The sequence below is a fragment of the Muscardinus avellanarius genome (genome assembly GCF_963383645.1).
Source record: "Muscardinus avellanarius genome assembly, chromosome: 11".
NCBI lineage: Eukaryota > Metazoa > Chordata > Mammalia > Rodentia > Gliridae > Muscardinus > Muscardinus avellanarius.
The window spans coordinates 99,132,398-99,264,282 of NC_137797.1; the positions used below are offsets into that span (position 1 = coordinate 99,132,398).

Consider the following 131,885-nt stretch of genomic DNA (forward strand, 5'->3'; position numbering starts at 1 on the left):
TTAAGTCAGATCCGGGAAAGGAAAATCTTTTCCCAGCAGCTCCGCCCCAGTGACTCAGGGCAGAGGGAGGAGATCTGAAGGGAAGGAGAGGGAACTCACAGCTTCCCCAAGTCCTCAGGGGTCATGAATCAGCAGAAAGGAAGGCCCAGCCAGCAAGTGGGACCCTATCTGATCCCTTTCTCTTGCAGGCACAGCCCCTATTCTCCCCCTTAAAAGAGCCAGGCAACGCACCCCTGTCCCACTTGGTCCACAGATTTCTGGGAAATGCCTCCCTCCCCCATTCTATCCTAAAGGGAAGTCTCCCTTGACCCCTGGCTTCCTCCCATTAGGTCAATGGCGTCCCCTCGTCCCCTCCTGGAGGGCCGCGCAGCTCCTTCCCACCCTGACCATCTTTCCTGTTGCCTAAGCCCCACCCTGGCTCCTCCTCCTGGCTCTTCAAGTCCCAGACAGATAAACCTGTTCCCTGGGCTCTTGCACCCCTGACGCTCCCTGGTTCCCGCAGGAAGCAAAACAAGACTGCCCTGCCCCTGGGTTCACAGCCTTCCCACAGCCTGGATGCCTCTGGCTAGTTGCATCAGGTTTGGGGTCTCCCTGGGGGTGCCCAGGCAATTCTAAGGAAACAGGACCAGTTCTGAGGCTCCACAGCTCCTGCCCAAGCCTGGCTTATAGAAAACACAGAGCCCCAAAGGCCCGCTTCCAAGAACAAGGAGCAGCCAAGAAGAGACGTGAGGAGAAGCCAGCACATCTCTCCTGCCCTCACAGCAGTGACCCCGAGGTGCCAGGGCCCTCGGGCTCCTCCCCACCCACTTATTGGCACCAGCTGGCCCAGCGAGCCCTGTCTCAGCACTTGCATGGCGAGTTTCTGAGGGTGGGACCCCAGCCTGCATGCCCGGAGTCAAGGAAGTACAGGAAGTTTGGGGTTCCTGTGCAGAGACAGCTGAGGGGGTGGCCCAGCACCCCTCCACCTTCCCCCACAACTTCCGCCTGGGAGGCTTTAAAGTGTGACTTCCGGTGCTGCACACTGGGTTGGAGAAGCTGAGATGGACCCCGCGGTTTATCCTGACCCGGCCCTGTCTCAGGGACCCTTTTTGCAGTGCCTCCCCCAGCCTCTGTGCGTCAATCAATTAGAATGCGTTCCTCCATAATGTCAAGATGTGGGGGGCAGCTCATGACAGCATCTCCTCCAAGGGCTCGGTTGAAATCCCACCTCCCACCCATGAAGCCCTCCGCTAATGACGCATGGCTCCCCAGGCACCTGAGATGCTCGGCCCTGGTGGCTTTGAATACCATGAACTGACCACATATACTTTGTCCTCTTATCATAATATGGTTATTTCAGAGTAGATATGATCTCCCCAAACAGACCACAAGTCCCATGGGATGAGAGATCAGAGAGTGTTTTGGTCAGACCCTATCGCATTCTCCTGGGAAGACCCAGAACTGCAGACCTGGAGGGGCAGATTAATATATATGGATGGATGGATGGATGGATGGATGGATGGATGGATGGATCAATGGATGGATGGATGGATCGATCAATGGATGGATTGATGGATGGATCGATCGATCAATGGATGGATTGATGGATGGATCCATCTATCTTTCATTCAAGTCACAGCCAGTAATGCCCTCAAGAGATGCTGTCTCCCCTCCTCCTCCCGCACACACAGCCCCTATAAATGGCACACATCTTCATGGGAGAATTTGCAAACTGCACTCCCAACACTCACGCTCACACACAGGCTTCTACTGAAGATTCTGCCATGCACTCCTCCCCTTTTGAGACCTACTCACAAGGGATGCAACAGGTCCTGAGGACACCAACGCAGGAAAGAGGCTGAGAACCTCTGCTCCAGCCTGGCAGACCCGCGCCCCCACTTGGCTAGTCCCCGGTCCTTAACGTGCCCCAAACAGAGTTCGTCATCGTCTCGCCTAGACAAGTGTCGCAGCGCCAAATCCTTGGTACCAAGGCGGGGACCTTTGCCACCTGCGACTCCCTTCTCACAGGTCCTGTCCCTTGCCCTGTGATGTCTGCCAGCACTGCAAGTCCTTCCTCTGTGATTTCTCCACCCCTTCCATGTCCTTTGGTTCCCTCAAACCTGGATTACCGGCTACTGCAACTGCCCAGGCTGGCCTTGAACTCCTGGCTCAAGCCACCCTCCCCACTCAGCCTCCAGAGGAGGAGCTGGGCCGGGCGCCGCCTCTCCAGGCTTCCTGCATTCTTTCCTGTGAATTCAGGCTTCAACTTACACAACAGACACGGGAATCTTCTCTCCAGGAACTGACTTGAAACATCCTTTCCATAGGGCACTCGGTCCCTGAATGTGCAGGTTAAGGTTAGCACACTCTACTCTCCCGCACAGGAGGCCCCTTGGGGAACAGTGAGTGAGTGAATGAATGAATGCATGAATTTCTCCACCTGGGCCTGTTTTCTTTTTTCACTCCCACCCTTATTCCTGTCTTCCTTTCTTCTCTCTGTCTCTGTTTCTGTCTCTTTTCTCTGTCTGTCTGTCTCTCTTCTCTTTTCTTTCTTTCTTTCTTTTTGTTTTTGACAGTGGGGATTGTGCCCAAGGGCATTCTATTTGCCCCAGCCCCTATTTTATTTGCGTGTGTGTGTGTGTGTGTGTGTGTGTGTGTGTGTGTGTGTGTGTGTTACTGGGAATTGAACCTAGAGGCATTCTAATTGTAAGCTACACCTCCAGACCTGTTTTATTTGTATTTAGAAACGGTATCTTGCTAGGTTGATGAGAGTCTTACTGCTTGCTGAGGCTGTCCTCAAACCCAGGATCCTCTTGTCTCAGCCTCCTGAGTCCTGGGATTCTAGGCGTGCGCCACCACACCTGGCGTTCCACTCTCATTTCTTAGTGTTCTGTTCTGGGTCCTTCCAGTCTGGTAAAGTTTTCAGCTCCTGTCCTCACCACCCCATAACACAAAGTCCCATCTCTCCACTCCTCTGCTTTCCCCAAACTGGTCTTCCAATTCCGCTGCCTCCCTCCTTTCTAGCACCCTGCCAGGCAGTAACTTCAGATGTCAGCTCCAAATCAACTTTCATTTTTTTTGTATTTTTCCCCCTTAGTACTGGGGATAGAACCCAGGGGCCTTCTACCTCCAGGCTATCTCCCCAGACCTATTTTTAATTTTTATTTGGAATCAAAGTCTCACTAAGTTGCTAAGATTGGCTTCAAACCTGCAATCCTCCTGTCTCAGCCCCCCAAGTCCTGGAATTACAGGCATCTGCCACCAAATCCAGCTCCAATTCCCCCCCCCCTTTTTTTTGCGGTACTGGAGATAGCACCCAGAGACATTCTACCTCCGAGCTGCAACTCCAGCCCTATTTTTTATTCTTTATTTTGAAACCGGGTCTCACTGAGTTGCAAAGGCCTCACTAAGTAATTGAGGCTGTTCACAAACCGCGATCCTCCGGTCTCAGCCTCCCAAATGCTGGGATTACAAGCGTGTACCACCACGCCCGGCTCCAAATCCACTTTTTAAAAATTTCTTGGTGGTACTGGGGTTCCTGGAAACCCTTCTACCTCTGGGCTATACTCCCAGACCCATTTTTATATTTTTATTTGGAAACAGGGTCTCTTAAGCCAGCGCAGCTGACGTCGAACCTGCACGATCCTCCTGTCTCAGCCTCCTAAGCGTGGGGATTACAAGAGTACGCCAACACACCCGGCTCCAAATCCACTTTTCTATAAGGCTTTCTTTCCCTCCCTCAGCCCCTCTAACGATCCCTTGCTCCTTAATGTAGTCAACAGACAGTTGAGGGCACAGTCTCCGTGCCAGGCCCATACAGGTGCGGGGATGCTGAGACGGAGAATACACAGCCCTTGCTCTGCAGAGCTCTCAGTCCCTGTGAGCCCTGGTATCTATGTGGGCAGTGCTCCAGCCCTGGCAAAGGAAGAACGCCTGAGTCTGGGGGAAGCTCTGGGTTTCCTGAAGCCGAGGTCCACTAAACACGAACTGGACTCCAGCTCTGGTCCACCTCCATTGCTGCTCCGGGACACACCACGGCACATCCCTGGCCCTTCTACAACTGTTCTAATATTGTTTATCACTGTAAATCGTCCTGGCTCCTGGGATGTAAATTTGTGGAAAGTCAGATTCCTATTTGCTGTGCCCCACTCTTCCTGTATTCGTTGTTCCCGGCCCCCGCCAGCACCTCCACTCACACCTCCCGGTAGACACAGTGCGCTCTGTCCTGTCCACTGACTGGTGAGAAACCAAAGTGGCTGTGAACAGTCCGATATGGACCTCACCTGCTCCTGCTGTCCCCTCAGCTCCGAGCTTCTGTTCCTCAGGGTCGCGTCCGCCTGGGCTGCAGCAACCCAGTACCAGGCACTTTGCTTTGGTCTGCTTTGGGGGGGTTTACTGCTCTGGGGATGGGCGCCAGGGCCTCCCAAGTGGTAGGGCCAGTGCTCTACCACTGAGCTACGCCCCCAGCCCAGGCATTTTCCTTGATCTGTTCAGGTTACCTTTACTCTTCATTTTCCAAACATAGGTAGCCACTGAATAATTACTACCAAATCTACTAATGACAACAATATAAAAAGTAAGCATGCCGGGCGTGGTGGCGCACGCTTGTAATCCCCGCGCTTGGGAGGCTGAGACAGGAGGATCGCGCGCGCTGGCTTAGGAGACCCTGTTTCCAAATAAAAAATGTAAAAATAGGTCTGGGAGTGTAGCCCAGAGGTAGAAGGGCTTCCAGGAATCCCAGTACCATCCCCCCCCCAAAAAAAAAAGCCAGCCTCAGCTACTTAGTGAGGCTCTCAGCAAGTTAGTGAGACCCTGTTTCCAAATAAAATATAAAATAGGTCTGGGAGTATAGCCCGGAGGTAGAAAGCCTCTGGGTTCCACCCCCAGTACCACCAAACAAACAAACAAAATTAAACTAAGCATTTGTGGAATTTTTGTTGTTGTTGGTGGTGGTGGTGTTCCCTTACTAGACCGTAGGTAAACTTAAGAGCTGGGATCTCATTCAGAGCTGTAATCCCAGCACCTTGAACAGTGTCTAGCACAGAATAGACAATAACTAGAACAAACACTTCAAATGTATCCATCTATCCCATCTTAAAAATAACACCACAGCCAGGCGTGGATGTGGTGCAGGCTCGTAACCCCAGTACTCAGGAGGCTGACACAGGAGGATCGCAAGTTCGAGGGCAGCCTCAGCAAGTAGTGAGATGCCCATCAAACTAGCAAGACCCTGTTTCCAAATAATGAAATAAAATTAAGCCGGAGGGTGTAGCTCGAAGATAGAATGCCTCTGGGTTCAATCCCCAGTATATATGCACAAAATAACACCATGAAGTAGTGACCCTTAACTTTCATTTTAGAGATAAAGAAACTTAAGATCGGAGGAGCTGCTCACATTCACATGGCTGTGACAAGACTCCAGGTAATCTACCCACACAGGGGGACAGAATCAAGAGGACAGGGGAGCTGGATGGTGGAGGTCTTGGTGCTTGGGGCGGGACTAGGGGCACAGGAGGAAGGAGAAGAGACCAAGAGGCCATGGCAGAGACGGTACTGCTTGGTCTAGAAATACGGGGCTGGAGAGGAGAAGCGAAGGGAAGGCCTGGATAGAAAGGGGCTCAAAAGGGGCTCAGGAGACGTAGCAAGCAAGGAAGGCTGTAAGACCCAGAGCAGAAGCCAGAGCCGGCCAGGCCCAGGAGAGACTGTCCAGGCGGGAAAGTCCTCCCAACTAGACAGGGTAGCCGGGCCAGGAACGGTCCCAGCACATGGAGAAAGACCAAGGTACCTTAAAACAAGGCTGTGGCCGGACAAAGGGACATTTTCCAGTGAGGGAAACAACTTGTTACCAAGTTCCTCAAACCGAGCAGTGGAATGAGAAGCCAAGGGATTGTTGTGTAGGCCTGTGGGGAGGGGCCGGAGGACAGGCGCGGGGCGAGGGTGGGGGAGAGGCTAGCTCCCTAGAGGCTCAGTCTCACGGAGGCTGCCGGTCTGGAAACTGAGGCAGGGACAGAAGGGCAAAGGCGGCCCCCAGGTGGGAGGCCTGGGCCATCTCTCCATTGCTGGTCCCAACCCTACCCGGTTGCCCCCACGACTCCCAGACACCTATCCCTATCACACGGCATCCCAAACTTACCCATCAGCCCACCCCCTTCTGGGACTCAGTCTCCCCATTCCACAAGCCACCAACTCCCGCCCTCCCACAGGCAGTTTCCCCTCCTCAGGCCGGCACACTCCCGGGCCATGCCGGTGACCAAGAGGGACAGAATTCAGAATCATCTGAACACTGAGAGAAGGGCCCCCTCTCTCCCATTCCCCCAAAATCTGCCCCACCCTTGGCCTACTGCCCCTCCCCCACATTCCCAGACCACTACCCCCTACCGCTGTCAAACCTCCTTGGCAGTCAGGGCCCCTCCGCGGCCCCCATGGCCCCGGCCTCTGATGGCTCATCCCTGCTGGGGTTAGGCCACACAGGTCTGAGGGAGGCACCAGAGACAGGCCAAGGCAGGAGAGAGGCTCAGCCCCCTCCTGGGAAAGGCCCCACTCCTGCCAGGGGGCTCCTCACCCACAGCCCCCTCTTCCCGGGGCCCCAGGTCTCACCAGTGGCGGCAGCAGGCCAGGCACGGTGGGGAGGCCCATGTCCGGCCGGCTGTGGGCCTCTTACTCCCCCATTGGGGCTGAGGACTGCGGTGGTGGCTCCGGTCTGACCGGGAGGTCCCAGGCACGGCCTGGGTCTTGGGTCAGGGGATTGGAGGGCTGAGACTCAGGGGTGGAGATCAGCCTGGTCCCAGGAACCTCAAAGCCCAACCCTGGAGGCCAGAACTGGAGCCCAAAGTTGGTGAAATAAAGCGCAGAGAAGAGAGAGGAGGTGGGAGGGGAGAGGGGAGGGAGAGTGGCGGAGGTGGTGTTGCAACCGCGGGGCAGGAAGACACAGGAGGAGGCGGCCCGGAGGAGGAGAAGGGCGCAGGGCCAAGGTTCTTTAACGCTTTGTAGCCCAGCCAGAGGTGCCTGGAGTCCCAGATCCTACCGCCTCCAGCCGGGACCCGCCAATCCAGTCCCGAGGTCCACGCACCCTCAGCCCAGCCTTTCCCAGATGGAAAAGTCAGATTCACCGAGTTCCAGGTCAAAATCTTCTACGTGTTACCTGGGTGAATTTAGACACAGAACCTGAGTGCTCGGAACCTGTTTTCCAATTTGCCAAATGAAGACCCCCTGCTTCCTAAGGCCGGAGTGAGGATGGGTTGATGTGGGCCTTCAGTCCTCCTTTACCCTGGAGTTTCCTGCTGGTACCTCATCTCCCACTTGGGGGGAGCTACCAATCCAACCCAGTCTTCAGAGTAAATCTGTTTCCCTTGTGTGTGTTGTGTTGTATGTTGTGTGTGTGGTATGTATATGTGTGTGTTACATGTATGTGTTTGTGTGTGGTATGTATGTGAACATGTGCACGTTGTGTGTTTTACTGAGGATTAAACTCAAGCATATTCTATCTCTGAACTGTACCTCCCAGCCTTTTTTTTTTTTTTAAAGTACTGGGGGTTGAACCCAGAGTCATTCTACCTCCAAGCTACGAGCTACCCCGGCTTATTTTTTTTTTTATCTTGAAACAAGGTCATACTAAGTTGCTGACACTGGCCTCAAACCTGCAATCCTCCTGTCTCAGCCTCCCAAGTACTGGGATAACAGGTGTGTGCCACTATGGCTTGGCCTTAGAGTAAATCTTGGTCTTAGGCTGGTCATGGTAGTGCGAGTTTGTAATCCCGGTACTTGGGAGGCTGAAACAGGAAGATCGCAGCAGGTTTGCGGCCAGCCTTAGCGACTTAGTGAGGCCCTCTGAAACTTAGTGAAATCCTGCTTCAAAAATAAAGAATAAAATATAGGGCTGAGAGTGTAGCTCAGAGGTAGAATTCCCTTGGGTTCCATCCCGAGTACCACAAAAAAAAAAAAAAAAAAAAATCTGGGTCTTAGATTGTCCCTGATCAGGGCCTCAGCCTCACCCCATCAGTCTCTGCCTGGCGGGTTCCCCAAATTGCTGATTCTGCACATCAAGCGACCCTGCTCCTGGGCTTTGGTTGAGTCCCTATTTACTAAACACAGGTAAAAATGTCTGCCCACCAATGAGGAGAGGACGCCCTGATCAATGAGATCGTGTCTGTGGAGATGCTGTGGGTTTGGGGCATATGGACCCTCCCTGAGAGATCACTAGTGCGTCCCAGTGTCCTTTCTCCAAATATTCTGATCCATCAACCAGAATAGACCCTGGAGTTAACCTACTGCCGCCCTCTGGCTTTCTAGAAAAGTGAGGTAGAAGGAGGGCGTGGTGGCATACGCCTGCAATCCCAGGGCTTGGGCTGAGACAGGAGGATCGCAGGTTCCAGTCCAGCCTCAGCAACTTAGCGAGACCTTGTTTCAAATAACAAATCAAAAGGGCTAGGGGCAGAGCTCAGAGGTAGAATGCCCCTGGATTTCATCCTCAGCACCAGACAAAAAGTTAAAATAAATGACAAACATGCTCGGTACCTCCAGCAGGGCTGAGCTGATGATTAAATGTGTATATAAGCCGGGCGTGGTAACGCACGCTTGTAATCCCCGCGCTTAGGAGGCGGAGACAGGAGGATCACATAGGTTTGAAGCCAGCTGCACTGGCTTTGGAGACCCTGTTTCCAAATAAAAAATATAAAATAGGTCTGGGAGTGGAGCCTGGAGGTAAAAGGGCTTCCAGGAACCCCAGTACCACCAAAAAAAAAAAAAAAAAAAAAAAGGCATATATAAGTGTTTGCCATAACAAGCAACTAAAAGCATTCTATAAGTGGTAGCAATACTAATAGTTTATATTAATAGCAACTTCAATGTCCCATTTTGTGTGTTTGTGTGGTACTACGAATCGAACCTAGAGGTGTTCTACCTCCGAGCTACACCCCCAGCCCAGGGTCTCACTAAGTTTCTGAGACTAGCTGTGAATCTGCGATCCTCCTGTCTCAGCCTCACAAATCCTGGGATTACAAACAAGAGCCACTATGCCCGGCTTCAATGCCCCATATTTAATGTCTGAAGGAATTTCTGATCATCTGTGCAAACTGCCAAAGTCATTACACATAGCTTGACACAAAAAGGAGAATATCTTTTATGATATAGGGTAAATACTGATTTACTCAATAAGTTCAAAGGCTTGATACATGTGCTACTAAATCATTCAATAAAATTCTGCTTAAAACAACAAGGAGAAAAGATGGTAAGAAGTGGGTGGGTCTAGAGCCTGTGGTGGCATGTGCCTGTAATCCCAGTACTTGGGAGGCTGAGAGAGAAGGATCGCAGATTCCAGACCAGCCTCAGCAACTTAGCAAGGCTTTCAGCAACCTATCAAGACCGGTTTCAAAAACAAAAAATAAAAAGGGCTGGGGGTGTAGATCCAAGGTAGAATTCCCCTAGGTTCAATCCCTAACACCATGCAAAAAAAAAAAAGAGGAGGAGCAGCCGGGCGTGATGGTGCACACTTGTATTACCAGCATTTGAGAGGCTGAGGCAGGAGGTTCACAGTTCAAGGACAGCCTCAGCTACTTGATGAGGCCCTTTGCAACTCAGTGAGACCCTGTTTCAAAATAAAGAATAAAAGTGGGGCCGGGCGTGGTGGCGCACGCTTGTAATCCCCGTGCTTGGGAGGCAGAGACAGGAGGATCGCGCAGGTTCGAAGCCAGCCGCGCGCGCTGGCTTAGGAGACCCTGTTTCCAAATAAAAATGTAAAAATAGGTCTGGGAGTGTAGCCCGGAGATAGAAGGGCTTCCAGGAACCCCAGTACCACCAAAAAAAAAAAAGAATAAAAGTGGGGCTGGGGGTGTAGCTCAGAGGTAGAACGCCCGAGTTCCATCCCGCAAAAAAAAAAAAGAAGTTAAGAAGGAAGAGAGAAGGAGGAAAAGCAGAGGAGGAGGAGGAGGAGGAGGAGGAGGAGGAGGAGGAGGAGGAGGAGGAGGAGGAGGAGGGTCTATGAATAGAAAAAAAATGATGGTGGGAGGGGTGATGGATGATGGAGAAACAAAAGAGGGACCAAATAGAGAATAACAGAGTTGGTTGTTAGCGTTTATGGAGCAAAGGAGGAAGAAAAGAGCCTCAGAGGGCAAAAATAGCCCTTCCCATCCCATCTCACACACGCACCTGCCCAGCAACACACACACGTTGAAGGGCACTGAACTCAGGGCTCGGGTGACGTGGGTTCTAGACCCCGCCCTGCTGTTCAAGAGTCCACCTGTCCCAGGAAGGCAGGGTGAGTCATAGAGAGAAACCTGGTTCCTGGCTGGCTTTGGGAAGTTGCTGTGCCTCCTAAGCCCAGTAAGGAGATGACTTGATGACTTAACCCCTCTCTTCTCTAACTCCTGACCCCAGCTCCTAGGTGAAGGTTGGAGATGTAGGAAGCCCTTGGGGTAGAGGTGCAGGCGGGCGAGGGGAAGAGGATCATGGGTGGAAGGGGCTGATGGCAGTCACCAGGTAGGTCCTCCCTTCCCAGCCACAGGAGAGGGCACTGGGGACAGGATGAGGGCGAGGCCAAGGGAGTGGCAGAGAGAAGACAGGGCAGGAGGCTCCCGCGGGCTCCGATGGAGGAGGCTGTTGACAACCCCTTTCCCCTTATCAGCTTGAATCCAGGAAAGGGAAGTCACGTTGTCCCAGGTCATGACCTTTTCTACCCCAGTTCCTTCCCCTTCTTCCCCCCAGCCTTGTTTTCCTCTGGCTCCTCAGGACAGACAGATCATGATGGACAGAAATGAGACCAGGGCAGCAGGGGAAGTACCCCAAGGAGAATGAAAAGGTCACTCCTGGCTCCCAGGCCTGATGCTGGAGAGGGCGGAGGACCTGGAGGATCAGAAAGAGGGTCCCATTCAGACACCCCTCGGCCTCTCCCTGGACCTCACTTTCTCCCGTATTAAAACTGGGAGGAGCCAGGAACGGCTGCACCTGCTGTAATCCCAGTGCTTGGGTGGCTGAGACAGGAGCATCACAGGTTCAAGGCCAGCCTCAGCAATAAGACTGTTTAAAAACAAAAATAAAAAATAAAAAAAGAAGAGTGTGAGGATGTATCTCGAGGTAGAATGCTTCTGGGTTCAATCCCCAGGACTAAACACAAAACAAAACCCTGGGAGGATTCTCTTTGTACTGATGTGTGAATAAGGCTGCACAGGACTTTACTACCAGGTAGTGGATGAAGAAGGAGGCCAAAGAAGGGTTGTATTGCAGCTGGGTGTGAGTGGTACCCAGCAAATGCAAGAAAAGGTTAATGATTTAATGAGGCCCTTTGCAACTCAGTGAGACCCAGTTTCAAAATAAAAAAATAAAAATAGGGCTAGGGGTGTCGCTCAGAGGTAGAATGCCCCTGGGTTTCATCCCCATACTGAAAAATAAACAAATATTAAAAATAAAAAATAAAAGGTTAATTGATTACTAAAGTTGGGAAGGAGATTCAGTTCGAGAGGGTCCCCCTTTCACCCCGACATGGTAACAGAGATAGAACAGCTGCTTCACCATCCCTATGGATGAACTCGCCCCTAAGGATAGTTTATCTGTCCCAAGGCCCCTGAAGAATGGTCCTTCCATGATGTGCCGGGGAGCATGGGAGTCCATCCCCTTCCTCCACCCCAGGGCCTCCCCAAACCTGGGCAGTGACGCCTGCCTCCCGGGCCCCGTCCAGCCCTCAGACACAGTTTAATGCAACAACATTTATTGAACACCTGCCTACTTGTGCTAAGAGGAGCACTGGGATAGGCGTGGGCTTGACATAACTGGACAGAAGTCCATCCTTGGCTGCAGAAAGCTCGCAGTCTAGTCCCAGGAGGCAGGTCCAGCGAGCAGGAGAGTGTGGGGCAACCTCAGGGCTCTAGTGAATGCAACAGCCTGCTATGGGAAGGGGCCAGGGAGAGGGACTGGGTACCGAGGAGGGCCAGGGAGAGGGACTGGGTACCAAGGAGGGCCAGGGAGAGGGTCTGAAGGACCAGAGGAGGGGCCCAGGAAGAGGGTCTGGGGACCCAAGGAGGACCAGGGAGAAGGACTGGGACAGGAGGGGGCCAGGGAGAAGGACTGGGTACCGAGGAGGGCCAGGGAGAGGGATTCAGGAGAGACCAGAATCTTCTCAGAAGCCTTCAAAGAAGTCAAGGGGGCTGTAAAGGACGCAGAGTTCTGCAGGAGACGGTGGGGAGGCTTCCAGCTGAGCAAATGGCTTGAGCTGACTGGCAGAGATATGAAGGACGCAGGATTTGGGGCAGAGGCGCCGGGGTGCGTCTGTTTGCGGGTGCGACTCTGACGCCACGGAAGTCTTGGGAACGGCCTAAGTCTCACCACCCTGCTCGGCTCCAGCCCCTGCCCAGGACAGTCCAGGAGGGGAATTGCCCAAGAACGAACAAAGGGGGCTTTTGGGTGGGGTTCCCCACCCAAGTTCAAGAAAAGGCGCAGACGTTGTGTCACCGGTGGGTCGGCAGGCAGCGTGGCCGGGCCAACGCGGGGCTGGTTTCGGTGGTGGGTCGGGAGGCAACGCGCGCTGCCCATGCGCGCCCTTACTGACGCTCTGTTCTGGCCTCAGTCGGTTCCTAGGAAAGTTCCTTGTCAAAGCTCCAAGTCTGGCTTGGCCCGTCCAAGGGAAAAGGAGACTTGTCTGCGCTTGTGTGGGACCCAGAGTGTTCCAAGGCAGTACGGAGGATTCTTGGGCAGCTTCGTAGGCCTCTGTTCTCTGGGCCCCTTTATCCATCCTTCTATCCCCCACAGCAAAGGCAGCTCTGAGAAGCCCCGACATCTTTAAGTCCTGCCAGCTGCCCCTCCCGCCACCGGAGGACCTGCCACGGCAGGAGGGGGCTTTCCTGTTCCTGCTCAGGGCCCTCCCAGAGCACAAGCAGCCGCAGAGCTGGCCTTTGCAGGGCCCAGGGCAGGGGGACTGGGACCGAGGCTGGCATAGGCAGGCGGAGGCGCGGTCAGGGCTGGGGAGGGCGCTGGGCCTGGCTGGACCGAACCGGGGGACGTGGGGCATGGGCAGAAGCGGGAGGGGAGGGAAGACGTGGGGGTGGAGGCTACCTCCCTCGCACCCCGGGCCCCACGCCCCGGGGACCAGTATCGGCTTCGGAACCTCCGCAGCAGCAGGAGGAAGGTGATGACCAGGAGGTCGAAGATGAACTCGGCCATTTCCACCACGGAGAGCACGGAGGAGCCGAACCACAGGCTCCACTGGCTGCCCAGGTTGGACAGCAGGGTGACCATCTGCGAGGGGACAGAGGCACGCTGAGCACGGCAGAGGGCAGGCACGCCCACAGAAGTCCTCCCCAGACACGCCTCAGACTCGGGGTCCTCCAGGCCCCCTGCCTCTGCCCCCTCCTCAGGGAGCACCCAGCTACGGACTGTGTCCCTCAGAGGAAACAGTTGTGCGGCCTGGCATCCATGAGCCTCCCCCACCCCAAGACCGCATGTTCCCGTTCCAGCCCCCTTCCTCCAGCCATCTCAGCCTCGCCTCTCTCCCCTGGTCCACTAGCCTCCAGGCCCAAACCCTCCAGGCCCTGCACAGGCACCCCTTGTTCTCCCAGGCAACCACCCTGCCAAGATCCCTCCAGAACCACCGGCAAGGGGCAGGCGTACCGTGACTGACGGAGATTCTGAGTTGGTTTTGTAGTTCAGCTCCTTGAAGAAGATGTTGAGCTTGGCCACTCCCTTTCTTTGGTGTGGGGGAGACGAAGAAGAAATGGTAGTGGGTGGACTCCCTGGGCCCTCCTCCAGGCACCTGACTCTGCTCCTCTTCCCACAACCGCTTGCCCTCCCTCCCCGGGAGCCCTGTCCTGTGGCTAAGACCAGGTCAGGACCGGCACAGGACTCACCTTTTGTTGGTGATGGTGTAATTGTTCTGTAGGGAAAGCATCTGAAAGATCCAGTCCTGGGGAAGAATGGGGGTTGGGGGAGTCAACGAGGCCACTCTGGACTTCTTAGGTATACAGGGACAGAGTCAGGTCAAACACACCAACACCCGTAACACCCACGGCGTTGCACACAGGTGCACAGGCACGTTCGATCGTTGCCCTCTCCCCCTCCCCACTTTACCTGGGAGGTCACTGAGGGCCATTTGGAGTACCCAGCAGAGAGCTCGTAGCTGGTCACGCTGGGGAAGGAGAAAGGTGCTCAGTACTTGCATCTTACCCGGCCAAGATGCCCTCTGGCCGACTGCCCTGGAGGGAGGAGTGCTCACCTGCATGGCTTCCGGCACTTGGAGAAGCAGCCCAGGCTGTCGGTGGAGAAGGCACTCAGGAGCTTGTAGTAGCAGTAGCCTGCAGGTGCAGAGAGCCGCCTGTTTTCTGAGAGTACCCGGAGCTTCTCCACCCAGCACCCAAGGGCCTCCTCCCATGATGCCTGGGCAACCGTGTTACAAGAGCATTATGCAGCCTCGCAACTGTGCCTCAGGGTGGTACTAACAGAAGATGTTTAAGAAATGAAGGTAAAAGCCAGGTAGGGTGGTAATCCAGGCAGCCTGTAATCCCCGGACTGAGACCAGAGGATTGCGGGTTCCAAGCCAACCTGGGCAATTTAGTGAGACCCTCAGAGGCTTAGTGAGACCTAGTTTCAAAATTAAAAATAAAAAGGGCTTGAATGTGCCTGTGAGGAAGGAAGGAAGGAAGGAAGGAAGGAAGGGAGGGGGAAGGAGGGAGAGCCGGGCGTGGTGGCACACACTTGGAATCCCAGCAATTGGGAGGCTGAGACAGGAGGATCTGGGTTCGTGGACAGCCTCAGCTACTTAGTGAGGCCCTTTGCAACTCAGTGAGACCCTGCTTAAAAATAAAGAATAAAAAAGTAGGACTGGGGTGTAACTCGGAGGTAGAATGCCCCTGGGTTCCATCCCTAGTACCACAGAGGGGAAAAAAAACATACATTAGACATAGACAAAATTTTTTTTTTTTTTTTTTTGGTGGTACTGGGGTTTCTGGAAGCCCTTCTACCTCCAAGCTACACTCCCAGATCTATTTTATATTTTTGAAACAGGGTCTCTTAAACCAGCACGGCTGGCTTCGAACCTGCGAGATCCTCCTGTCTCCGCCTCCCAAACGCGGGGATTACACGCGTGCGCCACCACGCCCGGCTGGACAAAAATTTTTAAATTAAAAAGAAAATCAGAGTGGAGGGAGTGGGGCAGGAGTTGGGTAAGGGCTAATTGGGTGATGTGCGCATGTATGCCTCCACCATCTTTTATCCCATTAAGATGTATGACTACAGTGCACCAATATAAAATTTTAAAAAAGAAAAACAGAAACAATTTGTCTAAGAATAACAGAGTTGAACCACAATCAGATACTACTTTACACCCATGGGAGAGGCTATTCTAAAATAAGATAATAACTAGCAGTAGTAAAGATATAAAAAAATCAGAAACCTCTTACTCCTGCTAAGAATATAAAAGGATGCAGCCACACTGGTAAACAGCAGTGGCTCCCCACAATTAAACACAGAATCACTACATAACCCAAGCAATCTACTCCTAGACCTCTTGGTATATACCCGAGAGAACTGAAAACATATGTCCACACAAAAATGTGTACACAAAGCCAGGCGTGGTGGCATAATCCCAGTACTTGGGAGGCTGAGACGGGAGAATTGCAAGTTTGCAGCCAGCCTCAGCTACTTAGTGAGGCTCTCAGCAACTTAGTGAGACCCTGTTTCGAAATAAAGAATAAGAGCCGTGGTGGCACACGCTTATAATCCCCGCGCTTGGGAGGCTGAGACAGGAGGATCACACAGGTTCGAAGCCAGCCTCGGCTACTTAGTGAGGCTCTGGGCAACTTAGTGAGACCCTCTTTCCAAATGAAGTATAAAATAGGCCTGGGAGTATAGCCCGGAAGTAGAAAGCCTCTGGATTCCACCCCCAGTACCACCAAAAATAAATAAATAAATAAATAAATAAATAAATAAATAATAAAATAGGGTTGAGGATATCGCTTTGAGGTAGACCGCCCCTGGGTTGAAACCTCAGTACCACACACACACACGAAAAAAAGTTTACATAAATATTCCTAACAATATTACTCACAAAACCAAATAGTAGAAACAACAGAAAACTTTATCAACTGCTAAGTGAGTAAACAAAATGTAGCACATACATGCAATGGGATACTATTTGGCCATAAAAAGGAATAAAGTGTCAATAAATACTACAACATGGATGGACCCTGAAAACATTATGCAAAGTGAAAGACCAGTCACAAAGACCACATTTTGGGGGGGCCTGGGGATGGAACCTAGGGACATTTGACCTCCAAGCTACACTCCCTGCCCTATTTTTTATTCTTTATTTTCAAACAAGGTCTCACTGAGTCGCAAAGGGCCTCACTAAGTAGCTGAGGCTATTCTCAAACCGCGATCCTCCTGTCTCAGCCTCCTAAATGCTGGGATTACAAGCATGCATCACCATGCCCGGCACAAAGACCACGTGTTCAGGATTCCACCCATATGAAATGTCCAGCTGGGCATGATGGCACACGCTTGTAATCCCAGGATTTGGGAGGCTGAGACAGGAGAATCGCGGTTCAAGGACAGCCTCAGCTACTGAGTGAGGCCCTCTGCAACTCAGTGAGACCAATTCAAAATAAAAAAAATAAAATAAAAAATAGGAATGGGGGTATAGCTCAGAAGTAGAATGCCCCTGAGTTACATCCCCAGTACCACAAAAATAAATAGTAAATAAATAAATATGTCCAAAATAGGCAAATCTATAGAGACAAAAATAAAAAATTAGTAGTTGCCCAGGCACTGGCAGTGAGGACCAGGAGCTTGGAGATTGCTAGTGGGTACAATGTTTCTTTGAGAAATGATAAAAATATTCTAAATTTTTGATGATGGTTGCACAACCCTGTGACTACATCTAAACCCCAAACTGGAAAACAACTGTACTAAAATAAAACCAGATGCTTTAAATGAGTGAATTGTACAGGATATGAATGATCTCTATTAAGAAATTATGACAAGAAGAAGGAGGAGGAGGAGAAGAAGGAGAAGAGGAGGAGAAGGAAGAGGAGGAGGAGGAGGAGGTGGTGGTGGTGATGGTGGTGGCAGAGGCGGAGATGGAGGAGAGGAGGGAGGAGGGAGGAGGGAGGAGGGAGAGGAAGAGGGGACCATGGATCCCTCTGCCGGTGTTTGCCCAGTTCTAAGGACAGTTATTCTGTCATCGTTGCTACTTTTTATCACTCAGTCCAAGATCCTTCTTTCTGACTCAGATCTCAGGATGGACTCTTGCATCGGGAAGAGTGGGAGCAGCTGGACCTTCTCTAGGAACCAGCCTTAGGAAACGCAGCTGAGTGAGCTGGGCGTTGGCTCCTCTCCCTCCTGACTTCCTGGCAGTCAATACTGGTCATTTTTGCTCCCATATCTTCAAACTCTCAACAACTTAGAAATCATTATTTGAGGGCAGAGGATTGGAGGGATATTCTGGGACCTGTCAATCCTCCCTCTGGGCTTCAGTTTGCCCATCTGAGAAAGGAGACGAGGTCAGGCAGCCTCCGAGTTCCCCTCCAGGTCTGACATTCTCTGATCCTCCATGGCTGGAGACAGAAAGCTGGGGCAGCACTGGAAAGGACAGGCCAGGGAGAGAATGGTATGGACAGAGCAGCACAGGCAAGAAAAGAGACAGGGAAACCACCAGGGCCAGGTAGAGGCAGGGCGGACACCACGCCCAGGTGAAATGGTGAAGCTGTGTCTACAGTGCCCACGACCATCGGGGCCCTCCAGTGATGGCACTCGGCCTAGGCCTACCTCCTCATTTGCTCAACCCAAGGGAGAGCTAGGCCTACAGGAGACCTGGGAGGAGGGACCTGCGGGGTGCTAGGTATCGGCCTAGGCCCCAGGAAGGCAACCCGACCATTCAACCATTCAAAGCTTCCTTAGTTTTTCTTTTTTTTTTCTTTTCTTTTCTTTTTTTTTTTTTTTTTTTTTTTTTTGCAGGTCTGGGGCTAGAACCCAGGAGCATTTAATCTCTAAGCTACACTCGCTGCCCTATTTTTTATTCTTTAGTTTGAAACAGGGTCTCACTAAGTTGCAGAGGGCCTTACTAAGTAGCTGAGGCTGTCCGCGAACCGCAATCCTCCAGTCTCAGTCTCCCGAATGCTGGGATTACAAGCATGCGCCACCACACCCGGCGCTTGCAGACTATTTTTTTTTTTTTTTTTTTTGGTGGTACTGGGGTTCCTGGAAGCCCTTCTACCTCCGGGCTACACTCCCAGACCTATTTTTACATTTTCATTTTTAGAAACAGGGTCTCCTAAACCAGCGCGCGCGGCTGGCTTCGAACCTGCGCGATCCTCCTGTCTCCGCCTCCCAAGCACGGGGATTACAAGCGTGCGCCACCACGCCCGGCTTTGCAGACTATTTTTAAACCGGGCAATTCCCCATTTAAAATACACCAAAGCCAAAAGAGACAGAGAGAAGAAGGAATGAACAGGGAGGAGGAAGAGAGAGAGAGAGAGAAAGAGAGAGAGAGAGAGAGAGACAGACAGACAGACAGACAGACAGACACACACACACACACACACACAGAGACACGGGTGCGGCAAGGCCGGTGGGAGCCAGAGTCCCCCAGGCAGAGGAGATGGGTGGGGAGCTCCTGCGGAGGTCTGGGGTCTCGGGGCAGAACAGCGGCTCTCAGCTCTCACCCCAGGCACTGTGCTTCCTGTAGTCACAGAACTCCACGCCCTCGGGCCGTGGGTAGAAGATGTAGGCGCAACCACACTCCTTGACCATACTCTCCTGGAAGCAGGAGTGGATGCACACCTGGAGACAGGGCGGAAAGGGCAACGGGGTCAGGCCTGGACAGGACCAGGGAGGCCGGCAGTCCTCCGCTCTGCGCCCCACCCTCTTTCCACGGCTCTCCCACCCCCAACCTTCCCTCTCCCACCTCGTGGGTTCGGATCAACCTCACCTGCTGCGTGTACTTGGAAGGGAAGAGGTTCTTGACCGGGACGTCACTGCCATTCTCGGTACAGTCACCATAGTTGCCCCCAAGTCTGACCAGGGCTTCCTAGGAGCCCAGGCACACCGGAAGTCAGAGGCAGAGGGCAGAGCGGGTGTCCCCTCGGTGGCAGGCTGCATCCCCTGCCCTGCCAGCCCCCCATCTGCTTCACCACCTCAAAACACAGGCTGGAAGCCGGGCATGGTGGCGCACGCTTGTCATCCCAGCATTGGGGAGGCTGAGACAGGAGGATAGCAGTTCGTATACAGCCTCAGCTCCTTATGGAGGCCCTTTGCAACTCAGTGAGATTCTGTTTCAAAATAAATAATTTTTTTTTTAATCCGGCTGGGGGTATAGCTTGGAGGTAGAATGCCTCTGGGTTCCATCCCCAGTACCGCAACACACACACACACACCAGGAACCCCAGGGCCCATCGCCTTGCTGCTTGGTTCAAGGACACTGGCCCTGGAGCATCCCCTGGGATCCAAGCATGTCCTGCATGTCCTCTCAACACTCTTGGCCAGTCATGCTCCCCAGTACCCTACTACCCACTGCCCCCCTCAGCCAGCCTCTTCACCCCCATTTCTGCTCCTCCAGGCCCCACCCTGTGTGTGTGTATGTATGTGTGTGTGTCTCTCTCACACACATCTCTATCTATCTGCCTCTCTCTCTTACTGAGGCATTCTACCTCTGAGCTACATGCCCAACCCTGTTTTATTTTTATTTGGAAACAGGGTCTCACTAGGTTGATCAAAGTCTTATGCCAGGCGTGGTGGCCCACTCTTGTAATCCCAGCTTTTGGGAAGCTGAGACAAGTGGATCCCGGTTTTTGGACAGCCTCAGCTACTACCTAGTTTGGCCCTTTGCAACCCAGTGATACCCTGTTTCAAAATAAAGAATAAAAAATAGGGCTGCGGGTGTAGCTCCAAGGTAGAATGCCCCTGGGTTCTATCCTCAGTACTGAAAAAAAAAAAAAAAAAAAGTCTTACTAGTTGCTGAGGCTGTCTTCAAACCTGCCATCCTCCCATCTCAGCCTCCTAAATATTGGGATTACAGGCGTGCAGTCCACGCCTGACTCAGTCTGCCTTTCTCTATCCTGGGCTCCCTCCCACGCCCCCATCTTCAGCATCCTTGCCTTCCTCATGCTGATGGAGGTCTCCACACCGGGCCGCACGTTAAAGCCACCGTCATCCATAAAGGCAGGCTCATCCTGCCCATGGACCATCACCCTGGCCCCGGACACCGTGGACAGCAGGGGGATGAAGTCATTCTGCTCCGTGCGCAGCGTCAGGGACAGACCTGAGGACACGGCAGGAGCACAATTTGGGGGAGTCCTGGAGAAGAGACACAGGGACGGGATCCAGCCTCCCAACCTTGCCCAGTTGCTGATACCCAAGGAGACCAAGGCCGGGAAGTTCTGCAAGTGGCCTGGGCAACCCCGGAGCTGAATTCTGGGGCCTGGAAAGGGGGCCCAGATGGTGCCCTTGGGGGAGAAAGAACCCTTCCAGGCTAGGGAGAGGCATAGGTGGTGAGGCCCAGGAGGAGCCCAGGACGTGAGCCCTGGACGTGAGCCTGGGGGAGCCGGTGTGGGCGGGCAGGGCGGTGAGAGGGGCCGGGGCAGAGGCGGGGCACCAAGGGACAGGGACAGGGCTCACCATTGTTAATCCCAGGCATGGAGGACATCCAGAGATTGGAGTTGTTCTTGTTGTTGAAAGTATAGCAATTCCCATACATCGGGTGGTGGAAGTGAGAGTAATTCCTTAGCAGGAGAAAGAGACAGGTCAGAGAGGAAGGTATAGGAGGGAGCTCAGGGGAGCAGGAAGATGAGACAGACAGGAAGATGAGATGAACTCCTACGGGAGGTATGCCTTTCTTTTTGTTTTCTTTCTTTTCTTTCTTTTTTCTTTTCATATTAAGTGAAAGGATTTAATCACATGTAAACTATCTCAGTAAAAGTGTTATTAAAGAAAGTTAGCCAGGTGTGGTGGCACACACCTGTGATCTCAGTACTTGTTAGGCTGAGACAGGAAGACAGGTACAAAGCCAGCTTCAGCAACTTGGTGAGATCTTGTTTCAAAATAAAAAGTAAAAAGGGCTGAGAGTGAAGCTTAGAGATAGAATGTCCCTAGATTAAATCTGCTGTACCCCCAAAGGAGAAAAAAAGTTAGGACTGGGGATACAGCTCATCGGGAAAGCATTTGCTTAGCATGTATGAGGCCTCAAGTTCCATCCCAGAAACACACACACACACACACACACACACACACACACACACACACACACGACGACAGGAAAGGGGAAGGGTTTAGTATTTAGTTTCTGGATAAGGAGAAGGGTAAGAAGACCACAATACGCTGGGTAGAGTGGCACGTGCCTGTAATCACAGTACTTAGGCAGCTGAGACAGGAGGATCCCTGGTTCGAGCCCAGCCTCAGCAATTTAGCAAGACTGCCTCAAAATAAAAAATAAAAAGGGCTGGGGGTATAGCTCAGAGGTAGAAAGATGGTAGGTTTAATCTCTAATACCAAAACAAACAAAAAATAACAATAAAAAGCGCTGGCAGTGTAGCTCCAAGGTAGGATGGCCCTGTTAAAATCCTCAGTACACGCCGGGTGCGGTGGCACACGCTTGTAATCCCCGCACTTGGGAGGCGGAGACAGGAGGATCGTGCAGGTTCGAAGCCAGCCACACTGGCTGAAGAGACCCTGTTTCCAGATTTAAAAAATGTAAAAAAAATAGGTCTGGGAGTATAGCCCGGAGGTAGAAGGGCTTCTAGGAACCCCAGTACCACCAAAAATAAAAAAAATAAAATAAAATAAATTCCTTAGTACAACCCCAGTACTTGGGAGGCTGAGACAGGAGGATCACGCAGGTTCAAAGCCAGCCTCAACTACTTAGTGAGGCTCTCAGCAACTTAGTGAGACCCTGTTTCCAAATAAAGTATAAAATAGGTCTGGGAGGATAGCCCAGAAGTAGAAGGCCCCTGAATTCCATCCTCAGCACCATAAATAAATAAATAAATAAATAAATAAATAAGGTGAAGGAGAATGTTCACCTTAGATATAAAATGTCTCCTAAAGAGTTCAGTTAGCAATACTCAGGGTTGATATAATGGAGTGTTGAGTGTTGTAATCCTAGAAGTAGATAAATGCATTGTAATGAATTGACCTGGCCCATAGGGTCTGGCTGGAGGTGGCCCCTGTGGGTACAGCCTTGGAGATTATATCTGGCCCCTCCTCCCCCTCCACCCTCTCTCTTGCTCAGGCCTCCATGATGTGAGGAGCACAGCCAACATGCTCTCCCTCCACCTCCCGCCACCATCCCCTGAAACCTGCGGTTCCCGGCCTCACACAGACTGAACCCCAAATATAAGAAAATAAACCGTCTTTCCTCTAAGTTACATGGTCAATCTTTAGACTATGGCTGCAACAATGCTGATAATTAACAGAAAGAGAAGATGACAGCCACACTAGGGAAAGTCAGCTTGACTCCGAAGGCCTCAGAGACTCTGAAGGATTTTAAACTGGACCAACTGGAGCCAAGCATAGTGGCGCACGCTTGTAATCCCAGCATTCGGGAGGCTGAGACAGGAGGATCCAGGTTCTCAGCCAGCCTCAGCTACTTAGTGAGGCCCTCTGCAACTCAGTGGGGCCCTGTTTCAAAATAAAAAATAAGCCGGGCATGGTGGCGCACGCTTGTAATCCCCGCGCTTGGGAGGCAGAGACAGGAGGATCGCGTAGGTTCGAAGCCAGCCGCGCACGCTGGCTTAGGAGACCCTGTTTCCAAATAAAAATGTAAAAATAGGTCTGGGAGTGTAGCCTGGAGGTAGAAGGGCTTCCAGGATCCCCAGTACCACCAAAATAAATAAATAAATAAAAAATAAAGACTAGGGCTGGGGGTGTAGCTCAGAGGTAGAATGCCCCTGGGTTTCATCCCCAGTACCACCAAAAAACAAAACAAAACAAAACAAAACAAAAAAAAACAGGACTCTTAGTTCAGCATGGTTACCTAAGAGTAATAAAGTACAAAGGTTCCAGCTATGGCTGGGATTCTCCCAATTACATGTTGGAAACTGAATTGGGAGGTGGAGCCTAATAAGGGTGATTGGGTCATAAGGACAGAATCCTTCTAAATGAATCAATGCCACTATTGTGGTACCAGGGAGTGGGTTAGTTATTGCCAGAGAAGGTTGTTAAAAAGTCAAGTGCAAGCTGGGCATGGTGGCGCAGGCTTGTAATCCCCACGCTTGGGAGGTGCAGACAGGAGGATCGCGCTGGTTCGAAGTCAGCCGCACTGGCTTAAGAGACCCTGTTTCCAAATAAAAAAGATATATAAAAAGGGCTGGGGTGTAGCTCAGAAGCGAAACCACCCTGGGATCAATCCTCAGTGACAATGGATGAATGAATGAATGAATGAATGAATGAATGAAGCACACTCTTCTGCTTTCTTTTTTTCAAAGAAAGTCAAGTCACAAGGTCACAGAAGTCACAACTGCAATATAACTTAGCCTATGTGCCTGGTCCCTGAACTCCAACTCCTCCTCCTCTTTTTTTTTTTTTTTTTTAATTTGGCAGTACCAGGGGCATTCTACCCCAGTGCTATTTTTTATTCTTTATTTTGAAACAGGGTCTCATTGCAGAGGGCCTCATTAAGTAGCTGAGGCTGACCGTGAACCTGCGATCCTCCTGTCTCAGCCTCCCAAGTACTGGGCTGACAAGCCTGCACCACCACACCCAGCTTCCTGCTCTCTTCTGAGTGCCCTCAGTTGCACTCAGTCCCACCATTGTACTTTTCAGAGCCCCTCACCAAATGCCGGCACCATTCTCTGGACTTCCCAGCCTCCAGGACTAGAAGCAAAAAACTTCTTTTCTTTGTAAATTACCAAATCTGTGATATTCTGTTATAGCAACAGAAAACAGACTAAGATACTTCTGGTGGTCACAAAATAAAGGGAGGCTTTAGAGGCAGACAAAGCTCATTAGGGAATGGAGTAAGATGATCCAGGTAGAAAAGGATGAGGCTCGGGGCCGAGGAAATGACCCACAGGCCAGAACGAAGATGAACCTTGTGCTTCCTGCTAAGGGGAGGCAGAAGCACTGCGCAGGTGCAGGCGAGCAGGCGGAGGGAGGGGATGGAGCTGAAAGTCACGGTGGGTGAAAGTTGGGGACGCTGGACGCAGCTGTGGGCGGGCTGGGGCAGCTGGCTCCAGTCCTCAAACAAACACAAAGGCTAGAGGCGGGAACCAAGTCGCATGCTGAGTGTGTGTGTGTGTGTGTGTGTGTGTGTGTAAAGAAGGCGGGCAGCAGCAGGTGACACCTGGCTCTGCTGCCATTCTCCTGGGACATGGAGAAGAAGGACATCCTTAGAGTGGAGATACTGCTTTGGCACCCCTCCTCGACCAGCAGAGGCAGAGAAAAGGCCCCCCAAAATCAAGGAGCAGAAGAGGGGAAGCCGGGGTGGGAGGAGGCTCCAGAAGGGAGGGAACCCACTTCCTCCCAGCCTCTGCCAGCCCTCAGAGAGCCCACAACAGCCCGGACTTCTTTGCAAGGACTATGGCAGGGGTCCTAACAGAAAGAACACCTAAGGGGAAGGAGTGGGAAGAACCCTTAGCCAGGGCCGGCCTGTGTCCCGGGCAAGTCATTTCACATGTTCCAATACAACAGTAATGAGACCCAACACTCTGTGACATCATGACACGTCTCAAACGCGCTATCTGTTATCGCATGACCTTACAGCTCCCAAGATGGTTGTTATCTTCATCATCATTTATGGGATTGTTTATTTGCTTGTTTATCTGGTTTTTGGTACTGGGAATGGAACCCAGGGGCATTCTACCTCTAAGTTACATCCCCAGCCCTATTTATTTTTTTATTTTTTATTTTTTTTAGCAGCACTAGGGATGGAACCCAGGGGGGATCCTACCTCCGAGCTACACCCCAGCCCTATTTTTTATTCTTTATTTGGAAACAGGGTCGGTCTCACTGAGTTGCAAAGGGCTTCCTAAGAAGTAGCTGAGGCTGTCAGTGAACCACGATCCTCCAGTCTCAGCCTCCCAAATGCTGGGATTACAAGCGTGCGCCACCACGCCCGGCCCCAGCCCTATTTTTTACTCTTTATTTTGAAACAGGGTCTCACTGAGTTGCGGAGGGCCTAAGTAGCTGAGGCTGGCCACGAACCTGCGATCCTCCTGTCTCAGCCCCCCAAGGACTGGGATTACAAGCGTGCCCACCACGCCCGGCTTACCTTCATCACCATCTTCATCACTTGAGTAAAAATGCCGGAAGGGCAAAGACTACATTGTTTTTCTTGGTCTTCTGGTGTATCCCCAAAACAGTATCTGGCGCACAACCCAGACAGTCACAAAGATTTGTTAAAGGAACATTGAATGAATCTTGTTCTCCGTGTTTTGTTTCCATCTTAAAGCCAAGAGAAAGGCCCCGCAAAATGATGTGAAATGGCCAGCCTCCCAGCCGGGAAGTCATAGAGCTAGAGTGTTTCTCCCCACACTCTTCCCTCCGGGCCCCTGTGAGCTTTGACACCAGTGAGAAAGAGCCTCAGAAAGAACTGCCAGGAGCCCGGCGTGGTGGCGCACACTTGTAATCCCCGCGCTTGGGAGGCTGAGACAGGAGGATCGTGCGGGTTCGAAGCCAGCCTCAGCTGCTTAGTGAGGCTCTCAGCAACTCAGTGAGACCCTGTTTCCAAATAAAGTATAAAATAGGTCTGGGAGTATAGCCTGGAGGTAGAAAAGCCCCTGGGTTCCACCCCTAGTACCACAAAAAAAAAAAAAAAATAGGGCTGGGGGTGTAGTGTGGAGGTAGAATGCCCCTGGGTTCCACCCTCAGTACAGAAAAAAAAAGAAAAGAAAAGAAAAGAAAGAACTTCCAGACATCATGGCCTTCTCCTCTAATCCCAGGACTTGGGAGGCTAAGACACATAGATAACAGATTTGAGGCCAGCCTCAGCAATTTAGACCCTGTTTCAATATAGAAAATAACAAGGACTGAGGGTGTAACTTGTAGGTAGAATGCGCCTGTGTTCAATCCCCACTATCAAGAAGGAAGGAAGGAAGGCTGGCCGAGAACCATGCTTCTTTTCTTGACTTCCCAAATCTAGACCTCAAGCCCGAAGCATCCCAGGACATCCAGATGAGCCACTGCACTTAGCCCAGCAGGGCAGGGAGCAAAGTCCCTGAGGCGACCCGTGGGCAGAGGCCTGAGAATCCTGTGTTTAATCAGCAAGCCTTTTCCAGGCTCCTGGGCCTCAGACGTACCCAAAGAAGGAGCCCCAGAGAGCAGCAGGAGCCGGCCAGACCTACTTACGCCTGGTTGCAGGAGGCCTGGTTGAAGCGGCAGGTGAAGATGAAGTTGCCGAGCCCTTCCTCCTGCAGGGACGGCGAGGTGGCGGGCAGTCGGGCCAGGATGTTGATGTAGTGGAAACGGTACCACTCCCTTACCGCGTCCACCCCTGACGAGTATGTCTGGTAGAAGCAGTCCGATTTGTTCTGGTTGCACTAGACACAGAGACCAGAACATCAGTGGACCCCCATGGGTTGAGGTCAAAGGTGAGTGGTCTGGAGCTCCGAGGGCTGGAGACAGGTGAGGGGCCAGGAGAGGAGACCAGAAGCGGGAGAGAAGCAGAAGCCTCACATACACACACGTACCCGGGAGCATGGACTAGCAGGGCATGGGATTGAGGAAGGGCATTCTCAGGGGCATTCTATCTCCAAGCTACACCCCAGCCCTATTTTTTCTTCCAGTACTAGGGATGGAACCCAGGAGCATTCTACCTCTGAGCTACACCTCCAGCCCTATTGTTTATTGTTTATTCTTTATTTTGAAACAGGGTCTCACTGAGTTGCAGAGGGCCTCACAAAGTAGCTGAAGCTGGCTGAGAACCTGGATCCTCCTGTCTCAGCCTCCAAATACTGGGATTATAAGCGTGCGCCACCACACCCGGCCTATTTTTCATTCTTTATTTTGAAACAGGGTCTCACTAACTTGCGGAAAGCGGTCCACGAACCGCGATCCCACTGTCTCAGCCTCCCAAGTACCGGGATCACAAGCGTGTGCCACCATGCCTGGCCTGATTTGGTATTTTAAAAACATTTTCCAGCCTGCCTTTTTTTCTTTTTTTACCATCTCCTTATCCTCCATCTTAGCCTAGTGGAGCGCCAGTGCTCCATCACACTGGAGGGTCCCAACTGAGTCCTCCCCCACATCCCCTGGGGGGACTGGAATTCAGAAAAATATATTGTCTACAACAGACTTGACTTCCCCGCCTCTTAGCTTAAACTTCCCAAGAGGCCCCCAGCAAGGAGCTTCTACAAGCTGGCACACAGAGATCTATTTATTATTATTATTATTATTATTATTATTATTATTTTTATTTTTATTATTTTAGTATTTTAATATTTTACTTTACTTATTTGCTGCAAGCCCACGATGTTCAGTCTAGTTTTGCTATTCTAAGAGCCCGGGAGGCGGGACTTCGAGGTCATGGGCGTGGCGTTGAGGGGCGTGGTCTGCAAGGGCGGATCGAGGGCGGGGTAGAGGGCGTGGCCTCACCAGCTGGAAGCCGATCTTCCAGTCTTTCCGGTCCACTTGGGGGTTGTTGTCCCGCATGCTGGAGGCCAGGCTGCGGGCTTGTCGGGCCCCGGGTGGAGGGACCGGCAGGCGCTGCAGGGGGTGCGGCAGAGTGTCCGGAAGGTGGCGCCGGCCGCGATGGCCGCGGGGACTGGCCAGGAGGTGGCTGGAGGAGTTGTATTTGTACAGGTCAAAGAGCGTCTGCTCGGTGATGCGGTCCAGCTCCTCCAGCTCCTCCTTAATTTCCGTATACCTGTTAGGAGCAAAGGGAAAAGTCAGACCGGGGGCGTTCCACGCGAACCCCTGGCCTCTCTGGGCCTCACTTTCCTTATTTGTGATGGGGAGGTCTAGTCGTGCCCGGGAAACTGCTGGCACCGCTCGGGCGGCTCGGCTCTCCGGGGGCGGCAGTGTGGACCGAGGGTGTGTCCCCGAGGAAGTGGGGCCCTCGGCTTTTATGGCGGCCTATTGAGGGAGAGGCCGAGGCGCCTGTCTGGGCGCTCGCTCTCTGCTCCTGTCTCGGGCACCAAGGAAGGAACCAGGAACTTGTCTGCGGGTTCACAATGGAATGGGCCGTCCTCGGTCCTCCCGCCCTGGTCCCCCAGGGGAGGATGGCCTTTGGGGCCAGTGTCCGACGCCTGGCGCCTTCTAAATCAACTGCTCTTTTAGAGTCTAAGGATCTTTAAAAATGCCAGATGCCACCTGCACCCTTATTCCCTCTTCCAAAGACTCAGTTCCAATGATTTTCGAGGAGGGCCCAAACACTATAAATTAAACACTGTTTGGTAAAAACCCTCACATTCCTGCTCAATACTGGCCCTATTTCATCTCCAGGGTGAAAGTCCCCATAACTGGGCAGCGGGATGAGGATGACCACATCGAAACAGATCTAAACTTGCAAGATACAAAATCAAGCTACAAAAGTTAATTCTGTGGCTACATACTAGCAAGAAAAGGTTGGAAAACGAAATCCCAAGAACACCCTATTAAATAACATAATATCCAACACCTAGGAATAAATCTAATAAAGATGTGCAAGAACTCTATACTGAAAGCCATGCTGAAATCTCTGCTTTAAAAATAAAATCAAAGCCCAAAATAAATGGCAAGATACAGACGTTCATGGATCAGAAACTCCATATAGTTACGATGTCTCCCAAACAGATGCAACACAAACCTGACCAAAACGTCAGCATTTCTAAAGAAATAAATGGGTTGGTTTTGAGATTTATATAAATATGCAAAGAACCTAGGCTATCCAAAACATGATAGGACAGGAAGCGCAAAGCTGGAAGATTTATTATACTTGATTTTAATGTTTACTATAAAGCCACAGTAAATGGTATGGTAATATGAATTATATCTTTTTTGTTTGTTTTGTTTTGTGGTGCCCAGAAACATTCTACCTTTGAGCTACACCTCCAGCCCTATTTTTTTTAATCTTTTTTTTTTTTTTTTTGGTGGTACTGGGGTTCCTGGAAACCCTTCTACCTCCGGGCTACACTCCCAGACACACACATATATATATAATATATAATATATAATATATAATATATAATATATAATATATAATATATAATATATAATATATAATATATAATATATAATATATAATATATAATATATAATATATAACATATATATATGGGATCCCAGATTCTCAATAAGCAACTTAACACATTTTGGAGTGTAACAAAAGGCATAGGGGTCTGTGCTGGAGACAGAGCTGATCTATCAAAAGACCTGCCCCCCTGCCTCGAAGAAAGGGCGGATCTAGTCAGGTCAGAAGACTGATTATAAAATACTCTGCATCCAGGGATTGTCGGTGACTTCATTTTGGGCCACCACCCTATACTATCCTGAGATAGTACAGGGCTGTAACTGTCTTCTTTATTTCTATCTTTGTAATAATAAATTCATTTAAGTTTTCAGCTAGAGTTTGGACTAGTGTTACATTGATCCTAGTTCTGGACAAGAACCCGTGTTTACGGGAACAGTTTCCGGGAGCCTAACAGAGGTCCCCAGGGACAGTTCCCCTACAAAACGTAACAATCTAACCTTAACACCAAATACTGGGATTCAAGCCTGTGCCACCACACCTGGCTCCTTAAGGTTATTTTTTTTTTAAGAAAAATATCTAATGAAGAATAAATCCTGATATTCTTAGTGAGGATAGATACCAAATCAATGGAACAAAAATCCAGGAAAAAACTCACACTTACAGTATGGTCAGTGATTTCTCACCAAAACACTAATTTTAGTTCAGTGGAGAAAATGAAAAAATACTTAACCAATTCTGCTGAAACAGCTGTATAGCAAACAACTGCATTGGAAACAACTATATAGGGCAAAATGACCCTCAACCTCAACCTTACTCTACACACAAAAATTAATTCAAGATGAACCATAGAACTAAACATAAAATTCAGAACAATAATACTTTATGTGATTTTGTTTCTATAGATGTACCTACTTAGGTACATCTATAGACACAGAAATATATTCATGGCTCACCAGAAATGAAGGTTAGGGAAAAAGTGAGTTACTGCTAAATGGTGCGGGGTTTCTTTTGAGGGGTGATGAAAATTTTCTAAAATTGTGGTGATAATTGAACAATTCTACAAATATAATAAAAACTATTGAACTGCACATGGAAAGTAGGTAAATTGTATGTTAAGTATATCTAAATAAAGTTTATTTAAAAAAAGAAAAGAAAAGAAGCCAGGTTTGGTGGCACAGGCTTGTAATCCCAGTACTTAGGAGGCTGAGACAGGAGGATCACACAAGTTCAGAGACAGCCTTAGCTACTCAGTGAGGCTCTTAGCAATGCAGTGAGACCCTATTTCCACATAAAATATAAAAACAGGTCTGGGAGTAGAGCCTAGAGGTAGAAAGCCCCTGGGTTCCATCCCCAATACCATGAGAGAGAGAGAGAGAGAGAGAGAAAGAAAGAAAGAAAGAAAGAAAGAAAGAAAGAAAGAAAGAAAGAAGGGAGGGAGGGAGGGAGGGAGAGAGGGAGGGGAAAGACAGACAGACAGACAGACAGACAGACAGACAGACAGACAGACATCTGCCAGGTGTGGTGGCATAAACCTGTAATTCCTGTACTTGGGAGGCTGAGACAAGAAGATAGCAGGTTTGAAGCCAGCCTCCATAGTTAAGCAAGGTCCTCAGTAACTTAATGTGACCCTGTTTCCAAATTTTATATATATATATATATATATATATATATATATATATATATATATATATATATATATATATGATCTGGGGGTATAGTTCAGAGGTAAATGCTCCTGGGTTCAAACCCCAGAACTACAAAAAAGAAACGAAAAAATATCTAAGGAAGATACATCCTGATATGTAAAGTACTTACAATGAGCAACAAAAAAATCAAACTATTAGCCAGGCATGGTGGTGCACACCTGTAATCTCAGGACGTGGGAGGCAGAGACAGGAGGATGGCCGGTTTGAGGACAACTTCAGCAATGTAGTGAGACTTTCAGCAATTCAGTGACGCCCTGTCTCAAAATAAAAAAGTAAAAGGGCTGGGGCTGTAGTTCAGAAGCAAATGCCTGAGCTCGATCCCCAGTACAACATATGCGTGTGCGTGCAAACACACACACACACACACACACACACACACACACAATTTTTTTTAATTTAATCTAGATACAGGTACTTTATTTACAAATATTTAGATTAATAGCATTTTGTTACATCAAATGAAGAGTACAGCAGTCTGAATAAATCCTTCTGTCACAAAAACAATAAGACCCACTGTAACTAACTTTGGGAATCAGGGTATTGCACCTAAACAAGCAGTCTCCAGCTTGACTGCTGCCTCACACCCCACTCTGGCTGTTGTTTTTGGACGTCTATGCACACACCAGCAGGCCGTGGTCCCCGGGCGAATCCCTTGAGATGCAACAGTGTAAGCAAAGGGGTCACTGTCAGCCTTTAACAGAACATACCAATCTACTCCACACACACAATTTTTAAAATGAGCAAAAATAGATGGTCACCAGGCATGGTGGCGCACATCTGTAATCCCAGTACTAGAGAGACTGAGATAGGAGGATCACAGGTTCGAGACCAGCCTCAGCAATTTAGCAAGACCCTATTTCAAAATAAAAATAAAAAGAGCCAGGATGTAGCTTGAGAGTAGACCCTCACTGGGTTCAGTCCCCGGCACCAGAACAAAGCAAGTGAACAAAAAGATACATGGTCACTAACCAGGCCAAAAGATACTCAATGAGCTGGGCCTGGTGGCACGCTTGTAATCCCAGCACTCGGGAGGCTGAGACTCGAGGATCAGGTTCATGGCCAGCCTCAGCTACTTAGTGAGGCCCTCTGCGACTCAATGAGACCCAGTTTCAAAATAAAGAATAAAAAATAGGGCTGGGGATGTAGCTCAGAGGTGGAATGCCCCTGGGTTCCATCCCCAGTATCACACACACACACACACACACACACACACACACACACACACACACACACACAACACTCAATGTGATTAGTCCTGAGGAAAATGCAAAGTAAAACTCTGATGAGGCTGCAGGGCGGCTCACACTTGCCTATAATCCCAGAATTTAGGAGGCTGAGACAGGATTGTAGGCTCCAGGCCCGCCTCGCCAACTCAGTGAGACCCTGTTTCAAAATAAAAAGGTTCTGGGGGTTGTAGCACGGAGGTACAGTGCCCCTGGGTTCAATCCCTAGTTCCAAAATAATTAATTAATTAACGTAATTAAGCTATTAATGTAATTAAACTATAATGAGGTGTGTTTCTCAATCATTAAAAGGGCTAAAACTGAAAACACCAAGCCATTACTGAGATCGTGAAGCAACTGGAATTCTCCCAAGCTGCTGATTGGGGCAGAAAATGGTCGAACCTCTTCCGAGGACTGGCCGTTTTTATAAAGTTAAAAGTACACCTGCCTTCTGACCCAGCAATTCCATATCCAGATACTTGGCAGAGTTCACGCCTTGCTATTCCCCACATGCGATGAAAACATGAAGACTGGTACATGAATATTCACAGCAGTTTTATTTGGAACGACCAAAACCCTTGAAACACCCGACATGTTCATCGAAACCGCTCCACAATAAAACATGCAAATAACATGGACGAATTTCAGAAACAGGAAGTCAAACCAAATAAGCCGGTCACAGATACAAGAAATAGGATACTGCTTGATTCCATTTGTATGCTCAGACCAAACACACTGGTGGTACAGAATTCAGAAAATGCTGGTAGGGAACAGGAGTTGCCTGGAAGGGGCAGCAGGTGACGGAAATGGTCAATACCTGGGCCGTCAAACCTCAGCGGGCACTTAAGTCACCTCCTTATTATTGTATATAGTTGGGCATTATGGAGCATGCCTGTAATCCCAGTACTTGGGAGGCTGAGACAGGAGGATCACAGTTCGCAGACAGCCTCAACTACTTAGTGAGGCCCTCCCATCTTAATGAGACCTTGTTTCAAAATAAAGAATAAAAAATAGAGTTGGGGATGGAGGTCAGAGATAGAATGTCCCTGGGTCCTATCCCCAGTAACATACACACACTAAATATAGTGTGTGTATGTATGTATGTATGTGTGTGTGTATGTATGTGTGTGTGTATATATATATATATATAATTTTATATGCATAAATTATACTTCACTTAAGTAGAAGTCAAATACCAGTGCAAGGCCCTACTTGCCAAAGATTAGGCTTAATGGGTCTGGGCTGGGACCCAACCAAGGCTTTTTTATGCTTTGTTTTGGGTTTTAGGCTTATTTTATTTCTTTTTTGACTGTTTTTCTCCCACTGGTCATGCATCTTAATGGGTGTGAGATGGCAGAGGCGTACATGCACACGTCACTCATTTTGCCCTCCCCCATTCCCTCCCCCTCCCTCCTTCTTATGTGTTTCTTGTCTACCATTTGGGGTTTTTGGGGTGTGTGTGTGTGTGTGTGTGTGTGTGTGTGGTGCTGGGATGGAGCCCAGGACCTCATAAACGCTAGGCAAGCACTCAACCACCGAGGCTGAGTTTCACAGAACTCAGCCCAAGGTTGTTTAAGAGAGCCCCACGTGGTCCCCACGCTTGGCGACATCAACCCCTGTCTAGTCGCCATCTTTAGATCCACCTCCACTTGGCTTCATCGCCCTCTGCACCCTAAAAGTTCAGCTCGCTGGGCCGTGGATATCACTCTTGCAGCCCCTCATCCCTTCACAGGTGAAAATGTAGTTCAGGAGGAAGATGTGTGCTTGGCCTCCTGAGAGACCCAGTTGATATTGGTAATTAAAAGAATGACAATAATGCCTAACATTTTTTATTTATTTATTTATTTTGCAGTACTGGAGACAGAACCGGGGTCATTCTACCTGTGAGCTACATCCCCAGCCTATTTTTTATTCTTTTTTTTTTTTTTTTTGGTGGTACTGGGGGTGGAACCCAAGGGCTTTCTACCTCCGGGCTATACTCCTAGACCTATTTTACACTTTATTTGGAAACAGAGTCTCACTAAGTTGCTGAGAGCCTCACTAAGTAGCTGAGGCTGGCTTCGAACCTGCTCGATCCTCCTGTCTCAGCCTCCCAAGCGCCGGGATTACAAGCGTGCGCCACCACGCCCGGCTTTTTTTTTTAATTTTGAAACAAGGTCTCCATAAATTGTTGAGACTGACTGGCCTTGAACCTGTGATCTTCCCATCTCAGCCTCCCAAGTACTAGAACTACAAGCATGTGTCACCACGCCTAGCCAATCGCTAGTATTTATGGAACACCTACTGGAAGCCCGGCACTGTGCTATTCGAATGCACAGTATTTAAGCTAATCTTCAGGGTGACTCAGTGGACTGTTGGCTAATGCCACCAACATCCCCTTTGCCAGGTGAAGAATCCAAGGCAGAGCTGAGGATGTGGCTCAGTGGCAGGGCGCTTGCTTCACACACACACACACACACACACACACACACACACACACACAGCCCCGGCTTTTAAGCACCACAAAAAACAAAAGCAAAAAAGAAAAAGATTAAAAAGAACTGCGCTGTGGTGGTAGCACAGCCAGGAAGTGGGTCAGCTAGACCTCCAACCATGACACCGTCCTCCATCCTGTCCCCCAAAGACCAGCAGAGCCAGAGTCAGCAGGGTGTGGGCACACTCTCTACTGCTTCTTAAGTAACCCAATCTTACTTTTTTTTTTTTTTTGGCGGGTCTGAGGATGGAACCCAGGGGCATTCGACCTCCGAGCTACACCCTCTGCTCTATTTTTTATTCTTTATTTTGAAACAGGGTCTCACTGAGTTGCGGAGGGCCTCGCTAAGTAGCTGAGGCTGTCCGGAACCACGATCCTCCAGTCTCAGCTTCCCGAATGCTGGGATGACAAGGGTGCACCACCACGCCCGGCTGTAACCCAACCTTTCTGAATCAGTTGCTTCTCTGTAAGATGGGCCTAAGGCAAGTTCTCCCTGACACATGAAGCTCTTGTGTGGTTAAATACAAAATGACTCAGGGACACAAAGTGAAGAGTTCATGGATGATCAGAAGACAGACAGAGCCGGGCGAGGTGGCGCACGCCTGTAGTCCCAGTACTTGGGAGGCTGAGACAGGAGGATGGCAGGTTTGCCGCCAGCCTCAGCTACTTAGTAAGACCCTGTTTCAAAATAAAGAATAAAAATATCGGGCCAGGGGTGTAGCTGGGAGGGAGAATGATCGTGGGTTCAATCCCATGACTGTTCAATCCTATGACCATCACACCTCTGGGGTCCCCCCAACTCCGTGCCCCTTGCGCCCTCTCCTCTTTCTTCTCGCCACCCCCAGGCTGCCCCTGCTCTGGCCACCCGGCTCCTCCTACTGAGCCCCGGGCTGAGCCAGCCTCTCCCCCCAGAGCTGCTCACCAAATCCCGCTCCCTCCTGCACACCCTGCAACAACCTGGCTCCAGCCCTTGGCCCCCACGCCCGCCCGGGACAAGGGCTTCAGAAGAGATTGGGCTCCAGAGAACCCCCTCACTCCCCCAAACCTCTTCTTTCCTCTTTTGGCTTAAGGCAGGATGAGGGATTCCCATAATCACTCTCTCAACAAAGAAATCTCTCCCTCCCTAATTCTCTGACCCTAGAAATTTCTCTAACAGGAGGCAGCGGCTATGAGTTCATAGCGGGAGCTGAAAATAAAAAATAGAAGGGGCTGGGGTGTAGGTCAGTATCCAGTGTAGAGCATCCCTGGATTCAATCCCCAGTACAAAAAAAGATAGATGGATAGATGGATGGATGGATGGATGGAGCTAAGTCCTTGTTGCAGTGCTGGGATCGACCCCAGGGTCTTACACATTCAAAGCTAGTGCTCTGCCAACAGCACTCAAGAACTAAGTTCTAATCCGCTTGCCAGGCTCATACCCTAAACCTCATCACCTGGCTGGTTAGCCTTGGAGAAGTTACTTATCCTCTCTGTGCCTCTTAATCATCTGTAAAATAGGAAAGATAGTAGAACCTGCTTCCTAGTGTTGCCACAAAGATTAAATGAGCCAGAATATGAAGAAGACTGAGCAAAGTACCTGGCAGAGTAGGTACTGTATAACTACTGTGTTTTGTTCTGTTTCATTGCTTCTATTTGGGTACTGGGGATTGACCTCGTGGGCATTCTACCTCTGAGCTACAGCTCCAGCCCGTTCCTTTTTTTTTTTTTTTTAATTTATTTTGAAACAGCTAAGTTGCTGAGGCCAGCCTTGGACCTGTGATCCTCCTGTCTCAGCCTCCCAAGTAAATACAGTTGTTGTTGGTTTTGTTTGTTTGTTTTGTTTTATTTCTGTGGTACTAGGGGTGGAACCCAGGGGCTTTTCTACCTCCGGGCTACACTCCCAGACCTATTTTATTCTTTATTTGGAAACAGGGTGTCACTAAGGTTGGCTTTGGACCTGTACGATCCTCCTGTCTCAGCCTCCCAAGCGCTGGGATAACAAGCTACCACACCCAGCTGCTGCTGTTGTTTTTAATATCATTACTGTTACTATTGTTATTATTGGAGAAGAAAAAGCGAAGGAGACAGCTCTGCCATGTGACCTCATGGTCTTTTTTTTTTTTTTTTTTTTTTGCGGTACTGGGATGGAGTCACAAAAGTGGAACCAAAGATCTAGATTCCAACTCCGACTTCTCCTCTCCACAGCTGGGCCACTTCTGCGAAGCCTATGGGTTCTCGGCGCCTCGGTTTCCCCATCTGTCTGTGGGAATACTTGTTCTCCTTATCTACCCCTGAGGTGGGGTGAAATGGCTTTGCACCCAGCAGAGGAGCTGCTGCTGTCACAGCTGTATCTCAACTGACAGCCCCTGGGTGGAGAGGGGGACACCTTTGGGGCTGCTCCCAGAGACAGAACAGGACCAGATGGTCAGCAGTTACCCAGGATGTAAACTGCAAAGTGTCCTGAGGAAGCACTTTTAGTAGCGGCTGCCACCAAGGTCATAGGTTGCCACTTGGAGAAGGTCCTGGCCACGCTTCAGGCTCAGGAAGTCTGCTCTGTGCCTCCCTGGCTAAAGCAAGGTGTGCAGAGTCTGCAGGTAGGGTAAAGACTCGCCATCATGGTCAGGGTTGACGCCCTGGCTCTGACCACTCCCCGTGCTCCCTGAAGTCCTCTCTTTGGGACATCTCCCCTCTCCTCGCCCATTCTTGCTGCCAGGCCCACCGCCCTGCATCTCCAGAAAAGACCCCCTGACCTTCGTTGTTCAAGAACCCCACGTGCCAGGCCTGGTGGCACACGCCCACAATCCTAGTACTTGGGAGGCTGAGACAGAAGGATCGCAGGTATGAGGCCAGTCTCGGCAAGTAGCACGACCTTGTTTCAAAATAAAAAATAAAGCCGGACGTGGTGGCACACACTTGTAATCCCAGTATTCGGGAGGCTGAGGCAGGAGGATTGTGAACCGCTACTTAGTGAGGCCCTTTGCAACTCAGTGAGACCCTCTTTCAAAATAAAGAATAAAAAATAGGGCTGAAGGTTTAGCTCAGAGGTAGAATGCCCCTGGGTTCAAGCCCTAGTACTACTACTACTACTCCTACTACTACTAATACTACTACTAATAATAATAATAATAATTTAATAACATTTAATTTGCCAGGCTTAGGGGTACGCACTTGTAATCCTAGTACCTGGGAGGCTGAGACAGGAAGATCTCAGACTCAAAGCCAGCTTCAGCAATATAGGGAGGCTCTCAGAAACCTAATGAGATCCTTTTCCCAAATAAAGAAATAAAATCGGGCTGGGGGGCATAGCTTGTAGATAGAATGTCTCTAGGTTGAATCCCAAGTACCAGAAATCAAAAGAAAATATTTAATTCAGATGTTGATTCATCTGGAAAAACACCTGGCACGTAAGTATACATATAAATGTTTGCTATTATTGCTTTATTATTATTATATTATTTTTGTTGTTAGCTGATAGCCTTACTCAATTGACTCCACCTTGCAGAGCCTCAATTTCCAAAAATGGAAATATCTAGAAATGCTCAGCTTCCTGTGTTGCCAGGATCAGAGGAGTCTAGACATCTCCCAGCGTGGGCTAAGCACACAGTAGGTACACTAGGTGCACAGTAGGTCCTTTGTCCTTGGGAGTCAGCCAGGCTCCCTCCCTTCCTGGGAGTCCTCTCCTTCCTAGCTGCTCCACAGTTCACCCAGCAGCAGGGATTATGTACAGATCATGCCATGGGGACACCTGCCTCACAACCTGGGGGCCTGGGGGGGCACTACAGTCCCCATTCCCTTGAGGGTTTGTCCTGGGCCTGGCACCCAGCAGAACCTTAGAAAACATGCAGGCCTCTGCATATTTCATCGACATCTTTGCAACCACAAATATTTACTGAGTGCCTATTACCCTGGCCACGGCCCCTCCCTCACCAGGCCTCCCTCCTGCCCTGTCCTTCAACCTTCGCCATGGCCTGTGGGACCAGGAAGCTTACAGGAAAAAAAAAAAAAAAAAAAGGAGACCGAGGGAGGGAACCAATCAGAGCCCTGGAGTAAGATGTAAACATCTGCCTAGAGAGCCGGGGCGTGGTGGCACAGGCTTGTGATCCCAGCATTCGGGAGGCTGAGGCAGGAGGATCCGCGTTTGCGGCCAGCCTCAGCTACCTAGTGAGACCCTTTGCAACTCAGTGCGACCCTGTTTCAAAATAAAGAATGAAAAATAGGGCTGGGGGTATAGCTCGGAGGTACAATGCCCCTGGGTTCCATCCCCAGTACCGCAGAAAGAAAGAAAAGAAAAGAAAAGAAAGAAAGAAAGAAAGAAAGAAAGAAAGAAAGAAAGAAAGAAATTTTACTTATTCCAAGTCCCACATCTTGGGTATTAAGAAAAGACAGATCTAAGCTTGGTGTGGTGGCGCACGCTTGTAATCCCAGTATTTGGGAAACTGAGACAGTAGAATCACGGTTCATGGACAGCCTCAGCTACTTAGTGAGGCCCTTTGCAACTCAGTGAGACCCTGTTTCAAAATAAAGAATAAAAAAAATAGGGCTGGGGGTGTAGCTCAGCGGTAGAATGCCCCTGGGTTCCATCCCCAGTACGGAGAAAAAAATAAAAAAAATAAAAAAGAAAGAGAAGGAAGGAAAGAAAGAGGAAAAAAAAGAAAAGGCAGGTCCAGTCACCTTTTGACGGACACCTAGGCTGCTTCTATAATTTGGTTACTGTGAATTAATTCTGCTGCTATAAGCATGCACGTGCATATATCAGTATAATATTCTTCCTTCGGTTCCTTTGAAAAGATCCCCACACTGGTGTGGCTGGGTCATATGGGTGGTTCCATTCCCAGTCGTCTGAAACCTCCACACTGACGTCCATAGCGGCCGGACTAATCTGCAGCACCACCAACAGTGCGTAAGGGTCACCGTTTCCCCACATCTTTTTACGTCACTTGCAAGAAAATGGACAGAACTAGAGAACATTACGCTAAGTGAGACGCCACCGTTTCAGAAAGTGAAGAGTCCTGTGTTTTCTCTCGTGGAAGCAGGAGAGAAATTAGAAAATAAAAGGAGACTTCAGATAAGCGAGGAGAGACGCAGAAGAGCGGAAAGAGATTCGGGGAGACAAATGCAGAAAGAAAAGGAAGATCCTTGAAGGAAACTGTTCAAATAATGCAATGTACGTGTACGGAGTTATGGATTCCAATCTCAGTACTATGCACACGGAGGAGAAGGAAGCAGGGTGAGATCCAGACAGAAACACACCAAGTGCTGTGAGCACGCACGTTTCTATCACCCCGACCTCGTCATGATGCATGATTACAACACACCAATAAAAGTATATAAAAGAAGAAGATGGAGTCGGGCGTGGTGGCGCATGCTTGTAATCCCAGCATTTGGGAGGCTGAGACAGGAGGATCTCGGTTCCCGGACAGCCTCAGCTACTTAGTGAGGCCCTGTTTCAAAATAAAGAATAAAAAATAGGGCTGGGGGTGTCGCTCGGAGGTAGAATGCCCCTGGGTTCCATCCCCAGCACCACAAAGAAAAAAGGAGAAAAAGGAGGAGGAGGAGAAGGAGGAGGAATTGGGGGACCAGGCACACAGGCTGGGTCATGTCAGTCGTGACCTCTGTGACTTTGTGACTTGACTCTCTTTGCCTCAGTTTACTCACAGGTAAAATAGGGATAAAAATAGTTCCTGCCTCGTAGGAGAATGACTCGAGACTGTGAGAAGGCCTCGGCAGCACCTGGTGCACATGGCCGCCGCGTTAGCTCGCGACCCCTGCCCTGGACAATGTCGGGAGCCCGTTCCTTCTCTCCAGGAGGGAGATCCTTCCCAGCCTTCATTAGTCCGGGACACGCCTTTGGGACACAACAGACTGTAGGCGGAGCCTCCATCCCAACATGTGACCAATACCAAGCATCCTTAATTGCACACATTCCCCAACATCTGCTCCTCCGAGAAGACTCATAAAGGAGCTTGCCCTCCTCGGAGGCGGGCCAACTCATCCCGCTTTTATGGTACTTATCCCCACGTCCTGCAGTGGCTTGTTTAGGTGCCCACCTCTTCCACCTCCTTTAGCTTCTGTCCCCAGGACCTAGCCAAGCACCTGACCTTCAACAAAGGTTGCTGAATGACTAATGAACCCATTTGCTCAGGTGTTCCCAAGGTGTGGCGGGGACAGAGGAAATACAAAGAAAAGGTGTATATAAACACCCAGCCCTGCCCTCCCGCCTCTCCATGGTTACCACCTCTCCGACTTCCAGACCCAAACTGGCAAATAGCACCGAGGAAACCCAGAACACCAAGACACACTCACGCCGGTCAAGGCCAGGCACCTGGGCAGCAGAGAAGGACAGCCTGGCCGGGATCCCCTCCAACGCTTATTTTATTCTTATTTTATTTTTATGGTACTGAGGATTGAATCTGGGGCATTCTATCTCAAAACTACACTCCCCAGCCCCATTTGATTTTTTTTCTATTTTTTTTTTTTTTTTTTTGTGGTACTAGGGATGGAACCCAGGAGTATTCTACCTCCAAGGTACACCTCCAGCCCTATTTTATTATTATATTTTGGAAACAGTCTAAATTCAGGAAGGATTCACAAAGTTTTCAAGACAGGCTGCGAACCTGCTACGATCCTCCTGTCTCGGCCTCCCAAGTACTGGGATTACAAGTGTGCACCACCACCCTGGCTTATTTTTAACAGAGTCTCACTAAGTTGCCAAGGGCCTCGCTAAGTTGCTAAGGCTGGCCTCAGACCTGCAAGCCACCTGTCTCGATACCACGATTACAGGCGTGTGCCACCACACCTGACTAACTTTATGATTTTTTTATGGTACTGAAAATTGAACTCAGGGCACATTCTAGCTCTGAGCTACTACTCCCCCGGCCCTGTTTTATTTTTTATTTTTGTTGTCGTTGTTGTTTTTGTTTGGTGGTACTGGGGTTCCTGGAAGCCCTTCTTCCTCCGGGCTACACTCCCAGACCTCTTTTTACATTTTTATTTGGAAACAGGGTCTCCTAAGCCAGGGCGCGCGGCTGGCTTCGAACCTGCGCGATCCTCCTGTCTCCGCCTCCCAAGCGCGGGGATGACAAGCGTGCGCCACCACGCCCGGCTTATTTTTTATTTTGAAACAGGGTCTCACTAACTTGCTGAAGGTCTTGTTAAGTTGCAGGGGCTGGCCTTGAACTTGTGATCCTTCTGTTTGAGCCCAAATCCTGGGATTACAGGCCTGCGCTACCATGCCCAGCTTTCCCTCCACATTTGAGCCTGGGTGTCTTTGGGGAACAGTTAACAAAGAGCTGCTCTCTTTTTGTTATTGTTGTTGTTTGTGGGTTTTTGTTTTGTTTTGATGGAACTCAGGGGCATTCTACCTCTGAGCTACACCCACGGCCCTATTTTTTAATCTTTATGTTGAAACAGGGTCTCGCTGCGTTGCGGAGGGCCTCACTAAACAGCTAAGGCTGGCCTCGAATCTAGATCCTCCTGTCTCAGCCTCCCAAGTACCGGGATGACACGTGTACACCACCATGCCCAGCTGGCTGCTATTGGCTTCATTCTCCCTTGGCCTCTCTGATTCCCAAGGCTTTGAAGCTCTAACATCTACCTCTCTCCACATTGCTTTCTCCACAGAGGCTGGCCTCGCCCACCTCCACACACACACACCCCAGCACGGTCCAGCTCACCTCCCCATCTGACTTCCCGTGCTGGAGATCCAACCAGGAAGCGCCTTCTGCATGCCAAGCACAGCTCTACCACTGAGCCTCCCTTCTGCGGCACCTGAGGACACCCCAAAAGGGACGGGGCTGGGGTCAATCCTACCCTTTCTAAAGCTATCAGCACCTCTCCGTTCTCAATTCCATTTGTGGGAGCAAGAGGATGGGAAGGGGAGTGCCCTGCTGGCCTAATGCCCCCTCTCTGGGTAAGCCTGGCTTCCTCCAGGCAGAGTCGCCAGTCCACCAAGCCAGGGGCTCCCATCTTGTCCAGAGAGAGATCTCCCTGAGGACAGGAGCAGCGGCTCCTCCGAGGGGTCCGTGGGTCGCATGAGCGCGGCCAGGCCCTCTGCCCACCCTTCCAGGTGCCCGGCGGCCGGCGGCGGAGTGCGGACTCACCTGTAGGGGTTCAGGGTGCACACGGTGACGGCGGGGAAGACGAGCTTGTCGGAGTTGAGGTTGATGTTGAGGCTGACGGGGTAGCTCAAGTACTCTTCGAAGAGCAGCACGAACTGCCAGTACATCATGCCGAACGTGCAGAGCCACAGCACGGCCCAGAAGGCCGTCTTCATGCGGTTGTGCTTGGAGCACACCAGGCGGATGGCGCCGTGGATGGTGGTATTGTTGCAGAAGAACTGGAAGAGCTCACGGTAGGAGCGGTGGAACTCAATCAGGGCCTCCTCCTCCTCCGTGGGCCGCTGCGGGGCCGCAGGCTCGGGGCCCGAGCCCTGCTCCTCGCGCTTCTCCTCCTTCATGGGCCCTCGGGTGGGTTGCGAAGGGCGAGGGTCTTGCGCCTTGAGCTCGTCGCCCTTCATAGAGCCCTTGCGTGGGTTGGGGAGGTGATGGTCAGGGCCAGGGCTGAGCTCGGGGCGCGGGGTACCAGCCGCATCACCCACTGGGCCGCGGGGGTTGGCTGCCCCGGCCATGCCTGGTCCACACCCTCGGTCCACTTTACCCCAGTCCTCCCTCCCGCCCTCCTCCACCCTTCCAGGAGCCAGCTGACCTGCTGGAGTCGTGGCCAAAGAGCCGGTGCAGGACTTCCCTGGAGTGGCCTCTCTGCTTCCAGATAGGGCCACCCCTTGGTTTCCGGGCTAATACCTCCCTTGCGGTCTCTGCCCACCCCTTCCAGTCTGTCCTCTGGCGCACTCGCTCTGGGACTCCGGCTTGGCTCCCGCCTCTCACCCCTCTCTGACGGCCTCCTGCTTCCCTTTGGGTCTCTCTGCTCTCTTCTCCTCTGCCTGTCTCCTCGCCCTGCCAGCTCTCTGATCCTGCCTCTCTTCCTCTTCCTCCCCCGCCCTTCCCTCTCTCCACCTGGGCCCTCTCCTCTGGTCTCAGTACCCTGGTCTCCGGCTGGGTCCCAATTCCCTCTCTGCCCTGGGACCGCGGGGCTCCAGGAGGTTGAGCTGCCTCCTTCTCCTCACTCCCAGGTGTGGCTGGGCTGGGACTGGTTCCTTTCCAGTTGAATCTGGCAGCCGAGCTTCTCCTCCCCCTCCCTCACCTGACAGGTGCAGCGGCCTGCCCCGGGAGCCCGCCCCGTGGGCCAGCCGTGGAAGCCGAAGTCTCATTAGCATCTCAATTAAAGGTGTGCGGGGCGCAGGGAGGAGCGGGGGAGGAGGCTGGGCTGGGAGCTCTGCAGAGGGAGGAGGACTCTTGGGCCAGGTGAGCTGGGGACACCGGGGACCAGAGAGGGTGGGGGCATGAGGAAGAGGCTGGGCAGGGGCTTGAGCTGATTGTGGGTGGGGTCCGAGGGCTGGAAAGGGTTAGAGATCTTGAACGGGTAGCAGGATCCTGAACACCAAGCCAGGAGGCCAAAACAGGAAGAAGGATGAACCAGGATGAGTGAGACCAAGCTGGGAAACCAGGAGGACAGGGAAAGGCAGAGGGAGGAGGACTGGATGAAGGGCTGGAGGGGTGGAGGAGGAGCCCTGGGGCACGGAGGAAGAGGAGGGCACCGGGAAGGAGAAGGGAGCCAGCTTCAACAGGAGTCTCTTCCAGGAAGGAAAAGCCAGAGGAGGAAGCCCCGGGACATAGGGTCCCCTCTAGCGGGGGTCCCTCCAAGAGCACCCTCAGGTCTGCCTCATCCCTAGGTCCTGGAGGAAAAGGACAAGGGGTGTGTGCCCAAAGAGGGAACACCCGCTGCTGCCACCCCCCTCCCCTTCCTCCTCTAACCTGGTCCCTCGGAACTTGTTCCCCCCTGCCCAGCCCCGTCCAGGCCCAGGAGCGGCCCCGAGGAGGCTGGGGGCCGGGTGGGGCCCTGGGACATTCTGTTCTTTTTTACACCATTGGCTGCCAGGCCAGGAATGTGTAATGTCCCCTGTTGTGGTCACGGGGTAGCTGGAATGTGGGCACCTGAGAGGTAGCATAGGGGCCAGGCAGCGCTGTGTGGGCACAGACCCGGAGCCCAGGGACTGAGAGGGCAGGGAGGGGGTGTCAGGGTGGGTGTCTGGGAGAAAGAGGGTGGGCTCAGCCAGCGCCTCCACCACCCTGGAGGGAAAGAAAAGCCAACCAATCCTTTGGCACTCTGCATTCCTCCAAAACTTCCATCTAAGCCTAATTCAGCCTAATTCAGCCAGGGAATAAAGAAGCCCCCAGCACCGAGCAGGTAGAGGGGCGGGCCAGGGAATCTGCCCAGGAGCAGCAGAAGACACAGGAGATCCAATCTGGCAGCCCGGGCCCTCCCTGCACGAGAAAAACAGTGGCAGGTTGCCACCTTGGGTCCAACAGGAGGCTGGAGTGTGGTCACTGGCTCCTCCTGCCTCCCGCCTCCCTCCAGCAGCAGCAGGCCTGGGCCGTCCGCGTGCCCTGACCTGCAGACACAGGCCCAGCCTGAGCCCTGATCTGTGCTTGGGAAAAGAGACAGGTCATTGCAATATAATAAGAGAAGGATTCTGGTCTCAGAGATAAGAAGCAAGGGGTAGTTTACCGGGCAGAGACGAAAGGAGAGTCCTCGGGCTCACGGCCTACAGCCTGATCGTTTGACCATCTCTGCGACTCAGAGTGAGAGCCAGTGTCCACCAGACTGGTATCCAGACGTGGTCTGAACGATTATCTTGACACCTGCTTGTGAAACCGGCCCTTGGAAGAGGAAGGCTGGCTCTTTCTCCATTTTCCAGATGAAATTGACCCTCCATGAGGATAAGCCGGTTTTCTGACATCACAAAATCAAATAGCTACACAGTTCTAAGCAAAATTCCTTTTCTTTTATTATCTTTTTTTATTTTTTGTGCCACTAGGGATTGAATCCAGGGGCATTCTACCTCTGAGCTATGCCCCTAGCCCTATTTTATTTTATTTTATTTTGAAACAGGGTCTCGTTAAGGTGCAGAGGGCCTCATTAAGTTGCTGAGACTGACTGCAAACCTGCAATCCTATCTCAGCCTCCCAAGTATTGGGATTACAAGTGTGCGCCACCATGCCCAGCTAAACAGAGTTCTTCCACTCAGGAGGTTGTCTGCTTAGAGTGTTTGCCAGTTACTTGTGAAGGCAGACCAGCCACAGACTCAGGCAATCAGGGCTCCCCTGCACCTGGATTTGAAAGCCAAGAAGGGCCCATTCCTTACCACCCGAAGCCTGTGATGCATCTGCTCTCTGGGTGGTGGACTATCACCCTGGCTCTCATGAAAAGATCTCTGCACTGTCCCTCCTCCCCATGGGACCCACACCCCCCTAGACTCCCCAGGTCTTCAAAGTAGGGTCCTTTCAACAGGGTGTGCCAGCTGGGCGTGGTGACACAATCCTGTAATCCCAGTACTTGGGAGGCTGAGACAGGAGGATCGCAGGTTGAAAGCCAGCCTCAACAATGTAGTACAACTATCAGCAACCTAGTGAAACTTGTGAGACCCTGTTTCAAAATAAAGAATTTTTTTTAAAGGGAAAAAAAAATAGGGCTGAGGGTATAGTTCAGAGGTAGAATGTCCCTGGGTTCCATCCCCAGTAACTCAAAAATAAATAAATAGCCGAGCATGGTGGCACACGCCTGTAATCCCAATACTTGGGAGACTGAGGCAGGAGGAGTGCAGGTTTGACGCCAGCCTCAGCTACTTAGGCTCTCACCAACTTAGCTAGATGCCATTTCCAAATAAAAATAAAATAGGAGCCGGGCGTGGTGGCGCACGCTTTGTAATCCCAGCATTCGGGAGGCTGAAGCCGGAGGATCACGGTTCACGGACAGTCTCAGCTACTTAGTGAGGCTCTCTGCAACTCAGTGAGACCCTGTTTCAAAATAAAGAATAAAAAATAGGGCAGAGAGTGTAGCCTGGAGGTAGAAGACCTCTGGGTTTCGTCCCCAGTATCATAAAAAATAGAAAACAAGTAAATAAATTAAAAGGGTTGGGGGTTGTAGATCAGAAGTAGAATGCACCTGGGTTCAATCCTCAGTACCCAAAAAAAAAAAAAAAAAAAAAAAAAACAGAGTTGCAGCTCCTTGACTGATCTCGGGTTCTGAGAAGCACCGCCCCGTCTTTTCTGTTTGCTAGCTGGTTCCTGAAATCCAGCCACTGGCTTGGGGCAGCATGATCAACAGTTTTCATCTAAAAGGCTCTCTGCTGAGAAGACCGGCAAAAAGCCAGACCTGGAGAGTGCCGTGACCCTGCCTGTCCTGCCAAGGTATAAGAGCGCTTGGCTCAGCAACACTGACACCGAGGTGCAGACCTGGAATGGGCTGCCGCAAGCCTGTTGTGAGAAAAATAGAAAGCTCAGACCGCGCTTTAAACAGTATCTTTTAAAGCATAGAAATGGTACACGAAGCCGGGCGTGGTGGCACACGCTTGTAATCCCAGTATTTGGGAGGCTGAGACAGGAGGATCGTGGTTCACGGACAGCCTCAGCTACTTAGTGAGGCCCTTTGCAACTCAGTGAGACCCTTTTCAAAATAAAGAATAAAAATTAGGGCTGGGGGTGTAGCTCTGAGGTAGATTGCCCCTGGGTTCCATCCCAGCAAAAAAGAAAAGAAAAAAAAAAAAGAAAAAAGAAATCGTACACGAGTATACTTTTGTCACAGTACAGCTATCCAGCAATACAGAAGTGTATAGGACAATAAAAAGTTTTCCTCTGTCCCATTTCTATTTCTATCCCTCCCCTCAGCCCAAAGGGGCCAGTGTAATTCATACCATCGGTTTCTTGGTTTCTGTTTTTGTTTGAGGTTCTGAGGATTAAAACCAGGGATGCTCTACCTCTGAGCTACATCCCAGCCAACCCTTTTTAAATTTTTTTTAAATTTTGAGCAGGGAGCAGTGGTTTATAATCCCAGTACTTGGAAGGCTGAGATAGGTGGATCACAGGTTCAAGATCAGCCTCAGAAACCTAGAGAGGCCCTCGGCAACTTAGTGAGACCGTGTTTCAAGTAAAATAATAGTAATTCCAGTGTAGTGGCACACACCTGTAATCCCAGTACTTGGGAGGCTGAAACAGGAGAATTGTAGGTTTGAGACCAGCTCAGCAATTTAGACTCTCAGCAACCTATCTAGATTCTATTTCAAAACAAAAACAAAAAAAAATTTTTTTTTTTGGTGATACTGGGGGTAGAACCCAGAGGCTTTCTATCTCCGGGCTATACTCCCAGACCTATTTTATATTTTTTATTTGGAAACAGGGTCTCACTAAGTTGCTGAGAGCCTCACTAAGTAGCTGAGGCTGGCTTTGAACCTGTGCAGTCCTCCTGTCTCAGCCTCCCAAGCGCTGGGATTACAAGCGTGCGCCACCACGCCTGGCTCCTCAAAACAAAAAATTAGAAAAGAGCTACGGGTGTAGGGCAGAGACCAAATACCCTTGTATTAAATCCCCAGTACCAAAAAATAATAATAAAATAAAATAGAAGCCAGGCATGATGGTGCACACCTGTAATCCTAGTATTTGGGAGGCTGAGACAGGAGGATTGCAGTTCGAGACCAGCCTCAGAAACTTAGTGATACTGTCAGGAACCTAGTGAGACCCTTGTTTCCAAACAAAAATAAAAATAGCTGAAGTTGTAGCTTGGAGGTAGAATATCCCTGGATTCAATCTCCAGTATGCATTACATGTATGCGTATGTATAAATATATTAGATATGTGTGTTGTATACATATATATTTTTGAGACAGTCTCACTAAATTGCCCAGATTGGCCTTGAACTTGTCCTACTGCCGCAGCCTCCCCGGTATCTGAGTTTACAGATAATGCGCCATTACGCATTCTACCTCTGAGCTACACTTCCAGCCCTTTTTTTTTTTTTTTTTTTTTTTTTTTGGCACTGGGGTTCCTGGAACCTCCAGGCTACATTCCCAGGCCTATTTTATAGGTTTTATTTGGAAACAGGGTCTCTTAAGCCAGCAAGACTGGCTTCGAACCTGCGCGATCCTCCTGTCTCTGCCTCCCAAGTGCGGGGATTACAAGTGTGCACCACCACGCCCGGCTCACTTCCAGCCCTTTTTATTACTTATTTTGAAACTGGGTCTTGCTAAGTTTCTGAGGCTAATCTCAAACCTACTACCCTTCTGTCTCATCCTCCCAAATAGTGGGATTACAGGTATATACCACTACACCCAGCTTTTTTTTTTTTTTAATAAAACATACAGTTTAGCCAGGCGTGGTAGCACACGCTTGCAATCCCTGTGCTTAGGAGGCTGAGAAAGGAGGATCACGCAGGTTCAAAGCCAGCCTCAGCTACTTAGTGAGGCTCTCAGCAACTTGGTAAGACCTTGTTTCCATATAAAATAGGTCTTGGAGTATAGCCCAGAGGTAGAAAGCCTCTGGGTTCCACCTCCATTACCACCAAAAAAAAAAAAAAATACAGTTTTAGCAAGGCATGGTGGTGCACACTTGTAATCCCAATACTTGGGAAGCTAAGACAGGAAGATTACAGGTTTGCAGCCAGCCTCAGCTACTTAGTGAGGCCCTCCACAACTCAGTGAGACCCCATTTCAAAATAAAGAATAAATAATAGGGCTGAGGGTGTAGCTTGGAGGTAGAATGCCCCTGGGTTCCATTCCTAGTACTGCAAAAAAACAAAAATAAAAAATAGGGCTAGGGGTATAGTTCGGAAGTAGAACGCCCCCTGGGTGGTTCCATCCCCAGTACCACAAAAAAAGAAAGAAAGAATAGAAAGAATAAAAAATAGGGCTAGGGGTATAGCTTGGAGGTAGAATACCCTTGAGTTCCACCCCCAGTACCACACACACACACACACACACACACACACACACACACACACACACAAGGGTTTAGCAACCTCATCCTCAGTATTACTGACATTTTGAATCAGCTAATTCCTTTTTTCTTGGGGGGGGGGTGCTGTCACAGGCTGTTTAGCAGCACCCATGGCCTCTTTGCACTAGACAGCAGAGGACCTCCTGAGCAGCTGCAACCAAAAAGCTCTCAAGAAACAGCCAAATGTGTTCTGGGGGACAAAGTCCTACCCAGTAGAGAACAACTCCGGAGAAGGTCAACCCCATCAGTTATTTTAATTTCGCAGTGTTTGCCAGACCCTTTCCAAGGACACCGTTTGACTAGGAGCAGCGCGTGGAAGAAGTGAGAAAACAAAAAAGAGTATTTATTTTTTTTTTAAATTAATTTATTTTTTAAATTGGTGCATTGTAGTCATATATCAATCACATTGGAGTACAAGACTTGAGAGGATATACAAGCACACATCATCCAATTAGCCCTCCTCCAGCCCCCGTCCCATTCCCTCCCCCTCCCTCCATCCCACACTTCTTTGGTGATTTACTTTGATACATTTGTTTATGTACCTCCTGCATTTTAAAGAGGCTCCGTCCTCCAGTATTACATACCCTCTGATTGATCACATTAGTTGCTTCACTATAGGGCCCTTTCTATAGCTCAACCTCTTCCTGTTGCCCTTTTCCTCCTAGTTATTGCTGATTAAGAGAAGCGTCTGATTTATATTTTCTGCGATATTTCTCTGTGCATGCTGCGTTGCAAGTACCAATCCCACTCTTGATGGTCCCAGTAGTGGCCTGGCTACTCAGTGGACTGATCCAGACCTCGCTGGCTCACGCAGCGGCCTTGCCTCATGGGAGGACCCAGTTCTGGTCTCGCTGGCCCCTGAACCGGTCAAACCCCTAAGCTGGCTTTGGTCCCGACCTTGGAGGCCGCAGGAGTGAACTTGCCTCACGCCAGGCTCCGATGCTGGCCATTGGCCCCTGCACCGGTCTAACCCCTTGGCAGGATTCCAATCCCGGCCCCGGAGGCCCCAACACTGGTAATGCCTCACGCCAGGCTCCGATGCCGGCCTCACTGGCCCCAGCACCGGCCTAACCCCTTGACAGGCTCTTATCCTGGCCTCAGAGGCCCCAGTACCGGCCTTGCCTCACGGCAGGCTCCGATGCCGGCCTCGCTGGCCCCAGCAGCGGCCTAACCCCTCGGCAGGCTCCGATCCCGGCCTCGGAGGCCCCAGCACTGGTCATGCCTCAAGGCAGGCTCCGATGCCGGCCTCGCTGGCCCCAGCAGCGGCCTAACCCCTCGGCAGGCTCTTATCCTGGCCTCGAGGCCCCAGTACCGGCCTTGCCTCAAGGCAGGCTCCGATGCCGGCCTCGCTGGCCCCAGCACCGGCCTAACCCCTCGGCATGCTCCGATCCCGGCCTCAGAGGCCCCAGGACTGGTCATGCCTCACGGCAGGCTCCGCTGCCGGCCTCGTTGGCCCCAGCACCGGCCTAACCTCTCGGCAAGCTCTTATCCTGGCCTCGGAGGCCCCAGTACCGGCCTTGCCTCACGGCAGGCTCCGATGCCTGCCTCGCTGGCCCCAGCAGCGGCCTAACCCCTCGGCAGGCTCTTATCCTGGCCTCGAGGCCCCAGTACCGGCCTTGCCTCAAGGCAGGCTCCGATGCCGGCCTCACTGGCCCCAGCAGCGGCCTAACCCCTCGGCAGGCTCCGATCCCGGCCTCAGAGGCCCCAGTACTGGCCTTGCCTCAAGGCAGGCTCCGATGCCGGCCTCGCTAGCCCCAGCACCGGCCTAACCCCTCGGCAGGCTCTTGTCCTGGCCTCGGAGGCCCCAGTACCGGCCTTGCCTCACGGCAGGCTCCGATGCCGGCCTCGCTGGCCCCAGCAGCGGCCTAACCCCTCGGCAGGCTTCGATCCCGGCCTCGGAGGCCCCAGCACTGGTCATGCCTCAAGGCAGGCTCCGATGCCGGCCTCGCTGACCCCAGCACCGGCCTAACCCCTTGGCAGGCTCTTATCCTGGCCTCGGAGGCCCCAGTACTGGCCTTGCCTCACGTCAGGCTCCGATGCCGGCCTCGCTGGCCCCAGCACCGGCCTAACCCCTCGGCATGCTCCGATCCCGGCCTCGGAGGCCCCAGCTCTGGTCATGCCTCACGGCAGGCTCCGCTGCCGGCCTCGTTGGCCCCAGCACAGGCCTAACCCCTCGGCAGGCTCTGATCCCGGCCTCGGAGGCCCCAGCACTGGTCATGCCTCACGGCAGGCTCCGCTGCCGGCCTCGTTGGCCCCAGCACCGGCCTAACCCCTCGGCAAGCTCTTATCCTGGCCTCGGAGGCCCCAGTACCGGCCTTGCCTCACGGCAGGCTCCGATGCCGGCCTCGCTGGCCCCAGCACCGGCCTAACCCCTCGGCAGGCTCTTATCCTGGCCTCGAGGCCCCAGTACCGGCCTTGCCTCAAGGCAGGCTCCGATGCCGGCCTCGCTGGCCCCAGCACCGGCCTAACCCCTCAGCAGGCTCTTATCCTGGCCTCGGAGGCCCCAGTACCGGCCTTGCCTCACGGCAGGCTCCGATGCCGGCCTCACTGGCTCCAGCAGCGGCCTAACCCCTCGGCAGGCTCCGATCCCGGCCTCAGAGGCCCCAGTACCGGCCTTGCCTCAAGGCAGGCTCCGATGCCGGCCTCGCTGGCCCCAGCAGCGGCCTAACCCCTCGGCAGGCTCCGATCCCGGCCTCGGAGGCCCCAGCACTGGTCATGCCTCAAGGCAGGCTCCGATGCCGGCCTCGCTGGCCCCAGCACCGGCCTAACCCCTCGGCAGGCTCTTATCCTGGCCTCGAGGCCCCAGTACCGGCCTTGCCTCAAGGCAGGCTCCGATGCCGGCCTCGCTGGCCCCAGCACCGGCCTAACCCCTCAGCAGGCTCTTACCTTGGCCTCGGAGGCCCCAGCACCGGCCTAACCCCTCGGCAGGCTCTTATCCTGGCCTCGGAGGCCCAAGTACTGGCCTTGCCTCATGGCAGGCTCTGATGCCAGCCTCGCTGGCCCCAGCACCGGCCTAACCCCTCAGCAGGCTCCGGTCCCATCCTCGGGGGCCCCAACACTGGCCTTGCCGCACGGCAGGCTCCGATGCCGGCCTCGCTGACCCCAGCACCGGCCTAACCCCTCAGCAAGTTCCGGACCCGACCTCGGAGGCCCTAGCACAAGCCTTGCATCATGGCAGGCTCCAATGCCGGCCTCGCTGGCCCCAGCATCGGTCTAACCCCTCTGCAGGTTCCAATCCCGGCCACGGAGGCCTCAGTAGTGGCCCTGCCTCACAGCAAGCTCCGATGTCGGCCACTGGCCCCGGCGCCCGCCTAACCCCTCAGCAGGTTCCGATCACTGTCTCTGTGGTTAGTATTTCAAAGGTTCCAGTTGTAATGTATCAGATCTCTGCCTCCCCCGAATATTGGCCACTGGCATTGCCACTGCCTCCACCGTTTCAAATCCTTCCCAGGCTCTTTTTCCACTCTGAATGTTGTCCAGTGTTCCTAAGCATGCGTGATGGTAGCATTCGACATTTGGTGTAATTTCTCCAAAAAAATAAAGTTGGTAAGATCCGGTTTCTGCTTCTCCTGAATACAAGTCTCTACCACCATCGCGAAGAACTCTTTCAACACCGCATTTCTCCTTGGTCTCCGCTAAACTCTCTCCTTATATGTGATGTCTGAGATTCTTAACAATATAGAGAAATAGCAGTCCTCTTTCACGGCGAATTTTTCCATAAGTTCCAGTGCATTTAGATAAGTTTTGTCTGCATCTCCAGTGTCCTGGCATCCATAACGGCTTTCTTACCACCTCTCCGATATTTTTCTTTATCTTTTTCTGTTCTGGGCCCGGTTTCTCCAGGGGTCTGGCGTGCTACTCGCAGTTCAGCCGGGACCCAGAGTCCCGTGATCAGGGCCCCAGCTGGCGTGCCCTGTGCTCGACCCCCGCCCAGAACCCAGCGTCTTACTGGGCCTTGTTTCTCTAGGGGTCTGGCGTGCTACTCGCAGTTCGGCCTGGGGCCCAGAGTCCCGCGACCCGGGCCCCATCTGGCGTGCCCAGCCCGCGACCCCTGCCCAGAACCCAGCGTCTTGCTGGGTCTGGTTTCTCCAGGGGTCTGGCGTGCTACGCGCAGTTCGGCAGGGGCCCAGAGTCCCGCGACCCAGGCCCCATTAGGCGTGCCCCGCCCGCGACCCCCCGCCCAGAACCCAGCGTCTTACTGGGCCTGGTTTCTCCAGGGGTCTGGCGTGCTACGCGCAGTTTGGCCGGGGCCCAGGGTCCCGCGACCCAGGCCCCGGCTTTTGTGCGCCGCGCGCGACCCCTGCCCAGAACCCAGCGTCTTACTGGGCCTGGTTTCTCCAGGGATCTGGCGTGCTACTCGCAGTTCTGCCTGGGGCCCAGAGTCCCGCGACCCGGGCCCCATCGGGCGTGCCCAGCCCGCGACCCCAGCCCAGAACCCAGCGTCTTACTTGGCCTGGTTTCTCCAGGGGTCTGGCGTGCTATGCGCAGTTCGGTCTGGGGCCCAGAGTCCCGCGACCCGGGCCCCATCTGGCGTGCCCAGCCCGCGACCCCTGCCCAGAACCCAGCGTCTTGCTGGGTCTGGTTTCTCCAGGGGTCTGGCGTGCTACGCGCAGTTCGGCAGGGGCCCAGAGTCCCGCGACCCGGGCCCCATTAGGCGTGCCCCGCCCGCGACCCAAAAAAGAGTATTTAGAAGAGTCCCATCACACCAGTCTTCATTTGGGCTTTTTCACGGGCCTACGAGGAGAAGGAGATGTCAGCAACCCCTGCTACAGGAGACCTGGAGGAGAGCCCAGCTCACGTGCTGAGAGCCTACGGGGCGCTCATTCTGGGCTGAAGATGTCCAATGGACAAGATGAATGATGTCCAATGGACATCATTAGGACTTCCAGGAAGCTGGCGAAGAACACAAAAGAAGCAAAGACGAGGCCCTGCCTGCAAAGCATTTATGCATCTCGTGTCCTCATCAGTCTCCATCCTCTGTGGGAAGGTTGGGTGACATCACAGTTCTCACATTATACTAACATGAAGCATCTGTCATGGTCCCGGAGGGAAATGGGAATCACCCTAAGTCTTTCAAACAGGAGGAATTTAACGGAGGGGATTGGTACGTGGGTGACAGAAGAGCTGAGAAGCCGGCAGGGAACAATGAGACAACTCAGAAAACAGCAAAGCAGGCAGCAGCCACCATCGCTAAGGCTCCAAAGACAAGAGTAAGGTAGCATTACAGACCAAGAAACCTGCACTGGTGCTTAGCAGGAACTAAAGAGTGGAGGCCACGGGCAAGAAAGGGGATTGTGGAAGGGACGGAGAAAGCAGGGCTCCACCCACTGTCATCTGCCAGCGCCTCCTATTGGCTGAACCTACAAGGAAGCCAGGAGGAAAAGGAGTCTGGGAAATGTAGGACAGAGCTGGGGAAGGGTGGAGATTTGCAAGTGAACTGCTGCTGCCTGGTGCTAAGGGCCCAGAGGTGAAGTGATGGAGCCAGGATCTAAACCTGGATCTCAGGGCTGTTTCTTGACGACCTACAAAGTCCTGGAGAGCTGAAGTGGCAACATGGGACTAGCAGCAGAAAGAAGGAAATCGTTTAGCCAGGAAGGATTTGAAAGGATCTGAGATAGTGTTAATCTGTAACTGCAAAGGGAAGGGTACACCCAAACCTTCTGTGGTGCAAGAAATGTTCTGTAGTGACCTGGACCTGATGGCCCACGCTTTAATTTCAGAATTCGGGAGGCTGAGACAGAAGGATCGCAGGTTCCCGACCAGCCTCAGCTACTTAGGCCCTTTGCAACTCAGTGAGACCCTGTTTCAAAATAATGCATAAAAAATAGGGCTGGGGGTGTAGTTCAGAGGTAAAATGACCCTGGGTTTTGGTACTGCAAAAAAAGAAAAGAAATGTCTCAGGGTATTATACGAAAATAGAAGAAAGTAAAAATTGAGTACTCTTCTACTCTTCTTGCCAAAGATTTGTGTATTTATGCACTTCATTTGTGTGTGTGTGTGTGTGTGTGTGTGTGTGTGTGTGTGTGTATGTATCTTAATTTTAAAAAAAACATTTTCAGTACTTGGGAGGCTAAGACCGAAGGACCACAGGTTCAAGGACAGCCTCAACAAGTAGTGAGACTCTCATCAACCTAGAAAGACCCTGTTTCAAACAAAAAATAAAGTAGGGCTGAGGGTTTTCTTGAAGGTAGAATGCCCCTGGGTTTAATTCCTGTACCAAAAAAAAAAAAAAAAAAAAAAAAAAAGAAGGAAGAAAAAAGAAAGAGTGAAAAGAAAAAGAAAAACATGCCTTTTTAAAATTTTTATTTACTCATTTTTACTGGAGATTGAACAGAGGAGTGTTCTACCTGCAAACAACACTACCCCCACTCCTGCTCTTTTTATTTATTTATTTATTTATTTATTTATTTAATTCTTTGGTGGAACTGGGGTTCCTGGAAACCCTTCTACCTCCAGGCTACACTCCCAGATCTATTTTTATATTTTTGTTTAGAAACAGGGTCTCCTAAGCCAACAAGGCTGGCTTTGAACCTGTGCGATTCTCCTGTCTCCGCCTCCCAAGCGTGGGGATTACAAGCGTGCGCCACCACGCCCGGCCTTTTTTTTTTTTTTTTAAGCAGAATCTTGCCAAGTTGCTAAGGCTGGCCTTAAACCTGGATCTTCCTGCCTCAGCCTCCCAAGTTTGGAGATTGCAGGCATGTGCCCACACATCCAACAAGAGTCCCTTTCTTTTAGACCAAAATCCTGAAATATTTTCAAATGAGATTATACAACGTCTGAAATGTGCTGCAAAATAATCAAGGGGGATTAGGAAAGAAGTCAGTCTGACCGTGAGTTGAAACTCTGTGATGAGGACGTGGTGGGCTCCGATATTACTTTCTCTCCCTTTGTTTATTATATTATGGAATTTTCATAATACAAAGTAGAAAGGAGGGGAAAAGGTCAAAAGCTGCCGTACACACGTTTACTTTATGCATTTAAGAACATAGGGTAGTCAGGCGTGGTGGCGCACGCTTGTAATTCCAGTACTTGGGAGGCTGAGACAGGAGGATCGCAGGTTCGTGACCAGCCTCAGCTACTTAGTGAGGCCCTCTGCCCCTTAGTGAGACTCGGTTTCAAAATAAAGAATAAATAAATAGGGCTAGGAGTGTAGCTCAGAGGTAAAATGCCACTGGATTCCATCCCCAGTTCTGGGAAGAAAAAAAAAATGTATGGAGTGAGACCAGTCCCAGTTCCAGCCCCAACTCCTGGAAAGAGCAGAATGTTCAGGTCTGGATTCCCTCCGCAGGCCTCCTCGGACCATCCCTCTGCCCGCTTGTTAGCAGAGCCCAGGTTCAATGTCGGCAGCTCAGGCTGGTCCCTTCGGCCTTCTGTGACCTCTCACCTCCCAACCTCAGTCCTCCACCAGCACTTCCCGTGTCTTCTACCAAGAGCCTGCTGGCCATCTGACCAATCAGACTAAAGATGAGTGTTGAGGCCTTCAGGGAGAGAGACAGCGCCCAGGTGACCAGCCTATCGCAAGAGACAAGACAAGCCGGGCACACACTTGTAATCCCAGCATTTGGGAGGCTGAGACGGGAGGACTGCCGTTTGCGGACAGCCTCAGCGACTTAGTGAGGCCCTTTGCAACTCAGTTATTTAAAAATGAAGAATAAGCCGGGCGTGGTGGCACACACTTGAAATCCCAGCACTTGGGAGGCTGAGACATGAGATCTTAGGTTCGAAGCCAGCCTCAGCATTTTAGTGAGGCTCTCAACAACTCAGTGAGACCCTGTTTCCAAATAAAATATAAAAAATAGGTCTGGAGGTGTAGCACGGAGGTAGACGGCCCCTGGGTTCCATCCCAAGTACCACAAAAAATAAAAATAAAAAGAATAGGGCTGGAGGTGTAGCTTGGAGGTAGAATGCCCCTGGGTTTCATCTCCAGTACCTCAGTGAGAGAGGGGGGGGAGAGAAGACAACTGCCTCTCATCCCAAAGGAGATATCCCTGAATGACAAGAAGACAGTGTAATAGCTGGAAGGAAGAGAAATTAGGAGCTTGGGGACTCTACGCTGGTTCTCCATGGCCTGGCTCCCAGCCGTGTGCACATCATTTATTTATTCCATAAGTATGTCCTGCGCATGAGCCAGACTGGGCCAAGCGCTAAGAATCCAGACTCAAAGATCCTGCCCCGGCCACTGCAGAGCCCACGGCCTGGTGGGAAGCACCCAGCAAGCAGCAGGCTGGAGCGCCATCTCCCTGGGGTAGTGGATGCTCCCAGAGCTCAGGGGTGGGGAGACAGCCAGGCTGGGGTGGGGGCCACTCAAGTAGCTCTGTGGGGCTATTAACAGTTTAAATGGAGATGGCGAGGGAGCTGCATTGGGTGGGCACATTCTGAGCCTCCCGGGAGGGAAAGCTGGGAATGGGCTGCGCAGCCCCTGCCCAGCTGGGCTTCTCCTGCACGGTCAAGGCCAGGAGCAGGTCGCTGCGCCCTCTAAGGTGTCTTGCAGGGGCCACGAGCTCTGTTAGTTTTTCACAGAAAGCCACAGAGCTAGGCAGATATCGTCCAAGGAGGGCTTCGGGGTCCTAGACGCTGCATCTGCTGGGGGTCCCTCTGCGCCCAGCTGCCCAGGGCTGCCTCCAAACCCCTCGGGTCCCTGGTCAGCTCTGCCGCCTGGCTCTTGGAGGCCTGCTCTCCTCCCCGGTCAGGCTTCCTAAGAGAAGAAGGGAGGCGCTGGGTTCCGGCCTGCCGCCTTCACGTGCTTTCCCGGCCTGCTCCTCCGCCCTGCGTCGAGGCAGCCCAGCCTGTTCCTCTTCCCCCACCGCGATTGCGATTGCGACAGGCAGGCCGGCCTCTGCTCCCAGCGCTCCCTGTCCCCGCCCTCTCCACTCCCACTTCCTGAGCCCGCGCCGGAGCCCAGGAGGGCAGGCCCGGCCGCTCCCGGCCCCGGGGGGCACGTCGGCCCCAAGGCCAGCCTTCCCCGGCTGTTGCTGCCCAGGACGTGCAGCCTTTCCACCTTCCTCCCAGGCCTCCACCCTTCGGTCCTGTCGGTCGGTGGACTGGCCGAGTGGCAGCCATGCGCCTGTCGGGGGCCGCCTTTCCCTGCGGCCTGGCCTGGGGGCCTCTCCTGCTGGGCCTCTGCGGGATCCTGGCAGCCTCCCCGTCCCAGCTGGTGAGGGAGGGGCGTGGGGTGGGCGATGGTGGGGAAGGGGCACTGGGCAGCTTCTCTCCTGCCCCTCCTTCCTCCTCCTGAACAGACCCCTGGCTCCTTCTTCTCCCCTCCAAGGTGCCCCCATACCGCTCTGAGAACCAGACCTGCAGGGACCAGGAAAAGGAGTACTACGAGCCCAAGGAAGGGGCCTGCTGCTCCCGCTGCCCTCCAGGTGAGAGGCGCTGGGACCGGAAGGTGGGTCAGAGGGAGGGCGACACTGTTTTCTCCCAGGGAAACAGGGAGACACACTGGCCCTGAGATTTGCCCCCTGTCTGGGCCTCCTGGGCATTGCCTCACTGCCAGACAGGTATCTGGGGGGCATAGGCAAAGTCTCCGCCCACTGATGCCCTCCTGTCCCTCTCCCGTCCAAGGTTCCTACGTCTCTGCAGAATGCAGCCAAGGCCGAGACACAACTTGTACCACGTGTGCCAAAAACTCCTACAACGAGCATTGGAACCACCTCTTCATCTGCCAGATGTGCCGTCCCTGCGACACCAGTGAGTGAGGCTGGGGCGGAGGGTGGGCGTTCTCCCCAGGGAGCCCCCTCTGAACGCCCCGTCTCCCCACCAGTGCTGGGCTTCGAGGAGGTGGCGCCTTGCACCAGCAACCGCAAAACGGTGTGCCGCTGCCAGCCAGGGATGTTCTGCGCCTTCCGGGACCTCGAGTGTATGCACTGCGAGCTGCTTTCGGAGTGCCCGCCTGGCACTGAAGCTGAGCTCAAAGGTCAGAGGTCGCTGAGGGCAGATAGAGGGTAGGTGTCGATCCTGAGTGCGGGCAGGGAGCACGGCACTGGGTCACGGCTCACCTTTTTGGTATAAAATGCCTCCTCTCATGCCGGGCGTAGTGGCGCACGCTGGGCGTGGTGGCGCACGCTTGTAATCCCGGCATTCGGGAGGCTGAGACAGGAGGATCGCGGTTTGCAGACAGCCTCAGCTACTTAGTGAGGCCCTTTGCAACTCAGTGAGACCCTGTTTCAAAGTAAAGAATGTAAAATAGGGCTGGGAGTGTAGCTTAGAGGTAGAATGCCCCTGGGCTCCATCCCCAGTACCGCAGGGGGGAAAAAAAAAAAAAAAAGGTTTCTCTCATTCCAAACAAAGGGATCTATCTACAGAGAAATGAAATTTGGACAGGTGCTGGGGAAGTCAGGGCAAAATGGCAGGCAGCAAAGGCAAGCCTAGGGCAGGTGAGGGCCAGGGATGGGGTGGCTGGGGAGCTGCAGGCCGCCGGTGGGTGAGCATAAAGAAGCTCACGGCTGGCTCCTTTTTCCCATGCACCCTGGTTTGGCCTGCCTTTCTCCTGCCAGATGAAGCCGGAGAGGGTGACAATGTCTGCGTACCATGTAAGGCAGGGTCCTTCCAGAACAGCTCCTCCCCCAGCGCCAGCTGCCAGCCGCACACCAGGTGAGAGGCCCTGCCTGGGCCCTTGCTGTCCGCGGCCCTCCGGGGAGACTGGAGCAAGCGGAGCCCACAAGCATCTTTCCTCTGCAGGTGTGAGGACCACGGCCTGGTGCAGGTAGCTCCAGGCACCAGCATTTCTGATACAAGCTGCAGAAATCCCCCTGGTCCACTGCCCCCAAAGACGCCAGGTGAGGACCCAGGGCTGAGTCACAGGGCGGGATCTGGGGTATGCCTCCATCCCCTGTATCTAGATGAAGCCTTCCCTCCAACGAGAAGAAAAGTTCCTTAAAAAAGAAACTGGAGCCGGGCGTGGATTCAAAGGTATAGAGAAATTCTTGAGCTGTGGGCCAGGCGGTGCATGCCTGTAATCCCAGTACTCGGGAGGCTGACACAGGAGGATTGTAGGTTTGAGTCCAGCCCCAGCAAATTGGCAAGGACCTCAACAACTTAGTGAGATCCTGATTCAAAATAAAAAATAAAATAGGGCCGGGGGGAGGGGGTGGCGTATCTTAGAGGTAGAGTACCCCTGGGTTCAATCCCCAGTACCATAAGGAAAAAAGAAAGAAAGAAATTGATTGAAGCATCCCTTAACTGGCTTGCTTACACACACACACACACACACACACACACACACACACACACACACACACACTTTTTAAGGTCTATATATTATGCCAAGGAATGCCCCTATGCTAAGGTGTGATCATGACGACATTGCATCATTCTGAATATGTGGACATACCTCTGCCATATAACCCATTACTAGATACTGAACACCTCATTACTAAACGATGTGCTTTTTCTTTTTTTGGCGGTAGTGGTACAGATTGACCCCCAAAGGCACTTGACCTCCAGGTTACAGCTCCCAGCCCTTTTTATGTTGAAGCAAGGTCTCACTAGGTTGCTGAATATCTTACTAAACTGCTGAGGCTAGTGTCAGATCTGTGATCCTCCAGTCTCAAGACTCCCAAGTACTGGGATTACAGGCATGCGCCGCCACACCCAGCTCAGGGTGTCCACCTTCAGTGTTGGAGAGAGGATTCTCCTCTTGACTTTCTTAGTTTTCTTCTGAGCACTGATTGGTTTCCTAATCTAATGGAAGACTGCAGAGTGTTTTTTGTTTTGTTTTGTTTTTTGTTTTAGGTGTTTTTATTTTGTTTGTTTGGGGTTTTTTGGTGTGTGTGTGTAGTACTGGGGATGGAACCCAGGGGCATTTGACCTCTGAGCTACAACCCGTGCCCTATTTTTTTTTTTTTTTTTTTGGTACTGGAGGTAGAACCCAGGGGCTTTTCTACCTGCAGGCTATACTCCCATCCCTATTTTATACTTTATTTGGAAACACTAAGTTGCTGAGAGCCTCACTCAGTAGCTGAGGCTAGCTTTGAACTGTGCAACTCTCCTGTCTCTGCCTCCCAAGCGCTGGGATTACAAGTGTGTGCCGCCACGCCCAGCTCCCCCTGCCCTATTTTTTATTCTTTATTCTTTGAAACAGGGTCTCACTAAGTTACGGAGGGCTCCCTAAGTAGCTGAGGCTGTCCATAAACCACGATCATCCAGTCTCAGCCTCCTGAATGCTGGGATTACAAGTGTGTGCCACCACGCCCGGCTTGCAGAGTGTTTTTGATGACCATAATCACTACTGATTGGCAGAATTTATTAACTGTTTAAAATTACCAAATATTTTATAATTATAGCTTTCATTTAGTGAGAGCAGCATGTCAGGGAGTCTAAATACTTTATATTTGCTATTTCATTTAATGATCTTAAAGATTCATTGGAGTAGGTTCTATTATTATCTTCACTAGAATACTTTACATGAAACTGAAGCCCAAAGAGGCTAAGGGACTTGCCTGAGCTCACCTAGGTGGTAACTGGTGTTAGACTTGTATCCAGGTCTTTCTTACCCAAGCCCATACTCTAATGCGTGTGCAGTGTAGGATATTCAGATAAGCAAAACTCACAAACCATCACTTATCAGATCCACGCTTACATTTTGGTCTCTATTCTCCCAGATTTTTTGCCTATGCATATCATGTCTACATATAGAATCTTTTTTTTCCCACCAAAAGTGGAGTGATTTAATGTTTTGTAATCTGATTTTTCTTTTCTCCCTTTTTATGGTGCTGGGGTCGAACCCAAGGCCTTGTGCTGCTAGGCAGGAGTTCTACCATTGATCTAAACCCCAACCCCTATAACTTGATTTTTCCATCAGCTGTGTATCAAAAATATTCTTCAGTGTCCTCTCAGAGTTTTTAACCATGTATCAAATGTGACTGACATTGTAGAGAATATGTAAACTAACCTGTTCCTTTTATTATTTTATTTTTTGCGGTACTGAGGAGGGAACCCAGGGGCATTCTACCTCCAGGATATACTCCAAGACCTATTTTTATATTTTATTTGTAAACAGAGCCTCACTAAGTAGCTGAGGCTGGCTTCAAACCTGTGCCATCCTCCTGTCTCAGTCTCCCAAGTGCTGGGATTACAAGCGTGTGCCACCACGCCTGGCAACCCCCAGCTTTATTTTTATTCTTTATTTTGAAACAGGGTCTCACTGAGTTGCAGCAGGCCTCACTAAGTAGCTGAGGCTGGCCACAAACTGCAGTCCTCCTCTGTCAACCTCCCAAATGCTGGGATTGCAAGCGTGCACCACTACGCCCGGCTTTAACCTGTTCGTTTTATAAATATGATAAACTAGCTGGGCATGGTGGTACACACTTGTAATCCCAGTACTTGGGAGACTAAGACAGGAGGATCCCAGGTTCAAGACCAGCTTTAGCAACTTTTAAATGAAAAACTGATGTTAAAATAAGTGAAATAACTTTTGTTTGGGTCCTGGGGGTTGAGCTCAGGGACATTCTACTTCTGAGCTACAGCCCCAGCCTCTATTTTATTTTTATTTTGAAACAGGGTCTCACCACTTGCTCAGACAGTCCTTAAGCCTGTGATCCTCTTGTCTCAGCCTCCCAAGAGCTGGGATTTTAAGCATGAGCCATCACGCCTGGCCCAGAATGACTTAGAGTTACTATTGGGCAGAACCCAGGTTTCCAGAATCTTGGTCCAGTTTCTCCCCTTGCCTCCCATTCTGTAATCAAAATGAAAAATAAAGGCTAGGGGTATAGCTTGGAGGTAGAATGTCCCTGGGTTCAATCCCAAATACAAAAAGAAGGGAAGGGAGAGAGGAAGGAAGGCAGACAGGCAGACATTATCCACTTCTACAAATCAGAGCCAGAGAAACCAAACTCTCAGCTTTTCTTTCCCTTCCCCTCCTGGAACTTTCCCTGAAAATGGGGGTGCAGAACTTGCAATGCCTCCTCTCCTAGGTGGCCACAGGCAGAGCTCAGAATTGGAAGACTAAGACAGGCTCACAGGTTCAAGGCCAGCCTCAGCAAGTAGTGAGATTCTCATCAACCTAATGATAGGACTGGGCGTGTAGCTTGGAAGTAGAATGTCTCCAGGCTCCATCCCAGCGCACACACACAAAAACCAAATAGAATCAAGGTTCCATTACTCTCCTACCTAGTAAACACTCCCACAGGTACACAGGGGCGATCCCAGCTCCTTTGGAATGGCCCCTCTGTGAGATGGCCAAGTCCACAGAACCGTGGCTCTACCCTGTGCCCTGAGTCTGTTTACAACCCCAGGCCGCACCCGCCCTTAGTGCCCCCTTGAGAACCAGCTGCTCCAGCTCGCCCCCCTCTCACCCACAGAACAGCCCCAGTCCTGGTCTCCAAGCAGGAAATCGTGCGCACCAACTCCCGGGTGTCTATCCACAACCGGGTCTCTGCTGACTGTGGAGAGGTCCTCCCCACGCCCAGCTTAGTTCCCCTTCTCCACAAACCCAGAGAAATGGCTCTAGTTCTTTCAGATAACCAGAAAGGGAAAAGCTGCTCCCCCTTTTCTGTCTGGGTCGCCGGAGCCCCGGGAAGCTCTTCCTTCCCTTCCTCCCCCTCCGCCCTTCCGGCCAACATGTCTGCTACCCCCGCAGGAAAGATGCTGGTGCTGGCTGTCCTGCTGCCCGTGATCTCCTGTCTGCTCCTCACCGTGGTCCTCGCCTGTACCTTGAAGAGCCACCCATCCCTCTGCAGGAAGCTGGGTAGGAAGGAGCTGGCCCTCCATGTCTGCCCCCAACACGGACACCTTCCTCTTTGCCTGGTCCTCATTCTAAGGCCGGGGACAAGGGTGACGATAGCCTGTCCCTTCTGGGATCCCAGGGTGGGCAGCCCTGCGTGATGGTGGGACGGAGCGCAGAGGCTAAAAGGCCTTTCACCCACTTCATTCTCTGTTGCAGGATCCCTGCTCAAGAGGCACCCAGAGGTAATTGGGGATACCAAGAAGGCAGCCCGGAGGGGCAGAGGTGATGAGGGTCCAGGGCAGAGCAGACAGGAAAAGGGCATGCGGGCTCTTCAGTTAATCACATATCGAGGGTGCCGTGGGCATTGTGCTTAGCGCTGGGGCTGCAGTAGTGAGCAAAGCAGAGCTCTCTCTTTCTGGGGTTTACACACTAGTAGAGCAAGAATAAAGTGAGCCTGGTGGTGCATTCCTGTAATCCCAGTACTTGGAAGGATCACAGGAGACAGGAGGATCACAGGTTTGAGGCCAGCCTCAGCAAGAAGTAAAACTCATCAACCTAGTGAGACCCTGTTTCTAAATAAAAATAAAATAGGGCTGGGGTGTATCTCAAAGGCAAAATGCCCCTGGGTTCAATCCCAGTCCCCCCCCCCCAAAAAAAAAAGAAAGGAAGGAAGAAGAAAGAAAGAAAGAAAGAAAGAAAGAAAGAAAGAAAGAAAGAAAGAAAGAAAGGGGCTGGGGGTAGAGCTTGAAGGTAGAATGTCCCTGGGTTCAATCCCCAGTACCAGTATATTTTGGGTATTAATAACCATAAAATAAAGCAGGGAAGGGGGGCAGGGAGTGACTGAGGCACGGGGTGAGGGACATTATTTTAGACGGAGGGGAAGGCCTCTCTGATGTGCTAATATTTGAGCAGAGAGCTGAAGGAGGGAGGGAACCAGCCAGGGAGCTCAGTGGGGGGGAGTATCAGGTACAAAGACCCTGAGACAGGACCATGGTAGAGCAGCAGGTTGCCCAAGCACAGAGTGGGATGGGAAAGATGAGACCTGGGTCCTTCATCATCAGTTGGTTCTCTGCCTCTCTTTTCTAGGGAGAGGAATCCCCCTCTGGCCCTGTTCCCAAGGCCAACAACCCATCCTTCCCTGGCCTGGAGGAACCACTTCTCCCAGTCCCAGGAGACTTCTCCCTGGCCCCAGAGAGGGTCCCACCAGCCCCGGCTTTGGAGGAAGTGGTGCCACAACAGCAGAGTCCTCTGAATCAGACCAAGGAGCTGGAGGCTGAGCCTGGGGAGCAGGGCCAGGTGGCCCACGGTGAGCACAGGAGGCCAGCAACATGGCGGGCAGGGGGCCAGAGTACAGACGGGATGGAACCAAAGATCAAAACACAGGCAAGAGCCAGGCGTGGTGGCGCATGCTTGTCATCCCAGCATTGGGGAGGCTGAGACAGGAGGATCAAGGTTCGCGGACAGCCTCAGTGACTTAGTGAGGCCCTTTGCAACTCAGGGAGACCCTGTTTCCAAATAAAGAATACAAAATTGGGCTCGTGGGGGGGGAGCTCAGAGGTAGAATGCCCCTGGGTTCCTGGTTCCACCCTCAGTACCGCAAAAAAAAAAGAAAAAAGAAAAGAAAAGAAAAGAAAAAAAACCACAGGCAAGAGAGATGTCCTGATACATAATCGGAGTGAAAAACCCTGAAACCATGTACCCAGAGCCCAAGCATCCCGGGCTTATGTAGAGGGACAGGGAGGGAGCGCGGGGTGGGAGGAGGCAGGCAGAGCCAGAACCAGGGAGCTGCCTTCACAGTGCTCCCTGGGCCCCTCTCACTCCTCCTCCCTCCCCACAGGTGCCAACGGTATTCACGTCACGGGAGGCAACGTAACGGTCACCGGCAACATCTACATCTACAACGGCCCAGTGCTGGGGGGAGCACGGGGCCCTGGAGACCCCCCAGCCGCCCCTGAGCCTCCATTCCCCACCCCTGAAGAGGGCGCTCCCGGCCCTTCCGAGCTCTCCTCGCCCCACCAGGAAGACGGCAAAGCTTGGCACCTGGCTGAGACAGAGACCCTCCATCAGCCCGAGGAGCCAGCTCGATGTCCGTGACTGCTGGTGTGGGCAAAAGCAAGAGACAGGCCGGAGAGCACCAGCTCCCCCGAGGTGTCCACCACACGGACTTCACAGGCAGAGCCCCAGAGGACCTGGCCTGGCACCATCCAGGACTCACCGCTGCTGAGCAGGCGAGCCCGAGGTCTCATCGCGAGCCATTTGTCCCGGGGCATCCCAGACACAAGCCAGGCAAGTGGCCTTGGACTGCCATCCACCCCGCGCTGCGCAACTGGCTTGGCACAGAGGGAAGCCGGTCACGTGGCCACAGGCAAGGACCACTGGCTGATTTGTGGTGCTCACCCCAAGCTTCAGAGGCCATTCTGTGGGTGCTGGATGACTATGAAGTTATGTGGAGAAGCCCCTCTCCCCGCGCCCCTCCACCTGCCGGAGAAGAAAGCCAGGCAAAAACTGGGGGTCTGGGGAGGGCTACTAGGGATGGGAGAGACTTTGGGAAGGGAAGGAAAATGAAGAGTATATTTATAAATTGTAACCACATGCAAATAAATAGGAGATTGAGACTCATCATTTATGTTCTTAGATGATGATGATGATCATGATTATTATTATTATCATCATCAGCATTATTACTTGCTTTGGGTACTAGGAACAAACCCAGGCAACTCTGAGATACACCCCCAGTCCTTTTTTTTCTTTTTTTTTTCTTTTTTGGTACTGGGGATAAAACCCAAGGGCATTCTACCTCCGAGCTATACCCCTAGCCCTATTTTTTATTCTTTATTTTGAAGCAGGGTCTCACTGAGTTGCAAAGGGCCTCACTAAGTAGCTGAAGCTGTCCATGAACCCAGATCCACCTGTCTCAGCCTCCCAAATACTGAGATTACAAGCGTGCACCACCACGCCCAGCTACTCCCAGCCCTTTTTATTTTTATTATTTATTTTTATTATTTATTTTTTATAAATATTATTTATTTTATTATTTATTATATATTTTATTTTTTATTGTTATTTATTATTTATTTATTTGTATGTGTGTGGTACTGGGGATTGAGCCCAGGGACATTCTACCTCCAGGCTACACCTCCATCCATTTTTTTTTTTTTTTTTTTTTTTTTTTGGTGCTGGAGATTGAACCCAGAGGCATTCTACCCTGAGCTACACCTCCAATCCTGTTTTGTTATTTATTTTGAAGCAGGTCTTACTAAGTTGCAGAGGGCCTCACTAAATTGCTGAGGCTGGCTTCGAACCTGCACAATCCTCCTGTCTCAACTTCCCAAGTACTGGGATTACGAGTGTGCGCCACCACGCCCGGTTTAGCTTATTTATTTAATCCTCACAACAACTTCATAAAGTAGATATTATTCCTGTTCAACAAAAGAGGAAAGTGAGGCCCAGAGAGGGTAATTTACCGCCTGATTTCATCTCTCTCCCCCATTTCTTTGTGGTGCTGGGGCTGAACCCAGGGCATGAAGCACACTAGCAAGCGTTCCACCACCGGGCTGCACCCCCAGCCCTGACTGCCTGTTTTCAATAGCAACAAATTTATCTGCAAATGACAACCTAGGGAGACCCAGTCTCGATTAAAATTAGCTGGGTTATCGCCAGGCGTGGTGGCGCACGCTTGTAATCCCCGCACTTGGGAGGCGGAGACAGGAGGATCGCGCAGGTTCAAAGCCAGCCACGCTGGCATAAGAGACCCTGTTTCAAAAATATAAAATAGGTCTGGGAGTGTAGCCCAGAGGTAGAAGGGCTTTCAGGAACCCCAGTACCACCACCAAAAAAAAAAAAAAAAAAATTAGCTGGGTTTTGCACCTACCCTGGTTCTAGAGACCCCTTGGGTAGTAAAAACTTAATATAGTACACCATTCTGGAATTTTTTTTTGTTTTTTTGTTGTTATTTTAGTGCTAGAGATGCAACCCAGGCCCTAGCACAAGCTAAGCTGGTGCCCTGCAACCCAGCAACACAGGGCGAGGGGGCTGACGCTCCCTCCGACTCGGCTCTTGTCCCACAGGCGCTGAGTCTCAGTCAGCTCCCAAATAACCAGCCCCTGGGCAAAGCGAAAGGTGTTTCCAGAACTGGTTGAAAGGAAGAACGTGCCCAAGAAATAGCCAGTGTGGCTGGGCATGGTGGCGCACACTCGTAATCCCAGCATTCTGGAGGCTGAGACAGGAGGATCACACATTCGCAGCCAGCCTCAGCAATCTAGCAAGATTCTATCTCAAAATAAAAAATAAAAGCCGGGCGTGGTGGCGCACGCTTGTAATCCCAGCATTTGGGAGGCTGAGACCTGAAGGATCGCGGTTCTCAGCCTCAGCTACTTAGTGAGGCCCTCCGCAACTCAGTGCGACCCGGTTTCAAAATAAAGAATAAAAAATAGGGGAGGGGGTGTAGCTCAGAGGTCGAATGCCCCTGGGTTCCATCCCCAGACCCGCAAAAAAAAAAAAAAAAAAGAAAAGATCAAAATACAGAATTAAAAAATGGGCTGGGGGTGTAGCTCAGAGGTAAAATGCCCCTGGGTTCCATTCCTCATACACTTAAAAAAAAAAAAAAATTTACACTGGCCTTCTTTTAGCTCAGGAGTACTCATGATTGGTTTGTTTTTTCCTTTCTTTCTTTTTATCTTTCCCTGAAAAAGACTTTAACATTTCTCTGGCCCTCTTATTAACAAATGTTTGTCCCCTTCTCCTCCCCCAACTCAACTCTCTACCAAGCTGCCAGGTGGAGGGAGCCTAAGCTTGAAATACTGCGAGGAAGCCTCCGCCAGCTGACTACCCCTTCCATAAAAGGCCAGGTTAGGAACTCAGCTGCTGGCGTGTATCAGGATGGCGTCGCAGCAAAACACATACCCGGAGTCATCCGGAGTCATCTGGGCCAAGTGCGTGGCCGGGCTATTTAAGGTTGACTGGGAAAGATTAGGCCCACCTTCCTTTTGCAGGAAGTAAATGAGGGCAACCCATGTCTTCACATGTATAAATCTCCTAGCCCCTTGGTGTGCTGAGCCAATGACGTGAAACCTTAATAACTGTTCCAATGTGGTTGGGCCCGGGGGCACAGGCCTAGAATCCCAGTACTTGGGAGGCTGAAGTAGGAGGATCAAAACTTCAAGGCCTGCCTCAGCAATTTAGCAGGACTCTGGTTTCAAAAGAAAGAAAATGAAGCCGGGAGGGCATGGTGGCGCACACTTGTAATCCCAGCATTCGGGAGGTGGACAGCCTCAGCTACTTAGAGAGGCCCTTCGCAACTCAGTGAGACCCTGTTTCAAAGTAAAAAAGACTTAAAAAAAAAATAGGGCTAGATGTATAGCTCAGATGTACAATGTAATAATTATTCCAATGTGCTCAGACAAAAGAAAGCTGGCCCCCGTGTTGCATGCCGGTCATCCCAGCTACTTGGGAGGGTGAAGCAAGAAGATGCCAAGTTCAAGGCCGGCCTCCGGATTCAATGAGACTCTCTCTCAAAATAAAATGAGAAAAACAGCCAGACGTGGTGGCGCACAATCGTAATCCCAGCACTTCGGAGGCTGAGACAAGAGGATCGCACGGGTTCGAAGCCAGCCTCAGCTACTGAGTGAGGCTCTCAGCAACTTAGTGAGACCCTTGTTCCAAATAAAATATAAAATAGGTCTGGGAGAATAGCCCAGAGGTAGAAAAGCTTCTGGGCTCCATCCCCAGTACCACAAAAATAAATAAATAATTAATTAATTAACAAAATTAGAAAAATGTCTGGGATGGGGCTCAATGGTAGAGTAGTCCTAATTTCAATCCCCAGGACCACAAAAATAAATAAATAAGCCGTGCGTGGTGGTGCACACTTGTAATCCCAGCATTTGGGAGGCTGCGACAGGAGGATCGCGGTTCGCGGCCAGCCTCAGCTACTTAGGCCCTTTGCAACTCAGTGAGATCATGTTTCCAAATAAAGAATAAAAAATAGGGCTGGGAGTGTTGCTCGGAGGTAAAATGCCCCTGGGTTCCATTCCCAGTACTGTACTTTAAAGATGTTATCTACTTTCTTCTTGTTTACGTGTTTTTGTTTTGTTTTGCTGGGAATCAAATCCAGGGCCTCACACACATGCTAGGCAAGCACTCAGCAGTCAGCTGTATCTATATCCACCTTATGTGTTTTTTGGCTAGAAGACTGCTGTAATTCTTTTTTTTTTTTTTTTTTTTTTTTTTTTCGGTACTGGGGTTGGAACTCAGGGGCATTCTACCTCTGAGCTATACCTCCTGCCCTATTTTTTTATTCTTTATTTTGAAACAGGGTCTCACTGAGTTGCAGAGGGCCTCACTAAGTGGCTGAGGCTGTCCGCAAACCGCGATCCTCTGGTCTCAGCCTCCTGAAAGCTGGGATTAAAAGAGTGCGCCACCACGCCTGGCTTTTTATAACTTTTTTTTTTTTTTTTTTTTGTGTGTGTGTGTGTGTGTGTGTGTGGTACTGGGGTAAAACCCAGAGTCTTTCTACCCCCAGACCTATTTTATATTTTATTTGGAAACAGGGTCTCACTAAGTTGCTGAGGCTGGTTTCGAACCTGTGTGATTTTTTTTTTCTCTTTTCTTTTTGGTGATACTGGGGTTCCTGGAAACCTTTCTACCCCCAGGCTACTCTCCCAGACCTATTTTATATTTTTTTAAATTTGGAAACAGGGTCCCTTAACCCAGCGAGGCTGGCTTCGAACCTGCGCGATCCTCCTGTCTCCGCCTCCCAAGCGTGGGGATTACAAGCGTGCGCCACCACGCCCGGCTGTGGTCGTCTTGTTACTTGCCAGCTTGGTGCTCAGATCTGTGGTCTGTTGCTGTCATTGTTTTGGGATCATTCCAAGCCATCATTTCTCCAACTATTTCTCCTGCCCTGTTCCCTGTTCTTTCTTCTCCTTCTGGAACTCCCATCATGTGTGTGTTAAACCATTTATTATTCTCAAATGTGTCTCTCTTTCTTTTTCCCCCACTCTTTCTTCTTTATGCATCTGAACTCGGATAATTCCTATTGGCGTATAGTTCACTGGTACATTGAGGCTACTGCCGAGCGCTCTTCATTTCTGTTACCATGCTTTTTGGGGGTTTTGTTGTTTTGTTTTGTTTTGTTTTTGTTTGTGGTACTGGGGATGGAACCGAGGGCATTCTACCTCTAAGCTACATCCTCAGGCCTATTTTTTAATTCTTTATTTTGCAACAGGGTCTCACTGAGTTGCAGAGGGGCCTCACTAAGTAGCTGAGACTGGCATACGATTACCAGGAAACATGCACACTAAGGTCAACAGCAGTAGTACTCATAATTCCAGTTCTAAAAAGTTATATATAACAATGTGAGCTGGGTGTGGTGGTGCATACCTCACACCCTAGTACCTGCGAGGATGAGACAGGACAATTGATAGAAGGTTTAAGGACAGCCTCAACAACTTAGAGAAGTCCTCAGCAACTTAGGGAGACCTTGTTTCCAAATTTAAAAATAAAATAGGCTGGGGTATAGCTCAGAGATAGGATGCCCCTAGGTTCAATCCCCAGTATCACACAAAATAAGTAAATAATGATATCGTCACACCATGCAATGCTGTAGTGAAAGTTGACGAACTATAATAATACATGGAGAGAAGCATATATCCCATAAACATTTCATTAAAAAAAGAGAAATATAGAGCTGGGTGTCGTGGTGCACGCTTGTAATCCCAACATTTGGGAGGCTGAGACAGGAGGATTGTGGTTCATGGACAGCCTCAGCTACTTAGTGAGGCCCTTTGCAACTCAGTGAGACCCTGTTTCAAAATAAAGAATAAAAAATAGGGCTGGGGGTGTAGCTCGAAGGTAGAATGCCCCAATATTGCAAAAGAAAGAAAAGGAAGGAAGGAAGGAAGGAAGGATAGAATATGCCACCCTGAATATAACACTTTGGCATAAGCATTATTTAGAGCACAAGACAACTAAATGCAACTAGTGTTTTTCAGTTGTTTTCTGCCCAAAATAATGCTTAAGCCAAAAACGTAGGTCTGGAAGTATAGCCTAGAGGTAGAAAGCCCCTGGTCCCATCCACAAAATAAACAAACAAACAAACTTTTGCCTTTTTCCCACGCCTTGCCTAAAAGCAGGCTTAGACTCAGTCACCAAAGACCTTGAACCCAGAGACAGCACAGACAGGAATGTACAGAACAGGAGCCTCTCCTCCAACTCTTGCTTACTACCAGCTCCCCGTCTACTCATCCGTTCGCGATTTCTTGACCTCAGACCCTAAATGTTTTTCCTTTATCCTGTCGTTCTCTTGGAAGGCGTCGGTCTTTGTTTGGAGGCGATCTAAGCCCACGTTCTAACCTTCTAGCCTCCCGTTTGAGTCACTGGCCTCCGAGTTTCTCCCCATGAGCGTACAGCGCCCGCATTGAGACATCCTGGTGGCCGTCGTTTTTAATTTTGGTGCTGGGGGCTAAGCACACACCCTCCTACTGGGCCGCGCCCTTCTTGTTGATCCTGTGTCGGTCTAACTTTTGGGCTCCAGCCAGAAGCTCAGGAGGAGAGAGGAAAACGGTTATTTCCTCCCTTACAGAAGCTAGAAAGAAAGGGAGATATACAGAGCGATTCCAAACATAAAGTTTAAAAAAACGAAACCACATTGTTTAGAGATGTGTACACAGGCGGCTAAACTGATATAACAAGAGCCAGGGAACGCCATCACCCACGGACATGCAGTCCTGGCTCCGGGAAGGAGGAAGGGGGCTACCCCCAGAGAGAGACGGAATGGCTTCGGAATTCCCAGCAAGCCTCCATTCCTTCTTTTCTTTTTCTTTGGCACTGGGGATTGAACTCAGGGGCATCTGACCTCTGAACTACACCCCCAGCCCTTTTATTTGTTTTATTTTGAAACAGAATCTTAATAGATTGTTGGAGTTCTTCCGAAATTGCTGAGGCTGGCCTTGAAACTGCAATCCTCCTGCTCAGCCTCCCAAGCACTGGGATTACAGGCCTGCACCATCGCCGAATCCAGCTTCTATTTCTTTCTTTCTCTCTTTTTTCCTCCTTTCTTTCTTTCTTCCTTTCTTCCTTTCCTTCATTCTTTTTCTTTTCGATACTGGGGATTGAACCCAGCATCATTGCAAGCTATACCCCCCAACCCTTTTTTTTTTTTTTGGTGGTGCTGGTTCTGGGGTTTGAACCCAGGGGCATTCTACTTCCAGATGGATTTTTTATTATTATTCATTTAGAAACAGGATCTCATTAAGTTGCGGAGGGCCTCACTAAGTACTGAGGCTGGCCTCGAACCTGTGATTCTCCTATCTCAGCCTCCCAAGTACTGGGATTACAAGCATGCATTACCCTGCCCAGCTCGCTCTTCCTTCCTTCCTTCCTTCCTTCCCTCTTTCTTCTTTCTCCTTTTATGTGGTACTAGGGATTGAATCTAGGGGCATACTACCCCTGAGCCAGCCATTTGGATTTTTCATTTTGAAACCAGGTCTCACTGGGTTGTCAAGAATCTCTCCAAGTTTCTGAGGCTGGCCTGGAACCTGTGATTCTCCAATCTCAGCCCCCAAGAACTAAGATTATAGGTGTGTGCCAACATGACCAGCTCCCAGCTTCCATTTCTTGATCTAGGTGGTAATTACATAGTCATTTCACTTTATAATGATTCCGTAAACTGAGCCAGGTGTGATGGCATATGCCTGTAATTCCAGTACTTGAGAGGCTGAGACAGGAAGATCGTAGGTTCAAGGACAGTCGTGGCAAGTAGTCAGACTCTCATCAACGTAGAGAGACCCTATTTAAAATAAAAATTGTGTGTGTGGTGTGTGTGTGTGTGTGTGTGTGTGTGTGTGTGTGTTGCTAGGGATTGAACCCAGAGGCATTCTACCTCTGAGCAATGCCCCCAGCCCAATTGTTTATTCTTTATTTTGAAACAGGGTCTCACTAAGCTCCAGAGGGCCTCACTAAGTCGCTGAGGTTGGCCTTGAAACCAGTTCCTCCTGTCTCAGCTTCCCAAGTCCTGAGATTACAAGTGTGCACCAAATGGCCAACAAATGTATGAAAAATGCTCAACATCACTGGCAATCAGAGGGACGCAAATCAAAACCATCCTGAGATTTCACCCAACTCCAACCAGAATGGCCATCATTCAAAACACAAACAAGAAATGCTGGCGAGGATGTGGAGAAGTGGGAACTCTAAAACATTGTTGGTGGGATTGCAAATTAGTGCAACCACTTTGGAAAACAGTATGGAGAATTCTCAGAAGAATGAGAATGAACCTACCATATGATCCAGCAATACCACTTCTGGGCATCTACCCAAAAGAAAGGAAACCAAACTACCAAACTAATGCGTGTGTATCTATGTTCATAGCTGCACAATTCACCGTAGCCAAACTATGGAGCCAGCCAAGATGTCCATCAACAGATGAATGGATTACAAAACTGTGGGAGAGGTACGCAATGGAATTTTTTTTTTTTTTTTTTTTTTTGCGGGTCCGGGGATGGAACGCAGGGGCATTCTACCTCCAAGCTACACCCCCTGCCCTATTTTTTATTCTTTATTTTGAAACCGGGTCTCACTGAGTTGCAGAGGGCCTCACTAAGTAGCTGAGGCTATCCGTGAACCGTGATCCTCCTGTCTCAGCCTCCCAAATGCTGGGATTACAAGCGTGCGCCACCACGCCCGGCTGCAATGGAATTTTACTCAACCATAAAGAATAAAATTATGTCATTTACAGGAAAATGGGTGGAACTGGAGGACATTATGCTAAGTGAGATTAATCAGTCACAAAAAGTAAGAAATCGGATGCTCTCCCTAACATGCAGAAGCTAGGAAGAAAATGGGTCGCAGGAGGAACTCTAGATAGAGGAGATACTATAGGTGAGCAAATAAGGCGACCTAACTGAGGGGATGGGAGGGGGAGGGGGGAAATTCCAAAAGGTGAAGCTGGCAGAGTGTCTACTGGATTTAATAAACTGTGGTCCTTGTCCTTAGCCAGAGGGGTCTGAATGAAGAGATGGGCTGAGGGGAATGGAGGTTAAGGGGAGGTGAGCTGGGCTAACGTTGCAAAATCCCAAAAGGCTCCTTTCTTTCTTTTCTTTTCTTTTTTTTTTTATTATACTGTTTTTTTTTTTTTTTTGGTGGTACTGGGGTTCCTGGAAGCCCTTCTACCTCCGGGCTACGCTCCCAGACCTATTTTATATTTTTGAAACAGGGTCTCTTACGCCAGCGCGGCTGGCTTCAAACCTGCGCGATCCTCCTGTCTCTGCCTCCCAAGCGCGGGGATTACAAGCGTGCGCCACCACGCCCGGCGCTATTATACTGGGTTTTGAACCAAGGGGTGTTCTACCTCTGAGCCCTATTTTTTTTTTTTTTTTTTTTTTTTTTTTTTTTGCGGTACTGGGGGTTGAACTCAAGGGCATTTTACCTTCGAGCTACACCCCCAGCCTGATTTTATTCTTTATTTTGAAACAGAGCCTCACAAATTGCTGAGCCTGGCCACAAACCTGTATTTCTACTGTCTCAGCCTCCCAAGTGCTGAGATTACAAGCGTGCACTACCACTTCTGGCTTTTATTCTTTATTTTGAAAGAGCGTTTCACTAGATTTTGAGGCTGGCCTTGAACTTGCTGTTCTGCTGTCTCCGTCTCCTAGGTACTCAGATTACAGATGTACCATCACACCTGGCTCAAGAAGGCACCTTTCCAATGATGCCACAGGGTTACCATGAACACAGATGACAATGTAACAGGTCTCCACTGGGCTGTGCAAGGCAGATAAAAATGATTTAAGAGAATGATTTAAGAAAGTTTAATTGTATCATCAAAGGCTGCTTCTATCTCTTGTTAACAATATGACTTTGGGCTGGGGTGTAACTCAGTGGCTAAGCACTTCCTAGTGAGAGAAAGAGAGATTGAGAGAGAGAGAGAGAGAGAGAGAGAGAGAGAGAGAGAGAGAGAGGAGAGACTACTCAGCCAAATTACACAAACTTTTTTTATGTGAGCCCAAATTTGTAAAAAATAATACTAATAACAATAGAACTTTTGTTAGGAATAAATAAAACAATCTGAGTGTTTGGCACATAGTAGGTATTCAATAAATGCAAATAATTTGTTCTGTGTTACTTAGACAACTCTTTCAAGAAGCTTGGCTACAAAAGGAGGAAGGAGGAAGTCAACAGCTGGAGAAGGAAGTGGAATCAAAGGAAAGTGGTGTTTTGTTTTGCTTTTAATGGACTTTGGGTTTTTTTGTTTTATGTTTTCAGAAATAATTGCACAGGAAATACAGAGAGTTCTCACATACCCTTCTTCCCCTCCGCACAAGCAGTTTCCCGTCCTAGTAACATCCTGGGTTACTGTGATACAGGCACTGTGATCGACGGACCTTACTGATACATCACTACCAACAGTGTTGTACCGTTCTTTGCGTTTGACAGATATATATGCCACAGACACCATTAGAGCCTCACATGGAGTAAGTTCACTGTTGTGAAAATCCCCTTCACTCTTTTATCTCTCCCTTTCTCTGAGCTTTTGGGAACCACTAATTTTTTTTTTATCATCTTTATAGTTTTTTTTTTAGAATGTCTTTAAGATGAAATCATACAGTAGATAACCTTTTCAGACTGGCTTCTTTTACTTAGCAATATGCACTTTTCTCCATGATTGGCTGGTTGTGTGTGTCTATGGTTTGGGGTGTGTGTGTGGGTACTCCTGGGGGTTGAACCCAGAGGCATTCTACCTTCGAGCTACACACCCAGCCCAATTTTTGTTCTTATTTGGAAACAGGGTCTCTCTTGGTTGATGAGAGTCTCACTACTTGCTGAGTCTGTCCTCAAACCTGCGACCCTCCTGTCTCAGCTTCAAAAGTGCAGGGATTACGGGTGTGCACCGCCACACCCAGCATGGGTATCTGTATTTTAAGAGTTTTTTTTTTTTTTTTCACTCTGAATAACATCCCATTGCCTGGATGTTATTCAGAGTTTATCCATTCACCTATTGGAGGACATCTTGGTTGTTTCCAAGTTTTTGCATTATGAAATAAAGGTGCTAGCTGGGCGTGGGGGCGCACGCTTGTAATCCCAGCATGTGGGAAACTGAGACAGGAGGATTGTGGTTTGTAGACAGCCTCAGCTACTTAGTAAGGCCCTTTGCAACTCAGTGAGACCCTGTTTCAAAATAAAAAATAAAAAATAGGGTGGGCTGGGCGTGTAGCTCGAAGGTAGAATGCCTTTGGGTTCCATCCCCAGTACCACACAAAACAAGAAAGAAAGAAAGAAAGAAAGAAAGAAAGAAAGAAAGAAAGAAAGAAAGAAAGAAAGAAAGAAAGAGCTAAAACATATATGTATAAATCTTTTGCAGACAGAGTATTCAACTCATTTGGGTCAGTACCGAGGAGTGTGACTGCTAGATTACATGTAAGAATATGTTTAGTTTTATAAGGCACTGTCAAACTGTCTTACAACAGGAGCTACATTTTTTTGTTTTCCGACAAGCAATGAGTGGGCATTCCTCGTTGATTCCTCTTAGGAAGCCCAATTCCTGCCACACACGAAGTGATCAGTAGTTTTACTGAATGAATGAATGAATGAATGAATGAATGAATGAATGGCAGTTTACCTCTCTGATGCTCATGTTTCTTGTCTGAGAATAAAGGCATCACAATAGAGCTGCCTAAATTCCTGCTGACTCTAAAATCCTCTTTTCCAGTTTGTTAAGCAAATGAATAACAGTCAACCTTTAGAAAATCCTTGTAAGGGTATATCTTAAAGGAACATGGATTAATTTGTTCTGTCTGTGGTGTGTGTGTGTGTGTGTGTGTGTGTGTGTGTGTGTGTGTGTGTGTAATACTGCAGACTGAACCCAGGAGATTTTAGCTCTGAGCTACACCCTCAGCCCTATTTTATTTTTATTTTGAAACAGGACCTGACAAGGTTGCTGAGAGGCTCACTACTTGTTGCAGCTGTCCTAAAACATGTGATCCTCTTGTCTCAGCCTCCTTAGTACTGGGATTATAGGCATGTGCCACCACATGCAACTCAATCTGTTCTTTACATTTTCTTCTAGAGGCAGATCAGCGTGTGTTTGGAATCTCTTAAAAGTCTTGCCTTAGCCGGGCGTGGTGGTGCACTGCTTGTCATCCCAGCATTCAGGAGGCTGAAACCAGAGGATCGCGGTTCACAGACAGCCTCAGCTACTTAGTGAGGCCCTCTGCAACCTAATGAGACCCTATTTCAAAATAAAAAAAAATAAAAGGTAGAGCAGAGGGTGTAGCTCGGAGGTCGAATGCCGCTGGGTTCCATCTCCAGACCCTCAAAAAAAAGTCTTACCTTGCCTCTTGGAACCCTCAGGGACCTTTCAAACCATCTGAGATCAGCCCAGAGTGGAGATTTGTGTGTGTGTGTGTGTGTGTGTGTGTGTGTGTGTGTGTGTGTGTGTTTGGTAATGGGGATGGAACCCAGAAGCATTCTACCTCTGAGCTACACCCCCAGCCCTATTTTTTTTTAAGTCTTTATTTTGAAACAGGGTCTCACTGAGTTGTAAAGGGCCTCACTAAGTAGCTGCGGCTGTCCACGAACCCAGATCCTCCCATCTCAGCCTCCCCAATGCTGGGATGACAAGCGTGCACCACCACGCCCGGCTCAGAGTGGAGATTAGGAGAAACTGCCTTAGGAAATCCCGGCAGAGCGGCTTGGCTTTCGTCTTCTTCAGATGTCTCGCATTAGGCAACGTGGAGATGATCTCTGTCTTGAGATGTTGTAAATCACACATCTCTGTTATTTGTCTCAGAGTTTCATAAAATGAAAGCTTTGTTTCTCAACACGAGGCCACCCTTGGCACACTTTTGAGGTTAATGCTATTTCTCTCATGAGAAGCAATTCTACCCCGCGTCCTTCCCCCCTCTCTGGCGAGCTTGTCCTTAAATGCAGCTCGTCCGCCTCCTCAAGGGGCAGAAAATACATTTGAGGGCATCAGACTTCTCAGAAACTCAGGGGCACAGAGACCTGAGTAAGTCCCCAGAGGCCACCGATTCCCGAGCGTCTGTTTGCAATATTGCACGAGACTCATTTTCTACAGGAAGATCAATGTTGTTCTTAGGATGCCCAAGGAGTTCCTTCATCTTAAAAAAAAAAAAAAAACAAAACTCAAAATCACGGGAAGTTTCCCCGCAGATCCCTGCTTACTTGGCCCCTCCCTTGAGGAAAAGAAGGGGCAGAAACACAACACTGACTCACTATGCTGCGACCTGCAAAGGGTAATCACCAAGTGTAATGTGTATAAAGAAGGTGTCCAGCCTTCTGGACGTGGTGGCCCACGCTTGTGATCCCTGTAGCTGGGAGGCTGAGACAGGAGGATCCCAGGTCACCAACAGCCTCAGCTACTTAGTGAGGCCCTCTGCAACTTAGTGAGAGCTTGTTTCAGAATAAAGAATAAAGAGTAGGTAGGGCTGGGGGTGTAGCTCAGAGGTAGAGTGCCCTTGAGTTTCATCCCCAGTACCCCCAAAAAAAGTTATCCAAGGGACTACAGGACTCAACACCTGGAATGTTTCATGCCATTTTCCTTTCCCAGAAAGGGACTGCTCCAAGGCCCATCTCTGGAGCGTAACCCCCTTGCCCCAAGCCGCCTTTCTATTCCCAGTAACAGCCCATTTCAGATGCCGGTGTCCCGTGGAGTGTGGCCCTTTCCTCTCTCTTTACGGCCTTCCTCATATGGCGCCTCCATTTCTCTAGATAACCCTCCTGTATTCCCTGTATGCTGTTTGTATGTTTACCAAGCAGGTAAGCAAGGACCGACGTGCTGTGAAATGACTTTAAGATCGCCCACCCTGTAACATCTTGAGCCCGAGTGTTCACAGAACACTTAACATTTAATTTTTATTATTATTATTATTATTATTATTATTATTATTATTATTATATATTTTTTGGTGGTACTGGGGTTCCTGGAAGCCCTTCTACCTCCGGGCTACACTCCCGCAGGCTACACTCCCAGACCTATTTTTAAACTTTTTTTTTATGTGGAAACAGGGTCTCTTAAGCCAGCGACGAACCAGCACGATCCTCCCATCTCTGCCTCCCAAGCGCGGGGATTACAAGCGTGCGCCACCACGCCCGGCAACATTTAATATTTAAAGCTGTAAAACACAGACGTTCAAACTTGACTCTACTAATGTGCAATTTGCTAAGTACCCAACGGCCTAATAAATGCAAGAGATTATCACGATAAAACATAAAACCTAGCCCGGCATGGTGGCTCACACTTGTAATCCCCGTGCTTGGGAGGCTGAGACAGGAGGACTGTGGTTTGTGGCCAGCCTCAGCTACTTAGTGAGGTTTTCTGCAAATCAGTGAGAACTTGTTTCAAAATAAAGACAAAAAATAGGGCTGGAGGTGTAGATTGAAGGTAGAATGCCCCTGGGTTCCATTTCCAGTACTGCAATAAATAAAAATAAATAAATAAATAAATAAAACCTTTCCTCTTAAATTAGTTCTTTATAAACATCACCAATATCAGAAAACCTTATTGTTTTACATATGAAGAATATAGAAAATTATCCTAATAAAAAGGCCAAACTCTTGCTCCCTATGCTTGTTTTTGTACATTTTTGCCAAGAGCAGATTAATATCTTAAAACACGTAATTGAAGCCGGGCGTGGTGGTGCACGCTTGTAATCCCCGCGCTTGGGAGGCGAAGACAGGAGGATCACGCAGGTTCGAAGCCAGCCGCGCTGGCATAAGAGACCCTGTTTCAAAAATATAAAATAGGTCTGGGAGTGTAGCCCGGAGGAAGAAGGGCTTCCAGGGACCCCAGTACCACCAAAAAAAAAAAAAAACAAACAAAAACAAAAAACACGTAATTGCCTTAAACATAGAATCAATGCATTGTGAGTTTAAAAAATACTTTAATAAGTTTTCTCTCTTGCAAATCATTTGCAACTCCATTAAATCCTCATCATGCCAATAAATATCTCCTTTTATTTACTGGGTTTTCTTACACTTAAAACAATCCTTATAGAAATATTTTAATTCATTTTTATGCTTTATTTGGAAACAGGGTCTCACTAAGTTGCTGAGAGCCTCACTAAGTAACTGAGGCTGGCTTCGAACCTGTGTGATCCTCCTGTCTCAGCCTCCCAAGCGCGGGGATTACAAGCGTGCGCCACCACGCCCGGCTAGAAATATTTTAAACAAAATGCTCTCTTTCAGTATATTCTTTATAATTGTCTCATCAGAAGACAGCTTAAAAATTCTTTAACTTTTTACATATATAATCATATATCATTTAGAGTTTAACTCTTAGTAATTTATGTTAACATCCCAAAGAAACTAATCTTCAACTGTTCCTTACATATATGAAAGAAAACTCATTTGATAAACCCAAATATATTGTCATTTGCTGATGTTGAGAGAAAAACACACAGGATGGGGGAAAGCCCAGCTGTGGCCAAAGGGTGGTAGCTTTACACTGGACCCTTAGAAGCCAGGGTGGGAAAACTCCAAGATGGCAGATTCAGCACAGTAACATTAAGCTTTGGCAGGAAACCCAGAAGCAACATCGCAGCTGAGCCCATGACCGTAGGGAAAGGGAAAGAATCTGAGTGCCTTATTATAAAATCAAAATCAACCTCCTTACTACCACAGCTGCAAACTGCCCAGTCCTTGTGTGTGTGTGTGTGTGTGTGTGTGTGTGTGTGTGTGTGTGTGTCTGGGGATGGAACCCAGAGGCATTCTACCTCCGAACTACACCCCCTGCCCTATTTTTTATTCTTTATTTTGAAATAGGGTCTCACTAAGTTGCTGATAGCCTCACTAAGTAGCTGAGGCTGTCTGCAAACTACAATCCTCCGGTCTCAGCCTCCAGAATGCTGGGATTACAAGCGTGCGCCACCACGCCCAGCTGTAATATATATATATATATATATATATATATATATATATATATATATATATATATATATTGCAGTACTGGGGATGAAACCCAGGGCATTCTGCCTTCGAGCTACACCCCCAGCCCTATTTTTTATTCTTTATTTTGAAACAGGGTCTCACTAAGTTGCAGAGGGCATCGTTAAGTAGCTGAGGCTGGCTGTGAACCTGTGATCCTCCTGTCTTCAGCCTCCCAAGTACTGAGATTACAAACGTGCGTCCACCCCGGCTCTCCAACTGTCTTTTGGCTCTGAGTCCACTGTCGGCCAGGGAAAGGCAGCACTCCCTCCATCCCAGGGCCACTGGCAACTCGGCAGCAGGACATATCTTCCCCAGTAAGAGGTTCCCACAATCCCCAAATGATGATTTGATTCCCATACAGACCACCAAATTGTTAGAAATAAATTTCCACAGTGTCCAAGGAAAAGATACAGGTTTAAAATGGCTCAGTATGCCAGGCGTGGTGGCACATGCTTGTAATCCCAGCATTTGGGAGGCTGAGACAGGAGGATCCGGGTTCCAGCCAGCCTCAAATACTTAGTGAGGCCCCTTGCAACTTAGTGAGACCTTGTTTCAAAATAAAGAATGAAAAATAGGGCTAGGGGGTATAGCTCAGAGGTAGAATGCCCCTGGGTTCCATCCCCAGTACCCCCAAAAAAATATCTAATTTATACTCTCACAATTAGGAGAAGAAGGATCTGGTGGCCGAGCATGGCGGTGCATGCCTGTAATCCCAGTACTTGGGAGGCTAAAACAGGAGGAACACAGGTTCAGTGCCAGCACACAGTAACTTAGGGAAACTCGGTTTCAAAATTAAAAATAAAATAGGGCGTGGGTGTAGCTCAGAGGTAGAATGCTGACCTGGGTTCAATTCCCCATACCACCTATACACACAAAAATTTTTAAATTAATAATAATGCTCTCATGCATTCTTTTATGTTATATTAAAGATAGCCACAAGGCGGACATGGTGGCACACGCTTGTAGTTCCAGTACTTTGGAGGCTAAGACAGGAGGATCACAGGTTTGTGGCCAGCATCAGCAATTAAGTGACGCTTTCTGCAACTTGGTGAGACCCTGTTTTCAAATAAAAAAATAAAATAGGTCTGGGGGATAGCTCAGTATCTCAGAGATAGAATTCCCCTGGGCTCCAGGTACCACTACAAAAGAAAAAAAAAGAAGGGAAGAAAAGAAAAGAAAGGAAAAGAAAAAAAAAGTTAGCTACAGACCGGGCTTCTTGGGACCAAGCCCCTCTGCCCACATCAGTAGGCCTCTCCCTTAGGAGCTTCCCCAGTGGGTGGGGTGGGGGCAGTCAGGTACCCCACAACTCTGTCCCCTAGTGACAGGGATTGAATCCTGGGTCTTGCACAAGCTAAATGCATGTTCTACCACTGGGCTACACCCCCAGCCCTTTGCCCTTAAGCTCTCAAGAACAAAATCACCATTCCACCACAAGGGGGCACCGGAGCTCAGGCAGATGGGACAAGGACCATCCATTGGAATCATGTACCAACAGGACAAGCGCCTCTTCCAGCAGTGACCAGAGCTGAAAATCCAAGTTTCCAATTAGCTCACAAGGCCTTTAGACCCATTCTCAGTGACACCCTGTTTCAAAAAATAAACAAACTAAGGACTTCTGGGAAGATGGCAACCGAGAAAAGCGGGGCTTAAGAGCCCCGCTAACAACCAATCTCCATTACCACAAAATTAGCGCCTTTCATAGCCAGAAAACACCATCACCAGAGAAACAAAAAAATCACAAGGCTCCAGAGAGAAAGCGGACTGAGAACAGAGCTCAGAGCCACAGAGGAGATACACCGGCCTCACGCCCGAGGACGCAGCAGCAGCGCCATATTGCCGGCAGCAGCAGCGAATTCACCGGACGGCTACAGCAAGCCGAGGTGAGCCGCTGCGGAACAGCCAGGCGAGAATTTTCAGCGCAGGCAACATCTAAAGCTCCCAGTGGCTGAGCTCAGCACACGCTGCAAGGACTCAGAGTGGAATTCAAAACCAAGAAGAAATAAGCCAGCCTCACGGCCGAGGGCGTAGCAGCGGCACCATATTGCCACTGGCGGCAGCAGCAGCGAATTCAACGAGTCCAGTACAGCTACATCTGCGAACTCAAGAACAGTGAGTCAAATTGCGGGCCACAGAGGAGAAATCCCAGTACTGTACTCTCTGGGACTTGACCCAGTGGGGGAGTGGCAGTGGCAGAGATATCACACCATAGGAGAACGTGCAACCTGGCACCCCCCACAGTCTAAAGCAGCCTCTATCGACTCCCTGGGTTGGAGACTCTGTGATACAACCCAGTAAAGGAGTAGTGGGGTCTGAGATACTAAGACTCGAGATCCAGAGCACCTTAAGTGAAGTCATAGTGACCTAGGGAAGAACCCAGAGAAGGCACAAACTTCCAAAATCATGGGAAAGAGGAATAACACTGGAGCAATGAATGCCCACAACCCCACAACATCAGAACCTGATAAAACAGAAATGCAGAGATTTATAGAAGATCAAATCAGGAAAATAACTGTAGAAACAATAGAGGTGCTTCGAAAAGAACTCAGAGCCAAAAAGAGATAAAGGATGCAATTAATGACGTAAAGGCCTCAATTCAAAGCACGAACAACCGATTAGACCACATGGAGAACAGAATCTCGCTCTTAGAAGATGATCATTCCAAAAATGAACGCATAGTTTCTAATCTAGGAAAAAATATCCGACAGCAGGAATCTGATATTGAAGAAATATGGGCCCATTTTAAGAGAGCTAACCTAAGAATAATTGAAATAGAGGAGGGAAAAGAAAGTGATACCAAAGGGATCAACAATCTCTTCAAGGAAGTAATAGCAGAAAATTTTCCAAACATAGAGCAAGAGGTTGATACACAGGTCCAGGAAACTTATAGAACTCCCTTTAGACAGGATCGGAGAAGAGGATCCCCACGCCACATAATTGTCAAAATGACCAATGTGGAAGCCAAGCAGAGAATCTTAAAGGCAACAAAAACAAAGGGCCAAGTGACATTCAGAGGCAAACCAATTAGAATCACTCCAGACTTCCCAAACCAAGTCATGAGAGCCAGAAGGGCTTGGAGTAACATATTCCAAATTCTGAAAGAAAACAACTTCCAGCCAAAAATTTCCTACCCAGCAAAACTTTCTATCAAATTAGATGGGGAAATAAGAAGCTTCCATGACAAACAGAAACTGAAGGAATTTATGTCTTCAAAACCAGCGCTAGAGAAAATACTCAAAGAGATTAACTACAAAGAAGAAATAGGTAACACACACCAGAACCAGAGAAACAAGATTTTCCATCCAACAGACAACTAAGATTGGTTATCTGTGGAGATTCATTATTTATGTTAGTCTTTTACCTATCTCTAAAGGGTATTGTTTGCCTTTATTGTTGTTAATTTCTAGGATTTCTAGTTGGAATATTAATATACCTTCAGATATAGCATTTGGAAATATTTTATCCCATTCTATTAGTAACTTTTAACTCTGTTTACATTGTCTTTGGATATACAATATTTTTTTTTTATTTTTTAGGGAGTTTATTTACCCTTTTGTTGCCTGTGCCATTGAAATCATATCCAAGAAATCACTGCCAATTTCAATGTTGTGAGGTTTTATGACCCAGATTTTCTTCTAAAAGTTTATAGTATTAAGATTTATATTTAGGTCTTTTATCTATTTTGAGTTAATACTTGTATATGGGATTAGGTAAGGGTCCAATTTTATTCTTTTCCATGTAATTATTATTTTTCAACAATATTTAGTTAAAAGATTATTATTTCCACTACCAAATGTTCGTGGAAACATTGTCAAAAATAACTTGATAATATAGGGAAGAATTTAGCTCTAGGCTTGTATTTAACCCCAATGGTTTATATATCTGCCTTTAGAACAGTGCTACACTGTTTCAACTATTGTAGCTTTATATGGTTTGAAATCAGAAAATATATATCTTCTAGCTTTGTTCTTTTTCAAGATCGTTTTGGGTATCTAGAATCCATATTCCATATTAGGATAGATTTTTTCTGAAAAATAAATATATAAATATATGATAGCTTCACCTAAAAAAAATAGGAAAATAAAATTCTCTGGTAAGAAAGAAAGCAAAAAGAAATATTGAAATGTTATCTTTAAGTCATCAAAAGCTTGGTATCAGACAAATGAAACTGTTATGTGAGATTATCATTTTTAATTTTGGATAAATTGCTATAATACTAGATGTCAACCACTAAGCCAAGCATGGGAAGGAGGGATGGGGAGGGAATGGGGTGGGGATCGGGTGGGGGCTGACTGGGCGATGTGTGCATGCATGTCTACAAAAGTTTGTATCCCACTATGATGTATGAATACAGTGCACCAATTAAAAAAATAAATAAATAAACAAACTTAAAAAAAGGACTGAGGGTGTAGCTCAGAGGTAGAATCTCCCTGGGTTTCACCCTCAGTACTTCAAAAAAAAAAAAAAAAAAAGAATAGGGCTGGGGTGTCACTCGGAGGTAGAATGCCTCTGGGTTCCATCACCAGTACAGCAAATTAATTAATTAATTAATTAATTATTAAAAGAGAGGAAAAGGCATAAGAAACACTAGATTTTCAAACTGTTCCTTTAATAGACTAATGTTTCTTTCAATTCCATAAACCTTTTCTCTGTGCCCTCCAGTATCAAAACACACGAACATCCTGCCCCTTGCATGGTCCCTAGCCAGCCTGAACCACTTCTTTTTTTTTTTTTTTTTTTTTTTTTTGGGCCTGGGGATGGAACCCAGGGGCATTTGACCTCCGAGCTATACCCCCTGCCCTATTTTTTATTCTTTATTTTGAAACCGGGTCTCACTGAGTTGCAGAGGGCCTCACTAAGTAGCTGAGGCTGTCCGTGAACCGCGATCCTCCAGGTCTCAGCCTCCCGAATGCTGGGATTACAAGCGTGCGCCACCACGCCCGGCTGCACCACTTCTTGAAACAGAAAAACATGATGGGAAAAAAAAAAACCATGATAGACTCTTTACAGCCCCAGAAACATCCACAGTGTTCCCCCTAAAGCTCCCACTGGTGACTCCGAGTTCTAGGACAGGTGAAATTTGTCCCATAAACCTCCTCTCCCTTATTTCTCTGATTCCGGTCTTTCTCCTCCATTCTGAGCTCTGCCCCACTTCAGGAATCCTAAGCGCTCACACCACCCCAATCCCTGGTCAAGAAACAAGGAGCGGGAGAGCAGGACAGGATGCGGAAGCAAGCACGCCAAGGCCTGGTGCGTGGAATTTGAGTCACTGATCGCACTATGATGTATGATTACGATGCGCCAATAAAAGTTCTTACAAAATAAAAAAAGAAGGCGGGGAGCTGGCGATTGACTCATACTCAACGCACATTTACTGGCACCTACTGGGCACCAAGCCCCGTGCAGGTGTTCACTACATTACCAGATGTGACTGCTCACACCCACCCTAGGATGTGCACACCCGCATCCCCAGCTTACAGAAGAAACGGGCCCGCGGGCCTTGAGCACCTGGCCCAGCCAGCATCCCTGGGCGAGGACAGGCAGCACCGATGGACCACAAATGGTCCTGTACTCCTTCCTTAGACTCCCTGCCTGGACTCCGGGGGCCTCCGCAGCTGCCAGGACCTTTGCTGTGGCGGTTCCCTCCACATTCCTCCACAGCAAGATGCCATCAATGCTCAGATTCTGCAGCTGGGGGTGCAGCGCTGTGATAGACACTTGTCTCCCATGAGTGAGGCCCTGGGTTTAATCCGCAGTATCAGTTCCAATTCTGGTCTGATTTGTGGGCAAAAGAGAAGGCTGTCACCGCCCTGGCCCTTTGGGAGGTGCCCCCTTAACTATGCAAGAACGAGGGTCAGAGGAAGGAGCTTTAAGAAATGGAGAGGACCCTGCCACCAACCCACTTTTCCTCTTCCTCATCCGAGGAGAGGAGCCGTGGGAAACGAGGGAAGTGTGGGAAAGATTAGTCAGATGTCCTCTGTGTCACAGCATCAACCCCTCCATCTGTGACTTCAGATAAGTCGCAGGGGAGCCCCGGGCGTCATAGCAACACACCCACGCCCCAAGGCATTACCTTCCAACTTTAGAGAAAATATTTGTCACTCTCAAAATCTACAGACGACATGAGCAGCGAACAAGTTGAAGAAACTAGGTGAACTGGGTGTGGTGGTGCACGCTTGTAAGCCCAGTACTTGAGAGGCTGAGACAGGAGGATCACAGGTTCGAGGCCAGGCTCAGCAAGTAGTGAGACTCTCAACCTAGTGAGACTGTATTTCAAAAAAATAAAAATGGGTGGGGGTGTATCTTAGAGGTAAAACGCCCCTATGAGCGGGCGTGGTGGCGCACGCTTGTAATCCCCGCGTTTGGGAGGCAGAGACAGGAGGATGGCGCAGGTTCGAAGCCAGCCGTGCGCGCTGGCTTAGGAGACCCTGTTTCCATATAAAAATGTAAAAATAGGTCTGGGAGTGTAGCCCGGAGGTAGAAGGGCTTCCAGGAACCCCAGTACCTCCAAAAAGAAAGAAAGAAAGAAGGAAAGAAAGAAAGGAAGAAAGAAAGAAAAGAAAGAAAGAAAGAACTCTGAAACAAAGAGATGGCTTTTTTTTTTTCTAATGAAATTGTCACAAAGGGATTAACTGGAAAGGGGTGCTCTCGTTCACAGCTGGGGGGAGTGTGGAGGGGCACAGCCACTCTGGAGAGCCGCTGCCAGGATCTATTAAAGTGGCAAACGCCCAAAATTCCAGTGCCCAGGATTGATTCTAGAGACCCTCACTCATGCACAGGGAAAAGCCAGGTGGTATGTGTGTGTGTGTGTGGGGGGGGGGGTTCTTTCTTTCTTTCTTTCTTTCTTTCTTTCTTTCTTTCTTTCTTTCTTTCTTGGGTCTGGGGATGGAACCCAGGGGCATTCGACCTCTGAGCTACAGCCCCTGCCCTATTTTTTATTCTTTATTTTGAAACAAGGTCTCACTGAGTTGCAAAGAGCCTCACTAAGTAGCTAAGGCTGTCCATGAACCCTGATCAGCCTCCCAAGTACTGGGCTTACAAGCATGTACCAGCACAGCTGGCTTAGAAATAACTTTTTAACCAGTGGAGAAAACTAATGCAGGATTTGTTCCTTAGGCTACATTTCTTGCTCTTTGTTAAGAGAAATTGTGCAGCCTTGTATAACGTCTCCTTTAGAGAACAGAAGTGACCTGCCTTGCCCCACACGGGGAAGGCAGAGTCACTGTTAGCAGCCATCTCAGATGTAAAGTGGGGTAAGCCCCTTGCTGGGGAGTTGAGGAGATGAACACCTGCTTCCTCTACCTCTCCTAGGAGACAGATCTTCCTTGCTCTGAAAAATTCCAAACAGAGGGTCCTTAATAGGAGACAAGCTGAGAAATGAGAGAAATTAGATTACTGCCTAACTCTGTGTGTGTGTGTGTGTGTGTGTGTGTGTGTGTGTGTGTGTGTGTGTGTGTTACTGGGGATTGAACCCAGGGGCCTTCTACTTCTAAGCTAAACCTCCAGCCCTTTTACTTTTTATTTTATTTATTCATTTATTTATTGTGGTATTGGAGATGGAACCCAGAAGCTTCTACCTCCAGGTTACACCTCTAGATCTATTCTTTTTTTTTTATTAATTTGGAAACAGGGTGTCGCTAAGTTGCTGAGAGCCTAAGTTTCGAGGCTGGCTCTGAATCTGCGAGCCTCCTTGTCTCAGCCTCCCAAGGACTGGGATCACAAGTGTATGCCACCATGCCCAGCTTTTATTTTTTATTTTGAAACAGGGTCTCGCCAAGTTGCTGAGGCTGGCCTCCTACCTGAGATCCTCCTGTCTCTGCCTCCCAATCACCAGGATTACAGGCCTGTGCCACCATGCACAGAAAAATTCCTGAAAATGTAACCGTCTGGCTGTGGCTAGGCAAGTGCTAACTGTCCCCAGCACACAGCTGGGGAGTGAACAGACTCTAAGGCGTGAGGTTTAGATGACACGGCCACAGGGCAGAGGGGAAATGAAAACGCCAAGTTACTCCAGGACTCAGGAGAGAGTCGGGGGATCCAGGAAGTCACTGGACGGGCAGTGTCCGCAGCCTCTGCTCATCTGGTAGACAAGAGGAATCGCTCAGAAGGAGAGCAAGCAATACTGCCAGGAGCCGCTGTTAAAAAATGTACCCGCACCTCCTTGCAAAATTGCTTTTCTGCGTAATGAACAGCCTCTGAGTATGAATGATCCAAGGAGCAGACACGCCGCAAGCACACAAGTTCAGCGAGCCTTTCTGCTGGTTCAATTCCCAGGTTCACTGGCTCTTCCTTCAACCCCACTTCTTAAGACGTATGGCATCAAACATCAATGAAAGGGGAGAACTGAACATGTATTGAGAACAAAGCAAGGGACGTCATTTACATTGTTAGGCTTAATTATCCCAGCATGCTACATGGTACATGACACCATCCCCAAGCAGATGAAAACTCCAATCAGAGAGGTTCCGGGATGTGGCAGAGATGATCCAGGTGATGACTGCGGGAGATGCATTTGGACCCCCGAGCTGTCTGGTCTCCACCAACCGCAGAGCCTCCTGACGGGGATGTGGGGCCCCAGGACCAGCCCTCGGTTCCTGGTCAAGACTGTCCCCTTTAGAACCACCTCTTTTGCTGTTTCACCCCTTGCCTTGTATCTTTGAGATTTTTTTTTTTTTTTTTTTTTTTTTTTTACTGGTTTTGCCCTTCCCTGGCTCCATAGACTAAAACTCTCAAGAGTTAGCGCTTAACCTGACACACAGCCAGGTGTGGTGGTGCACACTTGTAATCCCAGCACTTGGGAGGTTGAAACAGGAGGATATGGGCTCGTGGCCAGCCTCAGCTACTCAGTGAGGACCTCCGCAACTTAGTGAGACCCTGTTTCAAAAGAAAAAAATCGGGTTGGGCTCCAGGCATGGGCGCACCCTTGTAATCCCAGCATTTGGGAAGCTGAGACAGAAGGATCATGGTTCTCAGACATCCTCAGCTACTTGGTGAGGCCCTTTGCAACTCAGTGAGATCCTGTTTCAAAATAAAGAATAAAAAAATAGGGCTGGGGGTGTAGCTCAAAGGTAGAATGCCCCTGGGTTCCATCCCCAGACCCGCAAAAAAAAAAAAAAATCAGGTTGGGGATATAGCTCAGAAGTAGAATGCCCTTGGGTTCAATCCCCAGCACCACAAAACAAACAAACAAACTTACAGCAATTCACATAATATCTGGTCTCCAAAATTAATTCTCTAAATCATATATCACATAAACTCTTGATCATCAGCCAGCCCTAAGAAAGAAAGAGTCCTCATGAGAAGAGAGCCATAACAGCACCCTGAAAGATGTGACTTCCTGAATGCGGGGGCTGCAGCAGGCGCAGCTGGTGAGGGGCCGCCAGCAGGGGCCGCCTGGAGCGGAGGCTTTAGTGCCCACTTGGGTCTGAAAAAGGAGACTTGGGACCCATCAGGCAGGAAACTGAAAAGAACTGCATAAAGGCAGTTCTTTCTGCATAAAGGCTTTAAGGGAAATCTAGAAATATCACTCACTAATACACAGCCTCAATGAGGCAGTTTGTTTCTGTCCGCCTTCCAGGTAGAGAAAAAAAATTGTCTTGAAAATGTAGGAACTACATCCGGGCGTGGTGGTGCAAGCTCGTAATTTCAGTATTTGGGAGGAGGCTGAGACAGGAGGATCCCAGATTCGAGGACAGCTTCAGCAAGTAGTGAGACGCTCATCAACCTAGTGAGACTCTGTTTGAAAAATACAAATAAAATGAGGCTAGGGTGTAGCTCAGAGGTAGAATGCCCTGGGTTCAATTTCAAGTACAAAAAAAAAAAAAAGGTATAACTACAGGCCTGTGCTCATCCAGATTGGGTAGTCAAAATTATATTACCCAAGCCGGGCATGGTGGCTCATGCTTATAATTCCATCATTTGAGAGGCTGAGACAGGAGGATCGTGGTTCATGGACAGCCTCAGCTACTTAGTGAGGTACTTTGCAACTCAGTGAGACCCTGTTGCAAAATAAAGAATAAAAAAATCGGGCTGGCGGTGTAGCTTGGAGGTAGACTGATCCTGGGTTCAATCCCCAGTATTGAATATTTTTTATAATATAAAAATTATATTATTCACATGGCCTGGAAAGTAAGTCTATACCCCCCCCAAAAAAAAATAACATAGAAATTGATCTCTAGCCATGAAATCCTTCCAGTGTCTGATAAAAACCACTGCAAGCCGGGCATGGTGGTGCATGCTTATAATCCCAGTACTTGGGAGGCTGAGACAGGAGGATGGCAGGTTTGTGGCTAGCCTTAGCTACTTAGGCACTCTGCAACTTAGTGAGACTGCTTCAAAATAAAGAATAAGTCCTGGAGGTGTAGCGTGGAGGTAGAATGCCCATGGGTTCAATCCTCAGTTCCAAAACAAAAAAAAAGCCACTGCAAAAGCTCTTTGAAGAGACACGTCCACAAATGAAACCATCAAGGATTTCCACAGAAAAAGCTTTATTGAAATAAATGCTGGCAAGGACATAAAGGGAAAGAAACACTTTTAACTGTTAGGGGGATTATAAATTAGCACAACTAACTATGGAGATAAGCAAGGGGGTTCCTCAAAAGACTAGGAATGGAGTCGCCGTATGACCCAGCTATATCACTCCTCGGTTTCAAAAGAATTAAAGTCAGAAAACTCTAGTGACATACGGATACCCATGTGTATAGTAGCACAATTCACAATAGCCGAGTTGTGGAAACAACCTAGGTATCTATAAAAACAGGTTTGAAGCCAGCCTCAGCAGCTTAGTGAGGCTCTCAGGATCTTGTTGCAAAAAAAAAAACAAAAACAAAAAAAACAGGTCTGGGGTGTAACCCAGAGGTAGAAGAAGGCTCCTGAGTCCCATCATCAATAGAAAAAAAAACAAAACAAAACCCGGGCGTGGTGATACACACTTGTAATCCCAGCGCTTGGGAGGCTGAGACAGGAGGATCGCACAGGTTTGAAGCCAGCCTCAGCTACTTAGTGAGGCTCTCAGCAACTTAGTGAGACCCTGTTTCAAATAAAATATAAAATAGGTCTGGGAATGTAACTCAGAGGTAGAAGGCCCTTGGGTTCCATCCCCAGTACCAAAAAAAAAAAAAAAAGAAAGAAAGAAAGAAAGAAAGAAAGAAAGAAAGAAAGAAAGAAAGCAAAAGATGCTCCAGGGAGATACCACTTCATCCCCAGCCCTCACATCACAGGAGCCCTGGGGTTCATGCCACTGGACAGTCCTGCCTCTGCCCCTCTTACCCTAAACGGACATTGAGGAGTGTGCTATCCAGACATTAAGGTGCAGAGTGAGCGTAGCTGACATCTAGGCCACAGTTGTGGTACAGATTAAGGGTTTGATCAGGACTTTTCAAAAGTGATAAAAGTCCTCAGTAGAAAGAGGTTTCTAGAAGCCGGGCGTGGTGGCGCACACTTGTAATCCCAGCATTCGGGAGGCTGAGACAGGAGGATCCGGGTTCTCGGCCAGCCTCAGCTACTTAGTGAGGCCCTCTGCAACTCAGTGAGACCCTGCTTCAAAATAAAGAATAAAAATAGGGCTGGAGGTATAGCTTGAAGGAAGAATGCCCCTGGGTCTGATCCCCAGTACTGCAAAAAAAAAAAAAAAAAAATGGTAATTACAGTTAAGATTTGCAGGAAGACGGGTACCCAGGCAACTGCCTGTAAAGACACCTATGTCAGTGATTTGCTCAGGAGTTTCCCCCTCGTGCCCTCCACATACCCAGCTGTCACATTTCAACCCCTGTGAGCCCTGCTTGCCTCCACCCTTTGTCACAGAACTATAAAATGAGGACTCACATCGAGGTCAGGGCCAAGGTCTTTCGGGAACTCCTCTCACCTCTGCCCACCGGGGTAATAAACCTCCTCTTTCCCATCCTAACTGGTGTTGACTCGATCATTCTAGACTAGAAGAATAAAGTCCAGAAACCTGGCTTTCTTCCTCTGACCAGGGCACTCCTGGAAAGCCAGGTAGCCCCAGCTCTGAGCCCTGCGGAGGAGTGGGAGGTAGAGGAGGAAGGTGGGCTTTGGCCCAGAGAACAGAGGCCTCAGTTAGGCGGGGCGGGGGTCCTGGTCCAGTCAAGGCACTAGGCTCCCAGTTACTGCAAGGCTCCTCTCTGCAAGTTTCTTCTTTAACATCCCTAGTGGCAAACGCTTGTAATCCCCGCACTTGGGAGGCTGAGACAGGAGGATCGCACGGGTTCGAAGCCAGCCTCAGCTACTTAGTGAGGCTTTCAGCAACTTAGTGAGATCCCCGTTTCCAAATAAAATATAAAAAAGGTCTGGGAGTATAGCCCGGAGGTAGAAAGCCTCTGGGTTCCACCCCCAGTACCACCAAAAAAAAAAATCCCTCACTCCTCCTCTTCTCAGGGTCTTACCCATTCCCACAGGGGCTGTTTCCAGCAAGGCACCTCCCCCACCTCCCCATGCCTGCCTTGGACTTTAAGTAAAAGTGAAGCCGAGCTTGGTGGTACATGCCTGTAATTCTAGTACTTGGGAGGCTGAGACAGGAGGATCACAGGTTCAAAGCCAGCCTCAGCTACTTAGTGAGGCTGTCAACAACTTCAGGAGATCATTTCTAAATAAAACGTAAAATAGGGCTGGGGTCTTGCTTGGAGGTAGAATGCCCCTGGGTTCAATCCCCAGTACCAAAAAAAGGGGTAGCTTATCAGATTATCAGTGAACATATATATACTGGAGACTGAACCCAAGGGTATTTTACATCCCAGCTAGAACAAAATACACCCTTAGCCCTTTATTTATTTATTTGTTATTTTGTTTTGAAACAGGGTCTTGCTACGTGGCTGAGGCTGTCCTCAAACCTCTTTTCTTAGCCTCCCAAGTATTGAGATCATAGGCATGCAACACCACACCCAGCTATTTTTTTTACTTTTCTTTTCTTTCTTTCTTTCTTTTTTTTTTTTTTTTTTTTTGGCACACTGAGAATTGAACCTAAGATCATTCTACCACCAAGCTACACCCCCAGCTCTGTGTGTGTGTGTGTGTGGGGGGGTACTGGGGATGAAACCCATGGGCATTCTACCTCCGAGCTCCATCCTCAGCTCTATTTTATTATTTTTATTTTTTATTTTTTACTAAGTTGCTGAGGTTGATCTCAAACTTGTGATCCTTCTGTCTCAGCCTCTCAAATACTGGGATTAGAGGCCCGTGCCACTATGTCTGGATTTTTTTAAAATTTTTATTGGTGCATTATATTTATACATCATATTGGGGTAAAAATCTTGTGTGTACAAACATGTACACATCACCGATTTAGCCCCTACCCAATTCCCACCCCATTCCCTTCCCTCCCCTTCCCTCCCTCCCTTGCTTGGCTTAGTGGTTGACTTCGATATGTTTAAGTACATTGTGTGTTTTAGAGATTTTCCTTCTTCCCCCTCCCATCCCCTCATTTAGTTTGTCTTGTTTGCTCCTCTATAGGATTTCCTTTTTCATCTAGAGTTCCTCCTATGACCCATTTCTCCCTAGCTCTCACATATTAGGGAAAGCATCTGATTTCTTATTTTTTGTGACTGACTAATCTCACTTAGCATAATGTCCTCCACTTCCATCCATTTCCCTGAAAATGATGTCATTGAGTTGTTTTTGATGGCTGGGCAAAATTCCATTGTGTACATATTCCAGTTTTGTAATCCATTCATCTGTTGATGGACATCTTGCTCAGCCCTATTTTTTTATTATTTTGAAACAAGGTCTCCCTAAACTGCAGAGGACCTCGCTAAGTAGCTGAGGCTGTCCTTGAACCTGCAATCCTCCTGTCTCACCCTCACTATTGCTGGCATTACCATCGTGCACCACCACGCCCAGCTTACCCCCAGCCCTTTTTATTTTTTATTTGGAAACAAGCTCAGTAGGTTACTGACAGTCTCGCTATGCCGAGGCTGGCCTTGAACCTGCAGTCCTCCCTGAGGCTGGCCTTGACCTGCAGTCCTCCTGTCTGAACCTCCCCAGCACTGAGCTGACAGGTGTGTGCCACCACGCCCAGCTAACAGTAAAGGTATTTACCAGAACCTGGAAATGGGGCAGGTCTGTTAGGGACAGAAGAGTGGTAGCTACCTGGCAGGAAGCCCTTGTCAGATGGCGAGAAGGATAGCTTTCCATGAGTAACTTTTCAGATCACAGCCCTGCGTGGCTTCCTGCTGGAGCGGACCCCCTTTGTGGGGCACAGAGGGGGCTGGGGAAAGACCGAAAGATGGAAAAAATGAAGAGAAAGGAAACTGACGAGTGACACAGAACAGATCTGACAGATCTACCTACCAGGTGCAGCCACACACACGGCTGTGACATTTTAGAAAAACAACGGCAAAGCCCTACGTCACAGTCATCGGGGGAAAATGAGGGGCGCCCACCTGGCTCATGCGTTCCCAGATCACAGAGTCCAACGTCCCCAGATCAGTCTTCCCAGGAGAACTGGGTAAATGGGAAAGAGATGACCCACAGGGGAACCCACCTTGAATCCCAAGTGCCCAGGGCCAGCGCTCCAGGACCCCAGCTGTCAGCCCAGGCAAGGTGGGAAGCGGAGGGTCAAGATGGTCGTAGGAATCCAGGTGTGGTGATACAGGCCTGTCATCCCAGTACTTGGGAGGCTGAGACAGGAGGATCGCAGGTTGGAGGACAGCCTCAGCAAGTAGTGACACTCTCATCAACCTAGTGAGACTGTTTCAAAATAAAAATACAAGCCGGGCGTGGTGGCGCATGCTTGTAATCCCAGCATTTGGATTATCAGCACGTCTGTAATCCCAGTCCTTGGGAGGCTGAGACAGGAGGATTGTGGTTCGTGGACAGCCTCAGGTACTTAGGCCCTTTGCAACTCAGTGAGAACCTGTTTCAAAATAAAGAATAAAAAATAGGGGTGGGGTATGCCTGAGAGGTAGAATGCCCCTGGGTTCCATCTCCAGTACTGATAAAGAAAAAAACAGGACCTAGAAGTGCAGCTTGGAGTGTACCTGGGCTCCATTCCTAGTACCAAAAAAAAAAAAAAAAAAAAAGATGCTGACAGTCATGCGCGCATGCACAAAAACAGAAGCCAATCTTGGAAGAGCAGCAGGTCTGAGTTTGCCGTTTAATACTCTCTCCCAGCACGCAGAAAAGAGGAAGGGGGTGTAAGCTGCTATGAGGGGAAAGAAGTAAGAAACAACCACAATACAGCTTTGGCTGTCATCAAAGGCTGGCTTACCACACGGCACTGGGCAAAACTCAGAGAGAAACCGTGACCACCGGCACATGCAGGGGTACAGAAGAGGCACCAGCACCCAGCACCCAGCACCCGGCCGCCGGAGCTCAGACAGTGGTCCCTGGGTGGGAGCCATGGCGTGGCTACCTGCCAGCTGGCTCTGCATCCTGGGGACCCTGGCAGGGATTGCAGCTACCCCAGCCCGCCAGGGCTGTCCCGAGAGGCAGTACTGGGCTCAGGGAGGACGGTGCTGTCAGATGTGTGGGCCGGGTGAGTGCGGAGAGGGAGGACTGGCTTTAAGATAAAGGGAAGCCAGCGGAGAGGGAGGACTGGCTTTAAGATAAAGGGAAGCCGGCTGGCGTGGTGGCGCACGCTTGTAATCCCAGCATTCGGGAGGCTGAGACAGGAGGATCGCGGTTCTCAGGCAGCCTCAGCTACTTAGTGAGGCCCTCTGCAACTCAGTGAGACCCTGTTTCAAAATAAAGAAAAAAAAATAGGGCTGGGGGTGTAGCTCGGAGGTAGAATGCCCCTGGGTTCCATCCCCAGCACTGTAAAAAAAAAAAAAAAGAAAGAAAACAAAGAGAAGCAGAGGGTGAGACTGAGTTCAAGCAGAGAGGTTCCTGTGCAGGGAACCCAGAGGAAAACCCTCCTGAGGCCTTGATCCCGCACCCTCTGCTCACAGGCACATTCTTGGTGAAGGACTGTGACCAGCACTCCAAGCCTGCCCAGTGTGCCCCCTGCCTGCCAGGGGTCTCTTTCTCTCCAGACCACCACACCCGGCGCCACTGTGAGAGCTGTCGGAACTGTAACCCTGGTGAGACGGGCGCCTGATGGGGGAGCGAGGCCGGCGGGCAGAGCTGGGTGTGGAGGAGCAGGGGATGGTGAAGCACATCTGCTTCCAAGTTCACGGGAATCGAACCAATGCTTGGAAATGGGGTGCCCTGGGCAGATGTGTGTTAATGTGGGGAGATACCTAGTATTTCAGGGAAGAAGGGACTGGTGAGAAGGGGTCTACAAACAGGATCAAGACAATAAAAGAGCCGGGCGTGGTGGCGCACACTTGTAATCCCAGCATTCGGGAGGCTGAGACAGGAGGGTCGCGGTTCGCGGACAGCCTCAGCTGCTTAGTGAGGCCCTCTGCAACTCAGCGAGACCCTGTTTCAAAATAAAGAATAAAAAACAGGGCTGGGGGTGTAGCTCAGACGTAGAATGCACCTGGTTTCCATCCCCAGCTCTGAAAAAAAAAAAAAAGACAATAAAAAGAGGTTTTGAGGCTGCCGGGGCAGTAAATGCCTGTAGTGCCAGCAACTTGGAAGGCTGAGGCAGGAGGATTTCTTTAGCTCAGGAATTTAAGGGCAACATATTGAGATCCTGTTGAAAGAAGGAAAGAGAAAGCCAGGCGTGGTGACACACGCTTGTAATCCCAGGACTTGGGAGGCTGAGACAGGAGGATCACAGGTTTGCAGCCAGCCTCAGCTGCTTAGTGAGACCCTGCTTCAAATATAAAGAATAAAAAATAGGGCGGGGGGTGTAGCTCAGAGGTAGAATGCCCCTGGGTTCAATCTCTAACAACAGGAGAAAGAGGGGGGGAGGGAGAGGGAAACGGAGAGGGAGAGGGAGAGGGAAAGGGAGAAGAGAAGGGAAGAGAAGAGAAGAGAAGAGAAGGAGAGAGAGGGAGAGGGAAAAAGAGAAGGAAAAAAAGGTATGAAAGAAGAGGGAAATGAGGCCAGGCATGGTGCTGCACGCTCATAATTCCAGCCTTTGGGAAGCTGTTTCAGGAGGTTTGCAGGTTTGACATCAGCCTCAGCAATGGTGAGATTCTCAATAACCTAGACATACCCTGTTTCAAAAAAAAAAAAAAAGTGTGTGTAGTGCTGGGTTCAATCCTCAGCAACACACACACACACACACACACACACACACACACACACACGAGGGAAATGGCTCTAGAAGCCTTGATTGCAGAGAAGCAACCCACAACAATGAATTGGCTGTGCCCCAGCGTACACACGCTAAGGTGGGCTGTTTGGGTCTTGGACTGCATCTCTCTGAAGAAATAACAGTAAAAGGCAGGAAGTGAGGACTTTTTTGCATGAAAGCTGTTTGGGGGAAATGAGTGTGTAAGTACCCTGCGTTTTTCTTATTTTGTAACTTCAAATTTTTAAAAAGGAAGAGGCATAGCTTGGCATGGCGTCACACGCTTGAATCCCAGCACTTGGGAGGCTGAGACAGGAGGATCACAAACCTGGGATCCTCCAGTCTCGGCCTCCCAAGTACTGGGATTGCAAGCGTGCACCACCACACCCGGCTCATAGTTTCTATTTCTGAGCCTATGATGATCTGAGAGGTCCAACATCCCTCTCTAATGATGATAATAATAGTAGCAGCTGGGACAGGTGCCCCCAAGGAAGCGCAGGCTCTTGGGGGGTGGGCTTGGCAGTGGGACTAGAAAGGGATGTGTCCCTAGAAACCGAGTTGTGATGAGAATCCTCGGGTTAAGCAAGTGGAGCCCCGGGTGGCTGCAGGCCTCAGTGTCCCATGTCCCCCAAACACCCTCTTTTTCCAGATTTTCTCATCCGCAACTGCACAGTCACTGCCAACGCCGAGTGCACCTGCCCCCGGGGCTGGCAGTGCAGGGATCAGGAGTGTACGGACTGTGATCTCTCTCCAAACACCTTCCCGCCCGCTCTTCCATCTGAGGCTCCAGACCCACACCCTGCGCCCACCCACTTACCTTCTGCCAAAAGTAAGTTCCAGGATGTCCTTTGCCCAGTCCCCTGGGGGCAGGGGTGACGCCCAAGCAGCACCCCCTACTATCACACCCAACCAGCCCCTCCTGCTTTCACATCTCCTGGAGAGCTTCCTGGCCAGCCTTCAGACCAGGGTGCCCAAAGGGGGTCCCAGCTGCTACTCCTTCTGTCCTTGTTTTTGCAGAGATGCCAGAGGCCGGGACAGTCAAGCATATGAAGGCGCTGGCTGACTTCAGGAAGCCGCCTGCCCCAGCTGTGGCCACCCACTTCCCTCGTGAGTTTTCTCCCTACTCCCCATCCCCAGAGGGAATGTAGAGACCAGGAGGAAAACCAGTCAGGAAGTTCCCAGGAATAGGAGGGGGGAGGTAGCCCAACCCTGTCATCCCTGTATTTGGGAGGCTGAGAGGGTCACAGGTTCGCGGCCAGCCTCAGCAACTTAGGGAGGCCCTCAGTAATTTAGACACTGTTTCCAAATAAAAAAATAAAATAGGGAGCGGGGTGTGGTGGCTCATGCTCGTAATCCCAGCACTTGGGAGGCTGAGACAGGAGGATCGCAGGTTCACGGCCAGCCTCAGCTACTTAATGAAGCCCTCTGCAACTTAGTGAGACCCTGTTTCAAAATAAAGGATAAAAAATAGGGCTGGGGGTGTAGCTGGGAGGTAAAATGTCCCTGGGTTCAACCCCCAGTTCTGCAAAAAAATAAAATAAAATAGAGCCGGGCACAGTGGTGCACGCGGCCCCATGCTTGGGAGGCTGAGACAAGAGGTTCGCACAGGTTCAAAGCCAGCCTCAGCTATTTAGTGAGGCCCTCAGCAACTTATTGAGAGCTTCCTTCCAAGTAAAATATCAAATAGGTCTGGGAGTGTAGCCCAGAGGTAGAATGCCTCTGGGTTCCATCCCCAGTGCCACAAAAAAATAAAATAAATAAAAATAATAAAAAGAGGAGGGGGAAGCAGAGTCTAGTGATTAGGCCAGGACTGGTCCAGCAGGAGGAGGAGGGGGATGGTGGGGGAAAGGAGAGAGATGGGGTGACAGCAGTCAGGGTCTGGGCCCTCCCCCAACCCCAGGGCCCTCCCCCAACTCCAGTGTCCCTGCCTTTCACAGCCCGAAGCTCCCTGTGTGGCTCAGACTGTATCCGCGTCTTTGCCATCTTCTCTGGAATATTTCTTGTTTTCACCCTGGGAGGAGCCTTGCTCCTCCAACAAAGAAAATATGGATCAAGTAAGAGACAGAATGCGGCCTCCAGCCCTGCCCCTGTACCTATACCCAGCATCTCCCAAGACCTCGGGGAAACCTCCCTTCTGCACCAAGCTGCTTCCTCCTCTCCAGCCTCCCCAAGCTCACCCTCCTCCACCAATCTCTCCCCCCTACACTCCCCTCCCCACTGCTGGGGACTCCTCAGATTCTTCTTTTGCAGGCAAAGGAGAAAGCCCAAGGGAGCCTCTGGAGTCCTGTTCTTACAGCTGCCCCAGGGAGGAGGAGGGCAGTACCATCCCCATCCAAGAGGACTACAGAAAACCAGAGCCTGCTTCCTGGCAGAGGGGCGGATCATGGTGGCAATAAAGCCCCAGCCTCCTTCCCGCCCACTGGCCCGCAGAGGGGGAGACCCGGCGGCCCTGTTTCAGTACCATACTCTCCACAGGATCTTTTCTGTGTACACTGGATAATGTCTTTCCCAGACCCGCAGTGAGAAGGACAGGAGCCCCAGGTGTGCACGGCCCAGCAAGCTGGACCCCTGCTCAGTAGAAGAGCACAGGCTTTCCCTGCAAAACCCACCTCTGGCTGCAGAAGCCCCACTTGCAATATCCCTGACCTTCAAAATCAAGAGAATAAAGAGGATGATTCCTACGCTGTGGCCCTCTTGCTTGCTGTCAAATTGCAACCCCACAGTGGAGATGCTCTCAGGCTCATCTGTCCCATCAGGGAAGTGGGCGCGGGGTATCCAGGGCAGCCCGTTTGGGTTGGGGTCCGCCCAAGGGTGGTGGAGCAGACGGAAAAGGAGACCAGGTGCCGGGCTCCTGGGGACCCCTCCCGTGGCTCCCGGCCCCTCCCTCTGCCCCACAGTCAGACTGCTGGGAAGGACTGGCGCCCTGGTGTCAGGTCTAGAAATCCCCTGGGGATTTTGGGGGGCTGCGGGGTAGAGAAAAAAGAGAAGGGAGAGCAGGACTCTGGCAGCCACGGCAAATGTCTTCACCTAGAGGCAAAGGCGGGCGCCGCGATACTTCCTCCAAGTGAAAGCGAAAGGGAAGTCTCGGAGAAGACAGAAGAAACCCACTGGCTGTTGGCTGGCGAGGGGTGTCCGCAGAGCCCCTCTTCTCCAGCCCGGCTCCTGAGCCAGGGCTTGCGGGGGCCCAGGAAGTGGGCGAGGAGGGGCGGCCCGCAGCCCCCATGGGCGTGGAGGGCTGGGGTCTGCTGCTCTGCCTGGCTCTGTCCAGAGCAGCCGCAACAGGTGAGTGGGGGGGGGGGAGGCTGCTGGGGGGAAGCGCTGGGCTAATGATAGCCCAGGTGTCCACCCTCCTCAGATGATTCCAGAAGCATAAAAAGGCGCAGAAAGGCGTTTGGTGGCCTTCTAAGCCCAGCAGGAGAGACTCAGCCCGGCAGTAAGAAATCAGCCGCGTGGGGAGTGGCTGAGAACCAGGCAGGAGAGAAGGGTAAAGAGGGGCGTCCTCCCCCCTGGAAGTGGCAGGGGAGCCGCCTCCGGGGGGAGAGCGCACTGGCCTGGGCGCTGACACCCTAGAAGCGGCAGGGGCTCCCCAGACTAGGAAGGCGCTGGGGAGGTGACCCTGGCGGGGGAGGGGCGCCCGCAGAGCTGTGTTCTCATTGGGCTGTCTGGGAAACAGAGGACCGCGGCAGCCCCCTAGCAACAGCCCAGGGTCCCAGCTCCTCCCCCGGGGGCCAGTACTAGCGCACTGATTTATTTTTGCTCAGAATTCCACTGACCAAAGAGACAAGACTTTCATTCCATAGTTTAAAACGAGAGTCAAAACATAAACCAGGCCTGGTGGCGCACGCTTGTAATCCCAGCATTTGGGAGGCTGAGACAGGAGGATTGGATCGCAGTTTGGGAATAGATTCAGCTACTTAGTGAGCCCCTCTGCAATTCATGGAGACTCTGTTTCAAAATAAAGAATACAAAATGGGGCTGGGGGCATAGCTCGGAGGTAGAATGCCCCTGGGTTCCATTCCCAGGACAGCAAAATAAAAATAAAAATAAAACACAAACCCTTCTGAGTGTAACACTGTGGATTTGGGGGGGGGGTTGTTTGTTTTTTGGGTGGTTTTTTTTTTTTTTTGCAGGTCTGGGGGTGGAATCCAGGGGCATTCAACCTCTGAGCTACACCCCCAGCCCTATTTTTTATTCTTTATTTTGAAACAGGGTCTCACTGAGTTGCAGAGGGCCTCACTAAGTAGCTGAGGCTGTCGGCGAACTGTGATCCTCCAGGTCTCAGCCTCCCGAATGCTGGGATTACAAGCCTGCGCCACCACGCCTGGCTTAATACTCTGTGTTAATTTGCTAAATTTAAGCTTACTCCACAAATTCTTGTGCCTGTACCAAAGGTAACAGCAACAGTAACACCACTTGTTTCCGTCAGGCATTCGACACTGTTTCGCTTACCAGGCCTCCCTTTCTTTCCCACAGCACAAAAGTAAATTGTGCTGCTCAAAGTTGGCACATTAAGCTCTCGCCAAACAAGATATGGATAGATAGCCACCAGTTTTGCTTTTGCAAGATGGCTTGCTTGCTCTGGCTCATCTCAAGGCCACCTGCGTGTGGTTTTTTCTCTCTCTTCTTTTCCCCCATGGAAGTCCCTCTCCCCGCTGGCGGTGCGCCCCTCCAGTCGGATTTCTAGACAGGGTACCACCACTGGCCAGTTAGTACAGGCTTCAATTGGCACTTTCCCGTGGACTCTCAAGTCTCTCATAGCTTGCTTAATCTGCATACAATGAGCAAAGCAGAACAAAAATAATTGCCTAGGGTTAACAGTTGATTCCCAGAAACCTGGTTTTGTGGATAGAAAAACAGGGGAACAGAGACAACCAAGGGCTCTAAAGATGATGTGTGCACTTTTTTTTGGCAGTACTGGTGATGGAGCCCAGAGCCATTCTACCAGAGTTGTACCCTCAGCCCTATTTTTTTTTTTTTTTTTTTGTGGTACTGGGGTGGAACCCAGGGGGTTTTCTACCTCCGGGATACACTCCCAGACCTGTTTTATACTTTATTTGAAAACAGGGTCTTACTAAGTTGCTGAGAGCCTCACTAAGTAGCTAAGGCTGGCTTCGAACCTGTGAGATCCTCCTGTCTCAGCCTTCCAAGCGCTGAGATTACATGTGTGTGCCACCACGCCCAGCTATTCTTTATTTTTTTGAAATAGGGTCTCGGTGAGTTGCAAAGAGCCTCACTATGTCATAGCTGAGGCTGTCCTCGAACCGCGATCCTCTTGTCTCAGCCTCCTAGGATGTGTACACTCTTGATGAGTGCAGAGTTTTGGGAGGTGAAGCAAGGGGGGACTGACTTTTGGGGCCAGAGGGTGCTCACCCCACCCTGTTCCTATAGGACCCAGTGGTGCAGAGAGGCAGTGGCGGACAGTGGACGTGATCTTAGACTGCTTCTTGATGGTGGAAGATGGGCAGAGAGGGGCCTTTGCCAGTGGCGACAACAGAGAGAAGGCTTTGCTTGTGCTGAAGCAGGTGCCGATGCTGGATGACAGCTCCCTGGAAGGCTTCACTGACTTCCAAGGGGGGTCAGCGGCCAAGGATGACCCCCCTGTTATATTCGAGGCCTCAGGTAAACCTTCTGATCTGTGTTGGACTTTCTGGGATCTCTCCACTGGGACAGTCCAGTTTCTGGTTACACCTGCCCACACCTACTTCCCATTGGCCGTATCCTCCCTCCAACGGGAGCTCTGTGTACCAACCCCTCTCCGCAGTGGCCCAGGTACAGATGCCCCAGGCTGCGGCCTTGCTCCACGCTGACTGCAGCGGGAAGGAGGTGACCTGTGAGATCTCCCGGTATTTTCTCCAGGCCAGAGCAGAGGCCACGGCTGAAACAGCAGCTTGGTTCATCGCCAATGTGCAGGTATCTAGAGGGGGACCCAGTGTCTCCATGGTGCTGAAGAGTCCTGGAGATGCTGGGAATGGAGTCGTCCAGCCGCCCACCCTGGACCTACCCCAGAGCCCTCCGGGGCCCTTGCAGGCTACAGGTAAGCAAGTGGCAGAAAGAAAGTTTTTAAGTGGTGAAAGGTGGGAGTCTAGAAAGCAGGGAATGAGTCCACCTCCATTTACCACTTTCTGGGCATCTCAGGGTAGCCCCCAGACCTTGGTCCTTTATCCCTAAAAATTATAGAAAAGGAGAATGTGGGGAGACACCTACTTGAATAAGAGTCCAAGCACAAACATTGCTTGTGCATTCTCTCAAAAATGGCGAGCAGCCGGGTGTGGTGGTGCATGCTTGTAATCCCAGCATTCGGGAGGCCAAGATAGGAGGATCTCGGTTCTCCGACAGCCTCAGCTATGTAGTGAGGCCCTTTGCAACCCAGTGAGACCCTGTTTCAAAATAAAGAATACAAAATAGGGCTGGGAGTGTAGCTTGGAGGTACAATTCCCTGGGTTCCATCTCCAGTACTGTTAAAAAAAAAAAAAAAGGCAAGAATTTTTATCTCTCTGGATTGCCAAGGGGAAACAGGACACATAAGGCTATTCTATTCAGGTATGCTGTCCATTGCCATTGTAGTGAGCCAAGCACCAGGATTCTCCCAGGGAAAAGCTAGGCTGGTCTCCTGCTGCAAGATAATTATAGCCACCAGGCATGGGAGGCTAAGACAGGAAGATCTGAGGTTTGAGGCCAGCCTCAGCAACTTAGTGAGACCATTTCAAAATAAAGAATAATAAAAAAAAAGGGGGTGTGGCCGGGCATGGTGGCGCATGCTTGTAATCCCCGCTTGGGAGGTGGGGACAGAAGCATCACACAGATTTGAAGCCAGCCTTGCTGGCTTAAGAGACCCTGTTTCCAAATAAAAATATAAAATAGGTCTGGGAGTGTAGCCCGGAGGTAGAAGGGTTCCAACCAAAAAAAAAAAAAAATAGGGGGCGTAGCTCAGAGGTAGAATGTCCCTGGGTTCCATCTCCAGTACTGCAGGAAAAAAAAAAAAAAAAAAAAAGGAAAAAGAAAAGAGTAGAGAGTAGTAGACTACCATCCCATCCTCAGAAAACCCTAGAATATGCTAAGTCTTCTGAGGTCCATTCTAAATGTATCCTGCCACATCAGAAAGGGCCCCACATCCCTACAGCGTCTTATCATTGGCCTGCATGGTTTGGTATTTCTGCCTTTTTATTTCGAGATTTTTTTTCAAACCCACAAAAAAAGGCAAAATAATAATACAATGTACACCTGTGTCCTTCACCTAGATTCACCAACTGTTACCATTTTGCTACCTTTCTTTCTTTCTCCCTTCCTCCTCCTTTCCCCTCCAAAATCCCGATATACAGGCGTATGTATATTATACAGGCATACATATATTATACAGGCATACATATATTATACAGATATTATACTCCATGTATAGTATATGTTAGTTTCTAGGAAAGGACATTACAGGCGTGGGCCACCACGACATTTTTTGTTTGTTTGTTTGTTTGTGGTACTGTGGGTGAAACCCAGGGGCTTTCTACCTCCGGGCTACACTCCCAGACCTATTTTTTTTTTTTTTTTTTGCGGGTCTGGGGATGGAACTCAGGGGCATTCTACCTCCGAGCTACACCCCCTGCCCTATTTTTTATTCTTTATTTTGAAACCGGGTCTCACTGAGTTGCAGAGGGCCTCACTACGTAGCTGAGGCTGTCTGCGAACCGCGATCCTCCGGTCTCAGCCTCCCGAATGCTGGGATTACAAGCGTGCGCCACCACGCCCGGCTCCCAGACCTATTTTATATTTCATTTGGAAACAGGGTCTCACTAAGTTGCTGAGAGCCTCACTAAGTAGCTGAGGCTGGCTTCGAACCTGCGCGATCCTCCTGTCTCGGGCTCCCAAGCACGGGGATTACAGGCGTGCGCCACCACGCCCGGCTGCGCTGACATTTTTTAAGAATCCAGGCCAGCTGTCTTGTAGAGAACTCCACTAATTATTTGGACTTGGCTGACTGTCTCCTTTGTATGAGATTCAGGTCAAGCATTCAGGTTGTTTGGCACAAATAGTACTTGTGCTTTTTCAACTCCTGTGCCTAGTCCTCCCAGCAGCCTCGCTGAAACAGAGCCTGACACCAGGGCACTTGTCAAAGTCCCAGAACTCGTAAGAAGAACCAGGGTTCCAGAGCTCTTTCTGCTGCTCTAGTAATTTTTTTTTAATTTTTTTTTTGTACTGGGGATGGAACCCAGGGGCATTCTACCTCTGAGCTACACCCCAGCCCTATTTTTTTTTTTATTCTTTATTTTGAAACAGGGTCTCACTGAGTTGCAGAGGGCCTCACTAAGTAGCTGAGGCTGTGCATGAACTGTGATCCCCCTGTCTCAGCCTCCCGAATGCTGGGATTACAAGCGTGCGCCACCACGCCTGGCTCCAACCCATTATTTTGCATGTGTATTTCTCCAGGTCGAGCTTTCATCAAGCTTCCTAAGGTGTGCGTGACCCCAGGTGGTTCAGGCCACCCTGTGCGCCATACCGCCCTTCCAGGGCCCCAGATCCTGTGGTTGCAGTGGACGGAAGATGAGCTTAACTGGCCTTGCTGCCCAGGGCCAGAGGAAGGGGCAGATGCATGTCACACTCAGAGCAGGGGACCTCAGGAAGAAGCAACCCACGACTCCCCTTTTCTCTCCACAGTGGAGTTCCAGGTGACCACACAGACCCAGTCCCTGACCTTCCTGCTGGGCGCCTCGGCCTCCCTGCACTGTGGCTTCTCTGCAGCCCCGGGCCTGGACCTGGTCAGCGTGCAGTGGAGACTGCAGCACGAGGGCCGAGGCCGGCTGGTGTACAGGTGGACGCCAGGAAAGGCACAGGCCATGCGGGAGGGCGCCACCCTGGAGCCCGAGCAGCTCCTCCTGGCCGGAGATGCCTCCCTCACCCTACCCAGCCTCACTCTAAGGGACGAGGGGGCCTATATTTGCCAGATCACCACGTCTCTGTACCAAACTCAACAAATCATCCATCTCCACATCCGAGGTGAGGCCAGGGCCCAGTTACTGGAGAGAGGGAAAGGGGTAAGCCTCTGGGGTGGGGGTTCTAGACTCGGATGTAAACAGAAGGCCATTTCCTGAGAGGCAGATTGCATTCCGACCACCCAAATGCCATCTTATAAACGCAGATGGCATCAGATGAGGTACCCACTGAACTGCAAGGTGATTCCACCAAGCAATACCGCCCCGGATTCTGCTGCCCTGGTGGGCCACCTGTAATTACCCCAGTCCTTCTGGACCACATCCTAAGGAGGGGTAGCAGTGCGCCGATGAAGGGTGGGGGAGTGGTTGGTTCTGACTAGGAGAAGTACTGATATCCGTGTGTGTGTGTGTGGTACTGGGGATTAACTGAGCATCAGTCCGCCTCAAAGCTAGACCCCCAGCCCTCTTATTTTATATTTATTTTTGTGGTGCTGGGGATGAAATCTAGGGGCTTTCTACCTCCCGGCTACACTCCCAGACCTGTTTTATATTTTATTTGGAAATAGGTCTTACTAAGTGGCTGAGAGCCTCACTAAGTAGCTGAGGCTGACTCCTGTCTCAGCCTCCCAAGTACTGGCATTACAAGCGTGCGCCACTACGCCCGGACCTCTTTTATTTTTATTTTGAAACAAGGTCTCACTAGGTTGATGAGTCTCACTACTTTCTGAGGCTGTCCTCAAGCCTGCAAACATTATGTCTCAGCCTCCAAAGTACTAGGATTATACGCATGTCCCACCACGCCCAGCCTGATATCCTTTTATTTTATTTATTTTTTTAATTTAAAGGCTTTTTTTTTTTTTTTTTTTTTTTTTGGTGGTACTGGGGATGGAACCCAGAGGCTTTCTACCTCTGGGCTATACTCCCAGACCTTTTTTATATTTTATTTGGAAGCAGGGTCTCACTAAGTTGCTGAGAGCCTCACTAAGTAGCTGAGGCTGGCTTCGAACCCATGCGATCCTCCTGTCTCAGCCTCCCAAGCACGGGGATTACAAGCGTGCGCCACCGCGCCCGGCTGCCTGATATCCTTTTAAATTGCTGGCTTGTGGTGCAAGTCAAACTGGGCACGGTGCTTCATGCCTGTAATATCAGTACTTGGGAGGCTGAGGCAGGAGGATCACTTTTCAAGGCCAGCTTCAGGAATTTAGCAAGACTGTATCAAAATTAAAAGTTAAAAGGTCTGGCCCGGTATGGTGGAGTGGGCTTGTAATCCCAGCATTTGGGAGGCTGAGACAGGAGGATCGGGGTTCGTGAACAGCTTCAGCTACATAGTGAGGCCCTTTGCAACTCAGTGAGACTCTATTTCAAAATAAAGAATAAAAATAGGGCTGGGTGTATAGCTTGGAGGTAGAATGCCCTTGGGTTCCATTTCTAATACTGCAAAAAAAAAAAAAAAAAGGTCTAGGGATATAGCTCAGTGGGCTTAATCCCCAGTACTGGGGGGCGTGTGGGGAGGGGGGACAAACCAAAGGAACTGGGGGTGTAGCTCAGTGACAGAGCCCTTATGGAGTCCTGGCCTAGCATGTGTGAGGCCTTGGGTTCCATCCCCAGCTCCACACACACCAAAATAAATAAATAAATAAATAAATAAATAAATAAATAAATAAATAAATAAAAATTAAAAAAAATTAGCAGGCCGCTGGGCATGGTGGCGCACGCTTGTAATCTCAGTTCTTGGGAGGCTGAGACAGGAGGATCGCACAGGCTCAAAGCCAGTCTCAGCTACTGAGTGAGGCTCTCAGCAACTTAGTGAGACTCTGTTTCCAAATAAAGTATAAAATAGGTCTGGGAGGATAGCCCAGAGGTAGAAAACCCACTGGGTTCCACCCCCAGTACTACAAAAAAGAAAAAAAAAAAGCAGGCCAACCTATAGCATTTAGTTGGCATTAAGGTTCCCTTTCCAGGAAGCATGCCCTTTGTGTCTGCATCCAGGGGACCCCCACTAGGAATCTTACTCCTCCTCCTTCCCCAGCTTCCCCCGCAGTACGACTGAGCTTGGCACGTGAGGCCCTGCCGCCCACCCTCATCTGCAACATCGCTGGCTATTATCCTCTGGACGTGGCAGTGACGTGGATCCGGGAGGAGCCGGGCGGGGCCCCGGCCCAGGTCTCCGGTGCCTCCTTCTCCAATCTCAGGCAAAACATGGCGGGCACCTATAGCATCTCTTCTTCCCTGAAGGCTGAACCTGGCCCTGCAGGTGCCACTTACACCTGCCAGGTCACTCACGTCTCCCTGGAGAGCCCCCTCGAGGCCAGCACCAGGATTGTCCCACACACAGGTACTGGAGGGTCCTCCTCTCTCCACCTGCTCACGTGGGCCCATGGCCCTCCTGCCCCGGCTCGCCTTCGGCCCTGTGCGGCTGCCCACATGCTTCGTTCAGACCCAGCTCCTCCTCGTGCCTGCCTCTGTCTTTCCCGAGGTGGCAGCTTTGACAGCTCCCACCGCACATCCCCTGAGACTTCCTTCCACCCCAGTCTCCAGGGAACCGGGCAGTGTGCTTGGGCTGCAGATCCAGGTTGAAGAGCTCCTGAGCCTGCCCTCCATGAACCGAGTGCAGCTGGAGAGACAGACCACAGGCAGGGGAGATGACCTGGAGGGGACACTTGAGCCAGCTTGCTAGTTTATGGGCAACATGCAAGATGGAGAGAAAAAGCTGGGTGTGGTGGCGCACGCTTGTGATCCCTGCGCTTTGGAGGCTGAGACGGGGAATCGCACAGGTTCGAAGCCAGCCTGAGCTACTTAGTGAGGCTCCCAGCAACTTAGTGAGACCCCGTTTCCAAATAAAATAGGTCTGGGAATGCAGCTCGGAGGTAGAAAAAACAAAAAAAAAAAAAGATGAATGGAACAGCATGTATGAAGGCCCAATTACAAAACCCCTTACAGTTAGCTGGGCGTGGTGGCGCATGCTTGTAATCCCAGCATTCAGGAGGCTGAGACCCGGAGGATCACGGCTTGTGGACAGCCTCAGCTACTTAGCAAGGCCCTCTGCAACTTAGTGAGACCCTGTTTCAAAATAAAGAATTAAAAAATAGGGCAGGGGGTGTTGCTTGGAGGTCAAATGCTCCTGGGTTCTATTCCCAGACTCACAAAATAAATAAATAAATAAATAAATAATTTTAAAAAAAAACCACCCATTCTAGGAGACTTAGGAAATTGTCAGCAGCCTGGCACGGCCAGGTCCAGGGGCGTATGGGAAAAAGGCAAAGGGCATCTCAGCCTTTATATGAACCGAGCTCTGTACTGAAGATTTAAATTTTAAGCACGATTTCACATATTATGACCCCTGTGTTCCTATGTACGTATGCGTGCATGCAATGTACGTACTGAGATGGAGGCTCATCGTATCGCCCAGGCTGGTGTCGAACTCCTGGATTTAAGCAATCTTCTTGCCTCTGCTTCCCGAGTCACTGGAACTACAGGCGCATGCCACATGCCCGACATAACTCGCAGATGTACCAAATCTGCCCAAGGTTATCTACTAATTAGTGGTAAAAGAGAAGATGTGGGAAAAAGGTAGGCTGATTCCCCTTACAGGTTCAAACTCTGCAAACTTGGCGGGCCTTCCAATTGGAATTTCATCCTGAATGCCACAGAGTGCTGCTGAAAGGGCTTAAACAGGGAAGGGACAGGAAGCACCTACACCCTGATTACCAGCATCTCTGAGCATGGGGCCGTATGTGGTTGGTTGCTCACTAGACTGTGGGCATCCCCCAAACTAGGGCAAGTGTCAGTTCCCATCATTCCCTAGCTATCTGCAAAAATCCCAGCTTAATGGTCAATGAGTAATCTAACCTAGATCTCTCTCACAAAACAATTTTTAAAATGGTGTCCTGAGGTGGGAAGAGGCAGTGTGTGGTGTAACACGAGAACATCTGACAACCTTGGACAAGAAGAGACGCGGCTGTGTGCACAGCCGCTAGCCCTCCAGCCAGGGAGTCCTGAACACAGGCGGGCGCTCCTCGGCGCATGGATGATGCCCGCCCACTTCTCTCACCCACAGGGCGGAGGTCGGTCTTAGCAGTCATCTTTGTCAGCGCCCTCTTCCTTCTTATACTCTGGCTCTTGGGGCTTAAGAGACAGCAAGGTGAGTGCCTGGTCTCCTGGCTCCTGCCTGATCAGCCTACTCTGAGCACCTCCCGACCCAGACCAGGGAAGAAAGGCAGGCCCCCTGGGTCCCCGCACCCCGCCCTGCCCAGCCCCCTGCTTCTGGACATCAGTCTGTCCCCTCTGATTTCCCTAGCTTCCTCAGCACGGTCTGCCAGGACTGAAGACGATCTCTGGGTAGCTACTCTCCTGCCTCGGAGTAAGAAGACAGAGTAGCCATGCTGTCTCAGAAGGACCTTCCATGGAGTCACAGATGCAGAGCACTTGGGGACACCAGGCCTGGGGGAGGAGGGCGGGACACCCTGGATCATGGGCTGTCACGGCAGAGCACGGAAGGAATCAAGGGGCCATGAGGAGGCAGAATGTTTGGATGGAGGTTAACACCAAAGGCCAAATGTGAGGTGCAGTGTAAGAAAACCAAAAGAAATAGAGAAAGGACTGAGAGAGGGACCAGGAGCAAGGGGCGGGGCATGGGCCACCATCTGAGCTGAGAACTCTGTCAAAATAAAAGCCCCTTGTGTCCACTGAGCAAATATTTTCCTGTCCTCCACACCAGTGGCAACTGAGCCCTGTCTTCAATCCTAACTATTCCAACTCGCAAAGAGCCTACAGATGTAAACAAAGGCCACCAGAGCTGTCTCTGCTGCTCGGCATGACCCTGAGCTAGGGATTTCAGGACGCCTGTGGACTCTCATCCCGTCATCTATGGGAGGGGCTGCTCCTTTTACCCTGTCTATAATCTGTCTGGTCTGCACAGTGGGACTCAGCGTAAGAAGCCTGTGCATGAGGTGGGCGTGGTGGCGCACGCTTGTAATCCCGGCATTCGGGAGGCTGAGACCTGAAGATCGCGGTTCGCGTCCAGCCTCAACAACTTAGTGAGGCCCTTTGCAACTCAGTGAGATCCTGTTTCCAAATAAAGAATTAAAAATAGGGCTGGGGGTGTAGCTCGAAAGTAGAATGCCCCTGGGTGCCATCCCTAGTACTTAAAGAAAGAAAGGCCGGGCATGGTGGCGCACGCTTGTAATCCCTGCACTTGGGAGGCTGAGACAGGAGGATGGCAGGTTTGTGGCTAGCCTTAGCTACTTAGGCTCTCAGCAACCTAGTGAGACCCTGTTTCCAAATAAAATATAAAATGGGTCTGGGAGTATAACCCGGAAGTAGAAAGCCTCTGGGTTCCACCCCCAGTACCACCAAAAAAAGAAAGAAAGAGAAAGAAAGAAAAGAAACTGCATGAGGATGATGGGCGAAGGGAGGGGTGCTGGAGACGTCCACCGAGACACCCCCTGGCATAGGACAGGACAGGCAGACCCAGGACTGGGCAGGAGGCAGGTGCTGTTGTTGCCAGCCTAGGGTGCCCCCTCAACTTCCTGTCATCACTTCCTGCCACCTGCAAGGGGAGGGCAGCTTCAGGTATGAATGCTGAGGGCGCAGACCACTTCCTCTGCCAACACACAGCCCTTGAATCTCCACAAAGACCATGCGGCGCCCAGAAGCCAGCCCTTCCCTCCCACAGTGACAGCAGACTCCTCGAAGCCCCTCTCCCCTCCCCAGTTACCCCAACCCAAACAACAGCCAAGCCTATTTGGTGGTAGGAATTTGTATTTTTTGCCTTTGTTCGGAATACATGAAATCGGTAAGTATGCCACATGCCTTTGGTGGATGTACAACTGCTATTACTCTATACAAGTGTGAGATCGGGGTTAGGAAAAAAGACAAAGAGATAATGACAGACACACAGTGGAAAGCCCACATCATCCCATGGCAAACCCGAGGAGGGGATGTGGGAAGCTTGGCTTCATTTGACTGCAAAGTCCTGGGATTTGGTTGCATATCTGCTCATGCGCATGGGTGGTAGGAGGGAAGGGAGAGAGCAAAGACACAGAAGAGGGTTCAGGGTTGGGGGAGAAAGGAGAAGGGCTAACACCCCCAGAAGAACAAAGCCAGCCACACCTGGGGAGCCTCAGAGAGGGGCAGAAACCTAGGAAATAATTTCCGTGAGAGTGCTGAGTGGCCAAGAGGGCGGATTTGCTCCAGGCTCGGGGCACATCGCTGACAGTGGTGGTTCTTCTCCGGCGGTGACCCCCTGCGTTAGGCAGGAGGAGCCCAGAGGAGAGTGGAGACCTTCAAGGGGGACGTTGGGAGGGTACACTGACTGCTTTCTTCCAATTCTTCAGTCCTGCCCCGGGGCAGGACGAAGGGAATGTAGGAAATAGGGCGAAGGGCAAGGAAGGATGGTTTTGCACAATGAAATGCTGCTGCATGGGAAGGGAGCATCCAGACCCATTCCTGCATGGCGCAGCCTCCTCCTCTTGGGGACCAGAGGACAGAAGCAATAAAGGGCCATGGGTATCCCCTTCCTGTGCCCAGCACCCTTCTCCCCTAGCACCTGGGGTTTTCCCATGTTCCATCCTAGCCTGGAGCTCAGCAATCGCCCCCAAGACAGGCTGAGTGGCTCCCGTCCTTGGGTCCCACTGTCTGTATGCACAGAGCACGCAAAGAGGAGGGAAAGGAAGGAGGTGATGTGAGCTTCGGACGGGTGAGCGTGGTTCACAGAACAGAAGGGCTCTAAGCGTGAGGCCCGCGACGGGACCAGGACGGCAACACAGCAGGCCTGTCACAGCCTGGCTGCCTCCAGCTGGACTTCTCTACACCCCGAGGGTCAGCCAGGCCTGCGGAAGGCCTTCTTGTCCTCTATCTTAGGCAAGTACACGAGAGTGGTGTGGAGACAAGAATTCCATGGGAGTCGGAGGATCTTACCTCAAATACCCTCACATTTCTTTATCAACAGGAAGGGAGGATCGGGACCTTCCTTAATGTGAGGGCAAGAAGCGGCTTCCTGCAAGCTTGTTATTTTCCAATTAGGCCCCTGACTCACTGTTTCTCTATAACAGGCATTCTCTCTGTAGGCCAATAACTAAAATTAACGAAGGGTCTCAAACTGGTTAGATGAAATGACTTGGTGCCCCCACAAACAACACAGAATGCTGCGGAAAACAGGAGGAGACAGCCCCTGCCAGTTAGAAGCAAAGGGGGCTGCTTCTAGCGATGGAACTGAGAGTCTCCTGGTAGTTTTACAATCAATAAGTGCATGTTTTCCAGGCCCCTAGAGAACAAAGTAAAAGGTTGTAAGTTCCCCCAAAACAGAGAAAATCTTGGACTAACGGATGGATTAGCAACAACTGGAAAAATACAGGGTTTTTTTTTTTTCCCCCTGCGGGTCTGGGGATGGAACCCAGGGGCATTCAACCTCTGAGCTACACCCCCTGTCATATATATATATCCTTTATTTTGAAACCAGGTCTCACCGAGTTGCAGAGGGCCTCACTAAGTAGCTGAGGCTGTCCTCAAACCCCAATCTTCCGGTCTCAGCCTCCCGAATGCTGGGATTACAAGCGCACGCCACCATGCCCGGCTTCAGGTTTGACTTTTTAAAAGGGTATCACACTAGGACTAAGTTAGCCTTTGGGAGGATCCCCAGGCCCCTCTACAGGCCTGGCATAGGAGGAGAACTCTAAGTGAGGGCAGCGCAGAGCAAGCCCTACTTCTCTGACTGCCCAGCCCCCTCCTGCCAGTGGCCCGGCCTTGCTGTGGACACCAATCCCCTTCTCCTCCCCCAACCCGTCTTCTTAGGCACTTCCCTCCGGCCACTCCTCTTTCTCTTCCCTTGACCACCAACCCTTTTTCCTTTGGGGGAGCGCGAGAGCCTGTCCGGGGGTGGGGAGGAGGCACTAGCTGTTGCTCTTCAGGTAGTGACTTCAAGACTGTGCCACGAGCAGCATTTCTAGTGCTGAGAATCAAGGCAAAAGGATGCAACCAAAAAAGGAAGAGTGGACGATGGCGAAGCCCGGGCCGGGATGGAGAAAGGCAGATGGGGAAGTGGGTGGAGAAAGCAAACAGAGGGAGGAGGACATGAGCTTGGATGGAGAACCGGGGAGGGGCGGCACATTCTCAAGTAAAAAAGTAGACTGGACACAGGAATCAGGAAGTCCCAGACGGAGAAGAGAAAGAGACAGGAGAAAACAAGAGGGCAAATTACATCAAGTTACTAGACATTCAGGCCCCTCAGTTGCAGGGGCCCCAGCCCCAAGGCTTCCCTCTGACCCAAGCCAGTGACAAACAGCACAGCCTTGCTTCCTCAGACAGGTGGGGCCTCTCCCGCAGTGATCGCGGGGAAGGCTTGTCCACCAAGGAAACACCTGGTCTTTGCCCTCCTCCCTCCCTACCCAGGCGAGGGGTCCCCAGCAGCCGTCTCCATACCTCAGTCAGAGCAGCCCCGCTCCCCAGGCAGGCAGGCAGGCAGGCAGGCAGGGCTGGGAGAAGACTCCAGGACCTTCCCACCTCTCCACCCCATCAGCGACCTCAGCGATACTTACTTACAATAACTACCACGATGATGGCACAGATAACACCCAACATGATCATCATCTGGGGAGACATGGACAAGACGTGAGCCCTTAGACTCGGGGAAGGAGGAAAAGCCAGGCCCCGAGAGGTGGGAAGAGAACTTCAGCTATCTTTAGCACCGTGGAAGAAACCACCCATCACCCAAGAGACCCGCAGGCCTCTCAGCGAGGGCCCGGTCCTACTCCCAAAGGATCGGACCCCAGGGTCATGGCTGTCGCTTTTCAGAAATACTACAGGACCTGCAGTTTGCTTCCTTTTGCTTAGTTCCTGTTACTGGAGGGCTTTAAAAGGAATTCCAATTAAAGGGCAGGTTTTGGATCTTTATTCAGGGATCGATATACTCGAGCCGTTGTGTCGCTGTTGGATGTGTGTGAGGAAGGGCCAGGTGAGAATTTCTGCAGGAGAGTTCTAAACTCCTCAGGAGAGCCCTTTCTCGGTGAGTGGTTCTGAATACTCTAGCCTACCCTGGTGGCCAACCTGGGTAATTCACCTCAAGGCAGAGACTTAAGATTTCCTCCTAGAAGCCTGCAGGGCCAGAGATGTGGCGCCATCAGAGGGAAGGACTACAGAAGCTGAAGGTTTTCCTGCCTTCAGAGAACAGGGTGAGGACCCAGAAATTTACCTTGCAGTTTTTCCACCAATACTTTCTCTTCAGCTTGGCAGCACTGCTCTCAAATTGTGACGCTCCAGCCTGCAAGGCGTCGGCGCGGTCATCCAGCTCTGACAGCTTCTGGTCCCTCTCCAGGACCTTGTCCACATTCACACGCATGATGTCCACCACCTGAGGGGGGTGCAGAGACACGGCGGCTAAACTCCCTGCTAGAGGCGGGAAAGAACGACAACTGGGGGGTCATAAGTCTGGACCTGTGAAACTCTAAGGGATGCTTTGCCTCTCAGAGTCTTCAACTATCTATGAAAAAGAGAACAGAAGCCAGGAATGCTGGTTCACGTGATCCCAGTACTTGGGAGGCTGAGGCAGGAGGATCACAGGTTCTCAGCCAGCTCCGGCGACTCAGCAACTTGCACAGTCTATAGCAAGTTAGTGAGACCCTGCTTTAAAATAAATACAATAGGGCTGGGGGTAGAGCTCAGAGGCAGAATGTCCCTGGGTTCAGTCCTCAGTAATACACACACAAAAAAAAGAAAGAAAGAAAAAGAAAAAAGGAAGGAAGAAAGGAAGGAAAGAAAGAAGGAAAGAAAAAAGAAAAGATGTTCCTTTCTGTTTCTAAACCATACAGGTTTAGGAACTCAGGAGCAGATACTCACATACCTCCTCCACTTGTGCTTGGGTTTGCTGTAGTCGTCTGTTACTGGTCAAGTTAGGAGGAGGGCCAGGGGGACCCCCACCTGGGGCAGCCCCCTCTGTCCCTTCAGCGGGTGGCTGAGCTGGAGCAGACCTGTGGAGAGAAGTGGACCGAATACACGAAGTAACCAAGACAAGAAAGGAATTGCATGCATCCTCGCCCCTTAGCACTGAAGCCATTTCAATTAGGTTTTCTGCGAGTGGAAGGGATTCTAGCTCCTTGGCAATGTCCAGTAGGGAGATGCAGCATTGAGAGCCAAGAAGCAAAAGATAAAAGCTCCTGTAACAACATTTAGATGGGGCCCCGCATGCCATCCAGAGATCTTGTTTGGAGCTACACTCTGACCCAAACTCAAGCACATTCTCTGGCACAACGGCTACAGGGACAAATGTGCCAGCCTTGGCCCTGCTGACAGAAGCCTTTCACATGAGCTGGCTGTGGTGGCGCACACTTGTAATCCCAGTGCTTGGGAGGCTGAGACGGGAGGATCACAGGTTCGCAGCCAGCCTCAGCAACTTAGCGAGGCCTTCCACAACGAAGTGAGACCCTGTTTCAAAACAGGGTCCGGGGTATAGTTCAGAAGTAGAATGCCCTTCACTGGGTTCAATCACTAGTACAATAAATAAAGAAAGCCTTTCAAATGAAGTCAATGGAAAAACCCAACCAGGAGAAAGTTGTAGAAAATACTATACCCTCAGAAACTGCAAAGCTTGAATGTAAAAGGAAGGGGCAGGCCGACACACTGTGTTTATGGGTATCTGGTTATTGGTTATGTTCACACAGTACTAGGACATCAGGGCAGCTATAAGCACTGTGTGGAGAATCACCAAAGGCAGAGTCTATGTAGGCGGAGTGAGTCAGAACCGTTCGTTTGCCTTGTTTGGGGCAGAGAAGACAGGGGTTTCACTTGGAACAAATCTGGGGCCCAAGGCAATTGCATTAGTTGTGGGAACTGTTCCAAGAGCACAGACAGAAAACAAAAATGCTAGAAATAGTTCTTACGCATCACAGACATTCCGTCCCTTCCTTTTCTAGATTTGGCAACGTTTGTTTCAAGAGACTCTCCTAATCCCCTATGTCCCAAAAAGAATTTTTGGTCTACATTACTATATACATAAAAGCTATTATCTCTTTCAATACTAATCAAGGGTAATAAGGGATCCCTTAATCTTCAGAGGGAATAAACGAATGTAGGGTGTCCAAGATAACGTTCTCTCCCTGTCCCAACACAGAGAGACCAAATACATCTGCTAAAGAATTCCCAAAAGCCTAATCTCGGGAATGAGATTTTTCTCTGTCAAGGGGGGGAAAAATGAAAGAAAGAAAGAAAGAAAGAAGGAAGGAAGGAAAAAAAAAACAGGCAGGGGGAGATTTCTAATTTTTTTTTTTTTTGGTGGTACTGGGGATGGAGCCCAGGGGCATTCTACCTCCGAGCTACAACCCCAGCCCTATTTTTTACTTTGAAACAGGGTCTCACTGAGTTGCAAAGGGCCTCAATGAGTAGCTGAGGCTGTCCGCGAACCTTGATCCTCCTGTCTCAGCCTCCCAAACGCTGGGATTAAAGCGTGCACCACCACGCCCAGCTAGGAGATCTTTAAAATTTGATGGAGAATAGAAATATTCTTAAGAACAACTCAAAGAAAATCAGAACCTCATGAAGCATACTTTACTGGCGCAGTCAAAAAATAAATACACTACAGGGTAAACCATCATAAAGTCACCAAAAAGAAAATCCCTTGACTACTCACAACAGAATTAATTCCTAGAAACGCCTCTTCCTTAACTATCAGAATTTTTTTTCAGTCTAAAAAGATGAGGAATAACACCTTAGAAAGACTATCCTAGCAGATTACACTGACTTATTCTCATTTAAGGCACCACTTTTGCATTTCCTTCCAGGGCTTAAAGGAAAGATTCAAAGCCTTGAGAGCCACGAGATTCTGGTGCTGCTACTGAGCTAGCTAAGCAATCTAGTTCTCGACTGAAGGCAGAAATTTCAATGAGTAGGTAGCAGCCAGTGCTGGAAGCAGTCCAGGATGGTGGCACCAATGACAAGATTAAGGTCAGAGACCTCGTGATTTCCTTCTCGCCACCATACTTTCTCCATTTCCTTCCTTTCATCCCACATGGATGCTTCTCTGGAACTGAGAAGAATCCCCCTCCCCAAAATGAAAACAGCTGGAATCTTCAGACTTATCTAAAATGCACAGAATATCATCTCTAGCTAAAACTGCAGAAACCAAAGAAAACATGAAATGGCTACAAAGCATTTAGGAGACTGACTTCACTTACTACTTGTTGGGAGTTGAAAACACCCAGCAGGATCATACCCAGGGGTGGTTATAACCCTTATGTAATGAAGTAAACCACCCCTCCTTTTTTTTTTTTTTTTTTTAATCATTAAGAGAAGCAATACAAATACACCTAGGACCAAGACAGGGCTCCAAGCAGTAATCAGAAAGAAAAATCTCTATTAAACATATCATGGTCCTAAGACTAGCCATAGTTCTCCCTCAGGAGCTTGGGAAAGGGATGATATTGAAGATGGTTGGAGACTATACGGTGTGTGTTGGAAGGGGAAATGTTCATTTCTCTCAGTTTCTCCTCCAAATACTTGTCTAGGACTTGGTGACAGGAAGCACCTCCTTGGGACAGAACGATTGCACGGGACCACATGCCACTTCCCCTTGAATCTTTCTGAGCTGCACATCTGGAGCCAGAGAACTGGCAGGTAAGTTTCTGGAGCTCTGACCCATGGCCATGAAGAGGGTGTATCATGCATCACACTCGGTGAGGAGCATGCAAAAATCCAGAGACTGCAGGGCAACCACAGTCACTTAGTAACTGGCAGGTGCGCTCATGACTGTTTTTCCAGAAGTTCTAGGTTCGGATTCAATAAGACAAGGGTCTTCAAGTTCCCTGTCTCCATGCCACCCTTTGCCCTCTCTGAGATTCCATTACACTGGCACCAGAATAAAGCGCCACAGAGTCAAGAGGAGAGGGTGCAATCAGCGTGGGACCCCTGCCCCGCCCGTGGGGTGTTAGCTGTGGCCGGTGGGGGGGTGGGTGCTACCCCTCGCGGGGGTGGTCCGGTCTGGGGGCGGCGCGCGGTGGTGATTCCCCGCGTCGCCGCAGCTGCTGCAATGCGCCATTTTCCGTCCCGCAGAGTTGGGCGCCCGGGAGGAGAGTTGGCAAGGAGCTGTCGAGCCCCATACATCAGAGTCAACTCACATTTTTCTGACAGGAGTGGGGGTCCGTCTCCTCCTGGGAAGCTGCGGCGAAACACCTGGCTGAGAACCGCAGCGACTGAAGTGGACGGAACCGCAGAGCTCTGCCTCCCGCTGACCACCCGGAGCTCTAGCCGCGGTGGCACTTACTGCAGCTGCCGCTGCCGGACCCCGGCTTTATTAGTGCTGGCCACGCCCCCGATAACGTTGGCAATTCCACGGCCCAATCCACGCCCACAACTATCTCCAAGTCCCGCCGCCCTAGCCTGCCCTGTCCCTGAATATCAGCCAATCGAAATTCTCCTCTCATTCCGACTCCAGAAAGGAGCGGTTGCGGCGAGGATCACTCACTGACCAATACAACCGTAGTTTGCTTACCTGTCTCCTCCGCGAGGGGGCGGGGCGGAAATACGGACCAGCCCTCGGAGGGCGGCCTTAACTATTTGCCCGGCTCCTTCTATCCAATCACTGAGCAGTTCCTCAGTCAAGGCCCACCCACTCTCAGGCTTCAGCTAATCACACGGTTCGCACCGACCAGCCACGGGCCCGCCCACCGCGGCCGCGGGGAATCTGGAGTCCTAGGGCAGGCGGAGTTTCTGTCCTGTGTGCACAACTCTGGCGCCTTGCCGGGGCGGTAGCTCCACCCTACCTTCTGGCCTCAGACCAACAACCCTGAGGATGCAGTCCTCAAGACCGAGCCATCGGCTCGTCGGTGCCAAATTCCGGGCTCGAGGTTCCGTCCAACCAAAGCTAATAAAAAAGGTTTCGTTCTTTTCTTGCAGTATAGCCTATCGTAAGTTGAGTATCCCCCAAACATGTCCCTTCTATCTCTCCAGGCAGGTTCCAGGTTGCCCGACCGGAAGCCTGGAAGCCATCCTAGATTTCCTCCCATTTCATCTTTGCCCCTCCGCCACTAACACAAAATTGAGTCGATTTTCCTTTTTTCTTTCTTTTTTTTCTCCTGCGGCACCAAGGATGGAACCCAGGGACATTCTACCTCCGAGCTACACCCCCAGCCCTATTTTTTATTCTTTATTTTGAAACAGGGTCTCACTGAGTTGCAGGGAACCTAAGTAGCTGAGGCTGGGGGTGCAGTCCTCCTGTCTCAGCCTCCTAAATACTGGGATTACAAGCATGAGCCACCACGCCCGGCTTGATTTTCCAAATTAATATTTCAAGAATTCTCTTTCCAGACGGGCGTGGTGGCGCACGCTTGTAATCCGAGCATTTGGGAGGTTGAGACCGGAGGATTCATGTTCTTGGATAGCCTCAGCTACTTAGTGAGGCCCTTTGCAACTCAGACCCTGTTTCAAAATAATGAATAGAAAATAGGGTAGGGGGTGTAGCTCAGAGGTCGAATGCCCATGGGTTTCATCGCCAGACCCGCAAAAAATAAATAAATAAATAAAAAATAAAAAAAATCCCAAAGCCGGGCATGATGGTGGCGAACACTTGTAATCCCAGCATTTGGAAGGCTGAGACAGGAGGATCCAGGTTCACAACCAGCCTCTGCTACTTAGGCCCTTTGCAACTCAGTGAGACCCTGTTTCAAAATAAAGAATAAAAAATAGGGGTGGGGAGCCGGGCGTGGTGGCGCACGCTTGTAATCCCAGCATTCAGGAGGCTGAGACCTGGAGGATCGCGTTTCGCGGACAGCCTCAGCTACTTAGTGAGGCCCTCTGCAACTCAGTGAGACCCGGTTTCAAAATAAAGAATAAAAAATAGGGCAGAGGGTGTAGCTCGGAGGTCAAATGCCCCTGGGTTCCATCCCCAGACCCGCAAAAAAAAAAAAAAAAAAAAAAAAAAAAAATAGGGGTGGGGATGTAGTTCAGATGTAGATTGCCCCTAGGTTCCATTCCCATAGGGGTGGGGATGTAGTTCAGATGTAGATTGCCCCTAGGTTCCATTCCCAGTACCACAAAAAAAAAAAAAAAAAAAAAATCTCTTTCCAGGTATTTTTGCATGCCTGTAATCCCAGTACTTGGGAAGCTAAGACAGGAGGATGGAAGGTTTGACTAGCCTTCAGCTACTTAGGGAAGACCTCTGCAACTTAGTAAGAATGTTTCAAAATAAAGACTAAATAATAGGGCTGGGCTTGTAGCTCAGAGGTAGAATGTCCTTGGGTTCCATCCCCAGTACCGAAATAAATAAATAAATAGGAAAATAGAAAAAGAATAACATGGTAATAATATACTCACAATTTTAAATGTCACAATTCATGTTTTTTACTTTTTATTTTTAAACTCAGCTTTAGATGTCCATCAGTTTACTTATTTATTTTTGCAGGTCTGGGGATGGCGGAACCCAGACACATTCAAACTCCAAGCTACACCCTCTGCCCTACTTTTTCTTTATTTTGAAACAGGGTCTCACTGAGTTGTGGAGGGCCTCACTAAGTAGCTGAGGCTGTCCGAGAACCCTGATCCTCTAGTCTCAGCCTCCAGAATGCTGGGATTACAAGCGTGGGCCTCCACACCAGGCTTTGTCCATCAGTTTATACATGAGGTGGTTCTCCATACTTGCCATAAAGGACTTTGGCCTTTCCTAAGACTGTTCTTCTTCTGTCTCTGGAATTTTCTTCCAAGCCTCAGACAACCATTTTGCAAGTTTTGATGCTCATAAGCAAGTATGAAGAATACAGTATGACTGGTCTCTGACTAATAGCTATAGTGAAACACCCAATTTAGGAGTTTAAATGCCAAGAGAAAGAAAAAAAGTGCCTCCTGGAACCAGTTAAATATAATATTCTTCTTACAGTCTTTTTTTTTTAATAAATTTTTATTGGTGCATTGTAGTCATACATCTTAATGGGATAAAAAACTTGTGGAGATACATGCACACATCACCCAATCAGCCCCTACCCAGTCTCTGACCCCTTTCTTCCCCCTCTCTCCTACCCATGCTTGGCTTCCTGATTGACTGTGTGCGTGCGTGTGTGCGTGTGTGCGTGTGTGTGTGTGTGTGGTACTAGGGATGGAACCCAGGGTCATTCTACCTCCGAGCTACACCTCCAGCCCTATTTTATTATTCTTTATATCAAAACAGAATCTCACTAAGAAACCGAGGCTGGCCTCGAACCTGAGATCCTCGTTTCGGCTTCCTAAGTACTGGAATTACAAATGTGCACCACTACACCCAGCTCAGATCTCACTAGTTTTATGCACACTCGTTTGTGGAATTTGTTGTATGTGAATGTGTAGTTTTATGCAATTTGGAGGGGCTCCTTTTTTTTGTTTTTGTTATTGTTTTTCTTGGCACTGGGGACTGATTGAACCCACAGTGGTGTTTGCAAGGGAAGTGCTTTGCAACTAAGCTACATCCCAGCCTACTTTTGTGCAATTTTATCACATATACATTCTTTGTGGGGTTTTTGTTGGTTTTTTTTTGCGGGTCTGGGGATGAAACCCAGGGGTATTCGACCTTCGAGCCACACCCTCTATTTTTTCTTTCTTTCTTTTTTTTTTTTTTGGTGGTACTGGGGAGACTTTCTACCTCCGGGCTATACTCCCAGACCGTTTTTTAAAAAAAATATATTTTATTTGGAAACAGGGTCTCACTAAGTTGCTGAAAGCCTCACTAAGTAGCTGAGGCTGGCTCTGAACCTGTGCGATCCTCCTGTCTCAGCCTCCCAAGTGCGGGATTACAAGCGTGTGCCACCACGCCCGGCTTGTTCTTTATTTTTGAAACAGGGTCTTACTAAGTTGTGGAGGGCCTCACTAAGTAGTTGAGGCTGTCCCAGAACCGTGATCCTCCAGTCTCAGCCTTCCAAATGCTGAGATTACAAGCATGTGCCACCATTACCTGGCTACATATACTTTTTTTTTTTTTTTTTTGGTGGTACTGGGGTCCCTGAAAGCCCTTCTACCTCCAGGCTACACTCCCAGACCTATTTTATATTTTTCTTTGGAAACAGGGTCTCTTAAGCCAGCACAGCTGGCTTTGAACCTGCGTGATCCTCCTGTCTCCGCCTCCCAAGCGCATACATATACATTCTTTTAACAAGTACCACAGTCAGGATACAGAAGCAGTCTTTGTGCTACCTCTTCATAGCCACCACACCCCATCCTTAACCCTTAGCAACATTAATTTCAACTTCTAAAACTTTATTACAAGAGTGTTATGTAAATGTAGTCACATAGTATGTAACTTTCTTTTTTTTCTTCAGTACTGGGGATGGGATCTGGGGACATTCTACCTCTGAGCTACACTCCCATCCCTAACTTTCTATTCTTTATTTTGATGCAGGGTCTCACTGAGTTGCAAAGGGCCTCACTCTCAGCCTTCCAAATGCTGGGATTACATGTGCCACCATGCCCAGCTAGTATGTGATCTTTTGAAAACGGCTTTTTCTTTTCCATTCGGCATAATGCCCTGAATACACTCAATTTATTATATCAATACTTATGGCCATAAGTAGTATTCCATTTTGTTTAACCATTTACCTGCTGGTAGATAGCTTTTGCACCTTTATTTTAAAAAATCATTTGGAAGCCAAGCATGGTGGCACATGTTTGTAATTCCATATTTGGGAGGCTGAAACGAGAGGATCACAGTTCAAAGACAACCTCAGCTACTTAGTGAGGCCCTCTACAACTTAGTGAGACCCTGTTTCAAAAAAAAAAAAAAAAAATAGGGCTGGGGGTATAACTCTGGGTTCCATCACCTGTACCGCTCAAAAAAAAAAAAAAAAAAAATGGAGCTGGGCATGGTGGCACAGGTTTGTAATCCCAGTCATGGTGGCAAATGCCTATAATCCCAGTACTTGAAAGGTTGAGACAGGAGGATGGCAGGTTCGAGGACAGCTTCAGCGAGTAGTTGAGATTCTCAGCAATCTAGCAAGACCTTGTTTCAAAACATAACCACTTCTTGGGAGGCCGAGACAGGAGGATTGCAAGTTCAAAAACAGCTTCAGCAATTTAATGAGGTCTCAGCAATTCAGCAAAATCCTGTTTCCAAATAAAATATTTAAAAATAGGGCTCAGGGAGTAGCCTGGAGGTAGAAGTCCCCTGAGCTCCACCCCCAGTACAATACATACATACATACATACATACATACATACATACATACATACATAGGGATAGGGGTTGTAGCTCAGGCAGAATGCCTCTGGGTTCAATCCCAAACACCACCAAAAAGGGGGGTGGGGGGCTGGGGGTGTAACTGTGGCAGAGTGCCCCTGTACCATAAAAAGAAAAAAATGCTAACACCCAAACTGCCCCTATGGTAGTTCATAGAAAATTGTTTGATAAGTAGCTACCTATTGGAGCTATTTACTTATCTGTTTATTTATTTATTGTGGTGCTGGGGATGGAACAAAGGGACATTCTATGTCCAAGCTGCACCCCCAGCCCTATTTTTTTTTTTTTTTTTTTTTTTTTTTGTGGAACTGGGGATGGAACCCAGTGGCCTTTTACCTTCAGACTACACCCCCAGGCCTATTTTTAAAAATATTTTATTTATAGAAAGGGTCTCACAAAGTTGCTGAGAGCCTCACCAAGCAGCTGAGACTGGCTTCAAACCGGCATGATCTTCCCATCTCTGCCTTCCAGGTACTGGGATTAAGAGTGCACCACCACACCAGGCTATCCCAGGCCTATTTTTTAGTTTTTTTGTTTTGTTTTGTTTTGCAGTACTAGGGATGGAATCCAGGGTCAGTGAGACTCTTTCAAAATAAAGAATAAAAAATAGGGCTGGGGCTGTAGCTCGGAGGTAGAATGCCCCTGGGTTCCATCCCCAGCACCACACACACAAAAAAAAAGTTAAATTTTTTTTTTTTTTTTTTTGGTGGTACTGGGGTTCCTGGAAACCCTTCTATACCCGGGCTACACTCCCAGACCTATTTTTATATTTTTATTTGGAAACAGGGTCTCTTAAGCCAGCGAGGCTGACTTTGAACCTGTGCGATCCTCCTGTCTCCGCCTCCCAAGCACAGGGATTACAAGCGTGCACCACCACGCCCAGCCTAAAAAATATTTTTTATACAAGGTATCCTTAAAATGTAGAGGCTGGATTTGAACCTTTGACATTTCCTGTCTCAGCTCCCAACTGGGATTAGATGTTTCCCACCATGCCCAGATAATATTTCTTATAATTCCTGACTACTAAACATACTCTAGAGGAGTGTCATTGTTGTGTACTTTTTTTTTTCCTTTGTGATACTAGGAATAGAAAGCATGAGCATTTTACTTCCAAGCTATTCTCCCAGTCTTTTCTTTCTTTCTTTCTTTTTTTTTTTTGGTATTGGGAATTGAACCTAGGGGCATTCTACCTCCAAGTTACCATCCCAACCCTTTTTATTATTTGGAAGAAACAGGGTCTCACTAAGTTGTAGAGGATCTATGTAGCTGAGGTTGGTTTCAAAGCTATAATTCTCCTGTCTCAGCATCTCAAGTACTAGAATTACAAACATGAGCTACCATGCCCAACTAGCCCTTTTCATTTTTTTTCCTTTCTTTTTTTAGTGCTAGGAATTGAACCCAAGGGCATTCTACCTTTGAGCTACGCCCCCAGCCCTATTTTATTTTATTTTTTAATCTGAAAACTAGGTGTCCTACGTTGGCTGAAGTTGGCTATGAACATATGATCCTCCTGTGTCTCAGCTTCCCGAGTACTGGGAAGGTATGCATCACTGTACATGGCTCTATCTTTGTTTATCCTATGATTTCCACTCAGAGAAGTTATATGATAAGTATTTTTGATGAGAATAATGCTAAAGTTTAATTCCATTTTTCTATTACATTTCATTTCAGTGTAGAAGGGTCTTTTATACTGAATACTTTTAACATACTGGACCTGGTAGTACACACCCGTAATCCCAATACATGGGAGGCTGAGACCAGAGGATTCCAGGTTCACAGTCACCATTTAGTGAAACCCTGTTTCAAAATAAAAAATAAAATAGGGCTGGGGGTATAGTTAGAGGTAGAATGTCCCTAGATTCAATCCCTAGTACCATACATATACAGACACATACACACACAGAAAGAAAAAAAAACATCATGTACAAAACCCTGAGTTCAAACTGAGCATGGTGGCACACACTTGGAATCCTAGTACTTGGGAGGCTGAGGCAGGAGGATTGCAGATTCACAGCTAGCCTCAGCTACTTAGAGAAGCCATCTGCAACTTAGTAAGACTCTGTTTCAAAATAAAAAATAAAAATAGGGATGATGGTGTAGCTCAGAGGTAGTATGTTTCTGGGTTAATTTCCCAGTACCGGAAACAAACAAACAAAAAAACCTGAGTTAAGTCTCCAGCACCACAAACAAACAAAAACACTTTCAGCACATGAAAGGTCAATGTCAAAAAAGTGCCAAATACAAGCCAGGTATGGTGACACCTGTCTACCATCCCAGTAGTTGGAAGGAGGAGACAGGTTTGAGGACAGCCTCAGCAACTTAGCAAGGCTGTCACCAATTTAGTGAGACCATGTTTCCAAATAAAAAGTAAGCCAGGCATGGTGGTGCATGCTTGTGATCCCAGCATTTGAGAGGCTGAGATAAGAGGATCTCTGTTCAAGGACAGCCTTAGCTACTTAGTGAGGCCCTTTGCAACTTAGTGAGAACCTGTTCCAAAAAACAAAGAATAAAAAAATAGGGCTGGAGTGTAGTTCAGAGGTAGAATGCTCCTGAGTTCAATCCCCAGTACTGCAAAATAAATAAATAAATAAATAAATAAATAAATAAATAAATAAATAAATAGGGCTGGGGTATAGCTTGGAGGCAGAATGCCCCTGGTTTCAATCCCTAGCACCACAAGAAAGAAAAAATGCCAACCATAAACTTTTCTCATCAACTTCTATTTTTTTCAAAGTCACTGGGTGTAGTTAAGACTGTAAAAGGACAAGAGTGAAGCTCAAACCTCAGACTGAAGAATGAGCCGGGTGCAGCAGCACATGCCTGTAATCCCGGCTGAGGCTGAGGCAGGAACATCCCAAATTCAAGGCCAGCCTCAGCCACTTAGCAAAAGCCTGTCTCAAAATAAAAAGGGCTAGCTAGGGGGGCGCCAGGCATGGCGGCGCACGCTTGTAATCCCCGCGCTTGGGAGGCCGAGACAGGAGGATCGCGCAGGTTTGAAGCCAGCCTCAGCTACTGAGTGAGGCTCTCAGCAACTTAGTGAGACCCTGTTTGCAAATAAAATAGAAAATAGATCTGGGGGTGTAGCCTGGAGGTAGAAAGCCCCTGGGTTCCATCCCCAACACCACACACACACACAAATCAAAAATTAAAAATAGAAATAAGAAGGGCTTGGAGATATATCTAGAATCGATCCTTATTAATGAAAAAAAAAAGAGGTGAGGCACTTGAACGAATAGAGGCAGCATTTAGAGCGAGTAGTGTGTGGACACGGAACTCCAAAGAAGCCCCATTTTATTATGGGGAACACAGAAAGGACTTTTCTCCATAGGGAAAAGCTCCCCTTCTCCAGGGTGATAAATGTGCCCCTTCCACAGTTCCCTGCCTTCTCTTCTACCGGTACTTCCCGCGTCGGTTGAAGTGCTTGTAGAGATAGCTGATACGTTTGGTAAGGTTGTGCAGGTCATCAAAGAACATTCGATCTCCAACCATTTTCTTCTTCCGAACACAGCGCTGCAATTCATTCCCCTTCCAGCCTCGAAGCCATACAGGGCCTCTGATCAGGTCTTTGGGGTGCTTTTTAAAGTCTCCTGCGATGTAAGAGAACATATTAGCACCAAGACAAGAGGCCCTCTCCTAGACCAGATAAATCTTTAGCCCATTGGAAGGCTGAGACAGGAGGATCGCTGGTTCGAGACCAGCCTCAGCAACTCTGTGAGACTGTCAGCAACCCAGCGAGATCCTGTTTCAAAACAAAAAATAAAAAGTACTGGGGGGTGTAGCTCTGAGGTCGAGTGCCCAATACCACAAGAGAAAACAAGAGAATAAATGAGTTAATACAGGTAGGGCCCACACACAATGAAAACAGTCACATAACTATTCTCTGCACAAGTTTAAGATAGTGAAAACGATCGTGGCCACTGCGCAGGGACAGCCCTTCTGAAATCCCTACCACGCAGCCGGTCAAGTCTCACCGAGGATCCCGATGTTGTCATACACTCCGAACAGGGCCCTCTTCTCGTTCCAACGATCAACCACTTTGGGGGGCGGGAGCGTATGCCTTATACGGGACAATCCCGTAACACCTAGGAACGGGGAAGAGAAGGAATGAACATGAACTGCCTGCTAAGAAGCAGATCTCGGGAGTCTCTACAATAGCCACTTACCCAGAGAGAAGTTTCTGCAGGCCAAGGGCATCCAGCCCCACAGGCCTCTACCTGCTCCCCGAGAGAGAACTCCTGCCATTATGCTAGACTCTCCCTACGGCACATCGAACGAGCTCGAGAATAAGGGCCTGGCGGGGCCTCAAAGGGGAGTGACAACGGGGACGGTCCCCACTGGCCTCACACCGGGGGGAGAGCGGAGGGAGCCATCTCGGCCTTACCCAGGTAGCTTTGGGCGCAAGCCCCTCGGCCCCGCCTCCCCCGTTGTAAGCCACGCCCTACACGTTCCGGCTGGCGGAGGGCTAGGCCCCGCCCATCAGGGCACTTCCGGTCTGCCCACCGGAAGTTTTGGAGCAACAGAAGAGCTGGGGAAGGTGACTGCTGTGTAGGGCTTCTGAAAGCTGGGATTCCGAGAAATCTCACCCAATTTACCCTTTCCTCGTTCCTTTGGGCCTCCTGCAGCTGTGAGGGAGACGATCAGAATCAGGAACCCGGAGCTTCGGAATGTTCAAAGACCAAGCCCCTTTCTCAGTGCCTTAGGACAGGCTTGCGCTGTAGCTGTTTTTACCACTTCCATTTTACAGGAGAGGAAACTGGAGGCTCAGTGACTTTCGGGACGTCACAGCAGAGGAAATGGCAGGATCTGGATCAGAGCCCAAGCCTTCTAACTTCCAGCCTGGACCTGCCTCCCCTCCTGAGTGTGCTGAGTGGGTCGCTATTCCAGGGGCAGTACCTAGGCCCAGCTAGGAAGAGGTGGTCGGCTCTGCCAAGGCCTCCTCCCCATCGCCGGGGGGCGGGGGAGGAAGGGTGGGCGTGTTCTGGGCGGAGCTTGAGCTTAGGCTCCGCCTCTCTGCGTTGCAGTCGTGTCTTCCGGATCCAGCGCTGATTGGCCAGCCGCTTCGGCGAGAAACGCTATTGGCCCCCTTGCAACCGTTGGAATTTGAACTCCATCTGGGTGGCTTTGCCCGCGCGGCTCCGGGCTTAGGGCGGGTCTTTGTCTCAACCTGCCGGGGATTGGTCAGTTTCTCCGCCAACTTGAAAACTGCTTGGCTGATTGGTACATTTTGTGTACTCAGCCGGTCTTCCTTCCATTTCAGCCCGACTACCCGAGTCCGTGCGGCCGCGGTGAGGTTCTCAGGTGAGGTGCGGTATTAGGAATCGAGGAGTGGTCGACTAAGAAAGTCGGGTGCGAGGCAGTGTAACGCAGTCTTCGGCCGTAGGCAAAGAGGGGACGCAGTTATATCCTTGGGGTGCGAGGCGGTAGAAGCAGTAAGTCTGACAGATCGGAAACGGAGTGTGTATACCCTGGACAGATTAATTTCCTCATCTCTACACCTGGGATTGCGTTTAGGACAGTTAGATCGGATATGATATATTCAGATAGCCTTGCAGAACCTGGCAATGAATAAATAAATGATGATGCGGATCCGTCTGGAGCCGCCGAGCCCTGCTGGACCCCTGTCCTGGTCTCAAGTGAGACATTCTCTCTGAGGAACTTTGCACAATAAAACGGTATCAATAATCTTACCTTGAACATCGATATGCCTCTCTACAGATGCTTAAACACTTTTACA

At 49.8% G+C, this 131,885-nt stretch overlaps 7 protein-coding genes across 7 annotated transcripts in view; 3 read left to right on the forward strand and 4 right to left on the reverse strand.

Moving 5' to 3' along the window:
- Positions 1-6,615, reverse strand: part of TNFRSF1A (TNF receptor superfamily member 1A) — a gene marked incomplete at both ends in the record, with an annotated part of 12,841 nt that extends 6,226 nt beyond the window's left edge. The window contains one exon of the mRNA XM_080704965.1: positions 6,577-6,615. Within this exon, the coding sequence (XP_080561091.1) occupies positions 6,577-6,615 (39 nt within the window). The remainder of the gene's footprint in view (positions 1-6,576) is intronic.
- A 6,201-nt stretch (positions 6,616-12,816) lies between these two features.
- On the reverse strand, positions 12,817-42,949 carry SCNN1A (sodium channel epithelial 1 subunit alpha; the record flags this gene model as incomplete). Its single annotated transcript, XM_080704966.1, has 12 exons — positions 12,817-13,200; positions 13,573-13,648; positions 13,809-13,864; positions 14,029-14,086; positions 14,174-14,252; positions 18,618-18,735; positions 18,884-18,982; positions 20,049-20,212; positions 20,569-20,672; positions 26,233-26,423; positions 27,478-27,748; positions 42,534-42,949. The coding sequence occupies 12 exons, from the start codon at positions 42,947-42,949 to the stop codon at positions 12,817-12,819; spliced, it is 2,016 nt and encodes a 671-aa protein (XP_080561092.1).
- Positions 42,950-58,374: 15,425 nt separating this feature from the next.
- LTBR (lymphotoxin beta receptor) lies at positions 58,375-66,144 on the forward strand (the record flags this gene model as incomplete). Its single annotated transcript, XM_080706318.1, has 10 exons — positions 58,375-58,470; positions 58,585-58,681; positions 58,881-59,006; positions 59,080-59,232; positions 59,813-59,909; positions 59,997-60,094; positions 63,895-64,002; positions 64,198-64,271; positions 65,068-65,287; positions 65,819-66,144. The coding sequence occupies 10 exons, from the start codon at positions 58,375-58,377 to the stop codon at positions 66,073-66,075; spliced, it is 1,326 nt and encodes a 441-aa protein (XP_080562444.1). The 3' UTR covers positions 66,076-66,144.
- Positions 66,145-97,272: 31,128 nt separating this feature from the next.
- Positions 97,273-101,451, forward strand: CD27 (CD27 molecule; the record flags this gene model as incomplete). Its single annotated transcript, XM_080704967.1, has 6 exons — positions 97,273-97,408; positions 97,821-97,952; positions 99,705-99,884; positions 100,073-100,162; positions 100,993-101,109; positions 101,306-101,451. The coding sequence occupies 6 exons, from the start codon at positions 97,273-97,275 to the stop codon at positions 101,449-101,451; spliced, it is 801 nt and encodes a 266-aa protein (XP_080561093.1).
- An 825-nt stretch (positions 101,452-102,276) lies between these two features.
- On the forward strand, positions 102,277-112,353 carry TAPBPL (TAP binding protein like; the record flags this gene model as incomplete). Its single annotated transcript, XM_080704968.1, has 8 exons — positions 102,277-102,337; positions 104,444-104,674; positions 104,817-105,089; positions 107,702-108,040; positions 110,006-110,311; positions 110,508-110,609; positions 112,034-112,117; positions 112,274-112,353. 8 exons carry the CDS (start codon positions 102,277-102,279, stop codon positions 112,351-112,353), a joined length of 1,476 nt encoding a protein of 491 aa, XP_080561094.1.
- Positions 112,354-116,496: 4,143 nt separating this feature from the next.
- On the reverse strand, positions 116,497-121,382 carry VAMP1 (vesicle associated membrane protein 1; the record flags this gene model as incomplete). Its single annotated transcript, XM_080704969.1, has 5 exons — positions 116,497-116,562; positions 117,164-117,322; positions 117,812-118,038; positions 120,919-121,044; positions 121,223-121,382. 5 exons carry the CDS (start codon positions 121,380-121,382, stop codon positions 116,497-116,499), a joined length of 738 nt encoding a protein of 245 aa, XP_080561095.1.
- Positions 121,383-129,541: 8,159 nt separating this feature from the next.
- MRPL51 (mitochondrial ribosomal protein L51) lies at positions 129,542-130,393 on the reverse strand (the record flags this gene model as incomplete). Its single annotated transcript, XM_080705555.1, has 3 exons — positions 129,542-129,738; positions 130,123-130,233; positions 130,315-130,393. The coding sequence occupies 3 exons, from the start codon at positions 130,391-130,393 to the stop codon at positions 129,542-129,544; spliced, it is 387 nt and encodes a 128-aa protein (XP_080561681.1).
- Between the last annotated feature and the right edge of the window lie 1,492 nt (positions 130,394-131,885).